The sequence below is a fragment of the Onychomys torridus genome, chromosome 4, assembly GCF_903995425.1.
Source record: "Onychomys torridus chromosome 4, mOncTor1.1, whole genome shotgun sequence".
NCBI lineage: Eukaryota > Metazoa > Chordata > Mammalia > Rodentia > Cricetidae > Onychomys > Onychomys torridus.
The window spans coordinates 51,722,464-51,861,824 of NC_050446.1; the positions used below are offsets into that span (position 1 = coordinate 51,722,464).

At 48.1% G+C, this 139,361-nt stretch overlaps 9 protein-coding genes across 12 annotated transcripts; all 9 read left to right on the forward strand.

Moving 5' to 3' along the window:
- The first annotated feature begins 4,460 nt into the window (after positions 1 to 4,460).
- Positions 4,461 to 7,815, forward strand: Hoxd13 (homeobox D13). The gene is made up of 2 exons (XM_036183133.1): positions 4,461 to 5,307; positions 6,094 to 7,815. The coding sequence occupies exons 1-2, from the start codon at positions 4,539 to 4,541 to the stop codon at positions 6,342 to 6,344; spliced, it is 1,020 nt and encodes a 339-aa protein (XP_036039026.1). The 5' UTR covers positions 4,461 to 4,538; the 3' UTR covers positions 6,345 to 7,815.
- A 3,370-nt stretch (positions 7,816 to 11,185) lies between these two features.
- Hoxd12 (homeobox D12) lies at positions 11,186 to 12,149 on the forward strand. Its single transcript, XM_036183434.1, has 2 exons — positions 11,186 to 11,753; positions 11,911 to 12,149. Exons 1-2 carry the CDS (start codon positions 11,186 to 11,188, stop codon positions 12,147 to 12,149), a joined length of 807 nt encoding a protein of 268 aa, XP_036039327.1.
- A 6,416-nt stretch (positions 12,150 to 18,565) lies between these two features.
- Hoxd11 (homeobox D11) lies at positions 18,566 to 20,337 on the forward strand. Its single transcript, XM_036183283.1, has 2 exons — positions 18,566 to 19,343; positions 20,102 to 20,337. Exons 1-2 carry the CDS (start codon positions 18,566 to 18,568, stop codon positions 20,335 to 20,337), a joined length of 1,014 nt encoding a protein of 337 aa, XP_036039176.1.
- Positions 20,338 to 27,928: 7,591 nt separating this feature from the next.
- Positions 27,929 to 31,085, forward strand: Hoxd10 (homeobox D10). Its single transcript, XM_036186177.1, has 2 exons — positions 27,929 to 28,756; positions 30,095 to 31,085. The coding sequence occupies exons 1-2, from the start codon at positions 28,012 to 28,014 to the stop codon at positions 30,370 to 30,372; spliced, it is 1,023 nt and encodes a 340-aa protein (XP_036042070.1). The 5' UTR covers positions 27,929 to 28,011; the 3' UTR covers positions 30,373 to 31,085.
- Positions 31,086 to 33,998: 2,913 nt separating this feature from the next.
- Hoxd9 (homeobox D9) lies at positions 33,999 to 35,383 on the forward strand. The gene is made up of 2 exons (XM_036186326.1): positions 33,999 to 34,785; positions 35,142 to 35,383. The coding sequence occupies exons 1-2, from the start codon at positions 34,020 to 34,022 to the stop codon at positions 35,381 to 35,383; spliced, it is 1,008 nt and encodes a 335-aa protein (XP_036042219.1). The 5' UTR covers positions 33,999 to 34,019.
- Positions 35,384 to 40,563: 5,180 nt separating this feature from the next.
- Positions 40,564 to 44,010, forward strand: Hoxd8 (homeobox D8). 3 transcript variants are annotated; one of them, XM_036185916.1, is made up of 3 exons: positions 40,564 to 40,671; positions 42,034 to 42,181; positions 42,574 to 44,010. In XM_036185916.1, exons 2-3 carry the CDS (start codon positions 42,157 to 42,159, stop codon positions 42,867 to 42,869), a joined length of 321 nt encoding a protein of 106 aa, XP_036041809.1. In that variant the 5' UTR covers positions 40,564 to 40,671; positions 42,034 to 42,156; the 3' UTR covers positions 42,870 to 44,010. The 3 variants fall into 3 exon arrangements, with proteins under 3 accessions (XP_036041809.1, XP_036041807.1, XP_036041808.1); XM_036185914.1 differs by lacking the exon at positions 40,564 to 40,671 and having other exon boundaries at positions 41,526 to 42,181; XM_036185915.1 differs by lacking the exon at positions 40,564 to 40,671 and having other exon boundaries at positions 41,526 to 42,181; positions 42,577 to 44,010.
- A 4,041-nt stretch (positions 44,011 to 48,051) lies between these two features.
- Positions 48,052 to 83,679, forward strand: Hoxd3 (homeobox D3). 2 transcript variants are annotated; one of them, XM_036185471.1, is made up of 4 exons: positions 68,654 to 68,791; positions 75,109 to 75,200; positions 79,374 to 79,997; positions 81,736 to 83,339. In XM_036185471.1, the coding sequence occupies exons 3-4, from the start codon at positions 79,457 to 79,459 to the stop codon at positions 82,491 to 82,493; spliced, it is 1,299 nt and encodes a 432-aa protein (XP_036041364.1). In that variant the 5' UTR covers positions 68,654 to 68,791; positions 75,109 to 75,200; positions 79,374 to 79,456; the 3' UTR covers positions 82,494 to 83,339. The 2 variants fall into 2 exon arrangements, with proteins under 2 accessions (XP_036041365.1, XP_036041364.1); XM_036185472.1 differs by lacking the exons at positions 68,654 to 68,791; positions 75,109 to 75,200 and adding an exon at positions 48,052 to 48,384 and having other exon boundaries at positions 81,736 to 83,679.
- Hoxd4 (homeobox D4) lies at positions 62,994 to 64,655 on the forward strand. Its single transcript, XM_036185473.1, has 2 exons — positions 62,994 to 63,498; positions 64,047 to 64,655. Exons 1-2 carry the CDS (start codon positions 63,072 to 63,074, stop codon positions 64,376 to 64,378), a joined length of 759 nt encoding a protein of 252 aa, XP_036041366.1. The 5' UTR covers positions 62,994 to 63,071; the 3' UTR covers positions 64,379 to 64,655.
- Positions 83,680 to 99,270: 15,591 nt separating the features above from the next.
- Positions 99,271 to 101,433, forward strand: Hoxd1 (homeobox D1). The gene is made up of 2 exons (XM_036186633.1): positions 99,271 to 100,047; positions 100,360 to 101,433. The coding sequence occupies exons 1-2, from the start codon at positions 99,393 to 99,395 to the stop codon at positions 100,692 to 100,694; spliced, it is 990 nt and encodes a 329-aa protein (XP_036042526.1). The 5' UTR covers positions 99,271 to 99,392; the 3' UTR covers positions 100,695 to 101,433.
- Positions 101,434 to 139,361: the final 37,928 nt, after the last annotated feature.

The following is a 139,361-nucleotide window of genomic DNA, read 5'->3' on the forward strand; positions in this document are numbered from 1 at the left end:
AGGCGAAGGGAATTGCGGGCGTCTTTCAGGGAGCAGAGCCCCACCACTGGCATCCTTAAGCCAGCCTCTCAGCTCCTCCTACTTGATTAGGCGGTTTCCTACCCTGCATCGCCTTTGCCTTGCTGATACCCATAACATAACGTGGATTGCCCATAGAGAATGTGAATGATCTGAAACGGCAATAGGCTTCTATTTGACCTGACTGCTTGACAGTAAACATTTCGACAGTTAGAAAAGTGTGTTGCTGAAGCTCACACTTTCCAAATGTGAGACAAAACAGCAAATTGCAATCCGCACTTCTATTGAGAAAGAAAGAAGGAAATTATTCGGTCCTCCAGCTCTGGCCCTATCTTCCCAGAGCCTCCTCTGCAGTAAAGCCTACGTTATATTTACGTATTTCTTTGGAAGGGAAGACCCTCCCTATTTCCAACCATCCAAGGCTAGAAAAGTTCTTTCCATCTCAAATAAGGGCCTGCTGTCCTATGGGAGGAAACCTTGAAATTTTAAGGAATTACATGGTATATGGAGAGGATCTTTGTTGTTGCATGAGATTTTCCTTTAATAGAGGCTAATTTTGTGGCTAAACCCAAAAGGATTCCACCTCGAGGTATAGATAATGTCCCAAACACAGGATTCCATTTTCTGACTGTTGCTAAAACCCCTTTTCTACACGGAGGGTTTTTTTGTTTTTTTGTTGTTTGGGTTTTACTTCATGCTTTGCTTGTTTGCTCTTTTGTTTTTTTCCCCAGCCTGAGTAAAGTTGGTTGTTAGCTGGAGACAGAAAATAAGCTCCAGAGCCAGCAGATCGACGAGTTTAAAAACACCCAGCAGCCAATTCCACTCAACTTAAAACTTTGCTTCTGAGTTGAGGCTTTTTCTACTGAATCTTTGGTTTCTCAAAAGTTAATTAACAGGGTACCTTTTATTTCCTGGTTGTGACCATCAAGGTAAATATTTTCAAAGGGTTCTCCCACAACCCCATTGTGGCAGGACGCTGCCATCCTGGTTGTAACAGGCAGCAATTATGTGGTTAATTGAGCTCATTGCCATCTTGGTAAGCAGGACACTTCAGTAAGTCTAAATCATAGCCTGTATCCACCCATTTTCCACCCCACACAGATGCACAATGTGTAAGATCTGCAAGAGAGAACAGACCGCATGACTCCAGCACAGATTCAATTATCTAAAGGAATTTTCAGAATTCCTTCTTCAAGAGGGAGAGAAGGAATAGGAGCAGGTGACGGAGAAAGAGAAGGGGGGGCACTTTGAACAACAAAGGACATCATGAGTTTTCCACCAAAATCAGGAAACAAATCAGGTTTTTCAGAGAACAATAGGTAAGTATTTGGAGACACTTGTCATTGCAAAACTCTTTTGCTTAACAAAACCTGTTTCCTTTGTTAAAATTTCACTGTGATATACTCACACACAAATATAGGGTTCACCCTGTGCTCTTGGACATCTGACGAAAATTATTTTGAGCCTGGCTTAGTGGCTTGCTCCTGTAATCCCACCTCTTTTGGAATTTTGAGCAGGTCTGGGCTACAGAGTGGATCTGTGTCTCAAAAATTAAAGAAAAAAAGGAGGGATTACAATTAAATTTCAACTTGAATACAATTTGGATACAAGATACACAAGCTAAATGAAAACATTTCTTCCCATTTAACCTCAGAATCCTCTCCATACCTTCCTATCATCTTGTAAACTATGGACCTTATTAGTTCATATACAAAAGCAATCCTGGCACTGCCTAGTAGCAAACCTCAACACCATGACCCAATAGCAGTAACTTCCCTGGGATGCTGGGATTTGGGGTTCTACCTATGGGGCCTATCTGAGCCCCTTTCCTTACCTGCTTCTCCTGTGATGCCTAAGAATTAACTTTGTTGAAGTCACAGCAAAGGACAAAAAGCATTAATCAAAATTGCCTTTATTTCTGAATAACCTTTAAAATTAGCAGAGAAACTCCAAGTTCTACAAGGACACCACAGAGCATTATTGGGAAGAAGGACATATCAACAGGTTTCAATATGAGCATTAATCCCAATTTCCCTCCCAGTTGAGTACAACTTAATTTCTTGTATGAAAAATTGAGTCAAGGTTAGTGTGTGAACTGGAATCACCAGAATATGAAAAACTCTTCTTTCTTGTTTTTATTTTATTTTCTTCATTTTAAATATATAATGTTTATTATGTGTATTAATCAGATTTTAAAATATGGTGCTGAAGTCCAAGAGCACAAAACCACTAAAATATTGGGTTTGGGGAGACTGAAAGTTTGTTGGTTCTGGTATTTCTGTTTATTTTGTTGTTGTTGTTTTTACATGGCAGCAAATGTTTGAAGCTATAGGGGAGAAATATCAAGAGCTCCCATGTTGTTCTGAGTAACAAACAGAAAGGAAAATGACGGAAGGTGGAACTCTAATTGTTAACCTCTTTAAAAACTCAGTAGCTTCACCCCTTGGCCCTTAAACGCAATCCGCCGCCCTTGCTAACTTTTGCCTTCTCTCAAGTAATCAAAATTATCCCCAACAACAAATGACTGTTCATCACAGTTCTGCTAAGCCCTGGAGAACCTCTCCCGATTTGAATTTGACCATGACCAGGTCTGGGGCTTTTAAAAGTCAAACAAATTCTCTCTTCTAGTACCTCTCTCATAACTACCCCCCCCCCTTTATTTGAGTCTTTTATGGTTACTGTGTTTTTTTGTGTCAACACGCCCAACGCCATCAGCCCACCCTGGAAGACCAGACCAGACCAGGCCCGAAGGACCTTGCTCCCTCTTTCTCTTCTTTTCTTCTTCTTTTTCAGAGCCTATTTTCAATCAAAGGGCAACGGCGCTGGGTGACAAGCTGGCTTCAGTACTACAAGTTTAGGAGGAGCGGTTTTCTTAAGGGATAAACTGATCTGGAAGGTTGATGGCACAGCACCAAATTGACTCACGCTGAGGCTCTTACACCCACCCACCACTCTTGTCTCACCAAGTCTGGTATTGCTCCCAGGAGACCTAGATTCAGCTCAGGACTCACAAGGGAGACCCATAAGTTGCTAAGATCCCAGCATAGTTATGCTGGGACTCTGGGGCCCGAAGGATGTCGGGGAGTAGAGGTGGGGGTGGGAATACAGAGGGATTAGAACTGTCATATCTAACACTCTAGCAGATATACCCCCAAAGCTGAGATTAGCTCCTCCGGTGCTGCCACAAGATCCTACCCTGTCCCTGTGAAAGTCGGCGTTCTGGACAGCTTCTATCACAGCCCCGACTTTCCTTGGAGGGGGAAATCGTTTTAACTTGGCACACTCAATTCTCTGCAGTTGGCAGCCTGAAAAAGGAAGCGAAACAAAGGTCCCTGGGAAAGTGAAGTTTTCAATTAATTGGTATGAGTAACGGGCGGGGGTGGGTGGTGGCTGCAAAATGCAAGAGGCCGGTAGGCTGTGGGCGAGGCGCAGAAGATTCGTGGCGGTCTGCTGAGTGACTTTCTCCTCCCGCTCTGGTCACTGAGTCTTTCTGCCAGTCGGGAGGAGGCCAGGCTGAGACTAAGAAGACCAGCTAGGCGAAGTGACTCCAGGCTGGCTGAGGGAATAGATGTGGGCCTGGCATCCACGAACTTCCTAGTTGCGCAGATTCTCCAGCTTGCGACCGCTGAGGTGAGGTGTAAGTCTCTGAGGTGCCCCAAGGGCGTTTCGAGAGTATTTTGTGGGCTGATGGTGTCTGCATAGGAAAAATCTGCTGCTACTGATCTCTGTGAGGAATGCTCTTACCCGTTGGGTAAGTTCAAGGTAAGAAAAACGAGCTATCTCGAATTTGGGGTGTAGAGGGACACAAAGCAACAGGTTTGTTTTTTTTTTTTCTTCCGAACAAACAAAAACAAAACAAAACAAACAAACAAACAAAAAAGGATTGCTCTGTTTTCACATCGTTCTGACCACCTCTGTCCTTCACCCTCATTTTGGTGTGCAGCTCGAGGAACCAAAAAGAGGTGGCAAAAACAGCGGTTGTGGAGATGAGGCGCAGGCCTCGGCGCCCGCCTCGCAGACAGGCCTGAGATGGGCCGTCGCGCAATCGACTCGAGGGGGTGGCTGCAGCGCAAACTCCTGGGTCTGGGGAGGAGGGCTGCAAGGGAGGTGGGCCTCCCAAAGGGCTGAGGAGGGCTGGGGGCCGGGTGGGTGGGTCCAGCCAGATCCCGGCTGGGAGCCAGGCTGGCCCGCGCCCCCACCCCCACGTGGCCCGGAGCAACCAATGGCACGGTCCCCCGCCGGCGCCCTCGGGGCGGGAGGCGGCCCCCCGACCGGCCCAGGCCCCCTCCCAACCTGAACTTCGTTTTTATAAACGTCCCGCGATGAGCTAACCTGTTGGAGGGCGGGCGAGCGGGCGGGCGGGCGGGCAGGAGGCGGGAGGCTCGCAGAGGGAGAGAGGACGGGAGGGAGAGGGCGGGAGCGAGCGCGGCGCGGAGCACAGCGAGGAGGGAGGAGGCGCTGCGCGCCATGGTGTCCTGCGCGGGGCCGCGGCCCGGGCCTGGGCCGGGCCAGGCCGGGCCATGAGCCGCTCGGGGACTTGGGACATGGACGGGCTGCGGGCGGACGGCGGGGCCGCTGGGGCGGCGCCGGCCTCCTCCTCGTCCTCCGTGGCGGCGCCCGGCCAGTGTCGCGGCTTCCTGTCGGCGCCGGTGTTCGCGGGGACACATTCCGGACGCGCGGCGGCGGCGGCGGCAGCGGCAGCTGCAGCGGCAGCGGCGGCCTCCAGCTTCGCGTACCCGGGGACCTCTGAGCGCACAGGCTCCTCCTCGTCGTCGTCCTCCTCGGCTGTGATCGCCACTCGCCCCGAGGCTCCGGTGGCTAAAGAGTGTCCCGCGCCCGCGGCCGCTGCGACCGCTGCTGCACCCCCGGGCGCTCCGGCGCTGGGCTATGGCTACCACTTCGGCAACGGCTACTACAGCTGCCGCATGTCGCACGGTGTGGGCTTACAGCAGAACGCTCTCAAGTCGTCGCCGCACGCCTCTTTGGGAGGTTTCCCCGTGGAGAAGTACATGGACGTGTCGGGCCTGGCGAGCAGCAGCGTGCCGACCAACGAGGTACCCGCGCGAGCCAAGGAAGTGTCCTTCTACCAGGGCTACACAAGTCCCTATCAGCACGTGCCGGGGTATATCGACATGGTGTCCACTTTTGGATCCGGGGAGCCTCGGCACGAGGCGTACATCTCCATGGAGGGCTACCAGTCCTGGACACTAGCCAACGGGTGGAACAGCCAGGTGTACTGTGCCAAGGACCAGCCACAGGGGTCTCATTTTTGGAAATCATCCTTTCCAGGTAGGAGCAAGGTAGAAAAGTGAGGAACCCGTAGAGGGGAGAGGGGAGAAAACCCCCTACTTAGGAGTGGTTACTTATGCTCCGGGCCTGACCAGATTTAGCACACTGGAAAAGTTTGTCTAGTTTCTGTAATCTGTAGCTTTCCCAATTAAAATTGCCTCTGAAATTGTTTCCCTTCCCCGTGCAGCAAGATACTTTTACCCACTAAAGTTCAAGAGCTTTAGTTCTCTCTCTCTCTCTCTCTCTCTCTCTCTCTCTCTCTCTCTCTCTCTCTCTCTCTCCTGACTAAAAGGTGTCAGACTTGGACCCCCACTTTTTCAAGTGAGGTTCCAATGACATACTAATGCTTCTTAGAGCTCATAAATCCCCAAACACAAGAACAGAAATCAAAGCTTGAGTAAAAGATCTGAAGTGTGTGTGTGTGTGTGTGTGTGTGTGTGTGTGTGTGTGTTTGAATGTATGCAACTGGCAATTGCAGAAACGGCCCTTATGAGCTTTCCCCAATAACCAGACCATAAAATCCCAGGCTTGTTAAAATGCCGGTTTGAAAAACCATGATGATCCATCAAATTAGCCTTTGTCTTGAAGTGCAAATAGTCTTTCTTTAATAATGTGTAAATAAAATGTCTGTGTAAATAATAATAAAGTATAAACAATCTCATTTTCTTTATTCTCTACCCCTGTCCAGTACTGATCCGTACACAGATACATTCACACCACACAACTCAGAGCTTAGGTGCTCCAGGTCTCCCAGTCTAACTTTTCCCATGCTGTTCTTTGTACCAGGGGATGTGGCTTTAAATCAGCCAGACATGTGTGTCTACCGACGGGGAAGGAAGAAAAGGGTGCCTTACACCAAACTGCAGCTCAAAGAACTGGAGAACGAGTATGCCATTAACAAGTTCATTAACAAGGACAAGAGGCGGCGGATCTCGGCCGCCACGAACCTATCCGAGAGACAAGTAACCATTTGGTTTCAGAATCGCAGAGTGAAGGATAAGAAAATCGTCTCCAAGCTCAAAGACACTGTCTCCTGATATGGGCCAGGTTGGCCACAGACCTTCCAAATGCTTTCAGTTGTCTCCAAAAATACCTTTGGAAAGACTTGAAAATGTATTTAATTTCCCACTTCCCTGCCTAGGATGGCAAGCATTGTGAATCGTTTTGGGTTTTGTTTTTGTTTTTCTCTCTCTTAACCTTTATCTGGCTCTAAAACTTTTTGGTGCCCAATTTGACTTTGTAATTCTGCTTCTTTCTTGCTTATTATTGGTTTTGTTCTTGTCTAGACTTGTTTTTAGAATTTTTTTTAAACATTGTTTCTCCCTCCAGGCCAGTATTAAAAAAAAAAAAAAAAAAAAAAAAAAAAAAAACTTGAAGTATTTTTCAATAATCCCCCAAATGAATTTCAGAAGTGCCCGTTGGATTTAGGGTTTTATTTTTTTAACGGAACTTCATATGTGTTTCCAGCACTGACTATGCTCATAATCCATTAAGCCAGAATTGCTTTCAGCCATTCATACCCTGTGATTGTACAATTGAATCATTAGCTCTCAGAAGTTTCCCCAAGGCGAGTGGAAACAGCTTTAGGCACTCAACGACTTAGGATCACTGGGAGAGTCTGAAACTTGGAGGTTGGAGGCACATGTTGGCTTTCAAAGCAGCTACCTTATTAATATTGAAATGAAGACACTCTTCCTTGTCTTTGGCAAGCTCATCTGCTGTTGCCTGTGTTTGTAGCATGCCTTGTGGCTGTAATCTTTTAATCTGGAAACAGTATATGCTCTCGAATGCCTTCATTTCTCCAACACGAAACGCAGCTATTTAAATACCTACAACTGGCAGAGTAACTCCCAGACCATAGATACTCGCCCTATCCTTGGGTCTGTGGGAATGGAGCTGAGCCCATCTCCTCAGTCCTTGGAAAGAGACTGAGCCAGTGTGGCCCTGGGTGGGAACTTCTACCCAGAACCTAATGAAGAAGTTAATGTCTGAACATATGAGCCTCTCTGAGCTTTACAACCTCTAACACGTTTTTAAAATATGAAGCTCTAAGGACCAAGAGGGGAAAAGACGCTTCTAAAAGTAATGCTGAACTACTTCCAAAATGTTGCGTATTTATGCGACTGAGATTATTTTTGTAGATGCAATGTGTGTGAGCAGTGCTTCGAGCATTAAAAGATCACGTTTTACTCCTAGGGAGATATAAATAAAAAGAACTCTCTGTTTCCACTGAGTCTTCATACGTTTGTGATTTTCAAGATTGTGAAGCCTCTAGAAACTGTGCTAATTTATTATAAAACCTTGCTCTCCTCAGCATCTGTGGATGAAGGAAACAGCACCAGTTCTGGTCTCCAGAACTTCCATGTTCTATTTCTGCCCACCTCCCTCTAACACAAATAGTGATGTTTTAAAATGAGGATATCATCTGTGATGGCTAAATGATCATCTTTTAAATCAGACCAACTCATTAAAAAACTCAATAAATTTTGTTTCTTTCAATATTACCAACTCATTTAACACTTTTATTTGTTTATTTTTAATCAGTGTGACTGTGGAGGCTTGGGGTAAAGGTAAACTCATTAGGACATTTGGGACCTGGAAGAGAGTCCACTTCTTCACCAGGAAGACCCAGAAATTAGAGCAAGCCATATCCATGTTTGTCAGTCAAAAAAAGAAACATTTCAGACACCCCATACTGCAGGCAGCAGTTGACAACTGAAACCACTATTGTACATCTTAGCAGCTGGACACAAGTTTTAGGCATCAGGAATTTTTTTTTTTAATTCCCTTTGCCATCCAGAGCAATGGACGCAAAAATTTGAGGTCCTTGTTGTTAGCTACTAATACAATCTAGCAGGAGCTGACTTTCTAAGGCTCAAGTCAGTTAAACAGATTTCTGGAAGCTCACACAATATGTAAACTCTTGTGGTAGGAGGTCTCTTTAGGGCTGTGGGGGAAACACAGGGGCTGAAGGTTGGGAAGTACTTTCGTTTTCTCCGGTCCAACCTGACAAGTTTCACATTTTACTGCGAACTGCGGGGGCCAACTTCGTCTGTGGAGGGGGAGGTAGTGGCAGAGATAGACAAGTATAGATCCAGAACACAGTTCAGCAGCCTATGGAGGACAAAACCCCTGAAAAAGGAGGTCGCATCATCCTAGAGGTCACACTTAGGGAAGCGCCACTTAATGTCTTCGCTATTTTGCTCACAAGATGTGTTTCATCAAAATGCGGGCCTTAGTTTTCTTCCAACCACCGTTCTCCCGGTCCCCTCCTTCCTTTTTTGTAGGTTCTAGTCTCCTGGGCCACACTTCATCTCCCAGGTCCGTTTCTCAGGTTTCCTATATTGGGTAGAGGGAATTGCCTGGAGGTTTTCCCTTTCATCTGCGGTCCCACGGTTCCACGTGAGTTTCGCTGAGCCTGAGAGAAATGGGGTTTGCTGAAGATTAAAACTGCTCTCAAATGCTCTCTGGTGGTATTTGGATGGATGGCTAAATGAGGAACAGATGAAGGCTTTGTTATTTATATGTGTGCCTTTTATATTCCGGGTTGCAAGGAGGAGAGCAAGGGGGAAGTGGCTGAGGCCCTGGAAGCGAGACCCGTGGGGAGCCCGGAAGGCCAAGGGAGTTTGGAGAAAGGCTTTTCCTTCAGTTTAGGGGCCAAAAGAAACGTGGCATATTATTAGCGATTGGGGTGGGGACCAAGATCGGCAGACATTCGTGATTCTAGAGGTGAAAGAGGCGTTGGGACAGAGGCTGAAGGTCAAACCCAAACAAACCGCCGTCACGAGGCTTCCTCGCTGCAGGTCCCTTGGCTCCGCTGTCTGGGTCAGCTGCCACAATCCTGGGCTTTCCGAGACTGTCGGTAGGGCCTTGGCAGCGGGCTGTGACCGCGAGCGCCGGTGACCCCAAGCCCGCCCCACCGCCCTTCACTGTTGATCTTGACCGTGCGGCGGCGCCTCTCCAGGCGTGGAGCACGCTCGCCATCTCCTGGGCGTTCGGCGACATTGGCAGCGTTTGCCTTTCGGGTCCTCAGCCAGATGCTTTTTTTCCCCATTCCCAGCCAAGCCTCCTTTCCTCCCGCACCTTCGCTCTGGTCTCCAGCTTGCCTCTTCAGCCACCAGCTTCTCGAAAAGAGTGTTGCCTACCAGACCTCGAAAGTTATAAACTTGGGGGATGAAGTGGGTCTTCTCACGAAGGAGAGAGAGAGAGACTGAGACTCTAGCTGTTCCTGGTCCACCACAAAGTCCCTTTATGTATTTAGTCCTGAGAGGCAAACAGCACTCTAGGGCAGCCAGAGCCTACAGTTACACGCTAAGGCCTGTAACTACCTAGGAATCTCGGTGCATGAGGCAGAGACTCTGAGAACGCTGGGTCTCCTAAAACCGAAATTTCAGGCCAAGGAATCTCCAGCAGAGAATTCTTCAAAACTGGAAGCTATCGGATATCTAAGGTCTGGGTTCCCCTGGGCCTCTAAAAACGGAGTGGAAACTTATGCCTTCTCCCACCTCCCAGGAAAGAACGGAGAGTGGAGTGCTTGTCCCAAGGCCTGAGAGGAGGAAACTCCAGTAGTACCCCGGGAGCCCTAGACTTCCCCCGCCTCCACCCTACCGCCCCCACCCCCACCCCATCCCCGCGCGCGCCCCAGAGCCAGAGGAAGAGGCCGATCGCGTCCTGAGAGCCGCCCAATTGGTCGCCATAACTCACACAATAAAGTCTCAGCGAGGTGGTCAGCCTTGCCCTCCGGCGGCGCCTGTGTGGTCTCCTTGCCAGAGCTGGGGGCCTAACCAATTCCAGCTTGGCTCAGGGACCGTGGGTCCTGCTGCAGGCTAGCGCGGGCGTCCATCCCACAGTCTCTTGGGGGAGAAAAGCCTCAGTCCCTCTGGGCTACCCAGAAGGGCCTGCCTCGGGGGCTAAGCATACCACTGCTCCCAAGGAGCAGCTTTGCTTCCTGCTTCCCTGTTTGCCCAACCAGTGAACCCGCGTGCCTGGAGTCACCGACACAAGGAGCGCAGCTAGCTGGTTGTCTGGACATCCAGGACTTCTCTGGCTTATAAGGAGTAGTCGCCAAGGTGAACCCAGGAAATAAAAGGAATGTATCTTTTGCACAAGATTGGCTCTTGGAACTGCTGAATTACCTGGGGGGGAGGGGGGGGGGCTGGATAACAACACTACTTCCTGGGAACAAACACCCGGGATGGTGTGAGGAGTCCTTAGGTGTCACACTTGAGCAGTCTGTGATGCTTTCTCTGTTGTTTATCAACCTCTTGTATTGTCTGGGGCCTGGGACTCCAGGTTCACGCAGTGAATGGGTCCTTGCTGCCAAGCGCCTTGGGCAGAGGCCTTTTGTGAGGTTCTTTCTACAAAAGGGATTGGTCTCAGAGTGGCATTGCTGAGATCCAGGGGCAGTCGGTGGCCCTCCCAGACCTTCTCCAGTCAAGCCCAGAAGTACCCTTACTGGAAAATGTATGAATTGCAACTTCAAATTGACAGAAGCAAGTTCGGCCCAGGCAGCTGGCGGGGAAATGAGCTGGCAAAACCAGTCCAGGTCAGGAAAACTCCCAAGAGACACTTGGGCAAAGGTACCCCCATCCCGACGTCACCGGCTTCTGAAAGAGGCCTGGAAAGTCTCAAGGGCTTCGCCTTTCCTCTACATGCTTTGGCTCTGCTGGCGGCCTAGTCCTTCGCCGTCCAACTTTGCGGGTGTTATCATAATACCCTGAAGGGGGGGTGGGGACGGGTCGGGGGATGTAGGCGGTGCTGAAATGGCCGGCTTTGAAGAACCTGCAGGCAAAGTTTCGTCCAATCCTCTGAGCCGGTCCTCTTATTCCGGGTTGTAACTAAATACTGTTGCGGGCACAGCCGAGGCCCTTTGTTGGAGATGTGTGAGCGCAGTCTCTACAGAGCTGGCTATGTGGGCTCGCTTCTGAATTTGCAGTCACCGGACTCTTTCTACTTTTCCAACCTGCGGCCCAATGGCAGCCAGTTGGCCGCGCTTCCCCCCATTTCGTACCCTCGCGGTGCGCTGCCCTGGGCCGCTGCCCCTGCCTCCTGCACCCCTGCGCAGCCTGCCACCGCCTCTGCCTTTGGGGGCTTCTCTCAGCCCTACTTGACCGGCTCTGGGCCTCTTGGCCTGCAGTCTCCAGGCGCCAAGGACGGACCCGAAGAACAGGTCAAGTTCTATACGCCGGATGCTGCCACCGGATCTGAGGAACGCAGCCGAACTAGGCCGCCCTTCGCCCCCGAGTCTAGTCTGGCTCACTCGGCTCTCAAAGGCATGAAGTATGACTACGCGGGTGTGGGCCGGGCCGTTCCAGGCTCTGCAACCCTGCTCCAGGGGGCCCCCTGCACCTCCGGCTTCAAGGAAGACACCAAAGGCCCGCTCAACTTGAACATGACAGTGCAAGTGGCCGGGGTGGCCTCTTGCCTGAGATCTTCGCTGCCCGACGGTAAACGGTGCCCATGCTCCCCAAGCCAGTTTGGGTGGGGACGGGAGGTGGAGTGCCAGGGACAGTTGTACAGGGAGGCGAATCGCCAGCAGTGGTAAACCTCTTGGGGCGGGAAGTTGATCTGAGAGGGCTGACATGGGTTGGGAATCTGTTTCAGGCCTGCCGTGGGGGGCGGCCCCGGGAAGGGCCCGCAAGAAGAGGAAACCGTACACAAAGCAGCAGATTGCGGAGCTGGAGAACGAATTCCTGATCAATGAATTCATCAACCGGCAGAAGCGTAAGGAATTGTCGAACAGGCTAAACCTCAGCGACCAGCAGGTCAAAATCTGGTTCCAGAACCGGCGCATGAAGAAGAAGCGTGTGGTGCAGCGCGAGCAAGCACTGGCGCTCTATTAGTTGCTCACGAGGGCGGCGGCCGTGCCAAGCCTGCCCTTTTGGACCTAGGCCTGGCCATGGAAGAGGTGCTGGGGTTGGGGATTTTCCTCCCGCTCCTCCGCTGGTCTTGGGTGTCTTCCGGCTCAGTCTGAAGCCCTGGAACTAGGAGGCGATTTGGAGATGAGGCCAGTGGAACCCTTTCGCCTTCAGCTCTTTGGAGACCCTCCTAAGAGGTGTTTGGGAATTGCAATCCAGTACTGGCTTTATGCATTCAGCGTGAGGCTTAAGGTCACCTGCCCTTGTATTCTGTGGTGTTTACATCCAGGGCTTACTAGTGAAACATTGTATTTGGGTTTTCAGTTTCCAGCCTGTTAGTTTGCTTTTTCTTTCTCTGTCCAGCTCTTTCTGCGTTTAACAGGAGCTAGCTAGAGCTCCGAGTAGAAGAGCCAGTAGAAAGGCCCTGAGACCCCATTGCAGTGGAAAGGGCTAAGGATAACTCCAGCCTCTTTGCAGCGGAGGCCTTTTGTGACAAAGCCAGGCTCTGCACGCTGGAGGAAGGGAAGAGTGTGATACCACCAAAACCCCCATCTGCCCTGAAGGATTTGGGGGCGGGGGTACCTGCTGGGTAGACTATGCTGGAAGGTTTCCTTCTCAGAGATAGGAGAAACTAGAGGTCCAGAACAAATTACAATCTCCAGACAAGACTGGCAGAATTCCCCTAACCCAACCTCACCTATCCCTGAGCCAAGCCCATACACTCTGTAACTGGAGCCCTAGAACTATGCTGTGGTGAGGGGAGCTGCTGGCCTGTTTTGAGGCTTGGCTGCCCAGGGAAGAGGAGGGAGTGAGGGAAGAGGAGATTCCCTCTGCAGGCTGCAGCTGTGACTCTCTCCTTGAATGGATGGCAGAGTCCACACGTCTTTCTTGAATTACCTTAATGGGTCACCACAAGAAGAGACGGGGGTGGGGGGGATGCTTCCTTGTGAAGTCTGGAGGTGGGAGAAGAGACCTCAGATTCTCAGCCTGGGGTTGCTGCTCTTGGAAAGGCTCTCGGAAGGCTCTCCGAAGGCAGAAAGAATCCGAATTTCTCCTCCTACCCTCTCCACCACCCAACAAGTCCTTCAAAGCTCAGTCAGTCATTGTACCCTTTCCCTGAGACACTTGTGGCCAGCTCTTGTTAAAGCTTTTAAGGCCCTGAGTCCTGCCAAGTTTACCTTGAGGAGCCTAGGTTTTCTGAATGGAAATTCTGATGGAATTGTTCTACATTTGTTACAGAATCTATCCAGCCTTATTCTCAGTGAAAACAACCCGACACACACACACACACACACACACACACACACACACACACACTTTGCCTCTTCTTTTGCGCTTTAAGCCCCACCCCCAACCCCTAGCAAGATCCACAACATCCTAAAGGCTCATGATTCCTTCCCAAAGTCCAATGGCTGTTCTTTAGCGAAGGTCCAGGATCTGGACCTTGCAGGCCATCTCACAAGGACCCTTGAGCCTCACCCCAACTGACCTCAGTTGGTGTTTTAAATAATATCATTTTCTGTGCTAACAGTTGCCGTGGACATTTTGTTTTGATTTTGTACAATAACATTTCCTTGTATATATTAGCTGCATAGTGAAAATAAACATCCAGGTCCCAGCCATGTTGTGAGAGGTCTGATGCTCATTTTAGAAGATGCTTTGGATTCTTTTGTAATGTTTTGCAGGCTTCCCAATTCGATTTTTTACTTTCTCTGCTTGTTGTCTAAGTGTTTGCTGTTCATTAAATGAGAAAATGGCTTCCGAGGCAGTCAGGAAACAGTTACAAAAAAACTATGGACGGAATATGTGCAAAATATCCAAAGTGGGAAAGTCCTTGGGCATATGTGAGTGTGTCTCAAACACAAAGAAAACTCCGAGTTTATAGATTCGGGATTCTCCATTTTGCCTAAATTCTCAAACCATGCAAGCTTGCTATTATTGGTGGGGGAAGGGGAAGAGTCAAGATTTGAGACTCCTCAGATTTCAAAACAAAACATCTCTCTGCCAAATTTTGGTCAGCCTTTTCAGGACCAAGCTAAGTCCTAGAAAGATCCCCTAGGCAACTGCACCAGGAGTTCAGCAGGCTCCCTTGGGAATTCCACCCTATGCCTTTGGAGCCTAGAGCTCAGGCAAGTAAAGCCAGGGCCTGCTTGATACTGATCCCTTTGAAAATCCGGGCTCCTAACTCATGGACATAGAAACTAGCTTTTAATTTGAGGAAGAATAATAACCAAGACCAATGCATCTCTAATACTGAATAGTCAATGTTCCAATTCCCTTCCTGGGAAACAAATTTTATTTATACACAAAATATTTTTCAATTAAAATTTTTGCACACAACAATTGGAAGGTAAGAAAGAAGAAGGTCCTTGTAGATAGAATGTTTCTGCATCTGAATGGGCAGGGAGGGAGCCGTCCTGAGCCAGGTTTCTGGAGCCTGTATTGAGAGGTTTTCTCCTCGAAAACAACTGAACAAAGGCAGACCTCAGTACTGAGACCTTGAGTCCAGAGGGCCGAGAAAGGAAGACGAAATCAGACTTACTCAGACCCAGGCCCTAAAACAAAACATGCAGGCTTACTTCCTAGATAGACACTACACAAAAGCATCATGTTTCTTCTCTGTAGTCTGGGATGGAGGAGAATATTCCTAGAGGCCAGTTCCAGAAGAAAATTAGCCTAAATATAAAATCTTATCTGTCGATCCAGCGGTGTTTTCCAAAATGCATCCCCTTTACTGATCCACACAAATCCAAAGACCAAGGATGTCTCCTTCCCTAGCTGAAGTACTGGCAGAAATTTGGAACCAGGATGAGAAACAAATGCCAAAAAGAAATGATAATGAAATCTGATTGCTCAACATTCCCTTGTAGAAATATAAATGCTTCTTCTGAAACGCTGCAGTCCGTGCGGCCTCTTGACCAAGAAAGAGGTTTTAAAATGAAAAAGAGCGGTTTGCCCTGCTGTTCAATCCGTTGATAGCTCTGAAGGCTGAAGGGGGGAAGCTTTTAAGGCCCCAGGGTTCTCCCCTTGGGAGGCAGGCTAGGGAGGCTTCCTGGATGCGAGCTAGTGGAGGAGAAATCCAGAATCGTTGTAAATATTCATGTCTGGTGGTGGGGGAGGGAGGTGTGCCCCATCACTGGCCTCTCCCAGCTGCATCCACTCCCCTCAGTGGTGGTGGGGGGCACAGCACCCGTCCGACCGTCCTTGGACAAAGGTGATCTCCCCACATTTTTGTTTTGTTTTGTTTTGTTTTGTTTTGTTTTGTTTTGTTTTGTTTTCCAGTCTCTACTTAAGAAATCTTTTCCATAGGCTCTGCGGGGAATGGACTGGCTCTGGGTGTTCTCCCCCCACCCCTCCCCGCCACCTCCCCTGCTTTTCTCTTCTTTCGTTTCCTAAAAGAGCATAAATAATTAAACTTTGGCAGGGAGGAAAAGCTTTCTTGCAGAACTGTAGTGGTAATAAATGAAATGACTCAGAATCCCTTTCCCAGTCAGCTTTTACGAGAGCCTGCCAGACAGTGTCTGTTCACGTTCTCCAGATACCAGGGGCGCCCTGACAAAGTTAAGGTCAAGTTAGTGTCTTATCTTGGGTGGCTCAAAATTACCGCATCGCGTCTACGCGCTGCGCAGAAAGCTATCCTTCTCGGAGCTGCTGGCCGAGTCCCGAAGGCCGTGTGTGCTCCCTGTGTTTCGGGTAGGACTCCATAAGCAAGGACGAGGACACAACGCCGGGGTCTTCACGGTAGGTTCTCTGGCGAAACGCGCGGGTCCAACGGCTGTGCATTTTCCTGTTGTTGTTGTTGTGGGTTTTTTGTTTTATTTTGTTTTCCGGGTGGGGACCAGGGCAGAGAGCTGGGGCTAAACAGCAAAGCAGTCTGGGCCATGAATGAATGCTCTGGGTGCTGTGTCGGGGGCGACCTGCACCTTAAGGCGCGCGGAGGGGGGGGTGCATCGCCCCTTCCCCAATGCGCCAGCGCGCCGCTGCAGATGGCGCACCCTCCCCTGCCAAAGCACTGCTCCCGCCGGAGCTGCCGTCGCCATGTCGTTGAACTTGAATGGTTCGTCCTTTCCATTTCCCTTCTCGGCGGCCAGCAGACTTCACTTTAGGGGTGGTGGTGTGCCTTACAACCCACTCGGTGGGGTGAGCAGAGGGAAGGTGCGGGAAATGTTTTGCATCCTAAGACAGGCAAAGATTGGGGGGCCCCCGCCGCTGCCTCCCGTCCTAAGCGACCCCAAGAACACTGTGCAGTGTCTGGGGAGCCATTTTAGGAGACAGATCCAGGGGCGTCGACCAGGAGTCAGAAAAGGAGAGACTTAGGACTAGGATGGAGATAGGGAGGCAGATAAAAATGCGGTATGGGGGGGGGTGTCTGGGCTAGGAGAATGGTGCCAGCAGGAACCTGGGTGGGGGTGGAAGATGCAGGGGGGCACGTAGGATGCACAGCTGGGTGAGAGAAAGCTTGGTGAGATCCAGTCATCACTGCCACAGACCTGTTGGCGCAGTGTTGGGGGGGAGGGAAGCAGACGTGGGAGGGGGCGGAGGAAAGAGAGGAACGGAGAAAGGAGGGGGGAGAAAAAGAGGAAGGGGCGACATCAGCGAGAACATAGATATTAACTCAGACCACTCGCCATTTCTCTGTCAGTCGGCTTGGTGCACAGAGAGCACTGGACCCGAACTGTAGCGGCCTGGGGACGGGGAGGGGACCAGCACACAGCCAGGGCGGCCTAACCAGGGCATAGGGCCTCTGTGCGGGGGTTTCCTGGGAAGAGGAATACTGAGAAAGGAGACAGGCTGCTGCCTTTGGTGCTGGGATTTGGATTTGGGGAGAGACTAGGGGCCTAGTAAGCTGGAGGTGGGAGTCCAGGCCTCTCTCTTCTGGACTCCAGGGCGCAGAGGGTTGCTGCAGCTGGAGGAGAGGGAGGCCTTGGAGCAAGTAGATGCCGGCCAGAAAAGTCTATGTCGGAGCCTGGTGGTAGATTCCAGCGGGGAGGCAGAAGCTACTGAGAGCCCCTGGAGAGCCAACCGATCTCCACGGGAGTTGTGACCATCAAACCCAGGGGCTCCTGAAGAGTCCTGCGGGTATGGCACGAGATTGCTCAGGCCTTAGTGGGGCTCCAACGCAGTGAAAGGTCTGAGGGACCTGAACACAGAAGAGGGTGAGGAAGGCTGAAACACCAAGGGTTTGTCTGTGGGCGGTGAGTAGGGCCCTTGTGCCTGTGAGGATAGGACTTGACTTTCTTTTGTTCATCAGGCCCCCGAGCTTTAAGGAAGGCAAGGAAGCCGGGACCTCTGGGTGTCCACGTTGGCTCGGGGGAGAAAGACAGAGACAGAGACACAGAAAGAGAGGCAGACAGAGAGAGGCAGACAGAGACACAGAAAAAGAGAGGAAGAGAGAGAGAGGGGGGGGGATACAGTAAAGAGGATGAGGGGACTGAGAAAGACCGTGGAAAGGAGAGAGACCGAGGCGACGAAAGGAAAAAAGAGGAAGACAGGAGAGAGGTAGGCGGCTAGTGAAGAGTAAGGAAGGAGGGATGGGAACCAGGCGAAAATTTTGGAAGGGAAAGGGCGGAGTGGGCACCGAGGCCCCGGCCAAACCGAGCGCCCGAGAGGGGGTGGTTTTTCCAGGGTCTGCACTCCTGTCCCTGGTATCAGAACCCCAGAGAGTCAAATCGCTACCAGCCAGAACGCTCTCCGCCGAGAAATATGTAAATCAGGGCTCTCTGCGCCCTGGAGAGTGTCGCAATTACGCCCCTTGAACAAGAAGCAACAAGCTCCCAGCCGGTGAGCGACAGAGGGTGGCTGCGTCGCGGGGGAGGGAGCGGCCGCAGGAAAGGTGGGGGGTGGGAACCTCACACCCTCACACCTAGTCCCCTGTGCCAGGGCCGGGGGCTCCCCCCACCGCTCTCCGCTGCTCTCCCTTCCCCCTTCCTCCCCCTCCTTCTCCCTCCCTCCTCCTCCCCTCCGGCCTAGGTCCGGGTACTTAAAGCAGCGCGGGCGGGCTAAGGCGGGCGGGCGGCCCAGTCCGGTGGCGGCAGATGCGCCCAGCGGTGGCAGCCGCGGGCGGCGCGCAGGTGACCGGCCTGCAGCGCAGCCTGGTCAGGGAGTGCCCTGGGAGAGCTGGCAGGAGCTGGAGACCGATCCGCCCCCAGCGTGCGCGCGTCTCGGCGCCAGGAGCCGTCCCGGGGCGTGTTGGCGAGCGCTGATATAGATATAAGGACATTTCTCTCCATGGCGTCACGTGACATAATTACCACCAGAATCAATCAAGATGAATTGCACGTCAGCGCCCGGTGGGGATTTTTGCTTAGTTGATCCTGGCCCAAGCCTCTTGTGCAATCGATGGCTCAGGTTGGAGGCGCGGGGAGCGGCCCGAGGCTTGCCGGCGTGCACGCCGCGCAGCCATGAACGACTTTGACGAGTGCGGCCCGAGCGCAGCCAGCATGTACCTGCCGGGCTGCGCCTACTACGTGGCCCCGACGGACTTCGCCAGCAAGCCGTCGTTCCTTTCGCAGCCGTCCTCCTGCCAGATGACTTTCCCTTACTCGTCCAACCTGGCGCCGCACGTCCAGCCCGTGCGGGAGGTGGCCTTTCGCGACTACGGCCTGGAGCGCGCCAAGTGGCCGTACCGTGGCGGCGGCGGTGGCGGCGCGGGGGGCGGCGGCGGGGGCGGCCCCGGCGGGGGTGGCGGCGGCTCCGGGGGCTACGCTCCCTACTACGCCGCGGCGGCGGCGGCGGCAGCGGCGGCGGCAGCGGCGGAGGAAGCGGCCATGCAGCGGGATCTGCTCCCGCCGGGCGGCCGCCGGCCAGACGTGCTCTTCAAGGCTCCCGAGCCGGTGTGTGGCGCTCCCGGGCCGCCGCACGGTCCCGCGGCCGCCGCCTCCAACTTCTACAGCGCCGTGGGTCGCAACGGCATCCTGCCCCAGGGCTTTGATCAGTTCTACGAGGCGGCGCCGGGACCCCCCTTCCCCGGCCCGCAGCCCCAGCCCGCGCCCGCGCCGCCGCCGCAGCCCGAGGGCGCCGCTGACAAGGGCGACCCCAAGGCCGGGGCTGCTGGCGGCGGGGGCAGTCCCTGCGCCAAGGCGACTCCCGGCTCGGAGCCCAAGGGGGCGGCGGAAGGCGGCGGTGGCGAAGTCGAGGGCCCCCCGGGGGAGGCGGGGGCCGAGAAGAGCGCAGGCACAGGTAGGCACCCGGCGGCGGGCCTAGGGGCTGGCCCGGGGTGGTGGCGGGGGAGGGGGGTGCGGCGGGGACCTCCCTCTGCTTGCGCCGTTTTATGTGCTACTTTATAAGCATTCGAGGGGGTTTATACATCCTATAAGATTTCCCGGGTCGTTGTAAAGCGTGTTTATGATAGGAAACCAATTTAGGTGGGCTTAAGGTAGACTTCGAAGAGGACATTAATCGCTGTAGAGGGCTTTCCCCCTATTTGGGTGGGGGTGGCTGGGTTGGGGACCTTAGAGGAGAGAAGGACATTTGGAGCCAGTTGGTGAGTGGGAACAGGGGAGTCTCCTGCCTTTCGGGGAGGGGGTAGGTGATCTTCGAACTGGACTTAATCCAAGCGTCTGGCTGACGCTCCGCTCTGAGTGGAGCAGACGCCCCCGGTGGGCGCGCTGCTGTCTCTTTTCCCTCAGGCTCCAGTTTAGAGGCTGACTTGCCCTCTTCTTTCCTATCTCAGTGCAAGGCTGAAGTGTGTGTATGTGTGTGTGTGTGTGTGTGTGTGTGTGTGTGTGTAGTGTGTGTGTGTGTCCGGGCGTGAACACATGTCCACGCCCGCACTCTCCTGTGCCCGCCCATATATCATCCCCCACGACGCAGGCAGGGCCTTTCAACGGCGGCAAGGGACGTCCCTAACCCGGCCAAGGCCTGGCCCTAGCTCAGTGGCCAGAGCGGGTGGGGGCCGGCAGCAGCCTCTCTCACCCCTTGGTCTCTTTGCCTTGCAGTGGCCCCCCAGAGGTCCCGGAAAAAGCGCTGCCCCTACACCAAGTACCAGATCCGCGAACTGGAACGCGAGTTTTTCTTTAATGTATACATAAACAAAGAGAAAAGACTCCAACTCTCTCGGATGCTCAACCTCACTGACCGGCAAGTCAAAATCTGGTTCCAGAATCGCAGGATGAAAGAAAAGAAACTGAACAGAGACCGTCTGCAGTATTTCACGGGAAACCCCTTATTTTGAGAGCTCCAGGAAGCGCCCCCTCCCCAGAGCCCCACTCACCCACCCTCCTCCCCACCAGCCTGCCCTCCGCAGGCCCAATGTCCTTGGGTTCAATGACGCCTCTTCTCTGTGGAACTTCACGATTCCTTCTGGCGGTCAACTCGGGACCTCCCAGCGACCACTGCAGCCTGAGGACGAGGCCGGGGACTTGGCCGAGCGGATCCTAATAAGGGGAAAATGGTAAATGAAATCGTCCCTTTACAATTTTACCCGCCAATGTGCTCATGTTCCCTCGCTTGTGGACGCGGCGGGATCTGTAGGGGGCTAGGCCATGGGGCTAGAAGGAGTCGGTGGTGTTTTGTTTGAGTTTAAGAAATCCCTTTCTTCCCTCTCAGTGAACACAGATTATTTAAACTCTGGGAAATGTACCTTTGGGCATGAGTCACTGTCTTTTTGTGTGTGAATAAATGGTTTCTAGCAAAATGGAGGTTACAGCTTCAATACACTGCATGGATTTTTCCTGTTTGTAGAAGTTTAGTAGGTAATCAGGCTGTCTTAGTGACAAGAACCCTGTTCCCCATGCAACTGAAAGCCCACTGGAGCACTTTTTAATCTCTTTGTAATAGGAGCTGTTCCTTCACACACCCTCTAGGCTACACTGGCGTTAAAAATCACGTTAGTGTTGCATTTCTGAATGGGTGATGAGATCCAGCAATGCTGGTTGCCTTTTTTTCCAGGCAAGGTGATTGAAGCAGAAGGGGTCTAAGGAGCAAATTCTCACCCCACCCCCACCCTTAGTCTAATGAACTTGGAATTTCTGGAAAGACAAAACAAATTTAAAATTAATTAGAAGATCCAAACGATCTCTTAACAAGGTCAAGGAGCCAGAATTCCTTAACAGAAGAAGAAACCCCTATGTGAGGGGGAAGTTTTGTTAAAAGGAAGTTAATAGGTCCAGGGGAACATGGGGTCCTTCTGGTGTCATAGAGAGCATGAGGCAAGGAATGGAACCCCACACACACACACACTGTACTAAGGCCAGGGGCTGCTCAACTGCTTCTCACCACATTTATCGCTTTAAGTTAAAGAATGTGGTGAGGGCTGCACTTTATGTCACAGGACCAAGCCAGGCTGTTTACAAAACCTTGAACTGTCTAGACAACACCATAAAAGCCAAAGTTCTAAACAGCTTAATTGGGTTATATTATACACCTTCTGGTGGGCCCAAAAGAGATTTCCGCAATGAGCAATAAACAGGAGACGTGAGAAAAGTGTCCCTTTTGAAAAGAGTGAAGTGGGTCTTAAGACTCTGAACCTCTCAGAAACCCAAAGTCAAAATATAAATCCATATGATGCACGGCACCCCAGGCCTCACCTGAGGAAGTATGCTTTTTGAAATATAAATTTTTTTAATTGCTAAAGCTTTGGGGGGGGGGTGAAGAAAAACATAAGTGCATAAGTGTATGCCTTTGAACTTCCAAAATGTCAAGGTCATCACCTTTAACCTCTCTGAATAATTAGGCGCCTTAAAGTTCTTCTGTGATTTCCAACCACCACCCACTCTCATAATACACGCTCACACATCCAGACCCATGCACATATTTATGACCATACAGAATCATACTGGGGGTTCACCATAAATCTAAGAAAATTCCTAATTTCAAGATCAATAACCTTAATTTCCCTCCAAACGTTGGAGTAATTCAATAGCAATTGACTTCTTAGGAAAAAAAATAAAAACACTTGTTAGATCAAAATGCCTATTAACTATTAGTAGATCTAGGATTACTGAGAATTTTGGAGCCTTCTTAGAGAGTTTCTCTTTGCTGTAAGGAAGAACTGCAGTCTTTAAAAAGGCATTTGAGAGAATAAGTTCTCATCAGACTTACACCATCCCTAGCATTTGAACGCAATTTGCCATCCTGTTAAATAAACTCTGGCACTTTCTAAGATATAGAACAAAATAAAATATATTTATATTGTTTTTTTAAACACATTTCTCAATCTTTGATAAAGGATGCAATAGAAACAAATCAGACAATCAAATTACTTCCCTCAGAAAGGGATTTTTTGTTTAGAATCTGGGCACTGGTTTACATGTAAATGCCCCAGTAGTATGATCTTCCTGGGAAATTAAAATTGGTTGGTTTCTTTCTCTCCTTATCTTTCTTCTTTTAACTGCGTCTAAATGAGCAAGCTGTGTGCCAGCCAGAATACTCCAGGCGAACGCGAGAAATACTATTTTCCGTTTGCAAGAACCTCTACAGCCACACGAGGGCGCGCTCACGTTCCAGAAACCTTATTTGCCGAGAGGCTGCGGTACCTTATTTTTTCCAATACTAGATTCTAATAAGGCATCTTGGCCCACCAGTTAGAAACAGCCAGCAGTTAAGGTGTTTGCTATCTCCTTGTTTCTAAGCAGCCATGATTGTGAGAAGTTGTAGAGAGACAGAGAAAAAGAGGCAATCAGTCTTCTGAAAGTCTCCTTTAAGATAAAGCCGCTGGGGGGAAAAATACCCTAGTATATAACCTGATGGTGTTGAGAAGCTATTTTAAAAAGACAAATATCTGTGGTTTGAAATACGTCATTGCCACTTCGAGTTAATTAAATTAGGTGAATATCTATTTTCATGTTGGTTTGAGTGTGGAGAGCAATGACAACGTAAGGTCCCTCCCATCTCCCCAAAACCGCACGCGTCTTGTGAGCTTTCAAATGGCTGGGATGATTAAAAGGCTTTTGTTTAAAACAGATTAGGGCGTTGGCAACTTAGCTGAGTGTGTACTTAGAAAAAAAAAATGAAACTCCATGAGGACCATGGGCGTCGTTCTGGGCTGAAGATTTCGGTCTAGGCATGGCTTGGTGCTACCCCTGGCTATCCTAGGGGCGGACTGGGCTTAGAAGCTGGGGTGCGGGTGCCAGACCGGACTAATGCGGTTACTGGAGATAGTAGACTCTTTGTGAGGACATTCGGATTTCAAAGTGTTGTGAATGGAAATGCATTTGAAGTAGCCTGGCATTGTACTTGACGGAATCCGGGCCACCTTTCCTAGCTGCCCGCTGACCTTGAGGTGCGCAGTTTGCTTTGGGAGCTAGCTCCCACAAACAGTTAAAATCGCTCCTGAGATTCCCTGCCCCCGCAAAGCCCCGGGCATTGGGAAATGTCTGTGTCCCTCCGCTTGCATCCTTGTCTGCGGTCCAAAAGTGTGAAGACGGGGCTCCGGGACAGGACGTAGGCGGCTCCAAGGGAGGATGGCGGATCCCTTTCACCCCCTAAGTTCCTTGAGAAGAGCCTGCAGCCCCCGGGATTTGCACTGACCTCTGGTCTCCCTCCCTCCAGGGCCGGCCGGTGCGCTAGTTCTCCTGGCCTCCAGGAGCTGGCTTTGGCTTGCGGGAGGCTGGGGCGCCATGACTCCCCGGCTGGGCGCCAGCGAGAGGCGTGGGTGTTCCCCTGCGCGGATACCCGGCTCCGCCTGTCTCGCTGCCAATCCAGCTTGGCTCTTGTAAAGCGACCTTTCTTAGGGCCTACCCCGGGTTTCAGTTCTCGTGGGGTGAGACCTCCCGCCCCAAATGTCGTTGTGTTCCTTTGTAGGCGGCCCCATCGACCGCGCATCTGGCTGTGCGGGGCCCCTTGGCCTTGGCTGGCGGCCGCTGCGGCGGACCACGGCTGCTGAGCGCTCTGCAGGGTCAGTCCTGCCGGCAAGGCCTGCCCACCGTGGGCCTGATACAGGCCAGGGGATGGGATCGGGAACTGCGGGGGCTGAAAATCTCCCCATCTTGAGCCGGCTAGGGTGCGTGGGGCTCCTTGACGGTGGCCACCGATCCAGAGGCGCCAAGTTCTCAGATTCCGAAGTAGAGAAAAAATACGCCAAGTAGGAGTCTTTTGTGTCTGTATAGAAAGAGCCTCGGCCCTTCTCGATCCCTTTCACTCATCTCTGTAGACCCCTTACGGAGCCGGTGGTAGTCTGCCAATTGCCCCCGCGATTTCTTTTCCCCTTGGTGAGACAGTACACAGTGCAACCCAGAGGGGCGCCCTGGGGAGGCAGCTTTTAAATTTGTCCCTACCCATCCTACCTCCAAAGAGTGACAGAATCCAGAGGCGGCCCATAGCTCTAAGTCAGGGAGACTCAAGGAGCCCATAGGTCCCCTTAGGCCCAGAGCCTCCACCCCATCCTTCCGAAGAAGACAAGAGAGTGCAGATGCAAGCCACTTCATTACTATTGTGATTACAAATGCTAATTTCTTGCTAAGGCGACCTTTTAAATTTTCTCTGGAAAGAACTGTGCCAGGGAGACAGGCGTCTTGGTACAAATAAGGGTATCCATCTCCTTTACGATGCGATATTGACTTATTATTAATACTAATGGCTGTAAATGATCTAAAGATAATTTTGAAAAAACACCAGCCACTACATTAAACACTAAGCAAAATAAAAGTTGGCCTTTAAGCTACTGCCTCTTCCTTCTGCTTGCTTTGTGTCAGCTCTAAGGTCTTAGGCACATTCTCTCTCCTCTGTTATAGTATTTTCATTTTGCTCAAGTTTTTAAATTCTGTAAATCCAACATATTGACAATTTTGGCCGCGAGGACTCAGTCTGAAGGCAGAAATTCGAAAGAGAAAAAAAATAACAGAATTTTGTGAGAATAGATTCCATTTTTAAATTGACATGCACAATTTTTTCTCTGCCTTCGACTGAAGATCTATTTAAACCCTAATTCAATACGAGATGACTTTGAGCTTGAAGCGATAAGGCACTGAAACAGAAAGACCCACACACAGAGAAGGCAGAGCTGTCTCTCCAACTTCACTGTAGACTTACCAGCCCAGGAAGGAATTGCTTGTTTTTAGACTGGGTGTTTGATTCGTGTATAAATAAAGATTATGAAAGGGCATTTGATGGGCATAAAATTCCTGATTAGATTGAACAGCCCTTCCTTGCTTAGGATTAGGAAAATTGGGCAGTTGAATTCTGGGCAGCTCTCCTGGCCGAGATACAAGGCAACACAATGCTAAAGCGCCAAGCTGGCGTCAGGGCGACTGCCGAGAACCGAGAACCGTGCAGCGGGCACTTTGTCCGGCACTGGGCACGTTTAGCTGTAACTCAGAATTTGATCCCCACAATGTGGAAAGGGAAAATTTGAGGTGCTGCTAATCAGTGGCTGTTAGGTTTGATCAGGATCTTAGCAACCTGGAGGCAAGAGTGTTTCAGTGTTTCGTTTTGTTTTGTTTTTCTCCTGTGCTTTACTTAACACCTCACACCCCCTCCCCAGCTTAAAAATAGCCAGCCCTGTGGAAAGGTAATGTTTAAGTCTCGGGCTTCACCACCGGGGTGCAGCAGCCAGAGCAGTTAGAGGCGCCAGGCTTTTAACCTGACAATGATGTTGTATTTGAACAGCTGCGTAAAGGTTTAAAAGGTCTGTCTCATTGCCACCGTGGAGTTTTTTAAAAGGGGTTATTGTTTGGGCGAGGGCACTGAGAGGGGACTAGCCAATCGGTCCCAAGGCCGAAAATAACGTTCAAGGCCTGTTTTCACCAGGCCGGGAGAAATTCCTTTTGGAGGGAGGGGGGCAAAGGACTTTTGGGGGGAATTGAAATGTTTTTGTGAAGGAGCAACTAGGTCCCCCAGATCGCTGAGGCTCTTTAAGGAGCATTGAACCCCAAAGAAATGTTCTGTTGAGGCGGAAACCAGATTTATCCACAAGTTCAGCCTCTGGGCCTGAAATCCAAGGCCAGCCCATTCCTGAGTGAGTGTGGAAGAGAACACAGTAGTCTCTTCGGACTGAGAACTGGTTCACGGTCAGTTTCCGGGTCCGTTTTACTTTCTTGACCGCCAGGGAAGGGGCCCGGAAGGCCGAAGGACAGCTCCCACACACAGGCAGGGCCCCTGGTCCAGGGCAACTCTTTGGAAATCAAGGTTAAAGCTCCCTGCTGCTGTCCTAAAACCCCGGCTTCCGCAGGGCGGCTCGTCCGCCTGCAACCAGAGGAGGAGGAGGAAGTTGTTCAAGTTTCTCATAAAACTCGGAGTTTCCATGGTGGTGGTGGCAGTGGTTGCTCTTTAATGAGCTGGACCACAACCCCAGACCATATCCTCTTTATAAAACTTTCCCTCACCAGAGGAAACGGAAGACTAAGATTCTCCCATCCCTTTCCCCTTCTTGCCCAAGCAAAACCTTGTCAAAGAATTTTAGGGATTGTCCAAAACTATAAAATTTAACTTGTGACAAAAGTATAGCTTTTAATATTTGACGATTTGTGTTAAAACAAAAATTGACCTTCTTGGTTAGTAGCGAAGGGGAAAAATCAATAGTATAATTTTCAATAATTCATAAAGGGAACGCCATTATGCTAAATCTTAACTATTAATCTTATCCTTTACAAAGTCTCGATTGATTTGTTAATAAAATATCTTCCCGTTTGTGGCAACAGCGGGTATAACTCTTTAAAAACCTTCAGAAGCAAGAAAATTACCAAGTAGCCCAAGAATGTAGATGAGAATTTTATTGATCGCCCTGATTCTTCTTAATATGTATTAATAAATTCCACAACCTTTTGTACCTTGCACTTGTCAGAAACCAATGCTTTTACAAAACCCATAAAAGGAAAACATATTTTTCTTTGCAGAAGAGTAAGATGACACTTTTCTGCTTTGCTCTCTCTTTGCTCTGGCCCGGTTTTCTAAAACTTGTGGAGTTCGAGGGTCAGTTTTCCCCTTTCTTTAAAAAAAAAAAAAATTCTTTTGCCCCTTCCTTCCTCTCTGCTTTGTATTGCGAGGGAAAGGAAACCTCAGTTTAGCTGTCTCTGGGAGCCCGAGGGACGCTTTCCAGGATAGGGAATGGCTGGCGAAGGATTATCACCAAGCTAGAAGCTCCCAGAGCCGGCCCCTCAAAGGTCAGGGTGTGGTTACTCTGAGTCTAGGCTCCAGGAGCTCGTGGGTGCCCAGGGGCCCCGAGTCCGGGCCAAAGGATCGAAGGAGAGGGTAATTCCGGGCTGGAACCATCCTCCAGGCTCGGGGTCTGCCCAGCTGCGTGGCCTCTCGACCTTCGCGGCCTTTTTCGCCGGTGCTTACCGCGACACCTTGGTCGTAGGTTTGCAGCGGAGATTTTTTTCCTTTGGACCCCTAGGGAGGGACGTTTGAGAACCAGAGGAATCGGACTCACCTTCCCAGCTGCCCAGTACTAAATTAACCAGCCCGCGCCCCTACCCCTTGCTCGGAACCGGCCCTCTTGGGCGCGTTCTGCCTGGGTGTGTGCAGGGAAAACAGTTCGGTGAGCAGGCGCCACCGCGCTCTGACTTCCCTCGTGCGCGTGTCCTCCCGGAGGCCCCTCGGAGCAAGCCTTTCCTTCCGCCGGCGGGGCCCGGTGGCCGGGTAGGGGACTCGAGTGGGGCAGGCAGGCCGGCCAAACAAGCCCCGGGAGACCGGCTGGCTGGCTAGCCGCAGAGCTCTGGGCCGGTTGTTTCCAGCGCGCACTATCACCGGCGCTTAGTAGATGTCGCTGTTGTCCGTGCTTACGCGGCCGGCCGGCCGGGCTCTGGAACACGTGACCTGCAAGGAGGCTGCGGCTCAAGGCCATTTTCAAATCTCATTGGCTTGGTTGTCATGTGGTCGGCAGAGGCATCCACAATTACACCGGGAATGTTTTCCTAGAGATGTCAGCCTACAAAGGACACAATCTCTCTTCTTCAAATTCCTCCCCAAAATGTCCTTTCCCAACAGCTCTCCAGCTGCTAATACTTTTTTAGTAGATTCCTTGATCAGTGCCTGCAGGGGTGACAGTTTTTATTCGAGCAGCGCCAGCATGTACATGCCACCACCTAGCGCAGACATGGGGACCTATGGAATGCAAACCTGTGGACTGCTCCCGTCTCTGGCCAAAAGAGAAGTGAACCACCAAAATATGGGTATGAATGTGCATCCTTATATACCTCAAGTAGACAGTTGGACAGACCCGAACAGATCCTGTCGGATAGAGCAACCTGTTACACAGCAGGTCCCCACTTGCTCGTTCACCGCCAACATTAAAGAAGAATCCAATTGCTGCATGTATTCTGATAAGCGCAACAAACTCATTTCTGCCGAGGTCCCTTCGTACCAGAGGCTGGTCCCTGAGTCCTGTCCCGTTGAGAACCCCGAGGTTCCTGTCCCTGGATATTTTAGACTGAGTCAGACCTACGCCACCGGGAAAACCCAAGAGTACAATAACAACCCCGAAGGCAGCTCCACTGTCATGCTCCAGCTCAACCCTCGTGGCGCGGCCAAGCCGCAGCTCTCGGCTGCCCAGCTGCAGATGGAAAAGAAGATGAACGAAACCGTGAGCGGCCAGGAGCCCACCAAAGTCTCCCAAGTGGAGAGCCCCGAGGCCAAAGGCGGCCTTCCTGAAGAGAGGAGCTGCCTGGCTGAGGTCTCGGTGTCCAGTCCCGAAGTGCAGGAGAAGGAAAGCAAAGGTCGGTATGAACAGAGTTGCCACCCCAACGGGGCGCGCAATCCGGTAAACCCTCGGAAAGGGAGCGCTCGGGTGCCCAAAGCGGAGCCCAGGCAGCGGAGGCCAGCGCCCGACTGGCAGGTGCTGCTGCACCCGGCTTTTAGAGGGGAGATCTCAGCCTCGAGATGGTCCCTGATTCTCCCCGCGCTGCTCTGGCCCTCCCGGCCAGTCCTGGCCCCACGCTGATGGCGCCTGGGCAGAGGAGAGGCTTGCCGGGTTTATCTGTCCAGAGCCAGACCCGAAACGCAACAAAAGAGCTAAAAGGAGACTAGCGGCTTGTAAACAGGGCTCCAGTGGCCCCTTTCCTTTGGCTCAGATTTGCAGCCCCAGTTTTGCCTTGCACCCAGGGATCATTTTAAGGTGGCCTAAGACATCGTGTTTGTGTTCAAGGGTTTGCGCCCCGCATCCTGCGATCTCAGAAGGGAAGGAAATGAATGGTTCGGCCGCTTGGTGCTTGGGTGGAGAAAGCAGAGGAGTTCTTGCCTTTGCTGGGCTAGGTAACCTTGGCTTTGTCTGGGGAAAGTGCCGCAGGCTTTGCAACCTTATACAAAGAGGGCAGAGGCGGAAGAGGGGGAGAATGGATGTGCATTGCCCACTTAGGGCTGGAATAAGGCAAAGAACCAGGGGTATGGGTTTCTACAGAAGGAATCGTGCCCACCCCCATGCCTGCAGTCTGTGCCTCAGTGTCTACCGGTGGGCCACAGGGTTACATTTCTGGAGGAATGCTTTTGTGTGAAGGGCAAAGACACATTTTAAGATTGAGGGGATTCTGGGGAGACTGCAACAATGCCCAGGCAGGGTGGAGAAGGTATTCTTGTTTATCTCTTGAAAGAGTCTGGGTCCTGTCTGCCCAGGAGAGGTGGGTAAGCAGCGGCGACTTGGGGCCCTGGAGCAGCAGGGAGTTTGGTAAACCGCTCAAGCTGTGATTTCTGTTCCTGTCCTGGCATGGGCTGACCACTTGAATGCTGCTGCGGGAAATCTGTGAACTTTGCCATTATAGTGACGTCTTGTGCAAGCCAGAAAGTTGTATGGCAGAGAGAGAGAGAGAGAGAGAGAGAGAGAGAGAGAGAGAACCTCTGGTACAGACTACCCCTCCAATGTATTACTTAAGTAGTTAGTTCTCATTTGCTATCAATTTAAAATCCCCTTCATGCCCCACCTTTGTGAGTAATGTTTAATACCATGGTGCATTGTCCAAAGCCGTCTGTCTGCCAGCAGGGTCATGGCCAAGGGTATATTTGAATGGACTGAGAGAAAAAAAAATTCTTGATTTTTGTTCTTCTCCCTTTAATTTTGTTAGAGGAAATCAAGTCTGATACTCCAACCAGCAATTGGCTCACTGCAAAGAGCGGCAGAAAGAAGAGGTGCCCTTACACTAAGCACCAAACGCTGGAATTAGAAAAAGAGTTCTTGTTCAATATGTACCTCACCCGCGAGCGCCGCCTAGAGATCAGTAAGAGCGTTAACCTCACCGACAGGCAGGTCAAGATTTGGTTTCAAAACCGCCGAATGAAACTCAAGAAGATGAGCCGAGAGAATCGAATCCGAGAACTGACCGCCAACCTCACCTTTTCTTAGGTCTGAGGCCCCATGTGAGGCCAGGATCCCAGAGGGGGCACCGTGTTCCAGGCCTGAGTGTGGAGGACTGGGAAGGCGGAAACAAAACCTTCATGGCTCTTTGTTTTTGTTTTTTGTTTTGTTCTGTTCTGTTTTCCTGCTAGAATGTGACTTTGGGGTTATTCTGTTCGTGCTGCAAGTGATCTGTAATCCCTATGAGTATATATATATTAAAAAAACTTAGCACGTGTAATTTATTTTTTCATCGTAATGCAGGGTAACTATTACTGCGCATTTTCATTTGGGTCTTAACTTATTGGAACTGTAGAACATCCATCCGACCATCCATTCATCCACCCATCTATCCAACCAGCAATGTGACTTTTCCACGGTTTCCCTCACATAAAAGTTCTCTGTGTGTGGGTTAGCCCATGAACTCATGCCATTTTGAAAACATCCAGTACTTTTAAAAAATTACGTATATATTTCAAATGAATAAGAAAACCCACAAGCTTTGGGGGGAGGGGACTTTAAAAAGCACATTACAATGTATCTTTTCACAAATGAACTTAGCAATTGTCCTTGGTGAAATGGAGTATTGATGACGTATGCCTTGTAGCCTTTCCCTCGTGGTGCATCTGTGGTTTTGGTAGAAGTACAGCAGCAACCTGTGCTGTGTTCTCTGTGCATGTTCTGACCGCATGTATAATGCAATAAACTCTGGAAATGAGTTTGTTCCTTCTGCTTTCTGAAATGGAAGTCCGTGATGGACAGAGCCTCTGGGAAGAGTCTTTTCTGACTGAACTGCCTGTTTGGGGCAGTAGGGGAGGGGAGTGAGGGTGGGCAGGAGAAAGGAGATAGGGGCGGAAGCTGGGAAGGACCTAGGGTCCTGGAATATGGCACTGATGGGGTAAGAGAGTGGTGGTTCAGCCTGGGAGTCTTCATGACTGGGAAGAGTGGCCTCTCCTCCCCCCCCCCCCAACCCTGTTACTATAATTGCATTCTCAATGGGATGAGCTTCCCTCTAGCCTGAGTCTGGTAAGTAAGCCTATGCCCTGTGCTGGGTTTTACTTTCAGTTCCCCATTTGTGTGTTTTCGTCTCTGGTTTTTTGGTTATGTTATTTTTAATGCTTTCAGTGAGCTCTTGATGACTTCTGGCTGGGGAATCCACCATCAGGGGCTAGGTTGGAACTAGTAATGCCCACCTGGAACCTGCCTGGCCTCCATTCCAGGAACAAGCCACAGCTTAGCATGGCACCGGATCCAGTTGTGTCCCCACACCACCCTTTTCTACCCACCCCAAGCTCAAGACAACCAGGCCCAATGAAGCCAAGGTTGGGTGAGTTCTCTCCTCTTACTCTACCTTGGTTCCTTTCTGAAAGGGATTTATGTTCAGCCATTACCTTTCAGTGGTCCACATGAATTTTTTAAGGAAAAAAAATGGAAATATTCTCCCCAGTCAAATCTCTCACTATTATTACAAAATGCTCCTTGCAGCCACTGTAGCTGAGCAGTCAGGTGACTGAAGGAGAATTTGCAAGTGAACATGACTTCCCAACAAGTCCAATGTCCCTTTTACACACATAGATTGGAAAATTCAAGGCAGCTTCTGCGGAATCCGCACCATTGAGCATCTAGTTCTGTCAGGGGAAGGGAAGAGATCCTTGTGGGAAGAGGTGACCAAATTCGTTGCCCCAGGTCCGGCCTATGGTTTCAACCCATCTTCAAAGACCCATCATAAAACAGGTTTGTTTTCTTTTTTTTTTTTCTTTCTTTCTTTTTTCCTTTTTTTTTCCCCAAGCACAGGCCTTCCTTCCCCCCAAAGAACAATCCGTGTAGTCTCTCCGAACTTCGGAGCCCCCACCCAAACAGTCTTTGGGATGCTCAGTGTTTATTATTTTAAACTTCCTTCCCCAAACCCCAAATCCTCCTAAACTCCAAGACAGATCCCTTGAGGGGCTCATCTCCTGGGGCTGGTAGAGAGAGGTGTCTGACTCAATCCTAGCTTGAAAGGACTGGAATAAATTTGTCCTTGATTTACCTTGGATGGGCAAACGGTGTAATATTAACCTCTGCGTTTCTCCCAGCGATGTGGGGAGCGCCATTAGTTTCTGATGGGGGAGACCTGTGCTACAGGAAAAGGGCAGGCCCCCGAAACAAAATCAGAGAGCCATTCGTAAAGGCAATCAATCAGGCCCTAAGTAGCCATTTACCCCCTTTCTTTCCGGGGCTGGAGGTGGGCTGGGAGCCCTCCAAGGATGCCCTGGGCAGCTTGTAGAGCAAGGAATATACCCTCTCAATCGCCGCCGGCGCGCGGCTTTTGTCTCGGCTCCCAGCCGGGCTTTGTACCATGGATTTGGGAGTGACAATGGGCATTTCTCTCAGATTCAAGGCTGCCCGGCTTTACCTCTGAAGGCAAGGGGGGAAAATTGGGAAGGGAGTGGCTCAAAGACCTGTCCTTTCGTCTGGATTTTGAAGACATCTTCAGAATCCGTTTGCAGGCCTCTCAGTGTGAAAGGCATGCAGCGGCCCTGCCCACGGAGATGCGGTTCCCTCCGGCCTCACTGAGGCAGGGCTAATTTGGCCAGTAAGAGCCGGCCTCTCTGGCGTTCGGTTTTTTCCTCTGTTGCGTTTTTCTTCCAGGGCCATTCCAGAAGGCCGGAAAAAGATGAGGCACCGTGGCCCTCACTGTCGGCTCCCTGGGACTCCAGTGCTCACCGTGGCTCATCCGAGGGCAGAGGGAAGCCCCTCGGAGGCCGCCCCTGCAGAGGCCGCACTGTGCTGGACCAGGCCGGGGAGTCCAGTTGCCCCAGCTCACCCCTTTGGGCCTCGGGGCGTGTGCCTAGCCTCACGTCGAGGGTGTATGTGTGGCTGCACGGGGAGTGTGTGAGTGTGGTAGAAGGAGGGGCCCTTCGAGCTGCTCCATCCGTCCGTTTTATTAGGGACACATTAATCTATAATCAAATACACCTCATAAAATTTTTATTGAAAGGCATAATATCATTACAGAGGTCTTCCACCTGTTTTAAACAACACGACAAGCTGTGAGAGCGTGTGTGGGTACGTGTGGGGAGGGGTGGGTTTAGGTAAGAAAAGAGGCGAAGGAGAACAACTCCCCCTGGGCGCCAGGGGGCTGCCCTTAAAGGCCTGCCTGCCTGGGGCAGCCCCCGGCCGGGAGCCTCCGGCTGCTCGGGGCTCCGGGTAGATGCCTAGGTGCGCCATGGAAGCCCGATCCAGGGCTCAGGGCCCAGGAGTCAGGGAGCCGGAGCCGGGGTGGGGATGGCAGGACCCAGAGCAGCAAGAAGAGACGAACAAATAGTCCCCAGCGCCTCCTGCGGCCGGCCGCAGTTAGGCCTGTGGTTGCCGCCGCCACCCGGGCGGGCTGGGCCGGGCCAGGCCGGGCTGGCGCGTGGACCTGGGCCCGACAGCTCTAATTGCAGAGCTCCTGTTGATGATGATTTTTTTTTTTTTTTTTTTTTTTTTGAAATCACAGCAGCCCCCAGTTTAGCGGACTGATTTACTCCGGGTATTGGTAAATATGATCACGTGGGCCGCGCGACCAATGGTGGTGGCTGCAGCCTGCGAACTAGTCGGCTGCTCGGGCGCCGGCGAAGAGCGGCTGGGCGGCGGGCAGTGTAACCTTGGGTGGGAGCGCGCGGCGCCTCGCCATGTCGTCCAGTGGCACCCTCAGCAACTACTACGTGGACTCGCTCATAGGCCATGAGGGCGACGAGGTGTTCGCCGCGCGCTTCGGGCCACCGGGGCCGGGGACCCAGGGCCGGCCCGCAGGTGTGGCCGATGGCCCGACCGCCGCCGCCGCCGAGTTCGCCTCGTGTAGTTTTGCCCCCAAATCGACCGTGTTCTCCGCCTCGTGGTCCGCGGTGGCCGCCCAGCCCCCGGCGGCGGCGGCGATGAGCGGCCTGTACCACCCGTACGTGTCCCCGCCACCCCTGGCCACCGCCGAGCCGGGCCGCTACGTGCGCTCCTGGATGGAGCCTCTGCCCGGCTTCCCCGGCGGCGCCGGGGGCGGCGGGGGCGGCGGGGGCGGAGGCCCGGGTCCCGTTGCCAGCCCCGGTGGCCCAGCGAACGGGCGCCACTACGGGATTAAGCCTGAAACCGGAGCGGCCCCGGCCCCCGCCGCAGCCTCCACCTCCTCCTCCACCTCCTCTTCCTCCTCCTCCAAACGGACTGAGTGCTCCGCGGGCCGCGAGTCCCAGGGGAGCGGCGGCCCAGAATTCCCGAGCAACTCGTTCCTGCGGGACAAGGCGGCGGCGGCGGCGGGAGGGAACGGGCCCGGGGTGGGAATCGGGGCCGGGCCTGGGGCGGGAGGCTCGTCCGAGCCCTCAGCTTGCAGCGATCACCCGAGCCCGGGCTGCCCGCTGAAGGAGGAGGAGAAGCAGCCACCGCAGCCGCCGCAGCAGCAACTTGACCCAAGTAAGTGCAAAAGAAATTGCCCCCTGATTTATTGCTGAAACCTGTAAGGCTCGAATGTGCAAAACTGATAGTTTTACTAACCTATAAAAACGTCTAGACGCCTACCCAAGCCTAGGCGAGCAACACGCATCCATAAAAAAGCTTCCCATAACCACCTACCTTGGGCGCGCGGTTTGTACGGTAAACAGAGCGCGCGGGCATTAAGGCTTTTTTTTTTATGATAATTCCCCCAAGTTGTGAAAAGCGTCCATCCTTGGTGAAATTAATTTAACGACCTCTCTTCCCCACCCTGTCGTCTCTCCCTGCCTCCCCCTCCGCCCCTCGCTCCCTGTCTGCAAACCACCCCCTCTTCCTAGACAACCCCGCAGCGAACTGGATCCACGCTCGCTCCACCCGGAAAAAGCGCTGTCCCTACACCAAATACCAGACGCTAGAGCTGGAGAAGGAATTCCTGTTCAACATGTACCTCACCCGGGACCGGCGCTACGAGGTGGCCAGGATTCTGAACCTTACAGAGAGACAAGTCAAAATCTGGTTCCAGAACCGTAGGATGAAAATGAAAAAGATGAGCAAGGAGAAATGTCCCAAAGGAGACTGACCCAGTGCGGTGCTGGCCCGCAGCGCTCAAAGGCAGCCGGTTTTTGTTTTTGTTTTCCTTTGTGGGTGCTTGATTCAGAAACTCTCCAGCAACTCGGCTTTTCTTCTTCTTTTTTTAGGTAGAAGTGACTGTGTGGTTGGTCTCTGTGAGTTATTTGGGGGACACTGTATTTGCTCGCATATGTACTGGAGAAACCAAGTGGCTTTGGAGTTTTGTCCTATCCCGCCCCTCCCTTTCCTACTCGGTTGGTTCCTTAGGAAATGCTATATTTTGTGAGTGCACGCAGGCTTGATGAAGCCCTCTCCCGTGTAAATGCCCCTCATGTTTCTGAAAAGTACTGTAGTTTAGTCTTACCCCGTCCAGCCTCCCACACAGGGCCAACTATCCAATTCCGAGAATCTGAAGGCAGAGGGAGATTATGGACACCCCCGCTGCTCTCCCAGCCCAAACCCAGCCGCAGGAAAGCCCCTTTCCTCAGGGAGCCAATGGGCTGACTTCCAGTGAGGCCTACCGAGAAGTCCTGGGCCCTGGGGCGCCGCGGGGTGCGGGGAAGGTTTAGTCCTCCAAGCCCAGGAGGAGCTGCTCTCTCCCCGGGAGGGCTGGGTTCCCTTGAGCGGCCTCGGGTGGTGGCCCTCCATGTTCCTGCCTGAGGACCAGTTGTAAATGTTACCGCTTCCAACAAATAAACGTTGATCTGAGCAAATGGAGCCCAGCCGCTGGCCCTGAACGTTGCGTGACTGCTCTCTCTGTCTTTGCAAAATTAACATGACCATCAGACTGCACGACCCTGAGAAGGGACACATTGCTAAAGGCTGGAGGCCCTGGCACCTAGAGGATCTCTAAGATGCCTTAGGGCTTCCTTTTATGCACGCACACCTAGCCGAAGAGAATCTTTTTGGAAGGTGTCTCGGCGCTTCCCCGATCATGCTGCCAGGGCCACAGTAAACTCCGGGCCTTTCAGGCCCTGAGTGAGTCTTTCTGCAGAGCCACTGGCCTCAGGAACCAGGCACCCTTTTGCTAAGGCTCTGACACACCACACCGCTCGCCTACTTCTATCCTGGAGACCTCGAAGCCAGTCCCCATCTCTAAACAGGAGAAAGGGCAACTTTGCACTGTGGGGTGACTCCCTCAGGCCCGAAAGGCTGGCTGGCTCCGGGAGGTCCCAGCCAGTTAGACCATCTGCCCCTCCCCACCACAGCCCCAAAGTGACCTTAGCAGATCCAAATGGTCAAGGCATCCCCCCCCCCATACCCTCACCCTGCCGCCCCCTTCCCTCCACCCAGCTTCTGTGTGTGTTTAGCCCCCAGCTTGGCCCTCTGAGGCCGAATTGAGAGGCTAAAATGAAGGTCATTGTGAGGGTTCAGGCGGATCACTGGCGCTGCAGGCCCTAGAGGAGGCCAAGGCGCCGGACAGCCTGGGTTGGGCGGAAGGCGGGGGCGATGGCAGAGATCTTGGGGATCCTGATGAAAGAGGGGGACTCCAAGAAAAAGCAGATGGGGCTGACAGGGAAAGCCAAGGCCCAGATCCCGCTGAAGGTGCTGCCTTCCCCCGCCCCCTAGGCCAGGCGGATACCTACGGCTCTTTGAAAACAGGAAGAGCCAAGGTGTCATAAAGCCATCGAGCCGGCGAGACGTCTGGAGGTAATGAGTTTACGACAGGCCAGGCGCTTCGCTTTGAAACCGTCTCATTTTGATGTTTGTGGGAGGAAAGGAAAAATGCAGACAAAATTGGGCCTTAAAATCTGGACAATAAAATATAAACAAGACTTGGACCAAGAAGGCAGGGGCTAGGAAGCCCCCAGTGAGGTGTGAGCATCCCGAAAAGAAACATGAGAGGTGATATATTTCTGATTTTTTTTAAATGGGGCGAACGTTAGAGGTAGCCTATGGCCAGTGGCTCTTCAATATTTTGACTGTGGCCATGATCTATCTGGTTCTTTTAAGAAGAAAAACAAGACCGTAATGACCACTCCATTACTTGAGATGGGGATGCTAGTGATCTTGGGCCGTTTACTCAAGGGAGCATCTCCTAGATTATGTCTTGTGGGGAAAGGGGGCATTACACGCCTCTTCACTGGCCCTTCACTCCAAATTCCACGCAAAAATATGGAAATTTGTTCGCTTACTACAGATACAGTCAATACAGCTAAACTGGAGGAAAACATTTCTGAAAATGAGAGACAGATTGATTTAGCAAGAAACACACCGATTTGGTAACATTTGCTTTTTAAAACAACACATAGATCGCTTATCAAATTCAGTTCAGTCTGTCACGTATGCAATTTGAAAATTCTCATTTATTGTGTGGAAAATTTGAATAAACATAAGCCCAATAGGGACTTTCCAGACAGGCACACGGAATGCAGCAAAAAGCTTTTAACTTGACTTTGATCGGCCCCAAATTATTCAGTTTAATGGGCCCAAAACATTAAGATTAGAAAGTTGAATTAGCAAATACACATTATTTAATGTAAAGAGTAACAGTTTTTAAGAAAAAAAACAATATTTGACTTCTAGAAAATTTTTAGATGTCAAAGTGGTTGGTTTCTTTGAAAAAATGTCTCACAATTAATTTTTTAAAGTTTTGGTTTTGTGTTAAGCCTAGCCTGTCCTACAATTATGTCTAAAAAGCACAGCTGGGAGATTACAGGATTGGGGGACTTGCGGTGTCTGGCAAACGGCCGGCGGGAAGCTTTTGGCAAACACGCTACTTGCAAGCTCTTGTGAGCCCAAATGAGAATTTCCTCTGCATCCAGGAGCCCCCGTTTGCTGCAGTTGACTTGTTGACAGTCAAGGAGATGAAGCATTATTAGTGTCAGCAATCCAAGCCCAAATCAAACTGAAGAATTAAGATTAGAATTGGTTTGAGGCAAATGAAAGGAAAATCAAACTTGGTTAGCTCGCGACGGCATTTGGCCACTAGAGGGCGCTATTGCTCCATTTTCTGATCTCGTAAAGCTAGCATTCCGGTGGAGGAAGGTTTTGATTAAAAATATTTACAATCTTTCTTTTAATCTTAAATTAGGATAAATTTAACAAAAATAAACAACGTGAGCTATTAAATTTTCAAGCCGTGCTCGTCAGACATAAAAATTTTGGCTCACTCAGCATTTCAGAAAATCTGGACTGTTGTGCAGAATCTATACAACGTTAAGTTAATGCATTCCATCAAAACAGGAGTAAAAAGCACAGATATTTACGAAATTAACTGCGCTCTTTTCAGATAGCAAAGGGAATGCTTAAATAAAACCGGAAAACCCCACATTATTTTGTCATCAGAGGAAATGTGCTGTTTTGTTTGTTTGTTTTTTAAATTAGGCCTGAATATGTAGAAATGAGTACTGTGTTCATGGACGACCTCCCAAATTTATGAAGTTTTTAAAAGTGTCGTGTGTTACTGAGATGTGGGTTCTTGATTTTGGCTTTTTGCCCCATTCTATCCCCAAATCCATTCATTTGTTCGGTGTCCAAGTGTACCCACATTCCCATGAACACCCATGCCAAACAGCGGAATAAAAGGCCACAATTACCAAGTTTAGCTCCAAGGCTTTATTGAAAAAAAAAAAAAAAACCTTTTAATTGGGCATTTGCAGGACTGAAGTTTAAATCCTTAGTAGTCAGATTCAGTTGTTACACTTCAAATTTGAAGGATACTGTAAAACAAAAACAAAACAATAAAACTGCCTTGCCCTTAACCACCCCAATAACAAGTCTCCCATACTCTCTGACATAAATTTTAATAACACGTGTCTGCAGCATCTCCAGATTCATCAATAATTTGTTTACCTTCACCACTTTCAACCATTCCTTGTAGAAATAATTGAGTCAGACATAACTAGCGAATACGCCTTTCTATGTCGACCTTATTTATAAAAATGAGATTCAATCCACTCGGACTGACCTCGGGATCCCGTCCACTGGGCTGCACAAACCCACAGGAATAGAAGGTAGCTGAAATCTCTGGCCTGCTTGCATCAGAAGCCCATCTAGGGTTTTTGGCATTTGGATTTGGTCGTGGCAAGTCAGCGCGGTGTGATTTAGTGTAAGCCAGTCTTTGGCGAGCTGGGGTGTACCTCCAAGGTCTGTTCTCAAGACCAAAGGACCTGGTGCCCTCCGGACACCGATTATCCCAAAGGATAAAGGGTTCAGCACCTAAAGCGGGAGGAAGGGAGAAAGGGAGGGAGGGATGGAAAGAGGGGAGGAGGAGAGAGAGCGAGGGTTTAGGAAAGGAGGGAGGGAGGGGAGAGAGAATATAAGTATATTTATTGGGCATTCAAACGAGAGAAAAGAAAAAGATGAAAGCGTGTGGGGAAGCGGTTGGCGGTGTAAAGCCACGCAGCTCTGCACAGCTGCCCAAATCCGGACGTTGGATTTGCCCATTCCCGAAACCGCGAACCCTGGACTTCCGCAGAGGACTCTGCTTCCCTTCCTTCTCGCTCACAAACTAGCCCCTCGTGAGCCTTCTCCTTATTTTCTCTCGGGGGGGAATCAAGTTTAAGCTTAGGCCTGCACCCAGTCTCAGTACTTATTTCACAGATTCGGTGTATGAGCTGAAGTCGTTAGCAGAGGGCAGGGCCTGCCCGCCGCTGCCTGGAACCGGCCCGATGCGAATCTCGGCTGGGGGACTGAGTGCCTGCCCGCCCCGCCCCCGCCCCCGCGCTCCACTCGGGGGCCACAGCCCGCCCAAGTCGGCGGGGCGCCCGGGTTGGGACCCCAGAGCCCTGCGCCCTGCTCTCGGAAACGCCACCCACCCGGGCGCGGGTCCTTCTTCCCACTGGGAGCGTTCCCGTGGCTCTTCTATGCACTCCCTCGGCGACGCTAACGCACCCTCCCCACATTCCCCAGCCTCTCCCCCCCCCCCACTGCGCCCAACACTGACGTCTATCAAGGGTGAAATGATGGAAACTATATTCATGGGCATGATTTCCATTAAATATCAATTAACCTGGGAGCCTCAGCCAGGCATGCAGTGCGTCAAGGGTAAATGTACATCTCATTTCCACAAGGCCTGCTCGGCTGGAAAAAGCAGGACTTTGATTCGCTTTGATAAGGCCAGGATTTGGAGGCCGGATTGTGGCTTTTCGTCAAAAACAAAACAAAACAAAAAACCACCTAGATAGGCACAAACAAATGCAAGGACCAATCCGGCCACCTCGTCCACGTTCAGAAATGCAAAAAAAAAAAAGGCCACGGCCGGTCTCTCCTGGGCAGCTCGGGGAGAGCTGAGTGGAGAGGTCGTTGGCTCTGCAGCCTCCTGGGAGTGACCTCCCTGGCTGCCCCAAGGCTAAGGTTCGGCCGCGCCCCCTCCCTGCGGGCCCGGGGGTGGGGTGGGGGGCCGGGAGCCCTTGGCAGTGCGGCTTTATGGGCCCCCTTTAAGGCTGGCGGAGGCATCCCGGGGCCGGCGTGAGGCGTCCCGTCCGGCGGCGCAGGGGGCCGCTTCGCCACCGCCCGGATCCCTCCGCGCGCGGTTATCTCGCCCCCCATCTCGCTCCCTCTCCGCGCAGTGGCGGGGTGCGAAAATGCCTCGCCGGCGCGCACCGGGGCGGCAGCCTCGGCGGCGGCGGCGGCGGCGGCGGCGGCCCCAGCGCTGGGAGGGGGCGGCGGCGGGGGGTGGGGGGAGAGGTTGAGGTGAGAGGTGGCACCGGGCGGAGGGTGTGTTTTCTTTCCGTGTCCCTGCCGCCGAGCGGGGGGACTCCGTGAACGCACCCAAGCCTCAGCGTCTCCCCGAGGTCCGCGCGCACTCTTTTCCTCGCCCCCGGTGCGCTAGGGCCGCCGCCTGGTGCCCGGGAGGAAACTGGAGGCCGCGGCCCGGGTCACCGGGGGGGCGTCGGCGATTATATTGCGGCCCAGCAGGCGCGCGCCGGCGGGAGAGGCCCGGAGGGCGGCGGCGGCGGCGCGCGGGGGCGGGAGAGGCCGCGCGGCCCGCGAGGGAGGCGGCGCGAGGCCCAGGCCAAGGCGGCGGCGGCGGCGGCGGCGCGAGAGCCCGACATGAGCGCCCAGCGGCCGGACGGCCGGGCCTGAGTGGGAGCGCGCGCCGGGCCGAGCCGGCGAGCCGGCGGGCGGACGGGCGGGCGGGCGGCGACGAGGCCCGGCGGCCCCCGCGGCTCCAGCAGCCGCCCCAGAGGCCCCCGCGGCAGCGCGGCCGAGCTGAGGCGCGCCCCTCACCGGCTCCGCGCCGCCCGCCCGCCCGCGGCCGCCGCCCCGATGAGCTCGTACTTCGTGAACCCGCTGTACTCCAAGTACAAGGCGGCGGCCGCGGCGGCGGCGGCAGCGGCGGCAGCGGCGGCGGCGGCGGGCGAGGCCATCAATCCCACTTACTACGACTGTCATTTCGCGCCCGAGGTCAGCGGCCGCCACGCCGCCGCCCTGCAGCTCTATGGCAACAGCGCGGCCGGCTTCCCGCACGCGCCCCCGCAGGCGCACGCGCACCCGCACCCGTCGCCGCCGCCCGGGTGCGGCGGAGGGGGCGGCCCGGGCCCCGGCCCCGGCCAGGACTACTTCCACGCCGGCGCGGCGGGCAGCCCCGCCGCTGCCTACCAGGCCGCCCCACCTCCTCCTCCGCACCCTCCGCCTCCGCCGCCGCCTCCCCCCTGCGGCGGGATTGCCTGTCACGGGGAACCCGCGAAGTTTTACGGATACGATAACTTACAGAGACAGCCGATTTTTACGACCCAGCAAGAGGCCGAGCTGGTACAATATCCTGACTGTAAATCGTCCAGTGGTAATATTGGCGAGGACCCAGACCACTTAAATCAGAGCTCGTCTCCTTCTCAAATGTTTCCCTGGATGAGACCGCAAGGTTGGGATGCGCTTGCTTTTTTTTTTTTCCTTTCCTAAGGAGGGGAGACATCTGCTTTCATCTCACGTTCTAGCTTTAAAACATCCCTGTCCTTTCCCTCGCCCGCCTCCTTTTCCTACTGTGTAGCCACTGTGGCTCCTGTGCATAAACTAATACGGACTTTTTTAAAAAAGTATGTAAAGATGATGGGGGACGGAATAATTGGGAAGAGCGTGTCTGTGCCTCTCTTGCCTGCACACCCCATCTCTGTATCAGAATTAAAGACCACTGTGTATGTCTTCTCTTAAGCCCGTTCCAGAAACTTCCAACAGCATTCAGAGACATCAACCATTTAAAAAAAAAAAAAATCAAACACGTTGATTTTCTCCTCTTTTTTTTGTTGTTTCCATCAGCAGCTCCTGGTAGACGGAGAGGAAGGCAGACCTACAGCCGCTTCCAAACCCTAGAGCTGGAAAAGGAATTCCTTTTTAACCCCTATTTGACCAGGAAGAGAAGAATCGAGGTCTCCCATACCCTGGCCCTCACGGAGAGACAGGTAAAAATCTGGTTCCAGAACAGGAGGATGAAATGGAAAAAAGAAAACAACAAAGATAAGTTCCCCGTGTCCCGGCCCGAGGCAAAGGACGGAGAACCCAAGAAGGAAGCCCGAGACCTGGAGGAAGATGGAGCCGAAGGCCCCACAGATTAACTTTTAAACTTGAGCTTTTACCACAGACTATTAAAACTAACGATCAGCAGATGCCGGTGGACCCCGCCTTTTCCCCCTTCCTTTTTGGAAAGGACTTTACCTGTGTTTCAAGCTACCTTAATGCCACTGCTCTTGAGGTTTCTGCGCTTTGAAAGGGATTTGGGCGTTTTTTTTTTTTTTTTTTAAATGGTTTGTAGTATCGCATAGAAGCGGTCCTTGAGCTGCCCTATAGAAGGGTAATTTGATACCGACCTTGTAGCTATATTTTTATAATGGTAGTTTTTAAATGTCTGAGCTGGTGATTTGCCTCAACAACGTAAACTTCCTAATGATCAGCACTAAATGATTGAGTATAAAATGCTTTATTAATCAAACAAGTGCACTTGAACATTTTAAATCTTTATGGTGAGTGAATAAATTAAAAGAAGTCTATTAGTAATTTTTTTTAAAAATTATGCCTGCAGAATATTTACTTTATATTATTGATGAAATGTATTATTTATATTTTTCTTTCTGCTTTTGTAACGATGGTTCGGGTGTTTTTTTGGTTTACTTCCAGAAGGTTTCTTTGAACATTTTTGTAAATGTCTGTCAGGGAAGAGTCTGGGCCAGATATTGGAAAAGCACATTAGCTGAAGAGTGCAATGTATCGGCCAGGCTCTCGGCTTCCTTAAACTTAGGGGAGTATTGTGCCAGTGACAAGAGTTTAAGGATAATGTCACAGTCGACGTTTCGCCGTGTTTCTGTAGTCCATACAAATTATGGCAATTGAATAATCTAGAGAATTAATACTTGAAAACTAATTGCAACCTTTTCATTAACTTTGCACTCTGGCAAGTGGCCTTGCTTTCGTTTCACACCCTGCTTGTAATCTCCGGGGATCTCTAGGTCTCCTGCTCTGTGTTTCTGCTTTGTCAAGTGGGGGCCATATTTATTAGTATTCTCTTTGCACTGCTAGCAAGCTCCTTTTAAGTCAGCTTGCTATGTTCATCTCAGACGTCGGTTGGTACGTCCATCCTCTGCTGGTCTTCAGGAAAGCCATGACCTTACCTATTTGAAACAAGCCCTGAGTGTAAATGCAGAAACTCAAGTGTAAACAACCACTCCAGAGCATAGCTCCTCAATAAAGAAATGTACCTCCTTAAAGAGCAGAGCTGGTATCTTTGAGCGCGGAAAACACCATCTCTTCGCCAGTCACAAACAATGACCAGGGCTCACATGAAGGCAGTGTGACCTGCTCAAGCTTTCTATTTGATAAGCGGGTGTGGGTTATATACTTCCCAAGCTGTTTATTATTATTATTATTGTTATTAATAATACAATAAATGATGCTGGTCTGGGGCTTCCTTCCAGAGTGGGCTGACTATCCATGCTTCATCTTGCATTAAATAATCCTGGTATGATACTGTGACAGCTTTGAACTTCCAAATGATTCAAGTCAAGTCTTAGGCCTGATGACCCAGAGTCCAGGTTACACCACAGCTTAATTCCACAGAGTCCTAGTTGAAGCTGGCGTTTGGCATTTAATAGTAACAAGACATCCGTTTCCCATTTGGGGCTAGCCTGCAGCTGCCTTTTTATCCAGGGGTGGGGGAGGAGGGCGAGAAAAGAGGGGAGAAGGAGAAATTCAAGTAAGGTCTCATTTCTCACTGAAAATGGAAACACCTTCAAGCAGACCTTGAGAACTGCTGCTTTTTTTTTTTTTTTAAAGCATGTTTACTTTAAAGATGTGGGTTTTTTTTATTTTTTTAAATTGTTAATTTCCAGAGTGGTTTATATTACATGGGCAGGAAAAGAAGATTCTTTAGTTTGGGACCAGGTTCACTGCCAGGTGTTGGTGGATAGCAAGATTGGTACTGGCTGGGTTAGGGGCAAATCCCCACCTGGCTCTCCACCCGGGGAAGGGCTGTGGTTGTGACATTTGCTAACCTAAGCCCGGAAAGACAGTTGAAGTCGGGAGTGTCCAAGGCTTAAGCATTTGTACAGAGGAGACAGCTGCAAAGGCCAGTGCTGCATTTGGGGGCGTTTTGCTCTTGTGTACTGTCTGAATCTGTGCTGGCTGGAACAGAGCAAGGATGCCTCAGGCTGAGAGCCTCTCTGGGAAACAGCCTTAGGCACAAGCTACCTGGAAACCAGTGTTGGCTAAACTCTAATTGTTTTGATTTAAGGAACTCTTTAAAATTGGCTATCTCCAGGGCTGGAGAGGTGGCTCAGCAGTTATGAGCACTTGCTCTTGGAGAAGACCAGGGTTCAGTTCTCAGCATCCAATATGGTGGCTCACAGCCATATATAAATCCAGTTCCAGGGAATCGAAAGTGATGCACATATATATATATGCTGGCAAAATATTTATACACATAGAATAAAAGTAATAAATTAAAAACTGCTATTTTCCACTCAAGAATGCTCCACCAAATATCTCTCTTCAAACTGGAACTGGACAAGATTTGGTTAGGAAAAGGACCTACTGAGTGGCTGAGTGGATGTGAAACTCAAGGATGTAAAGTAAGGTAAAAATGCCATGTCTCTGACATTCTGGCAATCTATACTGCTCTGGAAATGCACCTTTGGGTGACACTGGCCCCCTAAACCATGGTAAAATCCCAGCTCAAGCACAGACTGTTGCAGCAACTGATGATTTGAGATTATGAATTTGTACTTATACATAAATTCACACGTAAAGCGTTGGTAATACACATAGAAGTGAATGTTTCCTTCTGCAGCTACGAAAGAAGATAGATCTGTCTCCAAATAAAGACCTTGAGGAATCCCTCCCCTCCACCCTTCGCTCCCCATTTTCTCTGTACTGTGGTTAGACCTCCCCACCCCATGGTGAGGGACTGTTGGTGGGGAGCAGGGCAAGATGCTTTTCTGAGTGGTTCAGATCTGTAAACAGTGAAGGACTGCAGTAAGAAACCGACTTTTTTCTGCATACATTCACACAAACCTTCAGAGACCCTTCTGCAAACCCAGGTGGAGCTTTTCTGCCCTGGAGGAGACTTAGAGTAGTCTGTAAAGTGAGAGGGTAAAAATCAAGAGCCCTCCTCCATGTTAGCACTGACTGAAAGACATCTGAGTGACTAGATTGTTTTGTACAAGAGCCAGAAACCCAAACAGAGGACGTGGCTCCTCCTCCTTTCTAGAGGAAAGTCAGTTCAAGGGTACCATTTTGTAAGACCCACAACACATTGCTTCCTCTGTGCAGCAGACAAACCGTGCATCATGGCTGCCTTTTCTCTGCGGGCCCTTGTCTTATTCTCCAAGCTGCAAAGGCAGGTGATAAAGTCTGCTTTTATTTGAGTGGAGGGGAGATGATGCAGAGGCAAACTGATATTCGTTTCTAGAATGGTTTAGTATTGAACAATCTCTTTACCCAGTTCCATTTGCATAGAACAACGTAAAATGTTCTGAACCAGGGAAGGAACACCAGCTTGCCCATTTCCTTGTGTAATAACATGTTTAATATGGTGCATAAAATTTCACATCCATCGTCTGTCCTCCACATTTTTGGTGTTTGCTGAATCCTTGGATGGCTAGAGGTGGCAAGAGGAACAGAGAAAACATTTTAATGGACCAGCGAAATTAGGGCCCGCTGGCCTTTTCAAGAAGTAAGACTTTTATTTATTGAAGCCCTTTAATTAAAATTATCCAAGGTCATTAGAACTTTCTCTTGGGATACAAATGGCCTATACAAAAGGATGCTGTGCGTTCCCTACTTAAATAAGTTCATACCTAATAGTTGCTTCCTGGGTGTGAAGATGTTTCTGGCAAAGAGCTTATACTTAGAAATGTCTTGCTAGAATGTTCTGAAAACACTGAACAGGGTAGTGACCCCTTCCAGGCAGGCATTGACAGCTGGCTGACAGTGCCCATGAGGGGAATGTTGGAGGTCAGCCAAGGACATTGACTTTCAGGTGGAGTTCACCAGAGAGGACCCACTGACAATGCCAAGGAGATATGATTCCAGCCTTTGCGGGGAATTTTTTTTTTTCTAGATTTCGTGAACAGATTAAGCCCCTCTCTTCTCCAGAAAGGAACTAAGCACTTTCAGCGGTCAAACACAGGGAAAGGGAGCCACGGAAGTAAGAGCGCAGAGGACTGGAATTAAATTCCACGAAAGTCTTCATACCTAAAGTGAGGGGGTGGGGGCGTGTGTGTGGGTGTTCGTTCCTGTGGCTATAGATTAAAAACTCAGCCGCGGGTGCTCAAAATGGTATTTTGGAGAGGTAGACAAGTATTTAGAAATATTTATGGCCTCTGGGGTGGGCGATTGCTCTCCCAAAGCAGAGAACCCCAGGGGGCCGGAGGGACCCCGGTTTAGGTTGGAGCCAAGTACGAGAAGAGCGTGTGCTTTCTTGGCCTGTGCAGCCCAATTTTCTGGACAAGATTTGGGATGTGGTTTGCCTGGGATGAGCGGATAAAAACTGAGAGTGCCTGACATTCCTTCTGGACAAGTGTTTTTGTGAAGGAAAGGAGGAGAGAAGCCAAGTGACCAACGTAGGGGGAGACGTGGGGACTGGGGGAGGCGCTGTGGGGATGACATCCCCAGAGACTGAGCACCGCCTGCGCGCATTTTCCTTGCACATGGCGGCCAATTACACCAGAGGTTTTGAGCCAAACAAAAACAAAAATGCCCAGTAATTCCTAGAAAAGGTGTGTGTGTGTGTGTGTGTGTGTGTGTGTGTGTGTGTGTGAGAGAGAGAGAGAGAGAGAGAGAGAGAGAGAACAGAGGAGAGAACACACACACACACACACACACAGAGAGAGAGAGAGAGAGAGAGAGAGAGAGAGAGAGAGAGAGAGAGAGAGAGAGAGAGAGAAACAGAGGAGAGGGGTTATTCCGAAGAGAAAGGAAAGAAGGAGATAAAAAGGAGGGGTAGGGAGAAAGAGAGGAGAGTGAGGGGAGAAAGGAAAGGAAAAACATGGCGCTCGCGAGCTGTATGTGCAAAATCCGCAAGGAATTGCAGTAAATTCCTTTTTGTTTGAAGAAAATTTACAACTTGGTAATAGACCTTTTTATGACCTATTTGCGGTTGTCATTGGCTGCGGCTGGTCATGTGCAGGCGCCGCTCGCCTTCACGGCCTTTTTCCTGATTTCCCAGGCGAATTTGCCCCCGCATTCTGCTTTCCCAGAGCCTCACCCCCTCTTTTTCTAACCTTTGTCTCTGCAGAGGTGGGCTTCAGTCGCCGGCTGCGGGATCGCGGGGTCCGCAGCGGCCTGGGCTCCCGTCGCGACTCCAGGGCAGCTCGCCCCGGGTGCCCATCGCAGCTGCCTCCGGAGCCGGCAGGAAGCCCAGAAGGAGCCCCGGGCGCCGAGCCCCCCGCCGCGGCTCCCACTCCTGCGGGGAGCCGCCCGCCTGCTCTGCCCGGGCGACCGCGGCCGCCGGCTTCCCACCCGGTCCCTCCAGCAACATGAGCCCGAACCTGCCGCCGAGGGTGCGCGCAGCCCGGCAGAGCCTGATGGATTCCAGCCGCCGCCGCCGGGGCCGACCGCCCGCAGCTCGGCAGCCTCCGGGTAAGAGCCGCCCTCCCGGCGTCCGAGCTGCCCGCGCCACCGCCTCGGGCAATGGGTGCCACCTTCCCGGCGCCCTGTATTACCCAAGAACCCTGGGATCGTTCTCTGCGTCTCTCTCCCTAATGCTTGTCCCTCGGGGCTCGAGGTGGGGTCCTGCCCGGCTCAGAAGTGCATAGGGGACTCCTTCGTTTTCCCCCTCCCCCAGAGGTCCCTTGACTTGGGAACCCTCAGATCCGGTCCCCCACCCCACCCCACCCCCGAATCCGCCCTGGGAAGAAGAGTGTGCAGATGGCTTCTGGATACCGCAGTTTGGCTGGGGGGTGGGAGTCAATAAAGGTTTCCTATAGTACAGAATACCGTGCTTCTGTGGTTTGACGGTGGTCAGAGCCTTGTTAGGTTAACAGGTGTTTTTTGAAGGTTGGGGCATGGGTGGGGGTGGGGTGGGTCCTGTGTACTCGGGATATGTTTCCTGAGTGAGGCCAATTTTTAGGGTTTATAGTTTATGGGGCCTTGTGTATGAAATGGCGTTTTAGTCATTTTAAAACGTTTCTCTAATTCTTAGGGGAAACCTGGTAATAACTCAAGCTAGGTGCCTCCTACATCCAGTAATGTATGAGGTGTATTTGGACTACTTTATGTCACAAAATGGATGTTTGTTTGGGGATGTGAGATCAGAAAATCTGGTGCAGGTTTTAGGATAAACCCAGTAGATATTTGAGAAATGCGAGGCATTTCTAAGTTCAAACATCGCGTGTGTTTCTCATTTGTCAGAGTGGTGAGAGAGCAGGCTTTTTCTTTCTTTCTAAATGCATTATGGTAATTTTTTCACTTACCCATAAATGCCACACAGCAACGTTTTCCTACTTTGAAACTACTGAACCAAAACACACAGGAAAAAAAGAAAAAGAAAACCTTTGCAGAACATAATAATGTTGTTTTCCCCCAACAGTTTTGGATGGTGTTTGATGATGCGTTTTGCAACTCCTATTTCCGATTCCTTCATAAATACGTAGGGAAGCATTGAAACCCCAGGCAATCTGCCGCATTGCGCATAAGACTGCACATGGTGGTGGGCTACAGTCCCCCAAGTGCCTATTGATAAACCCTTGTTTGCCCAAATACTCCAGCATAACAGTGTTGGCTACACAAGTATTTGTGAACAATAGATCATATATTTATAGGAAAGTGCTTTTTAACGATTAAAGGTGAAATCACTCTCTTTTCAAAATGGAGGGCTAGTTGACGCCTGCGGAATTGTTCTGGTTCAGTAACTCCGAGTGTTCACACTCTGGAGAAGGATTTTTCTGATTTCGAGAGTCTGTATCTTGTAAGCAGTTTCCCATCACATGATGAGGACACCGAGATGGTTCTCTGATAGACAGAAGAAGCATTCGCTTTTGAAAAGCAAGTTCCTTGGCTGGGTCCATAGGCCCTGCAAGGTCGGTTGTGGCTGGGTGGGGCTGAGAGTGGACTTGATGTTCTGAGACTGGGTGATGCTGGGGGTGGACTGGATGTTCTGGTGGCCACGCTGTAGGTTTGGGGTTTCAGCTGCTTTTTTCCTGGGTTTGGTGGTCCAGCCTCCCACAATGACTAAGATGGTTCTGATTTCACAGAGGGAGGTGATGCCATGTGCAGATATGGAGGACGGAGGCAATCTTTGTAAGCCTTGTGGTAGCATTAAAAGCTTATTGGAAAGAAGTGGTTGGTTGCATCTTGAGAAAAAAATATTTGGCAAGTCACACATTTTCTCTACAAGGAAAGTATAAGAGGTTCGTACCGCCATAACTGCCTCCATTGTTTCTGTGAACCTAACAACAAAAAAAATTAAAGAATAATAAAGAAAATGCAAAGGAAAAGAACAATTTTTAAATGTTCGGAGCCTAAAAGCTCAGAGGTTTGTGGGCACAATTCCCAGCGTCCTGGGTCCAAACCTCTATTTATAGACTTGGGAGCCAATGTTCTGGCCTTGGTGTCGTCTGTGGTGGCCATGAGCTGAGAGTCAGTTTCTGGGAGAACCAGGAAAAAGAACCAGGCTACCTACTACAAACGCAGCCCAGAACAAGGACTCAACACCAAGCGTGGTTTTCCTGTCATATCTTTCTACAAATACATATATTTTGCCAGAATTCTGTTCTCTGAGCTTGAGAGGCAGGGGAAATCCGAACAAAGACAGTATTTCACCCTGGGCTGGCAGGCAGCTGTTAGAGGTATTTACGGCCTTGTCGCAGTGCGGCAGCCACTAAGGGTATGCGGGGGCACAGGAAGCTCTGGAGAAGCAACCAAGAACTCGGAATTCCGATTTAAATCCTATTTAGGTGCACTTTTTCGGAAATGATGAAAATAGATACCATTGTTTTCAAAAGAAAGTATCCCCTAGACATGACAGTTTTTGCAAAACTAAAGGAGAAATTATGCTTTCTAAACGCACGGTGGGGTGACCCCCCCCCCCCATTAATAGACCACTCAGGGGAAGATGTGCTCCAGATGTGAAAATTCTGATTCGAAAGATAACGCTGAGAGTGTCCATGAACAACATGGAGATTTTGCTAATTTGATGGAACTGAACCAGCAAACTAGAAAGATTAGTTGAGGCGTTAATTCAGATTTTCCTGAGAAAGGAAACTACATTTTCTGCCTCTTTTTTGATAGGATTTTCAAGTGCCTCTGCAGACAGGCAGGCGCTGGAGTCGTGTGCGGTGCAGCCCAGGGCACAGTGCTTGAGGCGGGCAAGCTCAGAGCCTCCGCAGTGCGGGGCTGCGCACGCCCAGCGCACGCCCAGCGCATGTGCAGTGAAACAGCCCAGCCCAGAGACTGTAGCAGCCCTGCTCAGATGGGGGAGGGGGCGGGAGGAAGGGAGAGCCAGATCTATTACCTTCCCTCCGGATTTGCTGCTCATCTTTCCTTCCAGCCTTTTATCTAAAGATAGCGACTAACTTTACCCATGACTACAATGACTTTCGATCTAGACTTACCACCCCACCCCAATTTGTGCGTTAAAAACGGTGTAAACACGAGCTAGTAGTAAGTAGAATTTTTTTCCAGGTACACACACACACACACACACACACACACACACACACACACACACACACACACACACTCGAGACCCTCGGGAAATAAAGATTTTTTCAGGCTGGTGCTGCGTGCCCTGGGAAGAGGCCTTTCTTCTGGAGCCTGTTCAAACTGCCGAACTTCAGGCCAGCCATTCCTGGATCTTGTTACTCCAGCATAGCACGTCCTAAGGCTCAGGCTCAGCAAAGAGCAATCAAGTCAATAAATAAGTAAATAAATAAATGGACAAACTGGAGGGGTTTCCCTCTTGTCACGCTTCTGGGTCACAAGCTTGTTGTCTCTGGGGGTGGGGCGGTGAGAAGTAGCCTCAAGGACTTCTGGACTCCTTTCTGCCTCTCCAGTGGACGAGGCAGGACCAACTTCAGATGCCCAGAGACCTCAGCCCCAGGAAGGAAGTGCCTGGCCTGAGGTTTTCAGGGCTGGTGGTGTCCCTGTTTGGCTGTCTGGAGCTTTGTCCAGGAGGAGGCGCTGTAGGACAAGCGTCTCGCTGGCTTAGCGGATGCCGCAGATGCCCTGGGCAGGAGGGGGAGGGGAGGGCACAAGAGCCAGCCCTTCCTCTACCCCGCCCTCTACCTCAGCTAGCACGGCGTGCATAGCATCCGACAAGAGTGGGGTGGTCACGTATCCTGCCGCTGCCCGCAGCAAAGACAGCTCTGAGGTTCTCGAAGCCTGAAGACTGATTCTGGGGTGAAAGGCCACATTATTTCCTCCGCCTACCCAGAGAGGGCGTGATTTGCGGTTCTCTAGGAGCAGGCAACTAGGATCTTCCGGTGGGGCAAGCTGTTCCTTAACCACAGGACCCCAATGAGACGTCCCGTCCCCTACATAGCCTCAGTTCCTGCCTTTCACTCTGCCCCAAATTCCGGTACCCAGACTGGGCAGCATGGGAAAGCAAGCATGGATGGAACCCATCTTTAGCAAGGCAACTAACTGACCTCCCCCTGCTTATTTAGAACAGGGCCTCGGCCCTGTGGCACCTTTCTGACTCTCTGATAAGCCTGGGGAAATCCCAAGATGCACTCCACAACTTGAGAATTAGGCAGATGTGCAGGACTACTGTCCTCTCAGATCAGGCAGATGTGCAGGACTACTGTCCTCAACACCACGCGCCACCACTATGCTCACTGCAGGCCTGCTGTGTGCTTTGCTGGCTGGTCCTGCTTCAAGGGTGACACCAGCTTCAACCCACCCTGGCTCACTGATCCTCTGTTGTCCCCTACAGTGTCCTACACTGTCCCTGAAATATTCCCCTCTTCACTACTTCAGGGCAATGTTTCTCAGCAAAGGCCCGCACCCAAATGTCTGCATAAATGAAGTTTCTAGGTTCCACCCCATACACACTGAATTCCAATGTCAAGATGGGGTGTCTGGGCACCCTGAAAACATTCCCCCCAAGGCAGTGAGGAGGCTGTGCACTTTGGTTTGAGAGCCATGGGTCAAGGGTCTCTCTTGCTTAGTTAGCTCTTTGTTCTCCTGATGCTGAGTTCCTTCTCTGTCTATACTGCACATGCCCAGAGCCCCTGAGCTACAATCATGATGGTCTGTTTTGGTTTGTTACTACACGATTGGTGAGTAATTTCTTCCATTTTATGGGTGAAATTACAGGGTCTGTGCATCCCTCACTTAGGACTTGGAGAGCTGAAAGAGAGTAGGTTCTAAGTTCAGTTCAGGCTTAACTGGGTTACTCTACCATGTCCGTGCTGTGTGACTTTAGGCAAGCAGAACAAAACCTCTGAGCCTGTTTCCTCCTTTGAGATTAGGAACAATAACAGTGCCATCAAGGGCTCTTATGCAAATTTGACTTTTTTAAAGACAGGATCTCATTTTGTTACCAGACTGGCCTAGGACTTAAGGCAATCCTCCTGCTCCAGTCTCCTGGGTGCCATGATTACAGGCATGAGCCTGCCACCCCTGTCTGGATTTTCACTTTCATGTTAGTATTGCACTGAGCACAATACTAGTTACATTGACTATACTTATTAGCCACATACTTAAAATGGTGCTTTGGCACATAAAAAAGTTAACACTTAATCCTTATAATTATTGGCCCTACTTTCTCATAAGTAAGACCTTGACTTTTCCAGCCAAAAGAGACCAACTGGTTTACTCACTAAAGCCTTGAATTCTAGGGAGAACAAAAGAGGAGACCTGAACTGGACATGATGGTGCATGGCCATAGTTCCAGGATGAAACTGAGTCAGAAGGATCAACATTTGAGTTTGAGGCCTGCTTCTGTTTCATATGGAGTTCAAACCCAGCCTAGACTACTTAGCAAGTCCCTATCTCAACAAAACAATAAAATAAAATAAATCTTGGGCAGGTCTCATCAGGAATGACCTCTCAGGTCTCGGTGTCTAGAACCAACACACATCAGGGTTCCACCCAGGAGGAAAGGGCTCTTGGCTCCTTGGTAGGTGGCCTCACACTCCCACAGGCACATTTTGAACTGCTCAAGAGGGCTTGCAGTCTCTCCTGAGCTCACTGTCACCTCCTGCATCACCCTCCCCTCCTGTCAATCATACCTACCCAGAGAGTCATTCTACACTCTGGGGCATCCTTCTCTCCTTGAACATGAATGAGATAGAGTAGGAAAGCAAAAAGCCAGGCCCATTTCCCTGGCCTAATCTACCTGCATGCTATGGCTTAGCCATTAGAGCTAAACATGAGATCCAGCTTAGGCTAGAGGAAGGACAAGATGTGTTTTAGGAAGGACGTATCCTTCCAATTTTCAAAGACCCTTCCATTTCTTTGAAACAAACAAACAAACAAAAAAAAAAAGTTTTGGAGACAAGATTCTGTTAGGAAGCTCAAACTTGTCACAGACCCTCAGTCATCCCAAATGCTAGGAGCAATTATAGGTGTGAGGCACTGTGCCTGGCTGAAATCCTTCTCTTTTAGAAAGAATTTCATACACACCACTTCAGGTTCCAACCCACGAATATGTGCACACTCCCTGAGACCAGGTTCCCACCTTTTTGGCTCTGGCTTCCATGACTCTTGCCCACAGATTTTTTCTACACCATTCTTTTTTAAGTCAGTTCTCTTGACTACACCAGAATCTGAGTTAGATTATCTCTGAAAACACACAGAGTTTCTTCTGTCTCCAGGTGTCCTCCTGTAAAGTTCTGTCCGCAGCCTAAGGGAGCAACACTACCAACCACCCAATTCGCATGCCATTGAGCTAGTTCTCTCTATCACTTAAATACCCTTCTTGGAACCACCAGTGCCTTTTCAAGCCTCTGACCCCAAGTCAGACATCCTGCCCCCAGGCTCTTTTCTAGAATGAGAGTTTCTTACCTCCTACTGAGGGCCTTTTTCCTTTGGGATTGTCTCTTCCTTACTTAAACTAGCTAAGTAGCTCCATTGTGAAAGAAAGGGTACTTCAGCAGTCAGGAGGACAGACTCACATTTCTCACTTGCTTAGGAGTCCCTGTTCAGTTAGGGTTAGAGCCAGTCCCCTCTGGCTCTAACCCTAGCCTCTGTCCGGAAGCACAAGTCCTGGGCAGACTCCTTGTACCTACTGTGTGTCTTTGGCCAGGGAATTCACCCAAAGCCTCCCCTCTTCTGTCCCTGCTTTTTGTACAAATGTTTAACTTGAGAGCTCAACATCTCTAGGCCAGAGGCCCCTAGGAGACACTAGCAGAATTGTCTTTAGAGTGTGCTGAAGTTGACCCACATTATACTTGAGATTTCTGATGCTGTCTCCTGGAACCCCTTCCCTCTCACCTTCCTGGGAGCAGTTCTGACATCTGGATTGGAGAAATCTTACAGGGGACCCTTTATCATAGAAGCCCACCAGGCAGAAATTCTCAGAATTTCTCTTTCTGGCTAAATGAGAAAAGGCAATACCCAGGGTGCTAGTTTACTGGGAAAGAATTTCCTACAGTTTCAGATTTGTTTGTTTGTTTGTTTTCCAAGGCAGGGCTTCTCTGTGTAGTCCTGGCTGTCCCAGAACTCACTTTGTAGACCAGGCTAGCCTCAAACTTGGAGATCTGCCTGACTCTGCTTCCCAAGTGCTGGGATTAAAGGTATATGTCACCAACCACTGCCTGGCTTCCTTACAGATTTTAAAGGAGGCCACCCTCTCTGTCCCCTTCCTGTTTGATTACCACTACTACCAACATTGAAAGTCCTTGGGGGACAGGATGTTATCTGGGGCTCAGAGTTTGGGCACTTTCCCGGCATTCCCAAGTCCCTGCTAGGGACTTGGATTGGGGGGTGGGGTAGAGAAGCCCTAAGAAACTGGCAAGTACACAGGATCTGCTTTCCCCATTGATGCCCACTCTCTCTTTCATTCACAAATCCTAGGACACTGGAGGTGGGGTGGAATAACAAAGGTGAGTGGAGCAAGACACACACTGGCTCCTTAATCATCTTGCCTCTGAGCTCTCAGAAAACAAAGATGTCTGTCTCAAAGTATTTCTTCCTTCCTTCCATTTTCTTACATGACTCCTTTCCTGTGACTCTCTTAAATACCCAGAGGAGGCTGTGTCTTCATGTGTAACCTACAGTGAAGTTTACAAGCACATCTCAGACACCATCCTTCATCATCTTTCATCCAAAAAAAAAAAAAAAAAAGTCTCTACTGATCCCCCAGTTAGATACCAGGCCCTGTGGATCCACACACCATTTCTCAAGACTTGTTTTTACCCCATCTCACCTCCTTACAACACCATGACCCAGAAAGTCATCTACCCTTTAATTAATTTTAACCTAAAAATTAAAGCTTTCCTCGACTGCCCCAATGTTAATGATCTTTTCTAGGTGATTAACAAGGATTCATTCCAAAGCTGCTCATCTGGCGCTACCAAAACTCAGTTTTTGAAGGGTTATCTCTACCCACTACTTTAAGAATATGCCACAAGTTTTAAAAAAGAGACAAAATGAACAAACAGTCAAAACACAAAAGTCTCCTCATATAGCTGATGGGATTTCTTTAAAAAAGAAGAAGAAATGAATGTCCTGGTGTCTGAATTAACAACTTCCTGTTTTCTGGAGAGTCAAATTAGGAAGTAGGTTTGGAAATGCACATATCAAGGCTGGAAATTAGCATGCAAAGAGATCTTCATACAAAGAATCTCTTCTCTGAGCTGTGGAAATTTCTGATAGGAACTGTTGCCATTCCATTTGATTTATAAATCATGTATGTGTGTGTGTGCTCTACAAATCTATACAGCACATCCATTATTTTATCAGAGCAGAAAAAAAAATCACATTTTCACATGGTTTGTGGCACCTCTGGAGGGCCACTGAAAGGTGCTAGCTAGGGCCTCTTCCTGGGTGCTGGGGGAAATTTCCCCCACTTCCCATTCCTGTGTCTCCAGTCTCCCACATTCTCCTGAGGCATGCCCAGCCTTTTTCCTGCATTCCTCAGTAGGAGAGACAGAGGTAGTCTTACATTTCTTTCTTTCTCATTCTCTCCCTGTGACGGGGGCAGCCAGCCGTGGGGAGGAGCTACTCAAGAGCCCGCTCAGATGTGGGCCTTCAGGGACCCTTGAGCTCTGCACTGAGGGATTTGGGCCCACGGTGGGAATGGTGCACGTCTGACTTCCTGGGCTCAGCTGTTTTAAGAGCCCCTGTGCTGCCTCACACCCTGGCCCTTCACACCAGGGCTGTTTTATTGTTTTATAACCTTCTGTAGAGCCTAACTTGCCAGAGTCGGATGGGGCCATTCTCCACTTTCTCACTTCGCCAAACCCCAGGTCCTGCTGTTTCAAGCAGTTTGACCACTTGCAAAGGCTTCTCTTTCAGATCTAAGCAAATTATAAAAACCCCTAGGCATGTGGCTTCCTCTTTCACCCAGCTCCGTCCACAATTCAGAGGAAACTAAGTGTTAATCCCAGCTGCCCCTTCACCCCCAAGGCCACCCAGCCTCTCCCTAGCCACTCTTTCTCTGTTGAAACTTGAGCAAAATCTCAAATAATTTCCAACTTTTGTGATAACCAAGTAAGGAGTAGCCTCTGGCTTTGCTATCTACCACATCTAGTGCTAGAAAATGATTGAAATAAAGGAGTTCATGGTACTCACAGCGAATGCAGCCAAAGAATCATAAGACATGCCCACCAACCAGTCTTTTCCAAATAGCACTATCCCCCAATTTAAACAGCCTTCTCTGAAAAGATGCAAGTTGAAAAGCCTGGGGTATTGATATCACTATGACCTCTCTTGCATTCTGGATATTTGGAACTATTTAAATCCAAGGGAACAGTTGCAGGGAACCTTTATTTAGTGAATAAAAGTTTAAAGCCAGAGGTTATTTATGGTTCTGCAGAGAAGGGACCTGAGTGGCTATTTACAAGCACGTGATTCCAATAAACTTTGTTTTATGGCTGGAGAGTTGACAAGCCAAAATATAATTCCCACCATAAATTAGGTTAAGAGCATACAAGTGCAGATGCTCCGTTCCTGGAGCAGCGATAGGAAAGTGAGAGGCTCCAGCCAGCGCCCAGGCTCAGAAGGAGACATCTCTACTCTCCGCCACCCTACCCACTAGAAAAGAAAAACAGTAAGTCACTTAGTACTTTTTCCACAGTAATTCTGGTGGGGGGAGGTTGGTTTCTGGGCCTGGCCTTCTCTGCCTGAGGAAAGTCTATCGAAGTTCTTTCTAATTTTAGCTTAAACCTAAGTTAATAAATAGAATTTGGATCTTGGATTCCTCCCCCACCCCCACCCACCACCCCGCCTCCTTTGTATACATGGGAAGTTAGAAATTGAGGGTTTCTACCCCAAAGCAGGACCTACACTCTCCTCAATGTCGTGGAGCAACTGTTTCAAAAGTAGAACAAAACAACCATAGTTAGAGGTGGGGAGGGAGAGGGGATAAGTGTGCAGACAGTTAGCTCTGAGATATCTCAGAGCCGAATGCTTGCTGTTCCTAGAGGACTGAAAATCTGAAGGTGGACACCAAGGACTGCAGGAACCACTGCTGTGTATGAACAGTTTGTAGGTCTTCCTGCAGCAAAGTTAGAAAATTAGTGTCAAACCCATAGAATTAGATCACAGTCTAGACCCTTCCTTTAAGGTCTAGATCGGTTGCCTTTAACCACACCGACTTTCCTTTCTAGTTATCCTTTGGATCCTCATTTCCCCTTGGAAGGAGATGACTCATTTGAAATGGAGACATAGTAAAACATGTCCCAGCCATGCCTGCACCTTCTTTGATGAGAAGGCAGGTTTGGAGGCTAAGATGGGGGTTACTGTTTGGGACTGAGGAATTTGAAACGAACCTGAAATTGGGAAAGGGGAACCGAGAGGGAGCAGACGGTCGGGGAACTGGGGTCGGGACAGCTATATCTGCAGCCTCGCCAGTGGACCTGCACCACCCGCCTGCAAAAGAAGGAGATGCACAAAGGCCCATTTTCTCCGACTTCCCACTTCCCCACTGGGGAAACCCTGCCTCGGGCAGTCTGAGTCAGACCAGAGAAACAGTAGGGTTTTGCCCAAGGGTGCGTGAAGTAGGGGAGGTCACCAGGACGAACTCTTCTATTCCCAGGCTCTGCCTTTGAGGATGCTGTCCGCTGAGAACTTTGAGCAGTTCCCGAAGGCGGTCACCCAAAGCAAGGAGTTCTAGGTGTTAGAATCCTGGGCCTCCTCGCTTTTCTGCATGGCATTTATTTCTGCTTTATTATCCTGTGGAATTTGAGTGACCCTGTTTTCATTGCAACAGGTTCCGGAGCACAAGGGGGAACCAGGGAGAGCCACTGTAAGTACCTTCTCGGTCCCCCCCCCCCCAGTAACGAAAGGGCAGTGCTGAGGGGGCCGGTGGTCCTGGTCGAGGGTCCGAGCCAGCGGGGATAGGAGGGTGGCGTAGTTGCGATGCCTCCCCAGACCAGAATGGCCCAGAGAGCTCGCTGGGGGGAGGGGGAGATCCAGGTTGAGCCTTTAGGAAGCATTTCTGGGGCCTAGTTCACAGTCACCTGCCCAAGTAAACGCACCGCGGGGGCTCATCCTGGTCTTCCCAGACCTCCCTGGACCTTCCAGGCCTTCCCTAGGCTTCGCAGGCTCGCACAGGTGCAGCGGACTTGCAGCTAATTAGCAGTCCACCCTCTCAACAAAGTGCAGCGAGCACAGGGGTCCCCTTCTACACTACAGTCCAACCTAAATAAAGCCTGCCCAGTCTAATTCAGCTCTATCTATCTATCTATCTATCTATCTATCTATCTGTCTGTCTGTGTGTGTGTGTGTGTGTGTGTGTGTGTGTATGCTTTAATTTCAAAAATTGTTTTGTTACAAACAGAAACAAACATGTAACCCTTGATGGCCTTGGGTGTGTTGAATTGGCCTTCTTCCAGGAAGGACTGTGCGTTCTGAGCTTACATGGACAGTCTCTTTCCTGGAACCAGCTCCACCGGCGTGAGTTCTAGGTTTGGGGCAGCAGCTGAACAAGATGAGTGCTTGCTTTTGTCTTTCACCTCTGCGCCTGCCTCCTTGGCTGCAGTTGAAGAATTTCTGCTTCAGAGTTCAGTGGAATTGGGTGGGGTCGCAGGCAGGGACTCCAGATCTTTGGCTCTGCAGTTTGAATCTGAGTATGCTGGTGGACCTTCAGGAGGACCTTCTCATTAGGATGGTGGTAATAGAGGAGGGTCAAGGAAACAGCAGGGGCTTTTCACTCACTGCAAAACCCAAGTGGTTTAATGTTAATGGAAGAGTGGGTTTGCAAGGACCACAGGGACCAGGCATCCTTCCTCTCCTCTGAGATCTCTTCCCTTCAGGGTCAGAGAAGCTGAGACTGGGCTCAGGGCCAGATTTCTTTGCTGGGCCCCTGGTGAGGCTGAGATCCCCCAGCTTGGAGTCTCCTCTATGAACCAGGCCTGCACAAAGTGAACCTGACTCTGGGCTCCATGATAAAAATCAGGAATCCCCAGACTTCCCCTGGTCACCCTCCCCCCTCCGCCCCGTTCCTGACACCCTTGGCTGTGGGTGCTTATCTCTCCCGAGGCTGCTTGCTTGCAACCCCGAATCTGGCGCCTTAAAGCTGCATACAGCACAAAAAGCGGCAGAGATCAAAAGCATTTGTATGGGCAGTTGAGCGGGAGGTGAATATTTAACGCTTTCGTCCATCAATAACTTGTTGGCTTTGACCTGTCTGAACAAGTCGAGCAATAAGGTGAAATGCAGGTCACGATGTCTAACAAATATGAAAATGTGTATACTCATTTTGGTCCCCACTCAACCCATCAGGCTTCTCCAATTTGTCTGGATAAAGCCTAGGTAGGCCCAGTGTCCCCAGGAAAGCTGTAGGTGAAAGGGCTTGGCATTAGCGGAAACGGGGGTGGGGGGGTGGGGGTGGTGGTGGCAGGGTGGGGGGTGGTGTTAAACAGATTCTAACCCTTTTTAGAATTGGCACCCTGGAAATCCCTTCAAAATAGTCAAAACCGTGCACATGAAAGTGGGGGAGGTGGAATAGCAGAGTGCAGAGTAAGAATGAGCACCCAATTTTGCCAGTTTGGGTGAGAGGAGTCTCCCTGCCCCCACCTCATCCAACTAAGGTGTAAAGCTTGAGAGTGATTTTTTGAATTATAGGGGAAGAATCAAAACAATACTTAGAAATGTGGACATCTTCAGTCTGTTGTCAGGCATCCAAAAACTCGGCTCAGGCCAGGGTATGCCTCTGCCCCTGAAATCAGTCCAGCCCCAGAGTGCATCTGGGCTCTTGATGCCCTGAATTGAGGGGCAAGCCCAGGACAGCGGAGGCGCTGGGGCGGCGAAATTCGTGAACTTTTGTACTCTTGTGTGCTGCTGTCGGCAAAGCAAAAATAATGAAACTTTGTGATATGTTTGTAAATGATTTCGAATGACCCCTCGCCCTGCCCTTCACCATTAGCGCTACGGTCTCAGCCCAGGGCGGCTTGGTGGCCGCAAACAGCGCCTGCCTCGGGGTCTACAGCAGCAGCGGCAGCGGCAGCAGTGGGATCCGAAAGTCCAGCGGAGCAGAGGGCCCAGGAAGGTAAATGCTTGAATTCTGGGAGGACTAGCTGTGGCCACTAACCTGGTTCAGGGATTGGTGAAGAATATCCCCTTTTGCCTTTTTCAAAACTCTCTGCCGCTGAGGACCTTTGCTTCTTTTTGGGAAATACCACTTGATAAGGGGGCGGGAGATTTGGATTGTGAAAGGGGGGCAATAAAGCCGCCATCTCTGGGTGAAAACAATTTCCCCCCGTTCTTTTCTTTTCTTTTCTCTTAAGAAGAAGGTCCTGGTTGCTCAGCTGCTCCGTAGCTCTGATCCCGGCAAGAGAATAAGGGCACCCATTGCTGCACATTGTCCCGAGCCTACCTGAGCTGCCTCTGAAAGCCGGGCTTGGGGAGTTCCTGGTGCCTGAGCTGAAGAGATCTGGGCTAGCAACCGCCTGAGTGTCTGCTCTGGGTAGGACCCGAGGTTGTAACGTTGTCTATATATACCCTGTAGAACCGAATTTGTGTGGTACCCACATAGTCACAGATTCGATTCTAGGGGAATATATGGTCGATGCAAAAACTTCATCTGTCTCCGACATAGCCAGAGACTAAGGCGTGGAGAGCAGGGGCAGCCGAGCCGGCCAGCCACCTCTTTCTTTTTCATTACCTTGGACTCCAGGATGATGGACTTTGCCTGGTGACATCGTGCAGCCTTTTCCTGGAGAAACCCGCACCTTTATCAATAGAGGTTCCAGAAGGTGATTAAGGGGTTGTCTGAGCCTAAGGGCTAGGTTTTAGGGCACTGGGGAGTGAGGTGAAAGGCCAGGAAGCCCCAGAAGCCGTCTTCCCCTTCAGGGTCATGAGATACAAAGGTACCCATTAGGGCTCACCTGGCTTTAAAACCCTTGTATGGGAAGAAGACAATCTGGAAAGAAGGCCATTGGAGACCTTTGGGGTACATTTAGGGAAGGTTAAGGTCCCTTCACCACCATCCCAACCTGACCCAATCCACAGCTACTAGACCAACGACAGCGAGGGCCTCCTGCTGTATCAGCAAAATCAACATCAACTAGAAACACCCCAGCCTGGACATTGGCAGAAAACCATAGTGGTTACTCATTGCCTAACTCATTTCTGGTCCGCCAGATTCTGGTAACTTTTGGGTGACCCTGATGAAGACAAAGCCAGCGACAGGTCTTTGTATGTCAGAGTCCAGGACTCCCGCCAGCTGGCCGGGCAGGCTGCCTGCCTAGAACACTCTCTACCCAACTCAGAGGCCACATTGCCCACACTCACTCTTCCTTATTTTGCACCCCAAAAGGAGAATTCACTCTTCCTTGAACTGTGCCCACCTTGGGGGCTGCCTCAGACGATGGTAGTGAGGGGGGCATGGGAGGTTAGAAAAGTCAGTGGAAGACAAAAACTGAGATTACCTGCTGAGGATAGGGGTGCTGGGGATAGAATTGGAACTATATTAACATCTGCCAGGGACTCTCAAATGTGGCATGGCAAGTCACTTGATTACACGTATGTTATTTAGTTAAATTTGTGAAAATTATGAGATGCTCACAAACCCGGTGATAAACTCGCTCCCTTCCTATTGGCTGGCCTGGTCACATGGCCGCCCAACTTTATTCAGTTGACAGCAAGTAGGAGGGCCCAATGGAAGGAGAAAAAAAGACAACACGAGAAAAATTAGTATTTTCTACCTTCTGAAATTAATGGCCATGAGTTCGTATATGGTGAACTCTAAGTACGTGGACCCCAAGTTTCCTCCGTGCGAGGAATATTTGCAGGGTGGCTACCTAGGCGAGCAGGGAGCCGACTACTACGGCAGCGGCGCACAGGGCGCCGACTTCCAGCCCTCGGGGCTCTACCCACGGCCCGACTTCGGTGAGCAACCCTTCGGAGGCGGCGGGCCGGGGCCTGGCTCAGCGCTGCCGGCGCGGGGTCACGGACAGGAGCCAGGCGGCCCAGGAAGTCACTACGGTGCCCCGGGAGAGCCGTGCCCAGCGCCCCCGCCTGCGCCTCTGCCTGGCGCCCGGGCCTGCAGCCAGCCCACTGGCCCCAAGCAGCCACCCCCCGGGACAGCACTTAAGCAGCCCGCTGTGGTCTACCCCTGGATGAAGAAGGTGCATGTGAATTCGGGTAAGGAGCGGGTATAGCGACCTTTCAGCCCTCCCCCACCCCTATTCGCATCTTTTGGCCTGCCCCCCCCCAGGGGGTGCGAGTGGGTGGGGGCTTGTGAAGCTTCCTTGGGCGCCGCAATTACTCTCTCCATAAATTTTTATAGCTGAGGGAGCAGGCCGGGACCATGTGGCTGGCTGCTTGGCTGTGGGCGCAAAAAGGGGTGGGGATGGGGGTGGGGTGGGGGAGGACTCCATTTCCACAGCAGAGGGAACGCAGAGCAGTGAGAAGGGCATTTCCAAAATGTTGGAGATCCTGAGCTCTTGGTGGGCTAGGGAGAAGGGAGCACCTTTGAGGATCTGTGAGCCTGGGGAGTGGGTGCGTGGAAGAGGTTGGGTGGGCGTGAGTGTGTTCTTAGGGAGAGGGCGGGAGGGAGGAAGCAGGCAAGCTTGGAGCACAGGGAGGGCCGAGGGCTGCGGGACGCGCCAGGAAGTGAGGGCAGAGGCAAGCCAGGGGCCTAACTAGTGGCCAGGCTCTGACCTGGCTGTCCTGTCTATTTTGTCTTATAGTGAACCCCAACTACACCGGCGGGGAGCCCAAGCGTTCCCGGACGGCCTACACCAGACAGCAAGTCCTAGAACTGGAAAAGGAATTTCATTTTAACAGGTATCTGACCAGACGCCGTCGGATTGAAATCGCTCACACCCTGTGTCTGTCTGAGCGCCAGATCAAGATCTGGTTCCAAAACCGGAGGATGAAGTGGAAAAAAGACCACAAACTGCCCAACACCAAGGGCAGGTCTTCTTCTTCTTCCTCATCTTCCTGCTCCTCTTCAGCTGCCCCCGGCCAGCATTTGCAGCCCATGGCCAAGGACCACCACACGGACCTGACGACCTTATAGAAGTGGGGACCCTGGGCCCATCCCTCCCTGCACTCCAGGTTGAGGCGAAGCTGCGGGTGCAGGCGGGGCCTGCTGTCACCTCGCTGGGCTCTAAGGTACTGTGGGGGTGGACCTGGGCCATACAGGCCGCCCTCGGACTAGGTTACCATCCTGCCCGAGGGCAGCCCCCTCCCTAAAGGGATGGGGTGGGAGGGTGGGCGGGCTTCTTTAAGTATATTATCATATGGCAGGAGCTACTGAGAACATAAAACCTTGGCGAGTCATTAAACTCATGAAATCTCTGCTGTTGGATTTTGAATTTGCAAATGAAGGTTGGAGGCTTTATCCCAGTGTGAACCTGGACATTCTCCTCCACACCACCCCTCCAGGGAGCTGTGTGGTTTAGTAACTGTGGGGGGAGTTGAGGCAGAAGGCCAGCACCCAGTGTTTGATGCCTTCACAGCAGGAGAGCTGAGCAAGAATCTCAGAACTTTCTGAGTTATCTATAGAATTTCTGCTGTGATAAAAAGAAATATTTTGCTCCCAGTGGCCCATGCCCAAAGAAATAAATCCAAGGAGGAAGTGGAAACGGGTTATTTTATGTTTTGATTCTATTTGCTTAAATATTTATTTGTTTGGGGGAATGGACTCCAGAAAATACCTGACACCTGTGTGCCAAAAAACCTTAGGCTAGTGAAAGCGATTGAGCTTCAGGGGACTGAATTAGAAATCTGTGGACTCACTTCTGGCCCTATTCCGGATTTTGAGCTCCTCCTCCCACCCACCCACCCTGGAAATATGTGGAGGAGGCCCTTAACTCTTCCAGAGTGAAGCCAAGGATGCAGGAAAACTGCGTTTTGAAAATGTGTTTCCACATGTGCTTGCCTCAGCACTGTGTTTACAAGCAGCTCTGGGTGGTTGAAAGAGAGGGGGGGGAAACAAATGGTTCAATATTTTCCTCTGGGGAAAGAAAACAAAACCTATAGCCCTGGGTCATCAGATAATGTCTGAATTTTCTATTCCAACTGGATTCCAAATGCTCCAAGTACTCCCACACAGCAGGATTATATAGGACTCAATGTATGGCCTGTTGGGGTGGTGCTGTGCAGTAGGGAGAAAGTGGGTAGGTAATGAAGACTTATTTTTAAAGAGAAACTAATAGACCCTGGAAGTCCACAAAAATTTATCTTAAAGAGATTTCCCTTGAAGTAGTTTTTTTTTTTTTCCTGAAGTTTTTCTCAAGACACTTAATTAGAAGCAGAAAATTTAAAAGTCTCAAAGTTTTCAGGCCCACTTCTTTACCTTGAAGATAGTGACTTTAAAACAATTTCAAACAACAGGAAAAATGGTTTAGTTCTTTACTTATTCTTATTCCATGGGAAGAGTTCAAATCTCCTTTTCTGAAAACGCTAACCCTTAAGGATAAGGAAGAGTAAAAGGTAGATAAGGGTCTGGGCACTCAAATGAAGCAAGTCTTTAAAAGCTTGACCCCAAGCTTGGGCTCCAAACAGAACCCCTGATTGCAGTCCCCCACCAGCAAGAAATGGGGGAGAGGTAAACTTAAATTTTAACCATAAGATCAATAATGCTGTTGCTTTTTTCAGTATTTCAGAACACTTTAGAAGGTTTCAGTGGTTGTTTTTAAAATAGACTTAAGTGGAGGAGGGAAAGGCCTGGTCTTTGGTTCTGTGTCTCCTGAGAACTGAGGGCAAGGATTCATTCAACTAGAGTCCCTAAACTGAAATTCTGTTTCTCTGAGGCATCTTCCAAGCCTTGGTCTTTTGTATTAGACCCTGGGGAAGGCTCTTTGTTCCTCCTTGGGGTGAGCCTGGTTCTCAGACTTGCACATGGCAATACTTGAATATCACCACGTCGGGATATTAAAGATGGATATTCCTGCATTATTTGCATCATTGTTTCTCTGACAAAAAGCACAGAGTTCATACATAGTCAAGATGTCTTTCTTCTGACGCCCTCACGTTGAGAAGCTGAAAAGGTATTTTACTGAAGTTCGGCTAAATTACAGAATCAGGTTCATCCAGAGGGCAAATTTTCTGTTCGATTAGCTGTATTTCAGCCCGGAGGACTGACCTCTAAACCCTTAACCTTTTGGACTGTAACTACCCTTCTCTTCTCTTTTTTCCCCCCTCCCTCTAACATGGAGACAGTCTTTGGATATTGCATTTGAAAAGAGCCGCTAACCCTGGGCCAATCGGAAAGTTGCTAAGATTCTTCCTAAAAGCCAAACCTAAGCATATATTGAACCATGTCCTTGGGGTGGGGGAGTATATATTTTCACAATATTCAACTATATACTTACTATGGAGATTACTATGTAGATTTCCCCCTCTCCTCAGAAGTTCTGGGTACTCATCCAGCTTCAGACCAAATACTACCCCTCCTTCCTCCAGCCCTAAAGAAAAGCCAAGACTATGTTTTCCAGAAGAAAACCCCAGCTCCTTCTCAAATGTAGCCCCACTACTTTGGAAAGTAACTTAATCGGAGAAACAACTTCTTTGTTTTTAAGTCTCAGTTCTTCCTTTCAGCTGGGAGGGATTGTCTTTTGAAATGCTAATGGCGTTTTTGCTGGGCCTAGAGAACAGTTGACAGTCTAAAGTCCCTTTCGGACCCTAGTATCCATTTGGGCCCCAAAGAGTGGACCAGGAAAGGGGTAGCCCCCACCCCCACCCTAGGCACCTAGGGAAGGGAAGGAAAGGGGTCTCCTTGTGGGAAGGCGCTCTAGAGAAAGCAAGATGTGGAGAGACTCTGGCCCCATTTGCTGTTATTTATTTCCAGTTTGTCCCCCCTCCCCAAATATGAGCCAGAAGTGTTTGTTTGGGTGTTTTAAAGCCTGTGTCGGGGTCGTGACTGGGGCTGAGGAGTGGAATGTTTGCTGAGGACAGTGTGCCCCTGGCTCCCATCTCACTTTATCCACTGTTGTCCAGCCTTTTGTTGTGAGATGACCGTTGTCAGTCAGCCCCTTGAAGTCTGCTCACAAAGATGCTTTTTACAAATAGAACTGACCATGTTTTACTGCCACTGATTAAAATATTATTTATATTAATTGTTGCCTGTAGTTTTGATGTAATTCATTGATCTATATTTGAAATAATAAAAGGTGTAGTAAAATCTCCCTCCTGTTTGGTGCCTTGATAGAGACTCTTCTTTACGTTTTCTAAAAAGCCAACGTTCACTATAAACAATTTATCTTATTGTTTTCTGCAATAAAATTGACACCAAGTTCTTTGGTGCCTTTGGTGTGAAAGTTAAGCCATGCAAGGTCTAGCGGTTCCACACTTCCCTTTGGCTCCCAGTTTAGCTGCTCTACTTTGTGAGCATCGGAAAGCCTGATGCCAGATCCTGGCTGCAGGGTGGAGGGCATTATTTGTTGAAAGAGAAGCAACTGCTTGAACTACTAGGGGGCTCCAAACCGGCTTTCTGTCCTAGCCAATCCTTAGACCCCCTTCAGAGGAAGCCTTCCTGATATGTGAGAAACCTCCCCACTTTCCAGAGGCTGGGTGAATGCTTGTTCTGGGCCCAGCTGAGGCTGGCTGGTGGTGGTTGCCCCGACCTGACCTAGCTGGCATCCCCTCTTGGACTCCCACTTTCCTGGGCCTGCTGAACCCCTCTGGGGTTATCAACACTGGCCCTCCTGCTCTGCATCCCTTTCGCCCCTCAGACAACAATAAACACTCTCTACTATAAAACGTACCATGCACTATTTTTATCACGAGGGCTTTCCCACATCTTGGGCTCAGCTTTGAAGAGGGGCCCAAGACAGGAGTTCCAAAATAGATAGGGGGGGTGCCTTGCTGGAGACAGGAAATGAGTAGAATGCATAAAATAGGACATATGTCCTTAATATATGGAAGGGCTCGCCCCAGACGCGTGGACATGTGTATTTATAAGTGCGCAGACAGAAGTTTAAATATTCAGACACATTTTATGATTGTCCTCTGCCCGTCTTCTGGTTAATGGCTCCTCCTGTGCCCACCAATACATCAATACCGCTGTGTGTATTGAATCACCGGCAGGGATGAGGAGGAAGCGAGTCCATAGCTGAGCCCGCTGAGTACAGTACAGTAAATCGGACCCTCGGCAGACGGCGCCATGTTGGGGAGCCCTCCCTGCCCCCCACGCCGGGCTGGGCGGCCGGGGCTCGGCGGCAGCCGGGGGAGGGCCGCTCATAACCCGGAGAATTTTCAAAGTGCGAGGAAGATGATAAGAATAGATTTCTACAAGTCGCGACCACGTGATTGGCGAAATAATTAATTCAGCACGTCCCTTAAGAAACACGGAGTCGTCATTAATCTGCCACGCAAAGGGCTCTCTCCGACTTGGAAAGTGCAGGGATCCCGAGAACACGGCCCGCCGAGGGGGGTCCCCCGCGCCCGCAGACCTGGCCCCGCGGCGGGCGCCGAGCGCGGCCTGCAGGTAAATATTTGGGCGACTTTTATTTCATCAGATTTCCATCCTTAATGAACTTAGCTGTCAGAGCTGCTGACAAATAGTTGCCTTGGCTTCTCTAGTTTAGAACCGCGAGCCGGCCAGAAGTTGTTAGTGGCTTGGATGGTGACCTTTGGTTCAGCGGAGCTTTGCACTTATGAAAAATTACTATGGGCGACCGAGTGTGTGTGTGTGTGTGTGTGTGTGTGTGTGTGTGTGTGTGTGTGAGAGAGAGAGAGAGAGAGAGAGAGAGAGAGAGAGAGAGGGCGGGTGTGCATGAGGATGCGAGGGTGTGCGAGGGGTGAGGGTGCGTGCAGCCTGCTCCCCAGACAACAGGAGTTTAAAAAAAAAAAAAAATCCCGCCGGGCTGGGGACACTCCCGGCGCACGCGGGCCGAGGTTGCCCGGTCGCCTGTGTCTACCGGGAACAATGGTCGCTGTCACCGCATCTGCCGCCTATTCTTAAACCAGCGAGAAAAGGCCCTGGCCCTCTTTTCAAGCGAGGCTCGTAAATTTTTCTTTGCGTCATAATAGAAGGCTATAAAATCGAGTTGAAATTTTACCCCAGGCAGATTTTAACCAACAGATAATGATTCCAAGCTACTTCTCTCGCTCTCCGCCTTCCCCACCCCAAGCTCAGCTGCTCGCCGCTCCAGCGAGCAGTCTCCTTGCTTCTTCTTTAGCTTTGTATTTGTGATTTTTTCTTTTTGGAATATCTAACAAAAGGAAAAGCAGCCCCCCACCTCCCAAACCAGAGCAACCAAAGCAAGCGGAAGCGTGAGAGAGAGAGAGAGAGAGAGAGAGAGAGAGAGAGAGAGAGGAGGCTGCGGTGAGCCGCAAAAGCGACAGTCTCTTGCTCCAGTTTCATCCTCTTTACCCTCACTCCAAGATTTGACACCCTAAACGCGGCTGTGCTTCGGTCCCTGGGGTTGGGGCTGGCAGCAAACGTTCTTTTCTTTTAGCTGCAAGCTCTGACCCGGTGTCTCAGAGGACAGTCCCTTCGCGCACCCCGCCCCCCAACATCTGCGCCTCCATTGACTTTGAGGAGAATTTCAGAGGGCAGGCTGTGTGTGAGGGTTGTTTAGGATTGTGTGTATGTTTGTTTTGTTTTGTTTTTTAATTTTTGGTGTGTGTATATTTCTCCGTCAGGACAGCAACAAAGTTTCCCCCGTTATGAATTATACATTCAAACAATAACACATTAATTCAATTATTCAAAGATGATAAATGTTTATGTGCTTAGCAAGTGACTCCTGCACGCAGATTCCGGGTGCTTTCTCTGCTTGCATTTTTCTCAATGAGAATCGTCTCCCCTCTCACTCCACCCACTTCAATCCACTCAGACATCCCCTTGTAGGCTCAGAAAGAAACCCACAAAAAGGCTTCCCAGCCTCACTAGAGGCCAGGCCGCCAACAGCCTCCCAAGGCCCGGCTTGGCGGGCACAGGCCCGGGCTATTTTATCAGTGTGACAATTGCCCGGGTTGGTGTGATAAATCATCGTAAGTAATTCCTGAAAGGGTGTGAGGCTGTTGGGGGCCGGGCGAGGACTGTAAATCTTTCCGGTTTATTGCTCTATGAACATATGCTCCGATTGAAGAAGGCTTAGATCCTTTCCTGGAGACAAATTCCCGCAAAGCAGCCCCCCTCTTTGGCTGGGGATTAACACTTGCAGCGGGCGGCGGCGAGCTCAGTCCCTGGCTGGAGGCTTGGGGGCGGGGTCCTCAGATTGGGGGTGGAGTGGGGGGCAGCCTAAGGTCCACTGCGACAGGCACCCCAAGTGGGCCTGAGCCATGGCCAGGACAGGTGAACAAAAGGAAGGACTCCCGGTTAAGTTTGGGAGAAGGATCCAGTGACCCTTTCTTTGGGACCTGCCGGGTCCTCTAGATTGAGATTTCAGAACCTTTCATCCTTCCCCGGTGCTCATTTACAGCTTTGGGACACTTTGTTAAGAGGCCATACAAGTCATGGCGGGACATCAGCAACATGGCAGAGCCTCTAAGAAACCGAGAAAGCCAAATTCAGAATTTCCCAGGTATGGGGTTCTAGGATGCGGGGCGGCCTGAGCTTGCTACAACCCAGGAGAGAGCCTTGGCCGAGATTCGCTTAACTCTTCTTCCTACATGCAGAATATCGACAGCGAATCTCATCTAGCCACTTCCAGAGTGGTGACACCATGTTCTGATTCAGTAATTCTAAAATAGAAATCTCCTTGTCCCCAGGTAAGCCCGATTCAGTAGGTCCCCTCGCCCTCTCGGAGTTACTGCAGGAAGCGGGAAGCTGCCGCGTGGCTGTTGCTGGGCCTGCGGGAACCGTAGGCTCTGAGCAGATGTGGAATCACACAGGTCAAGGTGGGCAAGGATTCCTCGCCTAGGTGGCTCCAGGCCCCAAAAGACTTGAGTGGAGTGCTCAGGGCGCCAAGGAAGGAGGTCATGCCCAGGCCTGCCCTGCTGCTAGGCGATTTTTTTTTTTTTTTTTTTTTCTGGTTCAGAAGTGGCAGCTTGCCTGCCAGCGCCCCCAAGGAATGACAGGGTGACAGGCCAGAGTTGAGAACCAGCGGGTCCCACCTTAAGGCAGGAGCGGGTGCTGCCACACAATTTAAGTGCCTGGCGGGGAATGGGGGAAAGTAAGGCATCAGCTTGGGCAGCTTGTCTAGGTGCTTGCAGAAATGGAGTCCAGGACGCCGCCGGGAGCTAGGGAAGCCCCAGACTTCTGTCTTGTAGCCCTTTCCACAAAGGCTTTTAAGAGGAAACCCCTAAAACGTCCAATCCACTGGTAGGTCTGGCAGAAGGCCGGGCCAGGGTCAGAGGTCTTTGCCCAGAGAGATTCTCAAGTCCTCATCCTACCGCAGTCGGGCAGGCTGTGGCTGCGCTGATCCCAAGCTGCGAGGATGGAGGCTTTCCTTCTCTCACCCACCAGGGTCCTGCCCCGGGGATGGCGCCTGGGTCCCAAGCTTCCTGCGCCCCCCCTCCCAGCCCCCAGGCCTGGCTGCGCTCTTGGGCTGGATGGCGTGAAAGTTTCAGCCTCAATCAGTACAATCTTCCCTCGGGGTCACGTGAACAAATATGCTCGCATTTGAAGGCAGCGTCTGTATTTCCCGACTATGAGGGGGTTTCCGGGGCTCTCTCCAAATTCAGAAAGGACTACGTTCCGAAAGCAAAACAAACCCAGAGCTCTGGGGGGCCTGGGAGGGCTGGGCAGGAACCCAGGAGTGGGTGGGGGAGCCAGTGGCCGCCGCTCTGGGCCTGGGAGCGGACCGGCGGGCGGGTGGACCGACCAGCGAGCAGCGCAGGCGAAGCCAGCTTGGGGACTACAAACTCGTTCCTCCAGCGTTTATTGGTAGTTGAACCTCAGCCTGGTTCCGTTCTACCGGGAATTCCGTGTGCTCGGGTATATGGCCGAGTCTGCAAGCGCGCAAGACCAGGGTTGGGACACTGTTGTCTGCAGACAAAGGGGGAAGGCTAGCTCTGCCCCCCACTGGCGCCCACTCTGAGACCGAGGACACCAGGTTTATGATAAATTGGGATCCAGGTAAGCAATTGCATGACAAAATGGAAATCTTTGGGCACAGGGCTGCTTGCTGCCCTGAGCGGGATACTAAATATGATTTATTTTGTGTAATCTGTGATCTTGATTATTGCCAATTGGTGAGGCAGCCCGCAGCCCTAGGTGCACTTCTACATACACATCGGAGGACGGTGATTAATCGTAACGAGGTGCGCTTTTATGGGGACATTCCCCGCCTACCAAAAGGTTAAGAGGACACCACCTTACCAGGCTTGGAGGGTGGCCGGCAGCATTGGGGAGGGGGTGTAGCAGTTTAAGGAGTGGGTTTGTTGAGCGGACTAGGGGCTAGAGTTAGTATTTTGAGGGTAAATGTGTAGTTACGAGAATGGGCTGAAAATGGAATGAATAAAAAGAAACTTTTTTCACTGTCACTGCCAAAGTAAGATGGAACATCGTATTAATTCCGTGTCTTGGGCTGCCGGGCCGGGGTGCAGGCGGGTTGATTTATACGTATTTAAAATAAACTGTGTGGCCAGCCAGCTCCTGCATTGTCTGGGCTCCCTCCACACACTGAGCCTTTACCTCTTGCTGTCAGCTTCCTGTTTTTCCCCATAGGAGTTAAAATGTCCCCCAGGTTAAAAAAGACCCCCAAAGCACCCTGAAGAGTTTCAGAGGCTTCCCCAGTCTCTCATCAGCACAGGCTTTGAAGGTTATTATGATGAAGAACAGGTTTAGTGTTTCTGGGTCCTTCTGCCCAACTAACCCTAAGTGGTGAAAGCTAAACCATATTGGTTCCTGCATTCCATATATCCTTTTGTTGATTTGTTCCTAGTGGCTTCAGGCTAGAGGTGTAGAGGGCAAACAATCCCAGGTCTTTACCCCCAACCAAGGCAAGGGTGAGTGGCTTCATGAGCGGGAGTGGGCCAGATCACACTGGACTACCACAGGGAAGGAACTCCAAATAGAGGTCCGCTCCCGAAATTTAAGTTGGGACAGGCCCCAGTGGGTGAAGGACAGAGATCCAAGGTCTTTGCCTTCAAAGGGAGCAGAAAAAGTTGCTTTGTCAATCAACTGCACTGGGCTCCATCAAAATTTGAAGTCGGTGGACATTTTTCTTTGCTCACTGCCTTGGAGCTGCGAGCCTGCCAGCTTAGTCAGCTGAATCCAATTACTGCGAGCAGCATTTCATTTGGCCCCATGGAGCACTCACTTATAACTTCCCCGAAATTTTCAATAATCCTCACCAAGGCTCCACTCTGGCCCCATCCTGAAGAGTTTTCCCTGGGTGCTGCTGGTGGGTGGGGTATGGGGGTCGGGTTGTCTGAAGCCAGCTCTTCCCCGTCTGCTAGCGGGCAGGACCCTTCTGCTTCTGAAGTTTCTGGCTGGGAAAGAAGTAGTGGACGGAGCCAGCCAGGTTCAGATCACGATTTGGGGCACCCAGAAGACAGGAAACAGGCCAGTGCTGCATAGCTTGAAGGTGTGGAGGGGAAGGAACGCAGAGAAAGTTCTGGGGGACAGCGTGTTTTGATTGTAACCCAACTAAGCCACTTGGAATCGGTTTCCCTTTCTTCTTCCCAAGCCCACTGTGCCCAGAGCTCAGAGCGCACCACTCACCATAGAAAGCCCAGGCACCAACTTACCCGGTTCCTCAGCGCCTGGAAAACACAATTTAACTAGATGCGTTGAGAGTGGGAGACTCTTCTTCTCAGGGAATGATCCTACTTCTACAGAAGCCCTTTTCAAAAATAAATAAGATAATCAAGCGGCGCAGGTTGGTGTCTGCCCACGCGATTGTATAATATAAAGTGGTTTGAGGTCTTCGGCCACGGGTTTGAGCATCTCTACTGCGCCACTCTTGGGGGCCCAGCCAAGAGGGTTGGGGTGTAGTGAGCAGGCAAATGACGTGCCCCCTTGGACCCAGGTCGTCTGGGAAGCTGAAGCCAGGACGCAAAATTGGAAGTCCTACCGGGCTGGGATCTCTCTGAGGCGCTTCCGTTGGGTGTTCATTAAGGGGTGAGTTATTGCTGCGTGAGCCAAAGGTCACTTCAAAGGCTTATGGCTACGCTCTCTAGTCTTTAGAAGCGCCCTGAACGCTTTGTGTGGGGTTTTCCCGGGCGCAGTTTAGTGTTTGCAAACTACTGAGTCGACAAATTGCACAGGGCAGATCAAGAGACAGACTGCGTCTCTCTCCTTTCACCTGACCAGGGGCCAGCGCCTGCTGAGCAGCCGCAGTGGTGAGCGGCTTGGTCGTTGTTTTGGGGTGGAGGTAGGGAGGAGGGCTGTTGGTTTCTTAGGCGGTTTATAGCCTAGTCTCGATCCAGAATTGAGCAACCCAGGCCCAGAATGGTTTGGGTATTTTCTAATACACTCAGGAAAGGTAGCTGAGCCAGAGATACCAATGTGCAACCCAGGATAGCTAGCGTCTAGCTCCGGGTTCACTCGGGCCCTTTGGGGGCAACCCCAGTAGCATCCACCCAGGTGGCCCCTAGGTATCTACCCTCCTTGCCTGCTCTTCTAATCTGTGGCCTTCCCCCCCACCTTCATTCACGGCTTTCTGTGCTCGGGCTGACCCTCTTGGCTCACCCCAGGGTCCTTTCCTCAGGAACAGGTTCTCTCCCCTCCCCCATCCTCCCCTGGAGCCAACTGAGTCTTCACTCTGCTGGGGCCAAAGCGTCTGGAATGGCTGCAGGCGCTACATACAATAGTCACATTGATTATGACACCCTTAAAAGGGCTAAAGGCTCTCCTGGTGTGTTTGCAAGACAGAACCGGCTGCTACTGAGTTTTCCATTTTGTTCCAGATCTGCTTCCACAGAATATCAAAGAAAACCGAAGAGCCTACAAAAAGAGTTAGAAACAAAATTCAAGAAAATAAACACATACAAAAATTGTGGTGAGTGGGGGGGGGGTGATTTAAATAAATAAATAATTTCCACTACATTTCCATGTCTCCCTCCCCCCCATTCAACTCAAAGTAGCCACCCCAGGATTCATACATCAAGACATAAAACAAAGGGCGGCTTTGAAGTGGATCACCTCAGTGTGAGCTGCCGCCTGTTACATGAGAACCGATCATCGGCCTTCAAATTTATGGCGCTTTAATAGAGTGCGTCCGCTGTCTTAAATGCAGGGTATGTTACAGTACTGAGTTATCCGGGCTAAACGGGAGTGGTTTTAAATGGGCGTCCAGGGCTTCCCAAAAGGCAAAGGGGGCTCAGGCAGAGAGGTCGAGAGAACGTAGGCAAATAGTCAATTCTCTTCGCAGCAAAACACGCTGAGGAGTGATTCCCCAAACCTGAAGTTGCAAAGCCATCGGGGAAAGGGGTATCATCGCTAGGTCCCACCGAATTAACAAGAATGCCCAGGTAGAGTCGTGGCCTCCAGGATGAGACCCGTGGTTTATTTGAAGACCCGGCTTAGGCAAAGTAAGGAGTGGAGGTTAGATTAACTTAAGCCTCTGAGAATTTTAAGAGAAGCTGACACAAAGCAGCGCTCCATCACCTCCCACTTTTCTCTCAACTGGCACCGACTGAGGTCCGTTATTTACGCCGCAGCGCTGGGCACAGCCCGCTGCATCCCTCCCAGCCCAAGCGTCCCTCTCCCTGGGCCTTCCCGCGGCCGTGGCGGGGCGAGCAAACGCCTAGCAGGTCTCTGTGCGTCCATCGAGCCTCCCCGCGTCTGAGGCCAGGCGGGCAGCAGGTCTGTGGTCCTCGGCCGGGCTTGCGATCCTCTTTCCAACTCGGGCTGCCGAGCACAGCTGCTGGCCCAGGCCGGCGCCGGCCACTTTATATAATCCGGCAGCTCGCACGCAGGGTGTGTGGACCGGGAAAAGTGCGGAGTAGGGGATTCTTTTGCTGCTCTGCCTCCTACGCGGAGCCTGCTTTCCACTTCTGAAAAGTGCCGGGCCTTGGGAAGTGTTTTTCTTTTCATTCCTTACTGAAGCGTTTACTGCTGCCGTGGTCGCAGTCATAAATTTTGTTACAAACCACAATGACAGGTGCATTGATATGCACCGTGAGAGCTCCAGCTGCTTAATAACCCTGTCCCCTGGCCGCTGTGAGCGCCTTTTATTTATTCGGTATCATATTAGGTATTGATCTGGGCAGAATTAAGTGCAGTGAGCAAGTATCAGGGCTCCGTTGCTTCCGAGGCTAGGCCGGCTTGGCGGGCCAGCACGGCTGGAGAGCGAGCGAGCGAAGCTATGCGAAGTCTAAGAGGGTGCCTAGCCTTCCTTCTGAGCTTGTGGTTAGACCTCCAAGCTGAGTTGGGTAACTTCCAGGGACTCTGGAAAGGACTAGCTAGTCCAGTTAGGCGACCCTTCCCTAAGAGGAGCAGGGGTGCTCCAGAGGAATGGGTGGCTGCACTGTCCCATTCCTCTGGCTGAGGATGGGGGTGGATGCAGAGAGAAGGAAGAGGAAGAGGGAGAGGGGTCAGGAAGAGGAGAGGGAAAACTGAAGACAACTCCAAAATAAGAAGTCCTGCTCAACTGCCCCTCCCCCAAAGCTGTGCCTCCCCCGCCCCCAAAGGCATTTGGATCTTGGTGCTCATTTGAGCAAAGGTATCTAAGGGTGAGAAAAGAAAGCCTTAAAGGAGGGGGGGGTGGTGATCGAAAAGATGAGCCACTGAACAGTTGACCATTGTCCAAATGATTTATGACCCAGTCCCGTTTTTTAGGTTCAAGCAGAGTTCACAAGGAGTAGTGATTTCTGGAAAGAAATAAACTTTTTTTTTAAAAAAAAATCAGTTTTGTAACAGTGTTTTCAGGTTAAGCGTTGGAAGTGGGGCTTCTTTAGGTCTCTGTATGGTGGTGGGTGCTGCAAAGTTTGTTTGTTTGTTTCTCCCCAAAGAGAATAGCACCATTACTACCCTTGCTTGTAAAGAAATGGATGTTAGACCATGAAGTGGGCCTGGAAATTCTTTAAGACAATGTAAACATGCAAGAGATGACTCTGGTTGTGAGGGCTATCTGTATCTTTGAGGTCTTTATAGAGAGATTTTTCTAGGAACATGCCACAGGAGTAAAAATAATGTGTAAAGGCATCTGTCCCATAGACTTGCTTAGTTCCTTAAGAAGGTATTTTAATGTGACTGGTCCACCTCCCAAGACAAACTTGGTCAACATGGAGGTGGAAGGGGGCTGTTTTGCTTCCACAGTTGGTTAATGGGATGACAAGGCAGCAGCAAATTCTGGTGGTCTCAGAAGCTTGATTCGGCCATTTAGTCCTCCAGAATCGAGCAGCATCCTTGAAAAGCCCCAAAACTTAGGCAAGCCATTGTGGCAGGCCCTTTGGCCTGGGGCAAACACATACAAATATTAGTCACAGAATCAGGGTTTAATGTCCACTTGCTACTTGGTAATTTTAGTAATCAGAGATTGGTATTGAAAACTAATCAAAGGAATTAGTCTAGCTTTGTTAGGTGGATATCTTAACTGCATGCATTTGTGGGTACTAGTAGAAACAATGCCCACAACAAAACATTTCAGTATTACTGCAGCCCATTGAGAAAGACCCATCTCTCATCAAGACAAAATTCACTTGTACTCTAAAACAAAATGAGCAACCATACTACCAAGCAAAGGCTACTTCGGAGAATTTTCTTAATTGGTTGGGCTTTCTGGTGAAAATACAGGGGAAAATTGATGCAGAAGTGTTTTGGTTCCCGTGTTTAAATCTGATTGGCCATAAGTTGCATGATGTGGTCTCTCATGATGGTGGAAGCCAGGGAGAATTTTTGGAAAGAAACTTTGCCTGAAAGATGAGCTTAAGAACTAAGACCAGAGAGCTGACTTGTGAGTTTTCTTTATCAGACAGACAAAAGTGATTGAATGATATTAGTTATACTTTAACTCCTCAAGAGCCTTTCAGAAGGGGTGGGAAGAGCACCCCCCCCCTCAAGAGTCAGGGAATACAAAAGGGGAAGAATTTTTCTTAGCACCCCCATCCTTCTAATTCTGGGTCCATTCATCATGTCATGAGAACTTCTCTCATTGGTTGTAGGTTGGGTGGGAGGTGGGGCAGAATGGAAGGTCCAGAGCAGAGGTCAATAATAATATCTATTTATATAAAGATCCAAAGGAAAATGATAAAGTTATAAGGGCATTCACCATTCACTCACACTGTATTCATTTCAAGGTCTAAAGCCTTTCACCCATTTTCAGGGACACCCTTCTAAAAGTAGCTGAAAGATAAAGTAAGGGGTGTGGGAAAATGTAGATGAAAGAAACTTTCTTAGCTTCAAAGTAAGTCTGGCAGTCTTTAAGTCTTCCTTTTGTTTTTTACTTGCTAGTTTTCCACACTGTGGATTTCATAGTGCTGACCCACAAAACTAACTGTGTGGATCCTCACCCTGTCATCAAAGCGGGTTGTCTGGGTCTTCAAAAATGATGGTGTGATTCTGAAACTAGGGGGAAAAGATACTTTTAGAGGGAAGCTCTGGGTGTGTAACAGAGCTTGTCTTTTGTCCATCCAAACACTGAGATTAGGGTTTGGAGGGGTAAGAGTCCCCACATAGCATGTACAAAGCCCTGGGGTTGATCTCTATCACCAAGCAAAACCAAACCCCAGGATCACCCAAAGACTGGTTGTGACCTGTTCATCCACACATTCATCCATCTATTCAATATCCATTTATTGCACTTTCACATGCAGGCAGGCATTGCACTGAATGCTGGTGATATGTGGATGAAGAAAACACAATCCCTTCCTCTAAGGAGTTCATAGTTTAGGGGGAGGGTCAGCCAGTCATAAGTGTTTTCCCATGCAGGCTCAAAAGCTGTATTGACAATCCTGGAGAAAGGCAGTTCTCCGAGAGGCTTTGGGTGGAAGAAACCAGGCTAAAGTGTGACCCGGGAGGAAAGATCTTTTCTTACATTTAGAAGAAATACTCCAGCTTTTCCAAGAGTTCCTATGAACTGAAGGAACTTCATGAAGCCCCCAGGCCAGACCCTTGCCCATCCTCCCACTCGGAAGCAAGTGGGAGGCTGAGAGCCTGCTCTGGTCCTTCTATACTGGTTGGTCTTGCCAGTGACAATCCCTCTAGGATCTCTCCCTTTTTCTCTTGGCAGGTCTCCTGGAGCTGGGAGCCGGCTCAGCTCTCTCCAGATTCAGCAAACCCTGGCCTTGGTGGCGAAGGAGACAGTGGTAGTCAATGTTATTTGAGCAGGGTCAGCAGACCCTGGAGCTTCCTGAGTGCACCATGCAGAAGGCTGCGTACTATGAGAACCCAGGACTCTTTGGAGGCTATGGTTACAGCAAAGCCACTGACGCTTATGGCTACAGCACTCCTCACCAGCCTTACCCACCTCCTGCTGCTGCCAACTCCCTGGACAGTGACTACCCAGGTTCTGCCTGCTCCATCCAGAGCTCAGCACCTCTCAGAGCCCCGGTCCATAAAGGAGCCGAACTCAATGGTAGCTGCATGCGACCTGGCACTGGGAACAGCCAGGGTGGGGGTGGTGGCAACCAACCTCCAGGTCTGAACTCAGAGCAGCAGCCACCACAACCCCCTCCTCCACCGCCCACCTTGCCCCCATCCTCGCCCACCAATCCTGGAGGTGGAGGACCTGCCAAGAAGACCAAGGGGGGGCCTAATGCTTCTAGCTCTTCAGCTACCATCAGCAAGCAGATCTTCCCCTGGATGAAAGAATCCCGACAGAATTCGAAGCAGAAGAACAGCTGTGCCACTTCAGGTAGCTAGCTCTCTGGGCAGGTCATCCCTGGACCACATTCCTTCAGATTGGCCCCAAGAACCAATTACCAAGAGACTCGGGGGCTGTAAGAGCAACCTCAGCAACAATATATCCAAACTCCCACTTGTATAGAAATGTCTGGCCTTTCTAGTGACTCTGATTGGATACATACTCTTGCAGAGATAGGGCATGATTTCATTGCTATTGCCCTTGTGGACTGTCTTATGCTTATTAATAGAAAGTTCCTAGGCTGACATAGTATCTGCCTTCCCAGGCACCGGTCATAACTCAGCTTCCTCTTCTACCCACCAGCCCTTCCAATGTGAAGATAGGCAAGGTGTGGTCTTGTACACCTATAACCCCACCACTTGAGGCTGAGGCAGGGGTATCTTGAGTTCAAGGAGAGCTTGGGAAGCATAGTGAGTTCCTGGACACCATTAGGAGATCTTGTCTCAAAACAAAAAAACCAAGTCAAGACAAACAATACCCAAAACAGAAGGAAAAGAACCATAGCCAAATAAGTTATAAACACTATCCATTTATTTTATTTAATTTTCCAAAGAACTCTTTAAAATAGATATGTGCTAACACCCTAATTTTTCCCAGATCCACAGAACTGCAGAGTGGTGGACTTGGATCTAAGGGGTATGACTTCAGGCATAACTGTGAGGCTCAGCCCACTCCAGTGAACCTGTAACAGGGAAGAGCATGTTCTGGGGGAGAGAATAATTTGGAAAAGGGCAGCTGTCCCTTTCACGCCCTGGCAAGACTCTAGAGCTGAAGAATGGACTTCTCTTGGTCCATTCTAAGGACTGATGCCTTCTCTTCTCTGCTCAGATGGATGCTTCTGGAAAATTTCTGGCTTTGTGTTCTTGATGGTGTTTATTTTGCAGGTTCAGGGCTAGTCTGAAGCCTTGGATATTTGTTATCAGGTCCCCGCTCTGCCTGATGCTGTGGCTCCTAGGGGGAAAGTATCTTCTTGCTAGAAAGCTCCTTCCTCTGCCCCTCCCTCCTTAGCTCAGACACAGGCCCTCCCTCCCAGGAGAAATCCATTTGTCTTCCCAGTGAAGGAGTGGACAGGCAGCTGAGGGGTGGCAGCGGAGGTGAAGCCAGTGCTGAGGATGCTGCTCCCAGCACTGCCAAATGCAACATGCTTTCAGCCTGGCCTTGGGATCCCCTAAAACTCCAGGGCAGTATCTTGGGGTGGGGGTGTATTACCACCTCCCTGCCTTTGGGTGCACCTGGCTGGAGTGAGGTGCCAAGACCCCTACCCACTTCTTTGCTCTTTGGAGTGTTTGACTTGGAAACAAACGAGGCAGGCTGAAGCTACCTCTGCCACCCCTACCCCCCCCCCCAACCCATTCCCCATCAGCTGAGGTTGAGAGAGAGAGAGGGGTGTTCAAAGAAGTCTGGCTTTGTTGATGGGGAGTGTCTCCATGAGCTGCTCTTAGCTTAGCTTCCCAGTAAAGTCCTTCAGGGCCTGTGGGATGAGATGAGATAATGGGTGGAGAGGAAAGAAGGCCGAGCAAGGCAGGCGTTACAGGTGCCACTGTCAGGTAGGCCCAGGGGTGTGTAGAATGAGCGCTTCCTCAGACTTTGACCTCTCAAAATCCTCTCCCCGACTCTGAGCGGGATTGGAGGTGAGAGGAGAGGTAGACGGAGGCAGGGAAGCCCTCCTCTCCATTCTGAGGTTTCTTACCCCTGGCTCAGCACCCTCTCTGTCTCCCTCCCTGCCCAGGAGAGAACAGCGAGGAGAAGAGCCCCCCGGGCCCAGCATCCAAGCGGGTGCGCACGGCGTACACGAGCGCGCAGCTGGTGGAGCTGGAGAAGGAGTTCCACTTCAACCGCTACCTGTGCCGGCCGCGCCGCGTGGAGATGGCCAACCTGCTGAACCTCACCGAGCGCCAGATCAAGATCTGGTTCCAGAACCGTCGCATGAAGTACAAGAAGGACCAGAAGGCCAAGGGCATCCTGCATTCACCGGCCGGCCAGTCCCCAGAGCGCAGCCCGCCTCTTGGAGGAGCGGCGGGCCACGTGGCTTACTCGGGCCAGCTGCCGCCGGTGCCCGGCCTAGCCTACGACGCACCCTCGCCACCCGCTTTCGCCAAATCGCAGCCCAACATGTACGGCCTGGCAGCCTACACGGCGCCGCTCAGCAGCTGCTTGCCGCAGCAGAAGCGCTACGCGGCTCCAGAGTTCGAGCCCCACCCGATGGCGAGCAACGGCGGCGGCTTCGCCAGCGCCAACCTGCAGGGCAGCCCGGTGTACGTGGGTGGCAACTTCGTCGACTCCATGGCGCCCGCATCCGGGCCGGTCTTCAATCTGGGCCACCTCTCGCACCCGTCTTCGGCCAGCGTGGACTACAGCTGCGCCGCGCAAATCCCTGGCAACCACCACCACGGACCGTGTGACCCTCACCCCACCTACACAGATCTCTCGGCTCACCACTCGTCTCAGGGACGCCTGCCCGAGGCCCCCAAACTGACACATCTGTAGCGGTTGCCGCCGGCCTGGTAGCTCGGCGCAATTACCTCTCTGGTTTTGGTGGCAGGGGTGGTGGCGGGGCGGGGCCCGAGGGGCAGCTCGGGGGACCCTCCCCTCCCCGATCTGGTCTGGCCGCGGCCTAGTGAGTCTCGGGCTTCCAGCGGCCGAGGCTGATACGACTGGGCCTCCCCTCCAGGCGCGTCCTCCTTTGGGTGACTCGCCCATAAATCAGCCGCAAGGATCCTCCCCTGTAAACCTGACAGTGCCATATACTGCGGACAGAGGGACTCTAATCTGGTTATGGTGTCCCTAAGGTAAGTCCGAGACCCATCCGTGGCGTGTCCTGAAGAGGGACTGGAGCCTGGAGAATCCCGGGCCTGGCCCCTCCGGCTAGCTTAGTTTCAGAGACCTTAATTTATATGCTCCTTCTCCTCCTGTAAAGATTGCATTGGACTAAACAATCTGTATTTATTATTTGAAGCGAGTAATTTCGTTTCCCTGATTATTTATCCTAGTCTTAATGTATTTATGTGTATATTTGTAGAATTCTCCAGACGGGCCTAGGTATGCGTTCCCAGGCCTTGGGGGCCACGTTTCACCTTTTTAGTCCCCTTGGTCTGAACTAGTTGAGAGAGTAGTTTTGAACAGTTGTAACCCTGGCTGGTGTTTGTAGTTGATGTAAAGGATTGAGATCACAAATGGTCCTTCATGGGTAGAGTCAGGCAGCCCGGTGGCATAGCACGGCTCACTTTAGCCGTTTCTCAACAGCCGAAGCCCTCACCTCTCGACACAGCTTATTGATTTCAAATTGTCTGGTACTATTTGAACAAACATTTAGAATAAAAAAATTTTCTCAGTTGGAAGTGTATCTGTGTTAATCACACACATTTGCAGGCAGACAACTCTGCCTTGATCCCTCTGTAAGACACCCTCTCCCCCCCAAAAAATGTAAAAAGGACCCTCTGAAAAATATTTTATTTATTCGGAACCTATTGCACAAATTGTCGTGGAGGAATTGAAACGGGGTGGCAAACCTCAAAATAGTCTAGATGGGGTGACTGCAATGAGACTTCGCCAAAGCAGTACCCCTTTCTAGACAAGATCGGTCCAGGGAGGGGGGAGGCAGAGCTCTTTTTTTTTTTTTTTTATTCTGCATTAAATAATAAAATTAAACTTTGGGGAAAAACCCCTGACAATCAAAGAAAAAGCGTAAGAGAAACAGGAAGGATTAAGCTATGGAAAGCCAAGGTGCAGGCGGATCAAAAGAAACGACCACACAGAGGCAAGCACCCAGGCTTTTATCTCTAGGAAGTACTCACGATTTTTTCCTTTGTAATGGTCAGTAGTTCCTTTTAAAAGAAAACAAATGTTCTCCATAGATGTAAAATAATAAAAGTTTCATTAATGGAACATAACACGTATAAACACCTTGTTTATTCCTGTTTCTTTGTGCAAAACGGGCAAAAAGTCTACAACATTTATAATCGTTTTGTAAATATTAGTGTGGCTCTAGCTAGGGTCGGGCACTTACACCCACTTCTATAGAAGGGGGCACTTGGAAAGAAGTCTTCAGACAAGGTTCAATTATTTTGTATTTCAGCAAAGTCCGCCCACGCACCTCTATTTGGCTTGGCAAACATGCAACTCCCACGACCAGCCTGGTGACACGAGGTGGAATTCCTATTGTGTGTGGAAATGGCTGCTTCTCCTCTGGTGGAACAACAATCGTTTTCTATTTGGGTGTTTGTGTTTTGCTCAGTAATGATGGCTCAAAATATTTCGTTTCCTTGTTCCTTTGTGCTGTTTTTAAAATGGCATGTTAGGCTGGGGGCGGGAGGGAATATCCTTTTGCGAAATTTCACTCTATCTGAGCAAGTTTAAAAAATATATGTTGTAGAATTGTATCAACAGAATAAATGACTTCAATTGAAGGCATATTTTACCCACTCTCAAGGCTTAGCATTGTTTTCTATGAAACCTGCATTCATAGGCAGAATCTATAATTGTAAGAAATTATTTTTTAAGCTCTTAAGGAAATCAAAGAAGAGCTAGCTGCCTTGTAGGGAATCACAGTCACCTTTCTTAACTGGCTAAATATTAAATAGATGAATTGTCAAGCTGTTTAGATGCAGCCCGGTTTCTCTCATCTCCTCTTCCTACCATAAATAATAATAAAAATACATAATGCATCATGGCTCCAGGCGGTTCCCAGCGCGGTGTGTTACCGCAGGAGTATCTGCTGAGTCTGCGGGTGTCTGCAAAACCCCAAGTGTCATCTGTGGCTTAGGGTTTCATGGATTAGACTTTAAACAGTGCCTGGCTGACATCAGCTTCCTCTCACACATAGGCTCTAAGGAAGTGTCAGGTTGGGGGCTCCCTCTCTAGGCAGCCGCAGCCTCCGAGGCTCTGCTGTGGAGTAAGGATGTTGGGAGAGAGGGGGAGGGGGTCGCTTCGACCAGATCTGCGGCCTTCTCCCACCTTCCGAAGTTCTAGAGACATCAGAGAATTGCTTGGTTCTTTCTTGCCACTGGCTGGAATCACGTGACGGGCACCCTCGCTCCTAGCGTGGGTGGGGGCGGCGGCGAGTTCTGGGAGGGCGCACTCCCACGCGGCCGCCCGCCCGAGAGAGCTGGGCCCGCGGCACAACCATTTAAAACTTCATAAATTATAAACAAGCCGCCTTGGCCTTCGCCATAAATTCCGCTCCTCTTGAGCCTGCAATTAGTGTTAGGAAGCACCCAAGTCTAAACACAACCAAACGCCCTCTGAAGGGCCCAACTGCCCGAGGTTGCAAGCCTTAATATTTATTTCCCGGTGCCACCCCCTCTGCACCCGAGGTTTGCACGCAGTCACCTCCTCCCCCGCCACCGCGGGCAGTACACACTCCGCTGGGTTCCCGCTCAGCCTGGGAAGGTCACAATAGCAGCTCTATCCGCCGAGGCGCCTGCCGCCTCCTCCCTCCCTGGTCTCGGAGAAGCAAAGAAAGAAAAGTGGGGGAGGGGAGCCTGGCCAGCGATGGCGCCCGGGTCTCAGGCCTCGGCTCTAGCTTCAAGGCCCCTGGCAGGACACGATGCGGAAAGTTGGCAAAGGAAGGGGATCACCACTATAGCTTGTCTTTCTCCCATGATACACGCTGTCGGGCGGAGGAGCACCGACCGTCACCCCCAGGTTGAGGATGCCCAGAAGCAGTCAGGTCTATCAGAGTCCATTGTGCCAGCGGCTTCCTTTCTGGTCCTCTGCAGAGAAGGTCTTAGCCACAACAGGGGGCTATGCTAGAAGGAAAGAGTACTCGGGCCTCTCCTGAGGGTGTTGGTCTTGGGAGGTCTACCTTTTTTCTCCATAGCTCTCCTGGGGGGAAGGGGCGGGGGGGGGGGGCGTCAGGAAGATTGTGGATCTCCGTTAGATTTGAAAACTTTAGATCTGAAGGAAAGAGGTCAGGTCCTTGAGCCTGGCTCATAGCTGGTAGTCTTTTGGGCGTCCCTGGTTGTACTGTCCAGACAATCCAATGTGGATTAAAGCAGGGTGGCCGTCAGGCAGAGGGTATGTATGGCTCTGCTGCAAAATGGAGGTGGGAGTGGAGGAAGAAGGGAGGTTTTCCTAGCAACCTGGGAAACCTCAGGATCCATTCTGGTGTGGAGCTAGCCACGGGAAGGGAAGTCCCTGGAAAGCCTTGGAGAGCAGCCCTGGCCACTGGCTACTCTACTAAGTAAGGAGCTAAGAAAGGGCAATCAAGTACACACTCTGCCTTCCGGATTTCAGAACACAACCTCACCCAGGGACCTGACAGAGAAACCCCCGCCTCTGATGGAATCATTAAGTTGACCGTCCATTTGCACCATTTCTTTGTACAGGCTTTCAAATGGGAGCCAGGACGAGCACACAGAGCTAGTACTTCCCTTTGGTGCAGTCCTGATCAGAGGCACATCAGCCAAACTGGTTTCCGAGGCCCCAGAGGCTCGGAAAGATTTTTTACGAATTTCTCTCTAAGAAGTATTAAGCGATAGTGATTACCTACACTAGCTAGCCTTCCTCTCCCCCTTCCTTAACTCTTCACCACACCAATGGCCGGTGAGAGAAATGCCCTTCTCAGCCCCCAGGCCTGGAAGCCCAGGCTCTCCATCTGTTGAGGATTTTCATTGGGTAAAGAGGATGCTGTGAGTGGGCGTGTGTTTGAATAACAAAGAACTTAACTCTTCCTTCTAATAATAAATGCTCCACTTATTTGATGCCCCCCTCCGGGTGGGGGAGGTACAAGTTTGTTTACACCTTCGTATTCAAGGGACTGTCACAGGTCTGTTTTGACTTTACCAGGAGAACTGGTTGAAATCTCTTTCTGAAGTCAACCATTGGGTAATCCCAGTTTACAGGGCTAGGAAGGTCTTCTTCATCTGGGAGTTCTTGGTAAAACATTGGTCCTTCTTTCAGAAACTTAAAGAAAATAACAACAGAAGTTTATGAGTGTGCAGGCGAGGAAGAGGCCCATGCCCCCTCCCCCTACCCCCAGATTTGGTCTCATCACTCTTGGGCACTGCTACTTCCCAGATGGTATATTTAGAACCTGGGCCAACAGACTTTGGGGCACCAAGACACTCTGGGAGCTGAGACTGAGTGTCCCCAGCCAAGCCTTTCCTAACCCACACTTTTGAGGGCTAGCTCTTCTAGATTTCTCTCTCAGAAGACCTGGGTGGGTAGGAAAAGACTGGGTGGGTGAATCCTCTGCCCTTGCAGAGGTGCACAGGGGAGTGGTGACTGGAGGGGACCATCACTTACATTTACCTCATTGTTACCTTGTTTTCTACTCCACTACAAATGTTCTTACCTTTGGAGTCCAAGGTTGGTGTCAAATGGATTTATAAACCTGACCTGAAGCTGGTTCGTAAACATTTCCCTCAGGTCTCACATCCTCCCTGTCAAGTTGCAAAGTTCAAAGACAATCCATTTTAGGTCAGGCCCAGTGTGAAGCAAACTGAACAGACATCCCCCAAGGGCCAAAGCCCAAGGCACAAGGTGCCCAGTCTTTCACAGAAGTACAGAGAGATGAATGCCACCATGCCACCCCATCGACTCCAGTCTGTGGGGAGGGGCCATTGCCTGTGTCTTCTTGTTCTACATCTTGTGATAATGACTTTTAAAAACAACCTGGGACTTGAACTGATGGTGAATATAGTGGATGGCAAATATACCCCTCTACCACAAAGCTACACCCACAGCCAGTGGCAAAATACCTTGACTGATTCCTTTGGCTAATCTGGCTCATTTTTCAGTTAAGGTCTGGATTATTTACTAAAGTGCGGTTTAGCATTAGAGAGGACCAGAGGAAGGGGAGATCCCCATATGAATCAGAATTCACAGGCCGGGGAAGTGGAGGCTTAAACCAGGCCGGGAGGGCCTGTGGGCAGGGACCTTTCTTTAAAAAGGGGGACTGGAATGTCTTTTAATGGCTCTATTGTTCACTTCCTTGGCCTGCAAATACCCTAGCCCTCCCCACCTTCTTCTCAGGGCCGAGCTCTAGGGAGTTGGTCCCAGTGTCCCTCTCTCCTTCTGCCATCCCTTAGAGAAGCCAGCGCCGACGCCATCCCGTGGCTGGCAGAGAACACAAAGGAAGCCCCGACTCAGCCCCGGGACCTAGGGTCACTGTAAGCAGGAGGCTGGTGTGGTTGCCAGTCTCAGCGTCCCGGTGGCCCACGGGAACAATAGCTGCCGCCTGCCCGGGAGGTCGGGGGCTCAGCACAAAGCTGACTTGGTCCACGCTGGCCTGAGACGCGCGCGCTGACCCGGCTGCCGCCGCCCCGCCGGTGTTCCCGCATCCACCTAGAACTCTCCAGGAAAGACAAACGGTGAGTTAATCACCCTACCGGCTGGCGGCCGCGTCTTTTGCGCCCGCCTTGGAGGTGGGATGGGGAGTGGGGTTCCTCTGTGTGAGTCTGGGGTGGGGGGCGGGAAAGGTTAGTCCTATTAAGAGTTCATCAATCACCCGGTGTGCACTTTTCGCTCGACAGCGGTTCCTCCTACTTTAGAGCAAGTCTGGGCCAGCTGGGAGCCGACCAGAAACCGCAAGCAGAGGAGACGCTGGTGCTCTGGGTGAGCGCTAAGGGAGGGTGCCACAGCAGCTCGGACGGGAGGGGAGGGGGGGGACATCTCTGCACCACACCCGAGGGGAGGGCCACTACTCAACTCCTAAGCTCTAACTGCAGTCAGTCCACCAGCTCAGACCTCAAACTTCGAACTTCACAGCAAGCCAGCACCCATGCTAGCCCCTGACCCATTGTGACCCGGCCGGCATCACACCCCACTTCCACCTACCCCAGTGACACTCACATAGGCCCCTCTGTTCCCAGAAAGGGACACCCCTCCTCTGAAGACAGGGCAAGAACAATCCCAATGGATCAAGGTTTCTCGCTGACCCCAAATCTGTCTGCAGGCCTCTTTGCGTGGGAGTTAAAGTAGGTCAAGGCTGCTACTGAACTTGGAATAAACTTGAATGCCATTTAAAGTTACAATAAAAGTATGCATATGCACCATCCATGACATATTTCCTGTCTACTGTAGCAGCAAGACTATTAAGTATTTTTACTTCAGTTTGTTTGGGGGTTCATTTTAGTAATATCATAAGGGAAGGACAGGAAGTTGCTGGAGACAGTCATGAACCTTGCTTGGAGTTGTTTGCAACAGACAGGTCTGGGAGGAGCAGGTGGTGATAACATTCCTTTACCACCTCTGGAGTGGCAACGTGCTCTCTGTAAATTCTAAAAGTTTATGCCTTGTCTCCCTTGTGCCTTTTGCTCTGGGTGGCATCAGTTGAAATTTTCTTTAGTTGGATAGGTGTTGTGGATATCACTCTGTATAGATAAAATGCTGATTTGGCCAGTAGCCAGGCAGGAAGTAGAGGCGGGACAAGAAAAGAGGAGAATTCTGGGAACAGGAAGGCTGAGACAAGAAGACGCTGCCAGGTGCCGCCGCCATGACAAGCAACACGTGAAGATGCCGGTGAGCCACGTGGCAAGGTATAGATGAATAGAAATGGTTAATTTAAGATAGAATAACTAGATAACAAAAAGCCTGCCATGGCCATGCAGTTTATAAGTAATATAAGCGTCTGAGTGATTATTTTGTAAGTGGGCTGTGGGCCTGTGGGTGTTTGGCAGGACCCGGAGAGAAACTCTCCAGCTACGGATAGGCTGCAGTGCTCAGCCCTCAGCAAAGCATGGTCCTTCCTTACCCCAGCCTTCTTTGTCCTCATTATTTGGGTTGGAAATTAACTTATTTTGGAAAAATGTCTTACTTCCACTTTGCTTTAGACAGCAGGTGAGTCATCTAAGCCTCACACAACAGCCCACTCCACTGAGCAATACCAACGTTCGTCATGCTGGTTTGGTTTCAGTTTCCCTGCCCCTGACCTTCCACCCAGCCACGGAGCAATTCCTGAGTTCCCTGTGTTGTGCTGTGGGATACAAGGCTGGGTAACCAACAGGCTATGCCCTACAGTCTGGTGAGAGAGAGAGATATTCCTAAAAAGAACCTGATAGTGCTATAACATGTTTGCCCAGTGTTCCTGGAATCAAGAAGAGAACCATTAACCATACTGTAGTGTCAAATCAGCTACGCAGGCAATTTGGGGTTCCTGAAGAATTAGGAGTGTTTCAGGCCAAGGAAGAAAGAACATGCCGGGCAGAGAAAACAACTTTTGCAAAAAAGAAAAAAGAAAAAGGAAGGAAGAGCAAGGGGAGTAGTTTGGAGTAGGGTACCATGGCTGGGGAGAGTTTCTACAAGGTTTGCATAGAGGAGTCTGAACCTCTCCTGTGGGCAGTAGCTGCTGAATGAGGTCTTAAGCTGGGACAAGGGGGTTCATCATCTGGCTGGAAAGCTAACTCTGTATGTCACTGGAGAAAGGAGAAGGTCAAGTTTAGAGAGAGTGGCAATAAGGTTGAGGAGAAAAGGCATTTAAAAGGTTGGACACACAGGACTTGGTGATAAGCTGGTCAAGTAGAAAGAGTTGTGATATTAGTTCCTAACTTTCTGTTTGGAGGGCCTGAGTGGGAGTCAAGCCATTAACTACAATGAACAGAGGAGGAAGAGACCGTGAGGGAATCGGATGTGGTCGGTTTGGGTGGACATTGTGTTTCCCACTTTGCTGCTGATACACTGCAAGACCCTAAGCGATTCACTGCGTCTTTCTGAACTTCACTTTCATCAGCGAAACAGTCCATAAAGATATCTACCTCATAGGTTGATCATAAGAGCAGCGTGTGTGTGTGTGTGTGTGTGTGTGTGTGTGTGTGTGTGTGTGTGTGTGTGTGTGTGTGTTGTGTGTGTGTGTTAGAGTTGTTATCTTCATCAGGTCCAAGTAAATGTTCTATATAAAGCTAAAACCTAGGGGAAACATACTCCTGCCCTCCTCATGTTGATCAATACTTAGATCCTGGGTGGCCACAGAAAAAGAAGACCCATGGAAATTAAAAACAAGAGCCTACCACTTCCCAGATATTGCATCCAAGCTAATGCTTAGGGTGAGGTCAGCTCAGACTGCTAATCAGAGCCCTCTGCTTCCAGATGGGTGATCTCAGGAGGATTCCCATGGAAATGTGGTCTTGGTATCAGACCACTAAAGAGGAGGCCTCTTAGCAGATGTCAAGAAGCTTTTGTGCTTTTTTTTTTTTTTTTTTTTTTTTTTTAATATCATATGTCTATCAGGGGATGCTTAAGTTCCATACCCACTGGGAGGAACAGCATAGTATAGGAAAAGCATTGGGCTGTTCACAAGGATGTGGCTACAAGCTGCTTGTCTTTTCTATACCAGTTTCCATCTGTGAAATAGATCAGATAAGGGAAAATGACACTTTATGGGATGCTGTAGGAGTAAATGAAAGATGAAATTTTCTATTTATCAGATTGTTAAAAAAAAAACCCAAACCCTTTAATATCCCGATGATTTGGTAAGGGTGTAAGGAAACAGGAACTCTGATAAGTTACTGACAGAAATATGAGCTTTTGTTTTGTTTGAGGGCTTTTCTCAATTACCCAGATTGCTTGTGCTCTTTTTAAAAAAAAATTATTTTATTGTATGTGTGTGATAGTTTTTATCTGCATGTATATATGTGCACTGCAGCTTGCCTGGAGTTTAGGGAATTTGGAAGAAGGAATCAAATCCTTGTGAAATAGAGGTGCAGACAGTTGTTGGCTGACATGTGGGTGCTGGGAATCAAACCCAGGTCCTCTGGAAGAACAGGTACTGTTAACCACTGAACCATCTCTCCAGCCTCTGGATTGCACTCTTTTTTTTTTTTTTTTTTTTCAAGACAGGGCTTCTCTGTGTAGTTTTGGTGACTGTCCTGGATCTCGCTCTGTAGACCAGGCTGGCCTTCAACTCACAGAGATCCATCTGGCTCTGCCTCCTGAGTGCTGGGATTAAAGGCGAGCGCCATTGCCACTCGGCTGGCACTCTTGATACTCTTTCCTCCTTCCTCTTGAGTTCTGAGATTACAAGCAGGTATAGACGACACACCTCTCTACCTTGCTTCACTTTTATAAAGAACAGTTTAGCAAAATGTATTAAAGATGTTAGTACATACATACTTAATTCCACTTCAAGAAATTTCTTAATGGGTAAAAATTTGTATATGTGTGTTTACCAGCAAAAGTTTGTTTTTTATTAATTAAAAACTTTCATTTATTTTATACCCCAATAGCAGTTCCCCTCCCTCCTCTCCTCTCATCCCTCCCCTACCTCTCCTCTACTCACCCCATCCATTCTTCCTCCATTTCCATTCAGAAAGGGGCAGGCCTCCCATGGGTGTCAACAAAGCATGGCACATCAAGTTGAGGTTGGTCCTCCCGCTGCCTCAAGGCTGGGTGAGGCAACCCATGGGGAATAGATTCCCAAAAGGCAGCTCAAGTATCAGGGACAGGTCCTGATGCCACTGCTAGAAGCCTCACAAACAGACCATCTACACAACTGTCACACACGCGCAGAGGACCTAGGTTGGTCCCATGCAGGCTCCTTAGCTGTCAGTCCAAAGTCTGTGAGCTCCCAAGAGCTCAGGTTGGCTGTCTTTGTGGGTTTTTCCATCATGACCTTGAGCTCCCTGGCTCATACAGTCCCTCCTCCCTCTCTTCATCAAGACTCCAGGAGCTCAGCCCAATGCTTGGCTGTGGATCCCTGCATCTGTTTCCATCAGTTACTGGATGAAGGTTCTCTGGTGACAATTAGGGTAGTCACCAATCTGATTACAGGAGATATTCAGTTCAGGCACCCTCTCCACTATTGCTACCAAAAGTTTCAAACCGGTGAAAGACCCATCAGCAGAACTTGTTGTGGGATAATGCCCTTGTTTACTGGTTTAATAAAACACCAATTCGCCAATAGCCAGGTAGAAAGTAAGGCAGGGCCAACAAAAGAGGAGAATGCTGGGAAGAGGAAGGCTGAGTCAGGAGAAGCCAGCCCACCGTTCAGGGAGCACCATGTAATGGCACACAGGTAAAGCCACAAAAAACACAGAGACATATAAATTAGCAGAAATGGGCTGAGTTTAAATGTAAAAGCTAGTCAATAGTAAGCCTGAGCTAATGGCCGAACAGTTTTAATTAATATAAGCCTCTATATGTTTACTTGGGTCTGAGTGGCTGTAGATTGGGGGGACACGAAAAACCTTCCAGCTACAGAACTGGTAAAATCAATTTAGGAAGTGTTTACAGTAGAACAGTATGAAGTTGAAAAGTTGGCTAAGATGTGTTGGGTGTATTTTGTACAGGAAGATCTTAAGATACAACAGAGGAAAAACGCAGTGCAACAGAGGCAGTCTAGCATGCTACCATTGCACTAAAAATGTAGGGAAACATGAATTGCTCATGTATAAAGTATCTCTAAAAATATTCATGACACAAATAAAATTTGTTGCTTTTTAGGTAAAGAGGGACTACATGGCTGGGGACCAGGGTGGGAGAAAGACTCCATTGTATACTCCTTTGAATCTTGAGCCACACGATTGTCAATTTATTACTTACTTGAAAGATAAAGCAACAAATTATCATCATTATTATTAGAGGTGCTGGGTATGGAATCCCAGGGCTTTGCGAATGCTAGGCAAATACTATTCCCCTGAGCTACATCCCAACTCTCAAGGATACAAATTATAGGCTAGGAGATAGCACCTCTTAAATGAGCACTGACTGCTCTCCCAAAGAACCTGGGTTTGATTCCCAGCACCTACCTAGCAGCTAACAATTGTTGTATATCCAGCTCCAGGAGATATGATGCCCCTATTCTAGCCTTTGTGGGCACTGCACCTAAGTGGTGCTCAGGTATACATACAGGCAAAACATCTATATACACGAAGACAATTTAAGCAGCAAGTTATAAGTAGTTAGCACATGTGTATCAAATTGGTATATGCCTGTATGTATTCATACATAGCCTTTAAAAATATGAATACAACAGAGGAGAGTTGAAGGCTTTTATAAATACTGAGCCAAAGACAGAAACCGGAAGTAGATTTGAAAATATAAAAATCCATCTTCTACATGTCAAACAAATGAAAAGAGAATGGCATGCTGAGAATTTTTTTTCCAGTGTTGGGATCAAACTCATTGCCTTATGCAGGCTACACAAGTACTCTACTCCCAAACACACCCCAACCCTTTTGCTAAGAAAATTTATAGCATATGGCAAACGGTTAACACACAAAGGGTTTATAAACTAATAAAGACACAAAGCTTTCAATAGAAACATTAAGCCCAAGACAGGCATCTCACATTTGTTCCTTTTGTACTTGCTCTATCCAGTGAAATCAACTTAGGTTTATTTCTTATGGCCCTTTCAGGGTCCTGAAGAGAGTCAACCTCCACAGGAAATTCGGGACTCCTTTACCCTTGCAGGTGGTGGAGGGGGTGAGGACCCAGGCTCATCTCTGCCTACTCTTGTCAGAGACTTAGGGTGAAGCTTCACAAGTCTAGTGCATTGGTTTACAAACTTGTCTCAAAGGGAGAGTCACTTCCAGAAATGAAGGTACCTCCTTCAACACTGTTCTGCCTGTTCAGGCCTGAGGCTGCCATAGTGCCAGTACCAAAGAAGCGTTGCCTTAGTTCTTCCTTTGTCCAGGCTGTAGGGAGGCAATGGGCTGTGGAAAGTCCAGGCTCTATCATTTTTTCTAGAATGAGTAAAGCAAATTCCTCCCTAAAGCCAAGAGTTTGACCGAGTCTATGGCTAAGGTGCCTTCTAGCTTTACCAGCTCACACTGTGGATGATCATCCTTTAGCCAGAGATAGTTAGGCCAAGGTACATTTCACTCCTTCTGGATCCCTGAGGCCCAAATGCACCTTCCAGTTAATTGGGAGATGGAAGGAAATGAGAGAGAGTAAGAACCCATCCTCACTCCGCTTCTTAGAATGTTGCTTCAGAACCACTCCTGGGTTTCTCTAAGGAATGGAAGAAACAAATTTCACTTCCTACCCATCCAAGGCAAGTTATCAGAATAACCAGCCACCAGAACACACTAATTGACCACTAAAATGTGCAAATTTCCTACTGACCACTTCTTCCAGATTTATTTATTTATTTATTATGTGTATATTTATGTCTGTGTATGTGTAAGCACAAATGTATGTGGGTGTCCAGGGAAGGCAGAAAGAGTTACGAGATCCTCTGGAGCTGGAATTAGTCATTGTCAGCTGTCCAGTGGGAGTGATGGGAACTGAACTCAGGTCTACAAGAGCAACAAGCATTCATTCTTAACCTCTGAGCTCTCGAGCCCCAACTGACCACATCTCTAAGACATTTTCTGGAGCTGTAGACCGTTGACCTTGACATTGACTTCTCTACCTTGCTGCTCAACATGCTTGTAGACACTGTTCAGGTTCACTCACGTGTCAGCCAGCCAGGTCACACTGCTCTTTCACTGTGCTCACTATCACTTCTACAGAAGCATTTCCTTCCTGTTCTGTTCCCACAAAGCCAAGTGCCAAAGCAGAAATCTTCAGTGTACTTTGGGATACCTGCTGTAAGATCACCCAAGAAGCTTGTTAAAATAATAAAGATTTGGGACTGACTGGTGGCTCATGTCTTTACGCCCAGTACTCAGGAGGCAGATGCAGGCAGATCTCTGTGAGTTCGAGGCCAGCCTTATCTACAGAGTGAGTTCCAGTACAGACAGGGCTACGCAGTGAAACCTTGTCTCAAAAAACCAAACCAACCAACCAAACAAACAAACAAAACAAAATGAAAATAACAAAACAAACAGACAAATACATGAACACTCCTAAGTCAGACTTGTTGGATTAAAATATCTGGAAATGGGCCAATGAAACTGTACCTTTAGGCAAGCCTCTATGGTGATTCCAATAAATGCAAAGTAGTTTTGGGTGTCAATAATCTGAAAGTCCTCTTAAATCAGTACTAAATACTGGTAGAGCATACCACTGTTTCTGTTCTTCATTTCTGACCAACAGACATTTATTAAATACCTACCATGTGTCAAAAGCTGGCTTGGCCCATGAGTCTCTCATCTGCACGACTCAGGGAAAGGCCCAGTATTGAACTGTTTCCTTAGGGAGGCCCCTGTTAACTATCAGACTGCTAAGAGGTTTAAAATTCCTGTCTTCAGGACCCCTTCCTGTGTGCTTACTTCCAGCCTTTGATGGCTGGGGATGCTCGAGAGAACTGCATCCTGACCTCTTTTCTCTTAGTCTGGTATTGGAGAACACATCCTGACCGTCTTTTAGTCTTTTACTCCCGCAGGCTCTCTGCTTTGGGGCTGCAGGTCAAGAGTTTGATTGTGCTCAGGTATCTCGAGCACAGTGGGGCTTATGGAAGAAAGGGCCTTGGTGGTTCTTAAGGTCGACTTTGAACACACAGAAGACAAGGCCACCAGGAGCCACCACTGCTATCAGAAGAGAAGGTTGTTATTAGAATGGGAGAGAAAGGGAGTGGGGGATGGTGGGAATGTGGGCGGCTGCTGTGGTGAGCAGGCAGGCTATTTCAAAGCATTCCTACTTCAAACTCACCAGGGCAATCAGGGCCTCTGTTGTCACCTCCCATGGAGAATTCATAGCGCCAAGACAGGAGGCAAGTGGCCCTTGAGGATTCATGGCTTGAACAATTGATAAAATTAGTGAGACATTTCCCCATATCCTGTGAATATTGGAGACAAACTGGATAGTTACTAAAAATATTCTCTATTCACTTATTTTTATTCATGTTTCCCCCGGTAATATCTTCCAGTCTCTCCTCAGAGAATTACAGACTAAGATTATTCTGGAGTATCAGCTGGGATACAGTAGCAGAGCACTTGCCCAGTGTATGTGAGGTTTGAGTGTGTGATTCTATGCACACTTGTGCGTGCACGTGTGTGTGTGTGTGTGTGTGTGTGTGTGTGTGTGTGTGAGAGAGAGAGAGAGAGAGAGAGAGACAGACAGACAGACAGACAGAGGGAGAGACAGAGCCATCTAGTAGACTTAAAGTAAAGTAGAGCTAGGCCCCAGAATGAATCTTGTTCCTTTGGTTTGAGAATGTCTTTTTCTAGGCATAATAAAATGCTCTTACCTAAGACAGATGGTAAACATCTGCTAAATTTGGGCATGAAATGACTAGAGGGTTGACTTTCACCAAACATTAAGTAAACTAACTCAAGGGCTGAGTATGTAGTTCAGTGGTAGAGAGCTTACTTAGCATGTGTCTGGCCCTAGGTTGGGTGCTCAGCTCATCAGAACCAAAACAAAAGAATCAGCTTTGGAGTGAAGACAACAGCCTGAGCTCTGAAGCATAGGACACCATAAGGACTCGGGTGCCAGAAGAGTGAGTGAGAAGCAGACCACGGCTCTCTGTATGGGCTCACCGGGGAACTATAATGAAGTCTGAACAAATATTGAGTCCACTCTCAATACAATCATGAAAACAAAATAACAACAGCAACAATAAAAATAGGGGGCTGAAGAGATGGCTTAGGGGTTAAGAGCACTGCCAGCTCTTCCAGAGAACCTGGGTTCAATTCCCAGCAACCACGTGGTTGCTCACACCTGTCTGTAGCTCCAGTTCCAGGAGGTCTGACACCCTCACACAGACACACATGCAGACAAAACAGCAATGTACACAAAATAAAAATAAATAATCAAAAAAATAAAAATGGCAATAAGTGCCCTATTTAATTTTAGTAGACTTTCTATTTCAAGCAAAGACGCAAAGCTCCAAAAATTTGCTTCAGGGAAAGCAAATAATGGATAGTTCTAGGTGGAAGTCTATTTCAGTAGAGGGATTCCACTTACATTCAATTCCAAGAACCCCACACTCATCTAGCTTTGTCTTCAGTCACGTGTCCTCCCTCCCAGTCCTCTCTAGGTCCTTCAGTCTCTCTGGCTCAGACGCACTAGCACGAGACACTTTGGGCATAGCTTTGTTTACTTCCAAGTCCACAGTCCTGGAAGGGACTCACTTCTGGGACTATGATGCCGGAGAGCGGAATTTTAGGCAAGGGCTCAATCACTCTTTCATGACAAGGGGAGCTGTAAAACAATATTAAAGCCATACTCACTCTAATTTAGAAGCTCGAACAGATCAAGTTTTCAGGGCACTTGAATGAACTAAGAGCAGACAGACCCTTACGAATCTTCACTACACTGGCTTTTAGGAAACCACCTTCATTTACTTATGGCTGTGTGTAAATAACTGTGTTTATTTAACTTAGTATTTTCCTTCAGCCCTAAAGAGGAAAACATGAAAAGAAACGCTGAAGGAAGTTGGAAAGTTTGTCAGTGTAACGCCTGTGTGTATAACCTTTCTACTCTTCATTTCCTGTGCCAACTGCACTTTTATTTCCCGGCTCTCTACACTCAGTAAACAAAACCATATTATCAAGGGAAAGACGTGAGCCCATTAACATCGTGAGCCCTCAGATTTCACTCGCAAGAGACGACGCAGCACTTATCTGATGGAACAGAAGCTTAATTGCTTTAAGGTACAAGCCAGTCCAAACCTCTGAGATCTGACCAGTCCCCAGGATGCCTTTGCGCCCTCAGCCAAGAGTCTCATTGAAAGCGTGTGCAGCATTGGTGGGAGTGCCAGCCTCTCAAACAGTACACAGGGGCTTTCAGGCACAGGGTGGATTCTTTATTCTGATGACCTCGTCGGAGGGGAAAATCCGGCTCTTTCCACAAGAGACAGAAACTTATTTTCTGCCCAAATCAACACTGACACTACAAACGTCCATCCTCACCATGTCGCCACAAATTGGAAGGGATGCCAAAGGGAATGCTGTGAGCGATGTTGCAAAGAAAAACTAGTGAAAGTGATTTCATCTCCAGGTCCCAGGAGTTGTCCGTGAGGCAGAAAAGAGGGAAAAGCCAACATCTGCTCTAGGTTTAGGACAGGAGTGACTCCAGAGCCGAGAAAACCCGAAAACACCCAGGAAAAGGGCGCAGGAGTAACTTGACCTTCCCAGAAGGAGGGCTGAGTAGAGTACCCGCAGGGCAAAGGCAATAATTCTCCCACTAGCCTCCTCCAAGCCCACCCCGCCAATCCCGGGGGAGCAGCCCGCGGGGGTCCTGAGAGGGACCTGCGTCCATCGCCCTCCACTGCCTTTCTGCCGCAATACCTGTCCAGGGAGCTGGTCCCCTGGCCTCTCGCCCCTCCCTTCCCAGGCCACCCAGGGCTGGCGCCGCTCTCCCAGGCTGGGCGGAGGCCCCCGGCTGCTCCGGCTAAGTTGGCAGCGGGGCAGGCTGGAGGAACCGCTCTCCAGTCCGGACCGGGCCAGTGCGGGGAAGGCGCCGATTGGCCGGCCGGCGCCACGTGGCCGCCGCCGCCGGTATATGAGGCCACTATTTACCTCGGGCTCTCTCGCCATGGCTCGGCGAGGGCAGCGAGGGTAGCGGGAAGGCAGAGCTGCGCGGACCTGCAGGGTGCAGCGTTTGGGCCGGGGGGTGCGAGCCATGAGTTCCTACCTGGAATACGTGTCGTGCGCCGGTGGCGGCAGCGGAGGGGTAGGCGGCGACGTGCTGGGCTTCGCACCCAAGTTCTGCCGCGCCGACGCTCGCCCCGTGGCCCTGCAGCCCGCCTTCCCCCTGGGCAGCGGCGACGGCGCCTTCGTGAGCTGCTTACCCTTGGCCGCCGCCCGGCCCGCGCCGTCGCCCCCCGCAGCCCCCGCTCAGTCTCCGGGGCCACAGCCCACCGCACCCCGGTACGCGCCCTGCACCCTGGAGGGCTCCTACGAGCGGGGCGCCGCACCTGCCTCTGCGCCTGCCGCCGACTACGGCTTCTTGGGGTCCGGGCCGGCGTTTGATTTCCCCGGCGCGCTCGGGAGAGCGGCGGACGACGGCGGGGCGCACGTCCACTATGCCACCTCGGCGGTCTTCTCCGGCGGAGGCTCTTTCCTGCTCAGCGGCCAGGTGGACTTGGCTACCTTTGGCGAGCCCGGCCCCTTCCCTGCGTGTCTCAAGGAGCCAGCGGACCGCCACCCCGGGCCCTTCCAGACTGCGTCCCCGGCCCCCGGCGCCTGTCCTAAGCCCGCCTCTCCCACCTCCGGCCTCCCGGCCGCCTTCAGCACTTTCGAGTGGATGAAAGTGAAGAGGAACGCCCCCAAGAAAAGTAAGGAGGTGGGCGCTGGAGGGAGGCACCTGGGGTGGGGAGAGCAGCCTTCTCCGGGCTTAGCCGGGAGCGTGTGGCCGCGGATTCCCTGGATAGAAAGAGCTTCTGCCCCTAAGCGGTCAGACTCCGGGGTCAGAAAATGCCCCAGGCGCCGAGAAAATTAGGACGGAGCCCTCGGTGGAGCGCACGGTCTGCCACAGCTGTGCCCATCACTCAGGAGGGCTGCGTTGTGACTTTGGTCTTCACTTTGAGCGGTCACTGGATAGTCTCAGCATCCCCTCGCCCCGCTGACACCTTCTCTTTATGTTGCAGGCAAACTCTCCGAATACGGAGCCGCAAGCCCCTCCAGTGCCATACGCACGAATTTCAGCACCAAGCAACTGACCGAACTGGAGAAGGAGTTTCATTTCAATAAGTACCTGACTAGGGCCCGACGCATCGAGATAGCCAACTGCTTGCAGCTGAATGACACCCAGGTCAAAATCTGGTTCCAGAACCGTAGGATGAAACAGAAAAAAAGGGAACGAGAGGGACTTCTGGCCACAGCTGCCTCTGTGGCCTCCCTTCAGCTTCCTCGGTCAGAAACAAATCCCACTAAATCTGGCCGGAACCTAGGAAGCCCGTCTCAGACTCAAGAGCCTTCCTGAGGTCCACTCTTGAGGCTGAGGACCTTGGGTCTACAGAAGTCACAGACTGCCCCCACCCTTGTATAGACTTAGGAACTCAGTTTGGGTGTGGGCATAAAGTAGTACGGATTTTACTTGGCAAAGGAATTGTCGAAATTGGCTTCTGAGTTGCAGAGGCTGTGTATAGAGATATTATTTTGATATCTCTTATTTGCTTATTATTTCCGCCTCATCAGGGAAACGGGTCTAGCTGCCAGCCTAAGCGGTGCTACGCTAGTCATGGACAATTCCTGGGTGTAGAGTGGCAGGCCTTTTTAGTTGTTGAATTCTGTCAACACTCTGATGTGGTCAGCAAAGCACCTCTCTGAAAGTTATTTCAGTTTTAAGTTCAAGGACAGACTAGACCTCTGCAGCTTCTTGAGATAACCAAAGCTAGTTAGGATCTCCTTGTTGTGGCTAAGCTGCTTCAATGATGATCTTCACGTTGCACTCCAGTTTGTTAAGTGGCTCCTACCTCTCCACGTGCCTGATTGAAGATGCAATCGCTGTTTAGTTAGTTGCCGAACAAATCCGCAGGGTGGGAAAGGACTAGAACCTGAATTATACCATGACATCAGTTACTCAGACTTGAATGTAAATATATACAGTGTGCATATTTTTGAAAGATTTGCTTGCAGTGAACTCATAGATGACATCTAATGTCATACATAGCATGTAAAGGTTTTGACCTTTTGGGGGGCAATAAAAGTTACAGAATCTACTATTCTTTGCCTTTTCTTACATCCTTTTTATTTGGTTCCTTAAGCTGATTTAGTTGCCTCCATGTGGAATAGCTTGATTGTCATATGGGAATTTGTTTACACTGGTAACTTAAAAGTAATACCACATCCTCTTCTTTGTTTTTGTGGGGTTTTGTTGTTGTTGTTTTGTTCTGTTTTTCTTTCAAGGCAGGGTTTCCCTGTGTAGCCCTGGCTATCCTGGAAATCATTCTGTAGACCAGGCTGGCCTTGAACTCAGAGATCTGCCTGCCTCTGCCTCCCGAGTGCTGGGATTAAAAATAGCACTTTCTAGAGGCTGCACACACAGAGCATATTATCCATAATTACCTGGGCAAGTCAGGCAGAGAACTAGTCCACTAAACTCAAAATACCTAAGGAAACAGTTCCTTAGCCTTAGCTTTATTATAGACATACACATTAACTCAAGGGCTAGGTGCCCCCTGTGGTAATGCTGAAAATCCAGGGACGCTTCAGAGACCTGCTTTTTCTTGTTTCTCCTATCCTTACCAAAGGAAGAGGGAAGGTGTCCCGAAGACTTGGTTTCTTCATCCTTCTGTGTTCTCTGAGGGAAGTTGCTGCTCATCAAAAAGTTCTCAGCTGCCTATTTCCTGTCTCCAAAGTCCAGGGTCACAAAAGAGGCCGGGAGAGGCTAGTAGCGAGAGCACCCTCTTCCATAAGTCAGATAAATCTCTGGCCAAGAACATAGCGTACTTGTCTGTTTTTAACAGTGGAGTATTTTCAAATTAATTTCTTAGAATAGGTACAATTTAAAATCTGGCAAGGGGGTGGTTTAGAAACAAACAAAACACAAAGACCTCTACTCTTATTTTCACTCAGCCTCCCTTCCCCTGAGGGTGCCCCAATCAACAAGGCTCCCGTGTTATCTCATATTAGTATAACTATGAAGAAAAGTGCAGTATAAACGCATTACAGCAAGCAGGTGCTCCATACAATCATCTAATTAGGACATTTCCCTTGCTTTATCCCCACTTCTTTAGGCTTTCCATATCGTTCAACAGAAAGGCTTAAAGATACAAATGAGTCACACAAGAACCCCATGATGTTTCTAGACTTTGGTAAAAGTCCTCCAACTCCAGTAACGTAAAAAAGTCTAAACAACAGGGGAACATTACTTTTCTTGATACACAGCGGTGTGATCGTGAGGTTAGGAATTTAAATTACACTTGAATTCTTGTCCTTTGTACCTGCCATTTCATGGAGTTGAAATAATACCAGCTCTAGCAATCTCAGCTGATTTAGAGGGAAGATCACTTTAAAAGTAGGCCCATCATTATTATTCTTATGTTTTATTATCTGCCCCTCCGTAACTTGAAGCTAATCAGATCTTGCTTTAAAACACCTGCTTCCTCTTTGAGCTAGCTCTTCAGCTATTTGAAAAGACTTGTTACAAGTCCTACTTATCTGTTCCTTTTCAGTCACTTCCAGTGAGTTTCCTCCTGTGGTCTTTGATATGACAATGTTTCCTCTTTGACAAGCATTGAAATACCTCAACAACAACTGCCACCGCACTTGGGCATCTCCTTCATCTACTACGCATTCTCTGAGAAAGTAAAGTGTTTCTTTGGGAAGCTGGTCCTAGCACTTCACAGTCCTGATGGATGTCTTCCTTGATGAAGGTGGCTATTTTGACATTCGCATAGTGCTGTTCTATGAATCAGGCCAATATTAGCTATTTTTTGACCAACCCCAGGGATCTCTAAAAGCTTTCTTAATGCAGATCACTATACAGCTATATTCAGTATTAGGAAGAGTCCTGGCTGGAGACGGGACAAACTAGGTGACCTTTGGAGATCTCTTCCAGTGAGGAAAATGCTACAGAAAATTCTACAACCCAACGACTTTTGCATATTTGATTTTAAGACGGTCCTGGGGAGAGAGTTTATGTCTAGGGAAGCAAAGGTAGTCTGTAGGATTACAGTGATACTGTGAGAACACAGAAAAAGTGGATTTCAGACATCATCAACTCCATCTTATCATGTGACTCACTTACAGAACATCCTTCTTTCCATTCCTCAGAGCCCTGTGTTCCTTTACATCAGCTGTCTTTGTAGTTTGAGGCAGTCACACAAATATTAGCCACTAAAACAATCCCATTTCTATCTTACAAGATTTTGAACTAAATATGCTAATTCATCCTCCAGTGATCTATTATAAGAATGAATGCACAGTCGACAGTTCTGGCTGTTTTATAATTAACCATTCAATGTTCCTTTGTCTTTACATAATGACTGAGTGTCTACTTTTCTGGATTCAGGATAATTGGGAGGGAAAAAAGAAAGCATTTGATAACATAAAATTTTCCTAACTTGACTACTGGCAAAAGCAGGCCTTGATGATGTAAAAACCTAAAGCAATGTCACCTAGATTGTCAAAAGATTAATTATGTGTGATTTATTCTGTCGCAAACTCATGTATGACAAGGCCCAATATCAGAGGAGGTTATGTCTGATTATCATGCCATTATAAAAAAAAAAAAAAAAAGAGGCAGGCTCAGGCAAGTTACATCAGCTCCAAAGTTCTTAATTATTTCTTATGGCCAAAGAAGCACTCTATATTTGCTGAATATTGAATTTGAAAACCTCAGGATCTAATCAGGTTCTGTGAGATGTTTAGTCTGACCACAGACCTCTCAACAAGAAAAATGCCCATTGTTAAAACTTTATTTGTGGTTTTAAAGTAAAACCATGGTGGACATATCTCACAAATAATGATAAATCTCTATCTAAATAGAAGTCAAGATTTCATAGTTTTTTTTTTTTTTTTATTTCTATTCTGTTTCCAAGATATGCAATAAATATGCAAAACAGCTCTATTGAACATCTCATTTGTAATTGCTTCTTAAATTATCCTTGTTGCCCAGAAATATAATTTCAATAGAAACTGTTAAATTAAATTCAATAATAAACGAAGAGGAAGGTGATCCTAAATATTCATATAGAAAAGACTATCTATCACTTAGCTTGTAGAAGTTTCAAGATTATCTCTCCTGCGTCGAATACTATTATTGATATCATTTGGAAAAGAGGGCCAGAAAGTGGTCATTTGGACCTGCAACAGCTAATGAAGCAGGCCACCGACACTTTCGAGGCATTTTTAGGGGACACTGAACTGCTGGAGTACATCCTGTCATCAGGAATTCTACACAGCCTACACTTACACAGTGTGAAAGGGCCCCATTAAGAAGACAAAATACAAATTTATGAATGAAAGATAAGGCTTTCATGGGACCGGAAAGAGTCCTGATGAATAAAGCTTAGGTTTTGTTGGGTTCATACCAACATTTCTCTGCCCTCTTCCTTGAATTGGTTGCTTTAGGTTATTGGCCAGTTGTTACCTGTGTTACAGCAAATGGGGGGAGAAGCTCATTGGTGCTCTCTTGCACTCTCAAAGCATCCCCCATCCTTGTGCTCTTCTGGACCACTGGCCTGCCTGCCTCGCTGCTGAGAATGGGAATTCCACTCCAGCTTGCAGGTCTTCTGCTGTATGCATCTGCAACCAGCAGAGAAAGGGCTAGATGGAGACAACTGAGTTTGATTGTTAGCTTCCCAGATGGATGGAACCACTGAGGCTGAGGCGAATGACCAAGAAATACCACTGGAAGGGACATGACCTGGAGTTTATATAACTGAAGAAAAAACTAACTTCTCTGGTCTCAGCTTCTCCTGGAAAACAAAGGTGATTGCTCTGGGTGATGATTAAATATCCTATGACCTTAGTATTTATCCATAGATCTTTACTCTGTTGATTATCACTGAAAAGACTACTTAATGTTACTAGATTTTGTAGATTAGTATCAACAAGGGGTTGGTTTTAAGTTGATACCTGAGGCATTAAAAACTAACCTGGGTTGGGGATTTAGCTCAGTGGTAGAGTGCTTGCTTAGCAAGCACAAGGCCCTGGGTTCATCCTCAGCTCAAAACAAAAACAAAAACAAACAAACCCTATCCTATCTGAGCCTGGCAGTGGTGGCACACACCTTTAATCCCAGGAGGCAGAGGCAGGTGGATCTCTGTGAGTTCGAGGCCAGCCTGGACTACAGAGTGAGTTTTAGGAAAGGCTCCAAAGCTACATCCCAGGTGATGGTAAAGCTAACTCTATCATAACATTTTTTCAGTTTTCTCCCTCCACAGTGACATGTGAATTCATGTATGTAGTATTTACAGGGTGTCATAAATTAGAAGTGGTTGTTACTTGCTTGACTATGCTACATTGTGGAACCCCTCCCAGGGTTAAATTTATCATTCTCTTCATTTATTTATTTTAATTTTTAAGAATCTTGTATGAGTACTGTATTTCCATCATTTCCACCACACACTATTTCCCTCCAGCTTCTCCCATGTTCCCCCATTCCCTCTCAACTTTATGACCTTTCCTTCTTTAATTATTATTATTCTTTTTTTGTTTTGCTTTGTTTTGTTTTGTTTTAGAGACAGGGTTTCTCTTTGTTGCTTTGCACCTTTCCTGGATCTCACTCTGTAGAGCAGGCTGGCCTTGAACTCACAAAGATCCGCCTGCCTCTGCCTCCTGAGTGCTGGGATTAAAGGCGTGTGCCACCACTGCCCAGCCTAATTATTCTTACATCTATCCATCTATCCATCCATCCATCCATCATCCATCCATCCACCCACCCACCCACCTACCTACCTACCTATCTGCCTGCCTATCTATTTATTATTTACATGTGTGTATATAAATAAAACCAGCTGAGTCCATTTGGTGTTGCTCATATGTACATATTATTAGTGTTGACCACTTGGGACTGAATAACATATCAGTTGAGAAGACTGATCCATCTCTTAGCAGCTCTTTGTCTAGGGGTGGGGTCTTTGGAGATTTCCCCATCCCTGTTCGGATGTCAATTGCTGTTGTCATTGTCTAGGTCTTGTTTAGGTGACCATATTGTTCATGTTTCATGGGTATAACTTCCTGTTGAACACAGAGGAGACAATTTTGTAGCAGTCCTGATCCTCTGGCTCTTACAACCTTTCCATCCTGCTTCTGTGAACCTTAGGTATAGTATAGGAGCTTTATTGCAGATGTATCAGTCAGGGATGGGCACTCACAGTCTGCTGATTTTTGTAATTTGATCAGTTGTGGATTTCTGTGATGCACTCCATCTGTTGTTTAAAAAAAAAAAGGAGGGATAAAAACACGAAGGATGATTGTAAAAGCCATAGGGAAATAATTATTTTTATGTTTATGTTTACTCAAAAATACACACACATATATGTGTGCATACATAAACAATTTAAATCAAGTTTGGGGTGATAATGGTCTCCCAAAGAACCACAGATTATCTAACAAAATCCCAGTACCAGGCATGGGAAACCTCCTTTGGGTTGTTGGTCAGGGGAATCCAAGAGATTCTCCAGACAATATAGGCTATTGCCATTGTCTGTGGTTGCCTTCTAGAACTTGACGGTAAGACCCCATTAATGAGGGTATCACACATTTCTCACACAGGACTTAGAAGAATCAAGCTATGACTGACCTGGAAACCTTTTCTCTGAGGACTACTTCTCATAATATACAAACAGGATTTGCAAGCTGCCAAGGGAGAAAGCAATCAACAATCCTATTGGGCTGTGAAGCCGGCATGGTAAGACATACCCAAGGGTATAATAGTGGCACTTACATCTTGGTGGAAACCAGCATCCACCTACTTAGACTTAAGGACTGCTGACGAGGAGGGAATTTATGCTTTGTACTGTAAACCTAGCCAACTACCTGTGGCTTATGAGGTCACAAACTCTGGAGAACATATTCCTGCAATGTTCCTAAGCCAGTATAATTCCCAACTGTATTATAAATACTTATCCTTATATCCATAGTGTAACTGCTACCTCATCTTTTTGCAGAAGACAGGATTCACTCTATCTATCTATCTATCTATCTATCTATCTATCTATCTATCTATCTTAGAAAGACACAGTCTCACTTTGTAGCATGGAACTCAGTATGTAGACCAAGCTGGCCTTGAACTCACAGATATCCACCTGCCTCTGCCTCTCAAGTGTTGGGATTAAATGTCCCACTTTGTCTGGCTATTTTTAAAATTTATTATTTTATTTTATGTATATGAGCATTTTAGCTGCATGTATGCCTGTGTATCACATGATGGAATAGTGCTTGTGGAGGCCAGAAGAGGGTATTTGAGCCCCTGTAATTAGAGTTATAAATGGATGTGTGCACCATGTGGATGCTGGGAAACAAACCCAGGTTCTCTGGAAAAGCAGCCAGTGCTTTTATCTGCTGAGCCATCCCTTCAGCCCTTGCTATTTTTTAAAGAATGACAAATTCTAGTCAAGGGATGGATGGTGTTGTGTATTGCAGGTCTTTAATCCCAGCACTGGGGAGTCAGAGACAGGTGGGTTGTTATGAGATCAAGGCCATATGGGGAGTTCAAGAACAGTCAGGACTACACAGTGAGACCTGTTTCTCCCCCATCCCCAAAGAGTAAACTCCTCCTTATTTTATTTAGTTGCTATGTTCTATGAACACTGAAGTTAAGACACAACCAACCAGCACATTCTTGACTCTGTTGATGCAGAAAGAAGAAATTTCTCTTTGCATCTACTCTGGAAGTAGGGGATTGTGAATTTTCTTAACTGTACACAAAGCTATTTCTACTATAGGTTTATTAAAGTCTGACCTTAAAATGAAACAAACAGACAAACAAATGAAAATGAGCACAAAAGGACACTTTGACGTCTAATTAATGTCTAGAGTAAATTTATTTTGGTAAATAAAACTTTATTTTTTCTAACTGCTTATGGTCTAACTGTCAGAATAGAGTCACCATGCAATAGATTGTCTTATACATACACAGGATGTTTACACTTCCTCTTACATTTGAAACCCGAGTCATGTTTCAGATGGGTGAAATGTGCCATATACGGGTTAAGAAAAGAAACTTCAGGCTTATAAAAAAAATTGTAAAAATTGTAGCTAAGACAGATTCAATGTCAATAAATAAAATGAGCTCCAAAGGACAAATTAAAACGGTAGTATTTTTCATTCAGATGAAGACAGTATATACTATTTGTCCCTAAAACTCTTAAATCAACTTAAAAAGCAAATCAACCTGCCAAGACAGCCAATTTGGTCTTCTGTTTTGACTACAAATAAAAGCACTCCTCAGAAGAATAATCTATTTTTTTCTAGCAGCACATGGTTCCTCTGCAAACTTGAAAAACAGCTGGGTTTGCATCTCTGAAGATGCCTTGGAATTCAACGCATGGGGAAGATACATGAGAATTTTTTGAGTCTGTTTTTATGGAAATTTTGTCGTGTTTTGTTTGGGCCTTGGTTTTGATAATCTTGTAAGGGAATATTATAGGTCTTTAAATGGATTCCATATAAACACAATCACAACATACATATTTTGGCACACCAATGAGCTTGTTCTAAGTGAACACCTGTAAATAAAAATGTTGATTTATACCTACCATCACAGCGACAAGGGTTGTTCCAGGTAATATGCAAATAAGGAGTGATGGTTCAGATGGCCCATTCCTGCCCCTTCTAGTTGAGGTTATAAAATGTTATTATCCTTTTTAATGCAGGGCACCTTGATTTAGCTTAAAGCTGTTTCACTAAGGGTTCTGCAGCTTGAGGAGCACTCTTAGAAAATTCAAAACAACAACAGACTAATAACTAGACTGCTAAGCACCCCCTTTCCTCTTAGAAGGCTTTTTCTCTTCCTGCTGCTCTCTTAGTGAAGAAGACATTGCTATCTGTTAGTTTCATCTGTTTCTCTCCCTTGCTAAATGTAAGTAAAAGTAAGCTTCATATTTTTGTTTAAAAATGACAGGCACTGATTGTGCCTGAGTTCATCATCACTTCTCAGCTCAAGCTGTTGGCAGAGAGATGACAGGAAAGAAAAGAATCGGCTGTTTGGGATGGTTACTTCTATGTACTAGGGGTTTTGATACATTGTTACTGATGACTTGATACATTTTGATACATTGTTACTGACTTGCTTCTTGTTTGTTACTAATGGCTGCTTCTGGGTAGTAGGATTTTTTTGCTAATTTTTTTTCTGGGCTTTTCTGTATTAAAGTTTTCAAAATAGTGACTCATTATGCATAGAGATAATAAAGTCATTACTTTCAAAAATAAGAAAAAAAATGCAGTTGATGACCATACTTTTTGCACCTATTTTTACTGGTGGAGGCCCGGAGGAATTAGATAATGCATCTCATGTGCCAATTCTTGAACAATTAAATAAAAATGTTTGTAATATATGTGTAATATAAGCCAAATAAATGATAGATATAAGGTCTACCATTCATTTCTTCAACAGGAAACTTAGCATTTGGGTGCCACATATGTTCAATTTTCTTTTTTTGTGGGGTGAAGTGGGAAGGGTTTATTTGGCTTACACTTCCATATTGTCGTTCATCATCAAAGGAAGTCAGGACAGGAACTCAAACAGGGCAGGAACCTGGCGGCAGGAGTTAATAAAGAGGCCATGGAGGGGAGCTGCTTACTGGCTTGCTGGCTATGGCTTGCTTAGCCTGCTTTCTTACAGAACTCAGGACCACCAGCCGAGGGATGGAACCACCCACAATGGGCTGGACCTCCCCCATCAGTCACTAATCAAGAAAATGCCCACAGCTGGAGCTTATGGAGGCATCTTCTCAGTCCAGGTTCCCTTCTTTCAGATGACTCTATTTTTTGGGTTTGTTTGTTTGTTTTCAAGACAGGGTTTCTCTGTGTAGCTTTGCACCTTTCCTGGATCTCACTCTGTAGACCAGGCTGGCCTCGAACTCACAAAGATCCACCTGGCTCTGCCTCCGGAGTGCTGGGATTAAAGGCGTGACTCTAGTTTGTGCTCAGGTTGACATAAGACCAGCCATCCCAACAACCTAAGGTGTTTTTCCTGCACTACTGCCCTCCTTTGTCCCCGACTTGCAGCCCCCCCCTCTGGACAGCAAGCTTCAGAAATCTGTTGTCTCTGTCTTCTTAGCACTGGAATTACAGACTCATGCCATCACACCCTGCTTTTCTAATGTGGGATCTGGGGACAATCTTCTCTCCAGTTGGAAGTAAGTTCTGAATTGTGCTGATAAAGTCAGAATTTATTAGGAAGGAAGAGGAACATTTACCATGGGCCTAAAGAAGATGGCTTAGCAGTTAAAAGCAAGTACTGACCAGAGTTTGGTTCCCAGCACCCATACCAGGCAGCTCACAACAGTCAGGATCTGGAGGATCCAAATGTTTCTGGCCTTCTCAGGTACCCCCACACCCCACACGCATATATACATATAATAAAAAATTAGTTTCTAAAAATATCTACTTTAAGTAAAACTGAGAAACAAAGAAATATGGGAATCATATTTATGATGATCACTTTTCTATATTCATAAAGCAAAACTAAAGAAATAAAAATTTTAGTGTTAGAAGCAAGTTGATATATACACAGGCATGTTTCTTTTCTTTTTGTAGTGCTGGGAGTTAAACCCATGGCCTCATATATACCAGACAAGCATTCTAAAAGTGAGCTACATCTGCAAATGAGCTACATCTATTTGAGAAAGGGGCAGAACTCAAAGTTCCTGTGTAGTCCAGGATGCCTCCAACCCAATCTTCCTGCCCCTGCTTTCCAAGTGCTGGGATTATAGTCACGTGTTACCACCTTGATGTGAATGTACACTTTTAAGTAAGCTTTGCACTTTTCTGGAGGGTCCCCCCAAAATGTTCTTTCAATTCTGTTATGCAGATTTGAGAAGTTTGATGGTAGTCCACAAGTTAAGCCAGGAGGAAGTTGGCAAGGATTAAATAATTGCAATGAGAAACGGTTTTATTTTGAAGATGCCTTATTTCCCTAGCAACTGGCTGCCTCTAGGTATGGGTGAGGGTTTCCATTTATTTATTATTTGTTTTTCCTTTTCCTTTTCCTGAGTGTTCTCAGTTTGTCTAGAATTACGTACAATTTGGGGAGTGTATACCATCACATGGTCGGTGTTTTGATTCACTCACATCTTCCCCTAACAGCCCCTCACGTGGCCAGTGGGAAAAAGAAGAGTTAATTTTCCAGCACTAAATAAAGTCTGTCGGAGTCACATTCTAGATGGTAGCGCTTGCTAGCTGTGGCGTTGAAGCCTAGTCCCCCAGTTCTCCTATGCATGTCTAAACTTCCCTGCTTTTAGTGGTTCCAGGGTTTGTTACTCAGGACCTAGTGCCATGCCCTCAAGAAACTTACAAACCTGGTAGTAAGGGAAACAGGCTAAGTCCCCAAATGATATTATGTGCTTTAGGGAGCTTCTCTTGTGTGTGGGACTGTGTCTACGCAGCACAAAGCAGAGTGGCAGTCTGGCCAGCATCCAGTTATTTTAACAAACTTGGCAGACGGTTGAATTCGTAAGACTTCAAAGTCTACCAGGAGAAGGCAATCTCACAGCTTGCGCCAGGGGCTCTCCGCTGGTTGTTTGGTAGACTGTAGTAATGGAGGGGCAGGATCAGCTTTCTCTCCCTACTCTTTTTGGTTCCCAAGAACCTTCTTTCTTAGGTTAAAGTGGGAATGTTGGACTAGATGCTGGTGAAGATCCCCACGTCTACTTCTTCTGGCTTTGCTTCACAGTTTGATTCGTATTATTCATAACTCGATCCTCCCTCCGCTCTCGCTCTCGCTCTCGCTCTCTCGCTCTCCTCGCTCTCGCTCTTCCTTTTTTTTTTTTTTTTTTTTTTTTTGAGATTAAGGTCTCACTCTGTGGTCCACACTAACCTGAAACTCTCTATCCTAAGTCGTGTGAGTGCTGAAATTACAGTGTGCACTTTCATATCTAGTTTGGTTTTGTTCATTTGAATCCTTCTCTCCCCTGGCCCGCATTACATTTTGTACACATCTTTGTTATGGAAGGGCTGCTGTATATTGCCATAATAGCACCAGGGCCAGATCTGTAATATATGATATATGGCATATAATATATAACATATACATCTTCTCCACTCTAAACCCTCTGCCATTTTTCTTTTCATTCTGTCTAGGATTATGCCAATTTTATATAAATACTTCAGAGATTTTTCTTTTTTTTTTTGTTTTTCTTCTTCCTTTTAGTTTTTTGATACAGGGTTTCTCGGTGTAGCCCTGGCTGTCCTGCAACTTGCTCTGTAGACCAGCCTAGCCTCCAGCTCAGAGATCCACCTGCCTCTGTCTCCTGAGTGCTGGGATTATAATGATGCGCCACCACGCCCAGTTTCTTAAAGCATTGTCCATGTGTCCCACTCTGGTCCTGTGCTTCCTCCTGTGCTTGGACGAAGTGATGAGGCAAGACAGTTATCTCTAGCTCTTCTTTTTCTGACTCTTTGTTTCCCCACATCCCTCGGGGCCTCCCTCCCCCACACCCCATGGGTAATGGATTAAGTCAGTGCTAAGTACTAACCAGCCAGAAGAAGTGAACAAATGTTCATGTAAGAATAGTTCACTCTTAAATCTACAAGGTTCCTTCGGAATGAGCGATTAGGCTGTTTTAGTATGTGTTAGGCATCTCCTAAGGGCGGGAGTGAGACACGGAGAACTTAAACACCAGGACAACACAGGGAGCAGCTGTAGTAAACAGACTGCCGAGGGAAAGGCAGGAGTCACTCTGGCCGCTGAGGGGTTAATTCAATAGCTTTGATGAAAGACTTGAGGCCAGGAGGACACAAGCAAAGCAGATGCTTTGGAGGAAAACGGATGAGTCAGAGATTGAGGTAACAGAGGAGGCTAAGACTAGGTAAACACTTCAGGAATTGAAACGATTGGAAAAATAAACTATTTTAAACACAGAAAGAACAATGGATTAAAACAAAACATTACTTTATCCATTTTAAGCATAAAATGTGGCTCACATTGTTACACAATCATCAACATTGTGCAAAGCTGACATTCTGGATCCACTAAGCAGAGATGTCCCCTCCCCCCCGTCCCTCATGCCACCATTCTACATTTAATCTTTGTGACTCAGACTGTCCTAGGCCTCATAGAAGTGCAATGGTATAATATTTGTTCCTTTGTGCCTGGCCTATTTCTGTAAGTATGAGGTTTCCAAAACAGAAATCATGTGCTATACCTTACCTCTGTCACAAATCACTCAAAAATTCTTAAAAAAAAAAATGATACCACATTACATATATGCATAAATAAAAGTGGGCTATTTCAGGGCTTTCTAATTACAGACTTCTGGATAATTGAAGTTAAACCGTTGTTTCTGTTTCTGTATTGTGGTCTAGGTATGATCATTCTCTCTCTCTCTCTCTCTCTCTCTCTCTCTCTCTCTCTCTGTGCGTTGTGTGTGTGTGTGTGTGTGTGTGTGTGTGTGTGTAGGGAATCTTGGCTCACCTGTTGTGCACTTCTCTACAATTGGAGGGTTTGGAATGAGACCTTAAAGCAGCCCCAATGGGGAAGTACAATCACTTGAAAATGAGTTTCAGCAACTTCTCCCTGGATAGAGGGCCTGGAAGACAGTTTGAATCAGGAAGATTCAGAGCACAGAAGCAAACCTGCTTTTAAGAACAACAGATATTATGATTCTTAGTTAAAGTAAACTGGGCACAACTTAGGAACTGTTGAAGTATATTCTAGTAATTACTGTTAGTTGGCTGGGCTGTGTAGTGGCTCTAAGTAACTTGTGTACAAAACCAAATTGTCTGCTAATGCCTCACTGTCTGCATCTTTAGAATAGCTTAGGCAATATTAACTCAGTGGTGGTTGTTTTGAAAAACAGGTTATCATTACAAATGTGCCATACATTTATTTTCATGTCATTATTTTGCTTAACAATGTTCACTTATCTGTTTAAAAGATAGTGTAAAATCTTCCTAGATAAATTAATCAACCTACTTACTTGCTCATTTTTCTTTTAATTTTAGTTTTCAAAAACACCCAAAGGCTACATCCATTACAGGGTAATGGACTGCAAAATCTTACTTAATTGCAATGAACATATTTACTGGAATATAATATATGGAATGTCTATCAAGCAAAAGACCCTAGGCCAGAGCATTTTTTGAATTCTAAAGGCCATGGAGACTATAGCCCAGAACCTGTGTCTCAGAACTCTTGGGAGATGGCTGTAACCAACACACTCCTAATTTGATTCTGATAGCTCTTACCAGGCAATTTCTAGAATATTCCTTCTCTGTAGGCTGTGGATGTTTAACAGGTAGATGACACTGAGAGGGCCTCAAGCCATAAGTTACTTGGGTACATTTCCTATTTATCTCTAAGACAGTGCACATTTTTTTTTTTTTTTTTGCCCTTACTTAAAACAAATAGTCTTATTTGTGATTCTTGAATGGCAAAATAACAGATTGTGATGTCATTACAGATAGAACAATACCTAATTCAGCCTAAGAGGGTTCCTTAATTCAAGCTGAATTCCCTCGCTGTGTATTGCCATTTCCTTGGGGATCCTAGGAAGACTCTCAGGAAATTCCTTGCTGATTGGATAGATAGCAGACTGAACCATATGGTCCACACATGTCACTGGCATTTCTCTAGGAAGAATGCAGAAGATTATATTTAGAATATAGGGTATGTGTTCAGTGGTGCAGATGACCCAGGGGACTATTAGATTCTTCTTGTGGAATTTTTCTATAGTTAAAAGACGACTCCAGAATTATGACCGTGTGGTGGACACTGGAGCCCATCTGTAAGTTTTGTAGTAATGAGGTCTGCCAAGCTTTCGCTATTGAACAGTGTTTGGAAAGCTATTCATACTTATCTTCAGATGAGACTTGATAGTCTCAGGGTCTCACAGACATCTCTGAAAGTTTATCTATTTATTATAAAATAATAAGTGTATGGGTGTTTTGCCATGTGCATGCCTGATGAGTGAAGAGTTGAGAAGAGGGCATTGGATTGATCTCCCAGAACTGGAGCTACAGATAGTTCTGAGCTATCATCTGGGAATGGAACCCAGGTCCCCTGGAAGAGAACCAGTGCTCTTAGCCATGGAGCCATCTCTCTAGCCCCAATCTTTTGACACTTTTGACACAAGATCTGTATTAACTACTTTTCTCTTGCTGTGGTAAAACACCATGACCAAAGGCAACTTACAGAAGAAAGGGTTTGTTTGGATTAATGATTCCAGAGGACTAACAGTCCATCACATCATGGTGGGTTAGTGTGGCAGTGGGTAAGCATGGCTGTAGGACCAGAAAGTTGAGGGTACACATCTTGAACCACCAGCTAAAAACAGAGAGCTCATTGGGAATGGCACAGGACTTTTGAAAATCCAAAGCCAGTGCCAGTGACACACTTCCTCCAACAAGGCCACACCTCCTAACCTTACTCAGATAGCTCCACTAACTGAGAATCAAGTATTTAAACAGCCGAGCCTATGGAGGAAGGGGACGTTCTCATTCAAACTGCCACAAGTACCTTCTGAAGTTAAAACAAAAAGCCATTTATTAGTGATACATAATTGGTATCCAAATAAAATGATTTGAACTTATAACAGAATTACCTGTTTTACATCTATTTGAAATAGTTCTAAATTTCATATCTTCTTGTCCTGATGTTTTAGCTGTATTATCTCCTCTCTCTCTCTCTCTCTCTCTCTCTCTCTCTCTCTCTCTCTCGCTCTCTCTGAGAGACATGTCTATATGTGTGCATGGAGGCCAAAGGAAGACATCAGATGTCCCTTCTATCACTCCCTGCTTTATTTCCTTGAGACAGGCTTCTCACTGAACCTAGGGCTAGACTGGTAGCCAGTAAAATTCCAGTGATTTTCCTGCTTCCACTCCCCACTGAGTTGGGTCATGTTCTGCTTTTTGTGTGGGTGCTGGGGATTCAAACTCAGATCCTCATGCCTGTATAGCAAATGTTCTTACCTTCTGAAAAATCTCTTTAGACTCTTATCACATATCCCGTAGAGGAAATAGACTATGGATATCTTAGTCCATTCAGGCTCAGGTTGGTTTATAAGTAATGGAAACTCATTTCTCAGGGTTTGGGAGCTAGGGAGTCCAAGATCATGATGCCAGAAGATGCGGTGTTAGGTGAGGGCTCTCTTCCTTATGTGTACTACCTTCTAACCATGTCCTCGCTTCTTTAAGTTGATTTTGTCAGACATTTTGCCTCAGCCAGGAGTTAAGTAACTAAGATATTGGCCAGTCCAAATTCTTGCCAAACACCAGTGGTTAATTCTCAGAATAGTGCATGGGGATAGGAATAATTGGAGGAATAGTTCTTGGGAATCTTTTTTTCTGCTGGAGTGACCAAGATAAGCAAGGAAGGAGTATCTGTATGAGGCCAAGGATGAGCGAAGACTCTGAAGCTGAGGTCTAATCAACTCTTCCTGAGGTAAAGAAGGGCTCACCATTCCACCTTGGCTCTAGTTGGAGAGGGTCACAGAAAATTGCTTTGTTGTTTGGTAATGGTGGCCCATCAGCCCCAGCACTCAGGAGGCATGTGGATCTCTGTGAGTTCAAGACCAGCCTGATATTGAGTTTCAGGGCAACCAGGAGACCTTGTCTCAAAAATAGTCAACAGGCTTGTTTGTCAAGTATCTTTACTCTCCAAGCGTAATTGAGTTTTTAAAATGAATATGGATTGCAAACAAATTGCATTGTTTTAGCCTCATTTTATTTTGTTTTTCTAAGACAGAAAGTTTCTCTGTGTAGCTCCGGTTGTACTGGAACTCGCTCTTTAGACTCGGCTGGCCTTAAACTCAGAGATCCAGCTGTCTCTGCCTCCCAGAGTGCTGGGATTAAAGGTGTGAGTCACAACTGCCTGGCTTGTTTTCGATTTTTAACTTGAAATTCACTGGGCAAAAATTCAGAGGTAGTGGGGAAGCCAGAGCCAATTCCCCAGAGATGGTCTGGATTTGGATTCACCTTGCATGAGGAACAGTGGTGTGTCAGATAACACCGGCCCTCGTGTGCAGTCTTTTCTTTGGTATGGAGCAGGAAGTCCAAGACTTGGAGTCGTGCTCACCAGCACACCTCAGCATTGTTACCAACACCAGTTAAATAGTTCAGTTCTATTTGATAATGTGTTACTAAACTCTTAAGCAAATTTAATAACTGGAGTTCCAACTGTGTGCAGCTTCGGGGGATAGGAAATGCTCAAATTACCAAAGGTGCACAGAGACTAAGAACACGGATCAACTTCTATCAGGTAACTTTTGCTCTGAGGCAGAGGAGAGGAACCATTGGCTCTCTTTGTTAGTCACTTTAAAATATAATTTTCTTAGTTTATGGTTTGGGGTATTTTGCCTGCATGTATGTCTGTGCACTATGTATGTGTCTGATGCCCACAGAGGCCAGAAGAGGGCACTGGATCCCCTGGAAGTGCAGTTACAGATGGTTGTAAGCTGTTGTGTGGGTGCTGGAAATGGACCCCAGATTCCCTGGAATTGGAGTTCCAGATGAGTTATTCGACACCATATAGGTGCCAGGAGTCAAACTGGAAGACCAGACAGTACTCTTAATTGCTGAGCCCTATTTCCAGCCTTTGGTTGTTGTTTGAGACAGAAGTCCTGGTTGCCCAGGAACTCACTATGTAGACCAGGAGGCCTTGAACTCACATATATCCACCTGCCTCTGAGTACTGGGATCAAAAGTGTGCACCACCATGCCTGGAATCCATTACAGGTACTTTTTAAGACTCCCTAAGGTCTCTTTTCTTATGGAAATTTAACAATTAATATGGATTCTATTCTCATTATCTAGAATTCTACCCATCTGAGTAATTTTAAGCCATAGAACTAGTTACTGGGATGAGTTCCTAGCTGTGTTTTCTCAATAACAATTCAATACCCCACCTTTGAAGGACCTCAGATAAGCAGAGTATAAGTGATAAACCTAAGTATCTTACTTAGGGACTTTGTGACTGAGAGATTTTGGCTTCTCCTGTCATATTGGTTGGGACATTGACTGGTTTTATTTTTAATAAAAAGATGACTTTTGGCCAGTGTTTTATTTTTCCCTCATTGGGATGAAAGTAGCACCATGAGATGATTCTCTGTAGACTGTGGAGAGTGAAGCCCTATTATTCCATCAGTGACCTTTGGCAGGCAACTGATCCCTTGAACTGCTTTTGCCTCTGGAGTGTCTGACTATGGTTTCTCCTGGTCAAACCATCGACCATCCAAATGTCAAACAACAGTGTGGCCATTTTTCATCTCAAGATAAATGCTTCTCTAATAAGGTAGTCAATTAGTCATATTCACATTACAACATGCCCCTTCATGAATTTTATGTTATATGAAGATCTCTGTAGTCCTATTACCTTCTTATTAAAAAACCTCTTCATTTAGATTCCAGGCTATTGGAACACATAATCAATCCAAACGTGCCTCATATGTGACCTCATATATTGACATTTTCATTATTTCAATACATTTGCCAAAGGTGGCATTATGAGGAAAAAAATCTCTGCCTCGTAAAAAATGAAACAAAATGAGCTTTGGTTGTATTTCATACGAGATGACCCACCCTGGATAAAAAAATAATGCTCTACGATGGCCTTTTCGCTGAAGCAAAACTTATATTTTATTACTGCTTTTTTAGAATTTCTTTTTTCACTTGGAAACAATGTTTTTCATGGGGTTCTAGCTAACACAAATTCTAAAGTTTGCTCTTTGCTAGAAAGACAATCCAGTGTGGGAACAGCAGGTGTGCGTTCTGAGAATCCTCAAGCCTTAATATATTTAATACAGTTTTAAAGATGCACTTTTGGGTTTATTGGTGTTGTTGGTTTTTGTTTGTTTGTTTGTTTATTTTGAGACAATGTCCCATGTATCCAGGGAGGCCTTTGACTCAATTCTCCTCTATCTCCTGCCTCCACTTCTCCTGTGTGTGATTACTGGCATGTGTCCAGCTCTGTTTTACTTTCCATTTTAAATACTTCTTAACAGTAACACCATCTTATACCCATGTTCTTGAAATTATTTTTTATTGCAGTTGTACCATTTGCAAAGAGCAGCTACTCTTAAGAGAGTGCTATGAATACCACCATCCTTCAAGATCTCTTTATTTTAATTCAACAGAATGTGGCTAGGGTGTACCTCTGCTGTAGAGTCCATGCACAGCACACTTGGGGCCTTGAGCACAATTCCAGCACTGAATTAATGAAGTTTAAAAAGACCCTTCTAAAAGATGTTTGTTAGGTGCTCAGCACTCTCAGACTTTAGAAACTGTTTCAACTCAATTTTGGAAGTGTACTAAATTATATATAGTACTAGCTATGTGGGTGTTTCTAGTGATAGGAAAAAAATAGTTATATGCCAATGTTTTTGTAACTCATCAGAAATAAGAAATATTTAGAATGTTTAAATAAGCTGGCTGAAAAAAATTTTTTTAAAACGTATCTTACATCGAAAAGTGGAGTAGAATTTCCAATAAGCATTATAAATAAAGTAGCCTTCATGGAGTCAATTATTTATTGCCTTGTTCATCCCTTTTCTTCTGGATAGTCAGTGACAAGCACCTATTCTGGGCCAGGTATTGTAACAGGCACTAGAAATACAAAGATAAACGACGCTCTTTCTTCCTGGAGACTTTTTTCCTCCTGGAGTTTTAATGTTTAATTCAATCAGTGCTTTTCTTAGGAAAGAGAGAGGGAAATGATGGTCTGAAAAAGACATGGAAGCCTGACTCAAAAGCTCCTTAGCTTTTCTTGAGAGGTTTGGAAGCTATTCTATTATTATAACAAGGTCACTCCATTACTTTTCCAACTGAAATGAAATCCACAGCTTGTCCTGTCCTCCCAGGACAAGTGAGGGCTAACAGTTACAGGCTATGTGCACAGTCTGAGGGCAGATAAGCATGGGTTGGAGTTTTGGGTCTGGTAACAGCCCATTCATACCTTTGTATAATTGTCTTAATTAGTCTCTGTGAATTGGTGTCCTCATTGCAAAATGGGAACAAAAATATCAACATGATGGTGTATGCCTGTAATTCTAACACTTTGGGGCCTGAGTTAGGAGGATCCAGACCTTGTGGTTAGTCTGAGCTGACTCTTTTTCCTTTTATCACCTGCCCCTCCCCCCCCCCCCCCCCCCCACCTTTAACAATGGAATGCAATTGTGATCTACACAATAAGTCATGAAATCTGGGAATTGTTTTAGGTACTAAATAGCACGATTGCTAACTTTAATGTTTTACAAGATGTTGGAGTAAATACATTACAGCCCCTTCCCCCATCCTTTGGTCTGGCTATGCATTTTGGCATTGATCCCAGACTAAATATAGCAAGTCTTGTTTCTTGGGCCAATATAATTTCTAATCCCTAGGTTGATCGAGCAAACCTTTCCAGACAAGATTTACTTCACAAATGCATTTAGATAGACATTGGATATACCTAACAGCACATCAGAATTCAAAACACAGGTCATCAGCATTAGCTTGGCTAACTGAAGAGAAGCGTGCATTAGGAAGCCGGCAATCTCACCAGCCAAGTCTGTTGGGAATTGGCTAAACCTGACTGTTAACTGAAAAAAATTAAGACTTGAGCAGTAGAGATATACTCTCCCTCTGACGGTTGCGCACAATTCCCCTAAGTGTTAATGGAAGCTCCGCGGAGTGCATCACCCAGAGAACATGCCTCTTAACGTCAGTGCTCACCTGTCACGCTTCCATTTGGCCTCATGCAAGGGGGTGGGAAAGGAAAGAAAAGCCCCACAAAAGTCTGGAGGCTTTGGAAGAAGCAAGAGTCCATCTCTATGTCTTCACAGGCTCATCACCCGCTTTTGTTAACATGGCCCAACTGCTTGCAATCCCAAGCTCCCACACCTATGGGAGGACTTGCTGTTTGTCTTTCTAGAATAGACTGCCCGGCTTTCATCTCATTTATCCTATGAAGGACAAGGCTTACAAAGTCCACATCTGGCTAGAAATGATAGAGTATGCCTACAGTCTGAGCACCCAGGGGGGTTGAGGCAGGAGAATCCCGAGTTCCAGGCCAGTCGAGACCACAAATTAATTGGGGGCCTTGGAGGCCAGCCTGAGCTATATTGTGAGACTGTCAAAAACAAACAAACCAAATAACCAACAAAAAAACCCGCCATAAACAAACAAACAAACAAACAAAACAAAAACAACCCCCTTATGTTGACATTAAAGGACATTTTCGTTATTTGAACAGATTTTGTGCTCTGAGTCTCAGTAGAAGGTATTTTTATCTTTCCATTCATTTTGATTGAAATAATCAAGCCTGCATCTTTTTAAAAATTTTATTTTAACTTTATTTAATGTGCCTTGGTGTGAGGATGTCAGATTCCCTGGAACTAAGTTACAGATAGGTGTGAGCTGTCATGTGGGTGCTGAGTTGAACCCGGATCCTTTGAGAGGGAAGCCAGTGCTCTTAACCACTGAGCCATCTCTCCAGCCCCTAGCCTGCAGCTTTTAATTTTCACACCAGCTGAAATCAATTTCTACAGTGGCTCAAAGTGACTATTCCAGCTCTGGGTAAGAAGTCAATGAAGAATTTGAGACTGCTGTGTCTACACTTGCCTCTAATGATCTCGGGGACACAGGTGCTTTTACAGGTTTCCGATGTGGTGGTGCTGAGAATTGGGCCTGAGTCAGGGTGCTAACACACCAGGGCTGTGGCCCTCTCTAGAGGCTCTGGGGAGAACCTCTCTTCCCTCCTCAGCTTCCTGAGGTACTGCATTTCTTCTTCTGGGTCCCTTTGATCTTCACAGCAGGAATAGTCCTTGAGTTCTTCTTATTCACGTCACATGGATACTGACTGGTTCTTCTGCCTCTTTCGTCCATTTTCACAGATGCCTGCAAAGATGACGGATCCAGGATCTTCTTTGTCCTCCCATGTGTGGTACTGGGAATTGAACCCAGGGCTTTGTGCATTCTAGGCAAGCTCTCCCACTGAGCCACTCCCATCACTGACATCTTCTACTTTTTATTTTGAGACAAGAGTCTCATTAATTTGCTTAGGCTGGCCTTGAATGTTTAAGCCTTCTACCTTTCCATCCTTCCTATTGTGGTTTGTAGGCCCGTGCCTCCAGAGTGGACTTTCTTTTTTTGTTGTTTTTGTTTTTCGAGACAGGGTTTCTCTGTAGCTTTGGAGTCTGTTCTGAACTAGCTCTGTAGACCAGGCTGGCCTTGAACTCACAGAGATCCGCCTGCCTCTGCCTCCTAAGTGCTGGGATTAAAGGTGTGTACCACCACCGCCCGGCCGGACTTTCTTATTTTAGGGTCAGCTGGTTGACAACCATGAATACACCTGCAACTTGAATTTCCCTTTGTTCTGTGACATACCATATTCACAAATTCTGGAGATGAGGATATGAGCCGTTTTTTGTTTTTGTTTTTGTTTTTTTAAAACAGAGTGTCTCTCTGTGTGCTTCTGGCTGTGCTGGAACACTCTGTAAACCAGATTGACCTTGAACTCACTGAGATCTGCCAGCCTCTCTTTCCCAAGAGCTGGGATTAAAACCACATGCCACCATGCCTGGCTCAGGATGTGTATATTTTTTATGTATGATAGGGTTGACAAAAAAAAAATATTCCCATATTCCCATTAAAGGGAAAAAAGCAACATTTTTTAAAAAAGGAAATGAATTTTTTTCCATGTTAGTAAAATTAAAAAAAAAAAAAAACCCTCTCAGTTCAAGATCTGTCATTTGGTTTGAGGATGGGGAACAACTGGCTTTGAATCACATGTCCCAGTGGGCCTTGTGTGCTGAGGAGAAGTCCCCGATTTAGACAGCCACCAAAGCAGCTTGAACCCTGTTCTCCGTGGCTCTCTGGCTCACCTCCTCTTTTACCAGCAAACTGGGGTGGATGAGTACTTGACCGCAGAGGTCTGTCAAGCCTAAAACCTTCCATCTGACCCTTTAACAAATACATATTATTGAAGTCAAAAGGTTCAAGGATGAGCATGAGGGTCCCTTGAGATGGCTCAGGAGGTCAAGGCTACACAAGCCTGACTCCTTTAGTTAGAGCCCCAGAGCTCCATGATGGAAGGAGAGAGAATGGACTCTGCAAGTTGTCCTCGAACTGCCACACATGCCCTGCACCATGGCATTCATATGCACGTGCATGCTTTCACATGTGTGCAGGCACACACAAATGCAACAAATAAGTAAATGAATAAATAAATGTTAGAGAAAAAGTTTAACCACAAAATCCTATAGTATCTAAGGGAAGGGACAACTGGAGGCCATCACTGTGGTCTTAGGTGCCAGTCACAGCCTGTTTTTTCTGTTCTGTCCCCTCCTCATCCTCTACTTCCATTCCATCCCTTGCACAAACAACTCCGAGGGGCCTTTTCATGTGCCTAGAAGCATAAACTTCTTAATGTACTTTGGTGCTTTTGATTGGCTTCTGCTGTTATGTGTGCTAAGAGAAGTTACTAAATCCTAGTCCCAAAGAATAATGAGTCATGGACTTGAATAGAGACCCTTCTGGATGATTGGGAAAAAAGAAAAAGAATCATTTTATGTGTTCTATTTTAATGACCATTATGGTAGGTAGCTTTGAGTCGGCCCCGATTTCTTAAGTGTGTGGGTTGTATCTAGAAGTATGCTTCCACACCACAGAATGAGGTAAAAACTAATGAGCTTCTGATTCAGAGATGAGGCTAGCTTCCATTGTGCCTACCCTGGATGGCTCTCGCTCTCTCATGTGCTTGCCCTGATGAAAACTAGTTGCTTTGTTTTAAGCTGTCCCTACAGAGAGGCCAAGTGACAAGGAATGCAGATAGACTTCTGGGTGAGCAAGAGGGAAGAGATGTGTCCCAGCATGATACCTATGGAGGAAAAGAGTCCAGTCAGTTCTTACCAGGGTACACCTGGAAACAGACATGTCCTAGCAGTCTTGAAGCTGGAGCATCAGATAATGCTATCTGTCCAAACTCTACTCACAAGACTGAGAAAACACATGCTCACTGACTAAGCCTCCAAGGATTGGAGGCCATTTGCTCCATAATACTAGATATTCCAAAAATGAGAGGCTATTATAGGACCCTTAGAAAAGAAAAGGAAGAAAACTCCCTCATAGCTCTCCCCTTAGCCCCAAGCTCTGCTTTCCTTTTTGCACGCTTTATTTCAGTCTGTACACAGTTACACTCATTTGTGTAATGTTGATATGCATAAGGTGGATAAAACTTTACGTCTCATTTTTCAATTAACATTAAGCTATAAGCATTTTCATGTTGCTATGAAAATCTTCATTCTTATGACTCTTACTGGCCAAACAGTGTTCTCTCAAGGGAAAGTACTGCAACATAGCTAATTTCTTCTTTCTTGCTGGGCATTTCAGTTGCTTCTTATTTTATTTGCAATTAAAATAGCATAGCACCCAGCATCTTTGTTTATGGGCTACCATCTTTCTTCCATTTATTTTGTTACTACTTACATTTCCCCATGCCAGTCTCTTCCCTGGGCACATCTCTTAATTGCTGTAATATTTGAATAACTTCAGTGATTGAGGGGTGGCAGAGTCTGATTACATTTATTTTTCTCTTCTTCCTTCCTTCCCTTCCCCCTTCCTCTTCTTCCCTTCTCCTTCCCTGTATCTTTCTTTTACATGCTGTGCAAGACACCTCATTTTATAAATAGAAAAATTCCATGCTTAAATATATGAAAACATCAAGCTTTTAAAAATGTGCCTCTTTGGTAATCAATCTACCTCAAGACCCAGGGATACTACTCTTGGGCATATACCCAAAGGATGCTCAATCATACCAGAAGGACACTTGCTCAGCTACATTCATAGCAGCATTATTAGTAATAGCCAAAACCTGGAAACAACCTAGATGTCCCTCAACCGAAGAATGGATAAAGAAAATGTGGCACATGTGCACAATGGAGTACTACTCAGTGGTAAAAATCAATGACAGCATGAAATTTGCAGGCAAATGGATGGAACTAGAAAAAAAATCACCCTGAGTGTGGTCACCCAGATCCAGAAAGACAAACACAGTATGTACTCACTCCTAAGTGAATATTAGATGTAAAGCAAAGGATAACCAGGCTACAATCCACAGATCCAGAGAAGCTAGGTAACAAGGAGAATCCTAAGAGGGAAGGGAAAATATATGAAATCTCCCGGGTAAAGTGGGGGCGGGGAGGTGAGGGATGGAGGGGAGGGGATGGGAGATGGGAACATGAGGGATTGGGAGGGCCGAGTTGGGGGCAGGACAGAGAGGGAGAGCAATGAAAGAGGTATCTTGATAGAGGGTGTCATTATGGGGTTAGGAGAAACCTGGTGCCAGAGAAACTCCTAGGAATCTATAAGGATGACCCCAGCTAAGACTCCTAGCAATAATGGAGAGGGTGCCTGAACTGGCCTTCTCCTGTAATCAAATTGGTGACTACCTTAATTATCATCACAGAACCTTCATCCAGTAACTCACTGAAGCAGATGCAGGAAATCACAGCCAAGCACTGGGCAAAGCTCTAAGAGTCCAGTTGAAGAGAGGGAGGAGCGATTATATGAGCAAGCGGGGGGGTGGGTCAAGATCATGATGAGAAATCCACAGAGACAGCTGATCTGAGCTCCTGGGAGCTCACAGACTCTAGACTGACAGCAAGGGAGCCTGCATGGGACCGATCTAGGCCTTCTCTGCCTGTGGGTGACAGTTGTGTAGCTTGGTCTGTTTGTGGGGCCCTGTGGGAGCCCGTTTTCAGGTTCCTCATGGCTTTACCCAGCAGGTCCGCATAGAAAGGATGATTGGACCAGGACCTGAGTGCACGTGTCTGAAATGGTCTGCACTTGGCTGTGCTGGGGGGAGGTCTTTGCTCCACCCCTTGGCGTCTCTATAAACACCCTGGGGCAGAGACAGTCAGGGCCCATAGGAATAGGTTCCAGGCCCTCTCAAGGCTATCCTTTATTTTCTATCTGTTTATCCTCGCACTATAAATCCTTCTGTCTAATATTCCTGCTGCTCTCACTCAAGAAAACTCTGGGGAGCTGTGGGGTTGGTGGGTTAACGCCCCGCAGGGCCCCTAGCAGTGGGACTAAGATCTGTCCCTGGTACATGAGCTGGCTTTTTGGAACCTATTCCCTATGGTGGGATGCCTCGCTCAGCCTTGATGCAGGGGGGAGAAAGTTGGTCCTGCCTCAACTTGATATGCCAGGCTTTATAAACTCCCATTGGAGGCCTTACCCTTTCTGAGGAGTGGATGGGGTGTGGGTAGAAAGGAGGTAAGGGGAGGGAACAGAAGGAGAGGGAGGGGAAACTGGTTGGTATATAAAATTAAAAATTTAACAAAAAAAAATTGCCTTTCAGGCTGGAGAGATGGCTCAGTGGTTAAGAGCACTGGCTGATCTTCCAGAGGACTTGTGTTCAATTCCCAGCACCCACATGGCAGCTCACAACTGTCTGTAACTCCAGTTCCAGGGGATCTTACACTTTCACATAAACATACATGCAGGCAAAACACAAATGCACAGAAAATAAAAATAATTCATTAAGAAAGTAAATTTGGCTGGGTAGTGGTGGCTCATGCCTTTAATTCCAGCATTCTGGAGGCAGAGCCAGGCAGATCTCTGTGAGTTTGAGGCCAGCCTGGTCTACAGAGTGAGATCCAGGACAGGCACCAAAAGAACACAGAGAAACCCTGTCTCAAAAAACAAAACAAAACAAAACAAAACAAGAAAGTAAATTCGCCGGGTGGTGGTGGCGCAAGCCTGTAATCCCAGCACTCAGGGGGCAGAGGCAGGTGGATCTCTGTGAGTTCGAGGCCAGCCTGGGCTACAGAGATAGTCAAGGACAGGCTCCAAAGCTACAGAGAAACCCTGTCTCGAAAAACCAAAAAAAAAAAAAAAAAAAAAAGAAAGAGTAAATTCATTAAGAAATTTATCTCTTTGAATCAGATTGTTTAAATGTTTTCTGGCAACTTGAATAGACATAGAAACAAAAAAAGATAATATATACTTGTAATATTTAATTTGTCATTGAATTTAGAAGTACTTAAAGCAACATCACAACAGTCATTTTTTTAAAGTTGAAATGTTGCTTCTTGTTTTTACTGAATTCTAAAAGCTCATTTTGTTGTGATAAGAATACATAGGATAAGGTTCATTATTTTGCCTACCTTTAAGTGTGTGTTCAGTGACATTGGTATTGCTCTCAATCACTGTCCATCAGTAGCCACCATCACTGTCCAGTCTCATTACAGTGCTAGCCTTCTTTTGGATTTGGGAAAGTGTTGGGTCAGAGGGTTTGGATCCTGTGACTTTTCAGTCCTCAAATTCCCAAATACTGTGGTGTCTGTAAGTATTTAAGTCCTGAAGTGGACTAGTATTTTACAATCATTGGGAAGTTACTCAACTCATTGTTAGGGTTTGAATCTGCAATGTCTCTGTCTTGGTTCAAGTTTCAATTGTCTGAAGAGATGCCATGACCACTTATAAAGGACAACATTTAATTGGGGCTGGGCTTACAGTTTAGAGGTTCAGTCCATTATCATCTTGGTAGGACATGGCAGTGTGCAGGCAGACATGGTGCTGGAGAAATAGAGTCCTACATCTTGCAGGCAACAGGAAGTGGTCTGAGTGTCACATTGTGAGAAGTTTGAGGAAAGGAGACCCCAAAGCCCGCCCCCACAGTGACACACTTCGTCCAACAAGGCCACACCCACTTCAGCAAGGCCACACCTCCTGATAGTGCTACTCCCTCTGGGGGCCATTTTCTTTCAAACCACCAGTCTCCCACAGGCTGGTGTTTTGAACATCTGGTTCTGAGGGGCTGGCACTGCCTGGGAGTTTTTGGAGCTTGTGGAATGTGGAACCTGGCTGGTGGATGGAGATCTGCTTTGGTTTCCTGGCCTGGCCACAGTGGAACCCTGCCATCCGCTCTCAGCTCCAGGGCCTGAGCCCTCCTGTCACCTTTCCTTCCTCACCAGGACAAACTGTTGAAAACCCTGGAATTGTGGAGCGCAAATGAACCTTTGCTCCCTTGTTTCTGTCAGATATTTGGTGGCAGCAACACAGACGTAGCTAACACACTCACACTGTTCTACAAAGTGGGGATAACAATGGCACCTAATGCCCAATTGACTTATAGCCCTCCCAATGACTAATTTCCTCCCGAAGCCTCCACCTCTTAAAGGATCTGCCATTTCCTCAAAGCACCACTGCAGGTTGGTGACAGTCTTTAGCAATTAGTTTGTGTATGTGTAAAGCACTTAGTACGGTGTCTGGCACATAGTAAATACTATCTAGTAAAAAAAAAAAAAAATCATGTAACATATGTAACATGTAAACATCTGTTGTTCACCCTCCTTATCATGTTAATCAACTTTCTGTGGCCATGCCAAGGTAAATAACTTAGGGAAAGGTAGGTTATCTGGTCATAGTTTCAGTCCATGGCCACTTGGTGCTGGTGCATGGGATTGAGGTGCTGCACCATCATGAAAGGGGTGACTGTGGGACAAAGCTGCTAACTTCATGGTGGCCAGGAAGGAGAGGGAGGGAGAAAGGGAGGGAAGGAGAGGGAGAGACTCTTCCAGGGAATATCACCTAATTTCCTTTGGCCAAACCCCACCCTTCAGAAGACACACCAAATCCCAGTAGCACCATGCTTGGCCACCAACCTCGAACACAGGGGTCTTTGGGAAAATTTGAGATCTAAATTGCGACAACCATCCTTATCCTCATCATTATTAGTCCCATGACTGCAGAGCTTAAGTTTACTCCTCTGATAACGTGATTTCTGGTGTCCCACTGTTGCTCTCATGTGTTGAACTGCAAGGAGGTTTCGAACAGTATTTGTGAACAATTTTACTTGTCAACCAAATGTGATGAAGTTATGAAAGACATCATTGGAGCAATTCAACCTAGAATCGAAAGACTGGCTTTTGCAGAGTTGAGCGTGCTAAACTTGGAAATAAAGCACAGAAGGCGTTCGCCATATGCCCATGAGCCAGATTTCAACACCAGGTAAAGGACAGAGAGAAATGAGTAAGAGAACCAGAGAGGTTCCTGTTATCAAGCTATTAAGGGAAGTAATTGCATTTTTTTTTTTTCATAAAGGAAGTTAACATACAATCGAGTGATAAACATCCTCATGTTATTCTTAGGAGACAGTGAGGAACAGATAAGCAAGAAAGCATGCAGAAAGCTGACTGTCCCCGGCACACACAGCAGAAGTGGGACTGGAGTTTAGGTCCCAGCTTCTGTGAGTTTCCATGTTAGCTTGTGTGAGGATTAACCCTAGGAGGAAGGCCTTCCCACCAGCGAGGGAAGGTCTTCACACAGACACACACTCAGGGAGCCTGGGTGGGTAAACTGTGCTGGAAGGCTCTCTTTTGCCCCTGTGATCCACACCCACCATTCTCCATCTGGCCGTCTGACCAGATCCCCACCTGTGGAGCATCAAAGGCCTCTTACCCTTCAGCTTCCCACTGGTACCCACGAGGGAGATTCAGAGCGGGAGAGCTGGTAACCATCCCTCTGCTTTCTTCTCTCAGAGATTTCATCAGCTGGCTGTCTGTCCGTGGCCACAGACCTCAGTGCATACCCTCTCTGTCTCCAGATTCCAGTAACTGCTCCATACCCTGTGTCTACTGCCGAGTGCAAACAGTCTGAGGGCACCTACGCACTGGCTCACATGGCTCACACATTTGCCAACACACCCTTGGCCAACCTCCCCTCAGAGTACCCTATTTGGAGCGGGTTGCCTGCTTCCTGCTGGGATCTGACTGACACACAAGCTTCATTGCCATTAGCCAGGCCATTTGATGTCTGTGTCTTCCTCTATCACACTCTATTATTTTTTTTTTAATCAAGTTCTCAAGTCAAGGTCTTACTGAATTTGGAGCCTACCAATTCGGTAAAATTAGCTGACCAGTGAGATTTGGGGATCCTCCTGGGCTCCCTATTTCCCCTCGTACCATGCTGGAATTACAAAGTTTACCACCATATTCAGCTTCTTATGTGGGAGATGGGGATCAGAACTCAGGTATTCATGCTTGAACCATCTCTCTAGCCTTAACTGCTGCTTTAAAACATTTTGCTTTTTGTGTGTGTGTGTGAGACAAAGTTTCTCTGGGTAACAGCTCTGGCTGTCCCGGAACTTGATTTGTAGACTGTCCTTGAACTCACAGAGATCCACCTGCCTCTGCCTCCTGAGTGCTGGGATTAAAGGTGTGCGCTGCCACTGTCCAAAACCTTTGTATTTATTTTGATAATTTGTGTGTGTGTGTGTGTGTGTGTGTGTGTGTGTGTGCGCGTGCAGGTATGCATGCATCCTGTGGCATGTATGTACGGAACAGGATAACTTTTAGGAGTAGGTTCTCTCCTTCCACTGAGGTCCAGGGATTGCAGGGTTTGAGAGGTGAAATGGGTGTTTAGTCACGGCGCCATCTTGCCAGTCCTTGCTGTTTTAAGGAACTCATGTGTCCGGTCAATATGCTTTGAGATTATTTGGAAATGGTTCATATTAATCACTAACTTAATTTCCAACCTTCTCAAGCTGGGTGTAATAGGGTAGATGTACAATCCTAGCGCTAGGGAGACAGAGGTAGAGAGAACGTCACAAGTTCAAAGCTAGTTTGCACTACATAGTGAGAATCTGGCTGAAAGCCACAAAATGAAACAAAAAATTCTAACCTTGATCTTTTTATAGTTTTAGTTAAGAGAAAATTTATTTATTGACTGCTTCAGGTCTTCATGATAGGATCAGTTCTGTGCAAGGGAACTGAGGAAAGCTTCTCCTCCCTCCCTCCCTCCCTCCCTCCCTCTCTCTCTCTCTCTCTCTCTTTCTTTCTTTCTTTCTTTCTTTCTTGTTTTGAGACAGGGTTTCTCTCTGTGTAGCCCTGGCTATCCTGGAACCTGCTCTGTAGACCAGGCTGGCCTTGAAGTTAGAGATTTGCCTTCCTCTGCCTCTAGAGTGCTAGTATTAAGGGCATGTGCCACCACTACCCAGCTCTGAGGAGAGTTTCTAGTAGACAGTAGTTTTTTATGTTGGTCACTATCCCTTGGTAGTAATATTACCTCTTCCACATAGAGCCCCTCACATTCAAACTAAGGAGCTATATCAATGACAGAATTATAATTATACCAATAAATTTTTATAAAACTTTTATTTTAATGTGGTGAGATCTATTTATTTATTTTTATGTGTGTGGGTGTTTTATCTGCATGTATGTCTGCATTACCTGTGCACAGTACCTTTGGAAGCCAGAAGAGGGTGTTGGATTCCCCGAGGCTGGAGTTACAGACAGCTATAAGTGCTGGAGAAAGAACCCAGGTCCTCTGCAAGAGCAGACAGTGCTCTTAACCACTGAGCCGTCTCTCCAGGGACATCTATTATAGACTTTACTTTCTCATTCCTGCTAGCATGTTCCTCTCATATGTGTAGGACTTTTTCCACAGTCTGAGTATTTTTAATCTTTAGGCTGGGGGTGCATCTCCCTTATACCCGACTACAAGGTAATAGTACGTGACCTCCAACGCTCACTAGACTGTGTGGGTGTTCCAGTTCCTCTCTTTGCTGGAAATTTTCAATTCCTTTCTCATTTTGTTCTCACTCCCCCCTTTGGATTGGAAACACACTAGTTGCAACAGGCTTGTAACTCTGTCATCTCCAAGTTCCCCCATTCCAGTGGTCTCTTCAGTGGCTTCCTCAGGAAACAGTCATCGGGTTCACTTGGGAAGGACAATGACATCTCCGTTAGACCTGTTCCAGGCTCCAGGTAGAATCCAGATGCATGTTCTTTAATTTTTTTTCTAATTAAATATTAAATTGTGTTATCTAGTGAGATGGACAGGATTAGAAAGCAACTTAGCGGGCGTGGTGATCCATACTTATAATCCCAGCACTTAGGAAGTGGAGGGAAGAGGTTCCAGAGTTCCAGGCCAGCATAGGTGTGGTAGTTTGAATGAGAACATCCCCCACAGTCCTGGACATTTGAATACTTGGTCTCCAGTTGGTGGCACTGTTTGGGAAGGTCTAGGTGGTGGAGCCTTCTTTGAGGAAGTAGGCCAAGGAGCAGTCTGTGATAGTAAAATCCTGCCACTTCCAGTTTGCTCTCTCTGCTTCACGCTCATGGTTGAGATGCCATCTCTTAGCTTCCTCCTCACACCACCACACCTGCCCTTGCTGTCATGCTTCCTGGCTGTGATGGACAGGATCCCTCTGGAACTGTAAGCCCAAATAAACTCTTCCTTCTATGGTTGTGGTGGCCATGGTGTTTTATCACTGGGCTGCACAACCAGTTCAAGGCCAATCAAGCTTCATAGTAAGACCCTGTCTCCAGAAACTAAGGGACAGGGACTATAGCTCAGTGGTAAAGTACTTGCCTTACATATATGCAAGGCCATGGGTTCAATTCCCAGCTCCAAAGAGCAAACAAACAAAACCTACTGTTGAGTGGTGTAAATAAGTCAAATAGAATGAAATAGAATAAAGTTAAATATATGTTGATAGACTAGTAACTGATCTTCGTACCGGTTATGATACTATTTGTAGCTACTATTTTGTTTAAGTTATTTTTATAAATAAATTAATTAGCTAGAACTGTATAGAACATAATTTTTTTTCAAGGACTTGCTAGAAGTAGGGCTGGAGAGATGACTCAGTGCTTACTGCTCTTGCAGAGAACCCAGGTTTAGTTCCTAGTACTCACATGGTGGCTCCCAACCACCTGCAACTCCAGTTCCAGGGAATCGTATGCCCTCCTTGGTCCTCTGTGGGTACCAGACACACACACGGTATACAGACATGCATGCAAGCCCTCACACACATGCATAATTTAAAAAATATGTACAAGAGTAAAAATGAGAGAGACATTTATTTTTAATTATGTGTATGCCTGTGTGAGAGTATGAGCACACAAGTTCAGGTGTCCTCAGAGGTCAGAAGAGGGCATCAGATCCCCTGGAGCTGGAGTTACTGGAGGTTGTGAGCAGCCTGATGTGGGTGCTGGGAATCAAACTCAGGTCCTCCGGAAGAGTAGCAAGTGCTCTTAATCACTAAATCATTGCTCCAGCCCAAGAACTGTTAGGCTATAGAAAAAAAAAAAGGTGGAAATTAATACTGGATTCACTTAGGCAATGAACCAGGAATTGATAGTAATCTGTCATTAGTTAAAATTAGATCTGGCTGCAAGAGCCAAGATGGAGTGTCAGTTTTCTTTCATGTAGAAATCTAGAGGCAGGTAGTCATTGAAGTCATCAGGTGGGTGGATGCATGCTGTCTTTCTATTTCCAGTCTTCAGTGTTTCATCTCCTGGTCTAAAGTAACCACTGAAGGTCTAGCTGTCATGACTGCAGCCCAACCAACAAGGATTAAGGATATTATATGCATGTTTTTTGTATTCCATAAAATACAGTCATAAAACACAGGCCATCCTGTAAGCTGAGAAATGTCAGCTATGTTTGGCTGTCTCTCAGCTAAAAATCAGGGGCACCACTGAGAGGCGGAAGGAAAGAGCAGAGGAGCCTGCAGCACCTGGAGATCACTAGCTGTAACACCCTCCCCACCCCACCCCCCCCCCCGCAAGCATCTCAAGAAAAGGAGTCCCTCAGAATTTGTCTTCCAACACTGAATGGCTTTAAATCCATGTTAAATCATTCCTAGGAACGTTTTTATAATCAGACCAAATGCATGCCTCTCAGGAGCCTAGTATCAGGAGATCATCACAAGCGCTCTTAATGTAGGTGCTGAGAATGAAGAGTGGATGAAAGTTGGAAGCAAAGGACCTCAGAGTGAGGGATGAGTGGACTCTGGAGCCCGGCAGCAGCCAGCACATTGTGAGCAGTAGTTTTGATCATTGTCAGTGGAATTGCTCCAAATTACAGATTTGGGACTTGGGGACTTTCATCTTGGTCCGATTCTGCTAAATAGCACCTCCGCACTTGGTTTTACAAATCAGGAAAACTGAAATTCAACTCAAAAGAATAACAGTTTCTTTTTCTTTTTTTTTTCTTTCTTTTTTCTTTTTTCTTTTCTTTTTCTTTTTTTTTTTTTTTTTTTTTTTTTTACCAAAGCAGCATCTCCGCGCTCCCCCCCCCCCCGCCCCCCATGAGTCAGTTTCAATCCCTTTTTGCCATTTCCTGTAGCAATAGTGTATTTGTCCAGAGGTGCTTCAAGTTAACTTAACCGGCTCATTTTGCCATTAGGGAGTGATTTATGTCCCATGAAAAACGGAGCTTTTCTAGTATGTGTGAAGACCTTGCCCTGTAAACCATCCGGTCATCTCGGTTTGGCTATATGCAAAATTCTCTTTGGATGACCCTCCGACTTCACCCCTTGAAGATAGAGACTTTTTCTATTCCACACTGCCTCTAGTGCCTGGCACATTGGTGCTCATAGATAGAACTGGCGCCCCCCAAATGTTTATTCAGAAACTCTGAAGCTGGTGATTGGTTCTCATAGATAGAACTGGCGCCCCCCAAATGCTTATTCAGAAACTCTGAAGCTGGTGATTGGTTCTCATAGATAGAACTGGCGCCCCCCAAATGCTTATTCAGAAACTCTGAAGCTGGTGATTGGTTCTCATAGATAGAACTGGCGCCCCCAAAATGTTTATCTGAAGCTGGTGCGTCAGACACAGCGTCAAGAAAACTAACAAAAACTAAGAGCAGCCTCTGCTTAGTCGGCCGACTCCACAGGCTCGGAGAGGAAAAGCGCACAGCCAGGCAGTGCAGCCAGCGGAGTCTGGAGCTTTTGTACGACGTGAGAAGGGAAAATATTTACGGCATTTGACAACTCCGCAGTGCGAGAAATCCGCAGCTGTGAGCCACAGAGAAGCAAAGGAAGCCCACTGCCGGGCCTAAGCATTTTTCCACACCAGCTCAGAGGACGCAGCGCGGTTCCTTTGGCTACTTCTGTTGCCAGTTCTGCCCATTTGCCAAAATAAAGATGTTATTCGGGCAGCCAGACCTCAGCTGCCGGGACAACTAATGACTTCAGGATGGGAGGCAGGGGCATCCTGCAGGATCCCCTGGACAGACCAGAACCGGTAACAATATGTCAGGCTCTTTGAGGTTCTTGTTTAAATATACCAAGGAAGTAATTTAAAGTTACTAAAATATAAAGTTAAAAAATTTCTTCCAGTCTTTCACTTGACTTATGGTATTTTCTCTTCCTTCCTTCCTTGCTTTCCTTCCCTTCCTTCCCTCTTTATTTTTGCTTATTTATTTATTTTAATAGAAAGCTTCTCTAAGTAAATTTAAAAAATCAAATTTAAATGGTTGTCATGATTCTTACATCTTTACATCGTGAGACCCAATTTTAAATGCCAATAAAATACTTAAGCCTGTGTGCAGAATAACTGAAATTACACACTTTATATTTTGTAGCACATATATGCATATTTATTTTTGCTCTTACCAGAACTCTGGAAAGAAAAAGGAAAAGGGACAAACAAACCTGACAAGAGGCTCCTGTTGCACCTCTTGGCACACGCACATCCCAACCCCACTCTGTGGAGCTGCAGAATGCTTCCCTGGGACCTGCTTTGAGTCTTGCTCACTCTCTTGCTGGGTGTGCTATGTTCATGCAGCTATTGCAGGCCTGTGATCCCGCTACTCAGAAACAGGAGGGGTTCAAGGCCAGCCTGGGCAATTTAGGGAAACTCTAATATAAATTAAAAGTAAAAAGAGACCGGAGAATGAGGCTCAATGGTAGAGTACTTGCTTAGTATGCACAAAGCCCTAGCTCTGGTCCCCAGTACAGAAGAAGGGAGGTAGGGAGGGAGAAAGAGAGGGAGAGAAGGAGGTAAGGAGGGAGGGAGGGAGGGAGGGAGGGAAGAAGGGAGATTGTACACAAATAGGGTATATGCAAGGACCGACAGACACACGTGTGGTTTTCTGTTCACGTGCACACGCCATTTCATCAGAAAACTTCACTCACAAAACACTTTCAAAATGAGCCCCCAAAGCGGCAAATCAAGTGTGGGTCTATTGTGAACATTGGGCCTTGTGTGCATGTGCAAGTCAGGTGCCCACGAAGCCAGCCCGGTGTACAGAACCAAGTAAAAGTAGCCTTTCATCCTCTTCCTCTTCATAAATCTGAGACTCAGCAATCATAAGCACATGCTGGGCAGGAGGAGTGAGTAGCTCAGTGGTTAGGACTGTGTGCGGCTCTCCCAGAGGATCCAAGCTTGGTTCCTAGCACCCAAGTTGGGGGTTCATAATCACTTATAACTCCAACATCATGGGATTGCAATTCCTTCTGGCCTCTGGGCACCTTGTATGCTAGCACACGCACACTAAAATAAAATAAAACATGCCAATAAAAACAGTACTAAAAACAACACGGTGAGCTAAGGAAATAGCTCAGTTAATGAGGTTCTCTCTAGCAATCTTAAAGACCTGATTTTGATCCTTCACACCAAATAAATCAGGTGTGGTAATGCACACCTATAATCTGAGCACCTGAGAGGTGGACGCAGGTTGATCCAAAGCTCAGAAATGCAAGGTCATCCTTTGTGACATACCGAGTTCAAGGCTAGCCTGAACTACATGAGACCTTTGTCTGAGAAAGAAAGAGGGAAGGAAGGAGGGAGGGAAGGGGGGATGGTAAAGTCAGGCTTGGTTGCATACACCTGTAATCCTGTCATCGGGGAGGCTGAGGCAGGAGTATTGAAGTTTGAAGCTCTAGTGGGGTTTGAAGGAGAGTGGCCCCGTAGGCTCATGTTTGAATGCTTGGTCCTCAGTTAGTGAAACTATTAGGGAAGGATTAGGAGGTGTGGCCTTATTGAAGGAGGTGTGTCACTGGGGGTGGGCTTGGAGGTTACAAAGGCCCATGCCAGGCCTAGCGCCTCCTTTGCCTTCTCTCTGAGGATCAGGATGTAGAACTCTCAGTCAGCCTCATGGCTGCCTGCCTGCATGCTGCATGCTCCTACCATGATGATCATGGACTCACTCTCTGAAACTGTAAGCCAGTCCCCAGTGAAATGCTTTCTTTTAACAGTTGCCTTGGTCATGGCGTCTCCTCATAAATAATAATAAATAGGAACTAAGACAGAGGCCATCCTGGGCAAAATAAATTGTTCAAGGCCACCCTGAGCAATACGAGAGAGAGAGAGAAAAAAAAAAGACAGAACAAAACCAAACACATGGTAACTGACTCAAGGTGCATCAATCTGAACATGCTAAAAGAACAATCACATGATAGAAGGAGCTACTAGCCAGTATTGCAATTGCTGTGTAGAAAATCAGTAAGTTCAATTTTTAGACACTGAAACATACTTTTGCCACAAACCTTAAAACTTTTGAACAATGAAGGTTAAAAGTTACAGAGAGGGGGTAGTAAAACCTGTCACAAGTATAATATATTTTGAAAAATTTGTTGGATATGTCTACAGCATAACTATTTCTACTCCTATCTCGAGCAGATGATACAAGAATAAGTAAAGACACAACCTTGCTTTTTTTTTCTTTTCGCGCTCTAAAATTCTGTATTCCTTTGTGGATATGAGACAGCGCCATAATAGCCCCAAAGGAAAAAAATCTATCCAAGCAATTTCAATTTGAAAGGTTTGAATAAACAATGATGAATAAGCTATTAGTTTGTTTTTATTTTAATATGCCTTTTTTTATACTCGGGTGAAAAATTCAGTCATATTTTCAAATGATCAATAAGGAAAACTACAAATATGTTAGGCGACATGGAAAATCCTGACAAAAGGGCTGTGACTAAGCTCTGTGCTTTCTGGTAAATATGCGTCACTATAAAATAAAGATTTATCTTATATTCATCAATAATGGTTTCTAATAAAATTAAACTAAAGCCAGATCATCCTGTACTTACTCAAGTATTCTTCTAAAATGACTTCCATGTATACACATGTGATCAGAGGTTGTTGAATGTACACTCAAGAAGGAAGCCAGGTATGGTGGCTCTGGGCTGTAATTCCAGTACTCGGGAGGCTGAGGCTGGAAGATCAGAAGTTCAAGGCCAGCTTCAGCTACATAGCAAGTTCGAGGCCTGCCCAGGCTGCATGAGACCTGTCTCAAAACAATAACAACAAAACAACAAACAAACAAAAACAGAAAAAAGAGAAAGAATACATAAAGAGAGAGACCAGGTATTCAGAGGGGGAACTTTTGCTTTTTGTATTTTCTCCAAATTCTGAACTATTTGAATTTTTCTCTTTTTTTCTTCCTTCTTCTTTCCTTCCTTCCTTTCTTTTTTCCTTGTTTTGGCCATGAACATTATTTTATTTGAATAATTTAAAAGTTTGGCTAATTAACAACTGAAGTCATTCAAAAGCTATACTGTACTGTATAGCTATCAACTTGATAGAAACCTAGTGCTACCAGGAAGAAGGAACCTCATTTCCTTCCTTCCTTCCTTCCTTCCTTCCTTCCTTCCTTCCTTCCTTCCTTCCTTCCTCCCTCCCTCCCTTCCTCTTTAATCAATACTGGGGATTGATGCCAGGCAAGTGTCCACCACTGAGCTATATCCTCTACCCCGTCTTTATTTTTATTTATTGTGTATACAGAAGAGGGTGTCAGATCTCATTACAGATGGTCGTGAGCCACCATGTGGGTGCTGGGAATTGAACTCAGGACCTCTGGAAGAGTAGTTGGTGCTCTTAACCTCTGAGCCCCTACCTTGTCTTTATAGTTTTTATTTTGAGACAGAGTCTCCTTAAGTTGCCCAAGCTGGCCTTGAACTTGTAATTTTCCTTCTTCAACCCCCAGAGACGCTTGTATTACAGACCTGGGCTAAAACTTTTTTTGAAGTGGGAAACTTAAAACATATGTAAAGGTGGGTGGTGAGGATAAATTAAGCAATCCGCAGGTACTTATCACCAACTTCAAATAATTATCAATTCATGTCCAGCTTTGCTCTGTCTATACTCCCATCTACTTCCCCACCAAGTAAACTGTGGAAGAAATAAAAGTGTGTTTTTTCATTTAGAAGTGTTTTACTGCATATTTCTAGAAGAACTGAAAAATAAGTAGTTATGATACTATTGTCACATCTTTTTTTAAAACAACTACTGATTTCTGAGTATTGTAAATCTAAAGT

Coding starts and splice junctions, on each gene's coding strand:
- Hoxd13 (XM_036183133.1), top strand. CDS start 4,539: ATGAGCCGCTCGGGGACTTGGGACATGGACGGGCTGCGGGCGGACGGC. Junction 5,308..6,093: donor TTGGAAATCATCCTTTCCAG/GTAGGAGCAAGG, acceptor TCTTTGTACCAG/GGGATGTGGCTTTAAATCAG.
- Hoxd12 (XM_036183434.1), top strand. CDS start 11,186: ATGTGTGAGCGCAGTCTCTACAGAGCTGGCTATGTGGGCTCGCTTCTG. Junction 11,754..11,910: donor GAGATCTTCGCTGCCCGACG/GTAAACGGTGCC, acceptor AATCTGTTTCAG/GCCTGCCGTGGGGGGCGGCC.
- Hoxd11 (XM_036183283.1), top strand. CDS start 18,566: ATGAACGACTTTGACGAGTGCGGCCCGAGCGCAGCCAGCATGTACCTG. Junction 19,344..20,101: donor CGAGAAGAGCGCAGGCACAG/GTAGGCACCCGG, acceptor TTTGCCTTGCAG/TGGCCCCCCAGAGGTCCCGG.
- Hoxd10 (XM_036186177.1), top strand. CDS start 28,012: ATGTCCTTTCCCAACAGCTCTCCAGCTGCTAATACTTTTTTAGTAGAT. Junction 28,757..30,094: donor GCAGGAGAAGGAAAGCAAAG/GTCGGTATGAAC, acceptor TAATTTTGTTAG/AGGAAATCAAGTCTGATACT.
- Hoxd9 (XM_036186326.1), top strand. CDS start 34,020: ATGTCGTCCAGTGGCACCCTCAGCAACTACTACGTGGACTCGCTCATA. Junction 34,786..35,141: donor GCAGCAGCAACTTGACCCAA/GTAAGTGCAAAA, acceptor CCCTCTTCCTAG/ACAACCCCGCAGCGAACTGG.
- Hoxd8 (XM_036185914.1), top strand. CDS start 41,587: ATGAGCTCGTACTTCGTGAACCCGCTGTACTCCAAGTACAAGGCGGCG. Junction 42,182..42,573: donor TCCCTGGATGAGACCGCAAG/GTTGGGATGCGC, acceptor TGTTTCCATCAG/CAGCTCCTGGTAGACGGAGA.
- Hoxd4 (XM_036185473.1), top strand. CDS start 63,072: ATGGCCATGAGTTCGTATATGGTGAACTCTAAGTACGTGGACCCCAAG. Junction 63,499..64,046: donor GAAGGTGCATGTGAATTCGG/GTAAGGAGCGGG, acceptor TTTGTCTTATAG/TGAACCCCAACTACACCGGC.
- Hoxd3 (XM_036185472.1), top strand. CDS start 79,457: ATGTTATTTGAGCAGGGTCAGCAGACCCTGGAGCTTCCTGAGTGCACC. Junction 79,998..81,735: donor GAACAGCTGTGCCACTTCAG/GTAGCTAGCTCT, acceptor CTCCCTGCCCAG/GAGAGAACAGCGAGGAGAAG.
- Hoxd1 (XM_036186633.1), top strand. CDS start 99,393: ATGAGTTCCTACCTGGAATACGTGTCGTGCGCCGGTGGCGGCAGCGGA. Junction 100,048..100,359: donor GAGGAACGCCCCCAAGAAAA/GTAAGGAGGTGG, acceptor TTTATGTTGCAG/GCAAACTCTCCGAATACGGA.